This window comes from Eulemur rufifrons, chromosome 21 (assembly GCF_041146395.1).
Source record: "Eulemur rufifrons isolate Redbay chromosome 21, OSU_ERuf_1, whole genome shotgun sequence".
Lineage (NCBI taxonomy): Eukaryota > Metazoa > Chordata > Mammalia > Primates > Lemuridae > Eulemur > Eulemur rufifrons.
In genome coordinates this window covers 1,201,432-1,342,125 of record NC_091003.1, presented here as the reverse complement: position 1 = coordinate 1,342,125, position 140,694 = coordinate 1,201,432, and the positions used below count along the sequence as shown (strand labels likewise).

General features: G+C 55.9%; 1 protein-coding gene across 2 annotated transcripts; it reads left to right on the top strand.

Moving 5' to 3' along the window:
- The first annotated feature begins 22,634 nt into the window (after positions 1–22,634).
- ADGRD1 (adhesion G protein-coupled receptor D1) lies at positions 22,635–113,547 on the top strand. 2 transcript variants are annotated; one of them, XM_069496986.1, is made up of 26 exons: positions 22,635–22,947; positions 23,038–23,074; positions 32,892–32,975; positions 34,922–35,017; positions 37,266–37,388; positions 41,793–41,972; positions 44,267–44,521; positions 46,771–46,835; positions 48,218–48,373; positions 48,991–49,050; positions 51,360–51,477; positions 52,247–52,357; positions 53,345–53,420; positions 57,614–57,755; positions 77,997–78,070; positions 80,808–80,931; positions 87,291–87,394; positions 88,222–88,333; positions 88,766–88,919; positions 96,269–96,335; positions 98,671–98,737; positions 104,233–104,324; positions 109,141–109,267; positions 110,393–110,434; positions 111,588–111,680; positions 112,231–113,547. In XM_069496986.1, the coding sequence occupies exons 1-26, from the start codon at positions 22,882–22,884 to the stop codon at positions 112,324–112,326; spliced, it is 2,721 nt and encodes a 906-aa protein (XP_069353087.1). In that variant the 5' UTR covers positions 22,635–22,881; the 3' UTR covers positions 112,327–113,547. The 2 variants fall into 2 exon arrangements, with proteins under 2 accessions (XP_069353087.1, XP_069353089.1); XM_069496988.1 differs by lacking the exon at positions 34,922–35,017.
- Positions 113,548–140,694: the final 27,147 nt, after the last annotated feature.

Sequence of the window (140,694 nt, the reverse complement as noted above, 5' to 3'; positions counted from 1 at the left end):
TCACTCTGCAAATTTCTTTTCTCTCTCTCTCTTTTTTTTTTTTGAGACAGAGTCTCGCTCTGTTGCCCGGGCTAGAGTGAGTGCCGTGGCGTCAGCCTAGCTCACAGCAACCTCAGACTCCTGGGCTCAAGCGATCCTCCTGCCTCGGCCAAAGTTCTCCAATGTTGTAAGGGTGAGTTACATAGATTTGGGAAAAGCAAAAGATGAGTGAAGAATTGAATTGATAAAGAACAGTGTCACAGGCCAGTGTCGGAAGACAGAAGCCTTCACATGTGCTCTAAATGTCAGAGCCGGGCTCAGAGGCTCACACCTGTAATGCCAGCGTGGGGGAAGACGGAGCTAAACAACAGGACGTCAGCCGAGCCCCTGGATCCAGCCGTGCCTGCAGCCAGATCACCACTGGCCCTCCCCTCTGCAGACCAATCCGTTTTCCTTTTGCTTCTGTCACGTGGTTGTCAGCTGACCCAGCCCTGGCCACTAGGGCCTCCATGTCGGGTTTTATCACCGTCTTCGTGTGTCTCTTTTCCTGTTCCAGCATCTGTCCTCCCTTTGGCCTTTGTTCCCTGTTCCCACCCTGCGGGGGACCACGGAGAATCAGCAGCCTGGACACAGCTCAGCTGGGGACTTGTCTGTGTGTGGCTGCGTGTGGCTGACACTTGGCTTAGGTGACCCCAGCGCCACCTCCGTCTCCATGTGACTTATGTGGCGACGCATTTGCCACTGTTTTGACTCAAGTGCTCTGGAAAGGGACGGGTGGGGACGTTTGGCGCCTCTCATCACAGCGATGTTCTCTCATCTGCGCTTGTCGTTCTTGAGTTCCCACCAGAAGTGTCTATCTCGCCGCCCTGTGTCATCATTACTTCCCTCACCTAGAAAAAACTGAGAGTCCCGTAAACTCTTTTTTTTTTAAATTTCAGCATATTGTGGGGGTAGAAAAGTTTAGGTTACGTATATTGCCCTTGTCCCCCCCTCCCCAAATCAGAGCTCCAAGCGTGTCCATCCCCTAGACGGTGCGCACCGCACTCATCATGTATGGACACACGCATCCCCTCCCCCCCCCCCGACATCTGCCCAACACCCGTTAATGTTATTCCTAAATGTGCTCTTAGGTGAAGATCGGCGAAACCAATTTGATGGTGAGTGCATACGGTGCTTGGTTTTCCATTCTTGGGATACTTCGCTTAGTAGAATGGGCTCCAGCTCCATCCAGGATAGTACAGGAGGTGCTGTATCACCATTGTTTGTTATAGCTGAGTAGGACTCCGTGGTGTACATAGACCACGTTTTACTAATCCTCTCATGGATCGACGGGCACTGGGGTTGGTTCCGCATCTTTGCAATTGTGAACTGTGCTGCTACAAACACGTCCCTGCACGTGGATTTTGCTTCCGTTCCGCACAGACTCCCAGATGTGAGGGTCTCTGTGAGGGTCTCCCTGCGTACCAGGCAGGGCAGGCGCAGTTCTTCCCGCAGTGAGGACCCCGCTGGGCGCGCCGGCCACCCTGGTCCTGCTTCAGTTATGTCAGCCGATGAGCAGAGACTGTGGTTAAAAGACTCAAGCAAGGATGGAACAGGAAGGTTTTTTTTTTCATGGGTTAAAGAGAGAAACAGTGTCTTGAGAGGAAGATGGTAGGAGATGGGGAGGTTTCCAAAGTCTTTGAATTGTCACGTGTGAAATAATTATAAAAACTTGGACGTAATCCTTTCAGTGCTGTGCCTGGGTGTGAGCCTGGGCGTGTGCCGAGACGTGTGAGAACTGGGTTAAACGTGGGCACGAGTCGTGGGTGTGGCGGTGACAGCCACGTCTTCCTGCACCACGGAGTGCGTATCCCGGCAAGATCAGCCGTACACGGCACGTCATTGTGATAAAATGTTTTTCTTTTGGAATATTCGGGACATATGGAGGCTGTGTGGGGGGCGGCTGAGAACTCAGGTGTTAAGACATCCTGCTTTCGAATATTTCTTCCCCTGCTCACAAGCTGACCTGGGGACCTTACGTGACTTCTCTGGGCTTCAGTCTCCTCGTCTGCACAGAGGTATCAAAGGTGGCACGTGCCTCGCGGGGGGTCGTGAGGATTCAGTGGACACTCAGGAGGCGCCGGCACCCACGTCCGCACGTGGTGACTGCTCTGTCGGTGCTCGCTTTGAGGACGGTGACAGCGACCACATGATGAAGACGATGGTGACGTTGTCAGCGTTCATGAGATGACGATGGCTGCAGGCAAAAGGTGACAATCTCACCTCCTCTAGCAGGACTTCTGCCATGGGCTAGTCTGCCTGACCCGGGGGCTTCTCCTTGCGAGTTCAGAGACACAGCATCTAAAAACAGCCTAAAAAGAGGCCTGTTATTGAAAATCTCAGAAAGGTCATGGTTGCCGGTATGTTTTCTCATCTTCCAGAATGAATCAAAACTTCATTATTCCAATGCCTCTTCTGTGGGGCGTGGAGAGCGGGGCTGTTCCGTTCAGCAGCTGCACAGCTTCAAGGTTATTTTCCCACTCAGAGGAAAACATGATTGGTTACAGGCACAGTGATAATTTTGGAGCAGGGTTAGATGCAAGGGTTATTCCTCCCGCTTATCTCATAGCCGATCCTACAGGTCTGAATAAGATGTGTGGCTCTCTGTGCAGTAACTGCCAATTTGCTTGGCTGGGTTATAATCAATAGTTCATCTCTCTCTCTCTCTCTCACACACACACACACACAGCATCCGCCGGAGCATCCGTCCCAGCGCTTTGTACTGCTTAGAAGCATTTTATTCTGACCCTCACAAATAATTTTGAAAAGATTTCCCTGACATTGGGAAATCTTAATAGCTTGATATTAATTTCAATGGATTATAAACTATTATTTTCTACATTTATAATTATTGTTTGGCATACTCCTTGTCTAATCATCTCTGAGCACAGGTACAAAGGAAGTAAAGAAAAAGGGCGGTTCCTGGTGCTGTGGGTATGATCTGACAAGGGAGAGGACAGGAGCAATGCGCCCAGCGGTGCCCACGCCCATGGCGTGTTAACACCCAGCATCATAACTAGCTAGTTTATTTATTTATTTTATTTTTTTTGAGACAGAGTCTGGCTGTGTTGCCTGGGCTAGAATGCCGTGGCATCAGCCTAACTCACAGCAACCTCAAACTCCTGGGCTCAAGTGATCCTCCTGCCTCAGCCTCCCGAGTAGCTGGGACTACAGGCATGTACCACCACGCCCAGCTAATTTTTTCTATATTTTTTTAGCTGTCCATCTAATTTCTCTCTATTTTTAGTAGAGATGGGGGTCTCGCTCTTGCTCAGGCTGGTCTCGAACTCCTGACCTCGAGCGATCCTCCCGCATCAGCCTCCCAGAGTGCTAGGATTACAGGCGTGAGCCACCGCACCCGGCCCATAACTAACTAGTTTAAGCAACATGCAAGAAGCTGTGTTCAGGGCCAGGGTTCAGGAAATGGGATCTTTAGTGATTGCATAAATAGCATATTTTTTTCTGCAGGGAGTGAGTAAGTGGGAGGCAGCTGATGAGTTCAGGGCATGAAAACTTTGTATTTCCAAATTCCTCGCAGTCCGAGTTAGATAATTTTGCAAGTCTGGTTTACGGACACCCAAAGCTTAGGGTCAGGGAAATAGATAAAGTGATTCAGACGCAGAACTATGAACTGCTTGGGTGTCTCCACCCCACGATCCGGATTATCACAGTCTGTGCACAGTGCGGACGACACTGCGTAACTGACATCGTGCGTCACTTCACAGACGTCCCCAGTTGTCCTTCGCTCCGCCCCGCCCAAGGCTGGGGCGTGGAGCGCGGTTTCCAGGGTAGGATTTGGGCGTTGGATGCTCACACTCGTCCAGTTTCCTTCCTGTACCCCAAACCCACACACACACCCGGGAGCCTTTGTCTCCCCGAACCTTCCTCCTTCAACCCAAACCCTCATCCGCAGAATCGTCCCGTTACGGCAGCTTTTCTGCTCCCTAAGGAGGGAGGTACCGGCCCTTTGAGCAGCCCGGGGCAGACGCCACTGTATTTCAGAACAGCCCGAGATAACCCGGCTCCTCTGGAATGTTGTGTGGACTGTGAGTCTTTCCGGGACACGGGGCCTCCTGGGGGTGAGCCCTCCCAGCTGGGAAGTTTGTGAAACTGCCTTCTCCCCGTATTGCCGAGCGTTTCGGGACCAGAGAGCTCAGGATCTCTCAGCTGTGTCACCATCTAAACACCAAGTGAAACGGTCCTTTTTTCCCTTTTTGAAAACAGAACAACAGATGAAAGCAAAAGATAGAAACATCAGCCCTGGTGCGATTTCTGTCAGCTGGAAGAAGCGAGTTTCAGTAAATTACTTCCCCTGCTTTTTTGTCATAGTGAGCGGCCGAAATAACACCAGCCCTAGTGGCTTCCACGGGGTGTCATTAAAGACCAGAGTCTGGCTGGGACTCGCGGCTCTGAGGTCAGCATTGGGGCCGCTGTGCTCTGGGGCCAGTGCAGGAAGGTGCCTTCATCCCGGAGAGATGCTGATGGCCGAGGGGGCCGGCGGAGAGGCAGCTGCCTCCTCGTGTTTGAAAAGTGACTTTTAAGGAATGGGCCGCAGGACGGCTGCCCGTCTCTGTTTCATTCCAGCCCAGCTGGCCGCAGAGGTGCATTCCACAGACACTGAGCAAGACAGCTAAGGAAACAAGTAAATATGGGCGAGCCCAGAGAAGGCTCTCGGGCATGTTCAGGGCAAGAGAAAGGCGCTTTGTTGGAGCTGGGGGGCGGGGAGGGCCTCTCCCCAGCTGGGGATAAACGCACCTCAGGCTGCCGCCGCTAAGAGGCTGTTTCCATCCCCTTCCATGACAAGCCGGGACAGTGAACAGGGACGTTTCTGGCTGTGCGGGCGGTTTCTGAAGTGGCTCCCGTGGGCAGCCCAGAACTTCTCAGGAGCTTCGTGCCCGTGGCGTGGAGCGGATCAGGGAACAGTGACCGGGCCCCAGCTGGGATGTGGTGGCTCCAGGACCCCGTGGGGACCCGCATGTCGATCGCAGTGTTCACTCTGTCCCCAGAATGACTTCCCCACTCTCTGATCCTGCCGCTACCCCCCGGGGTCTACCCAGTGCGCGGCCTGCGGTCAGGACGTGCTCCAGTCTGTCCCCAGAGACTCTCAGCAGTCCCCGTCCGCACCCACACAGACCCTGGGAGGGTGGGTGCCCTCGGAATGGGGCCGTCCATTCAGTCCTGGGGTCCCGTGGGGTCAGAGCCTCCCCCTGGGCCCCGACGCCCCGCCCACAGCCTGCTCCTTCTCTGCCTCTGTCGTCATGGTCAGCGGCACCGCGTCCCCCGGCTGCTCCCACCCCGAGCCCAGGAGTCTGTCCCCGGCGTCATCTCACCCATCAGCAAGTCTTGTCAACTTTGTTTCCAAAAACAGATCCCGACTTTACCTACTTCCCGCTGTGCCACCCCCGCCTCCTCTTCCCCAGTCCAAGCCGCCCTCCGCTCTTGGCAGGAGGTCCTCAAGGCTGTCTCCACCAGACTCCCGGCGTCACCGGCCCCCAGCAGTCCCAGAGCGACACAGCAGCCAGAGCCAGCGTTTCAAGGTGCCAATTAGCTAATGTGCTGTCCTCTCCAAGCCTGCCAGTGGCTTCCCGGCACCTGCGACTCCAGCCCAGCCTCCTTGGCGGGACCCCAGAGTGTCCACGGTGTGGCCCAGAGTGTCCACGGTGTGGCCCAGAGTGTCCACGGTGTGGCCCGCGCACGTCCAGCCCCGGCCTGAGCACCCCCCTTTGCCCACCGTGTTCCGGTCGTGCCAGCTTCCCCAGTCCCCACGAGCACCAGGCTCATTCCTGCTGTGGGGACTTCGACGTCCTCCTCATCGGCCAGGCTGTCCCCTCGGAGTTGCGCACGCCTGGGCACAGCTCAAACGCCACCTGTTCCGCGAGGTCTTCCCTGACCCTCTCACAGTAATTCCCTTCATCACGAACACCAAGCTGGGTTTAAATATTTTACGTAAAGCACTCGTCACAATCTTAATTTTCATGCTTTTCTGTTTGTTTCTGTTATGTGTCTCCCACCGACTGCAGTCAGGGCAGACACCTGGCCCTTCTTGCGCCGCGGCCCCTGCTCGAGCAGCGCCAGGCGGGCAGAGACGCTCGACGGATATTTAGTAATAAATGTGTCCCCTGAAAAGGCGGCGGCGGACAGCTGCAGAGGGCGGGCATACGCTGGGGTCTGCTAAGTTGAGGGGTCGGCGGGCGACGAGCTCTCCACTGACCTGTCACCCAGCGATGGCGGGAGCTTCTGTAGGGCACGGATGTGTTTTAAAGAGTTTTGTTTTGGGGAGGGAGGCGGCGGGTGCGAAAAGAGGCTGGTGCTGAGCACATCTCATGAGCAAGAGCTCAAGGATGTCGGTCCAGCGCAGCGGATGTTTTCCACCGGATAAGGGTCAGCATCCCTTGGAAGTCCCTGAGTGCCACCGAGTGGCTTTGGTGTCCTGTCCTCCCTCCTCCACCCACAAATATGTATTTAGTCTGAAGTTAATTCAACAGAAAGTTAACATGGTCTGGCCTTTGTGCTCTGGGAACCAATAATCTATTAAGGACGCAAAGCCTCAAAATTCAGGCGGAATGAGCTAAGTGCCCCGAGATGGCCGCAGACGAGAGACTTTGGGAGTCAGGACAGGAAGGCGGAGCCAGAGGGTGGCGGGGCATTAATGCGGGGGGGGGGGGGGCCTGGGCTGTGTGGTTGTTACCTCTTCCCTGTGCATCGCCCGCCTGCTCTTTTGTTTTTTTAGTGGTTTTGTTTTTCTTTTTTAGACAGAGTCTTGCTCTGTCACCCAGGCTAGAGTGCCGTGGTGTCAGCCTAGCTCACAGCAACATCAAACTCCTGGACTCAAGCGATCCTCCTGCCTCAGCCTCCTGAGTAGCTGGGACTACAGGCATGTGCCACCATGCCCGGCTAATTTTCTTCTATATATTTTTAGTTGTCCAGCTAATTTATTTCTATTTTTAGTAGAGACGGGGTCTCGCTCCTGCTCAGGCTGGTCTGGAACTCCTGACCTCAAGCTATCCTCCCGCCTCGGCCTCCCAGAGTGCTAGGATTACAGGCGTGAGCCACTGCGCCCGGCCCCGCCTGCTCTTTTGAAGTTACTTGAGAGTCTGTGCCTCAGTTCTCCTGACTTTCTAAAAACATAGAAACTATTAGTACCTCCCTCAAAGAATGATTAGAAATATGAGATAAAATGATGCATGTAAGACATCTAAAACAACAAAATATTGAATATGGGCCGGGCGTGGTGGCTCATGCCTGTAATCCTAGCACTCTGGGAGGCCGAGGTGGGCGGATCGTTTGAGCTCAGGAGTTCGAGACCAGCCTGAGCAAGAGCGAGACCCCATCTCTACTAAAAATAGAAAGAAATTATATGGACAGCTAAAAATATATATAGAAAAAATTAGCCGGGCATGGTGGCGCATGTCTGTAGTCCCAGCTACTCGGGAGGCTGAGGCAGGAGGATCGCTTGAGCTCAGGAGTTTGAGGTTGCTGTGAGCTAGGCTAACGCCACGGCACTCACGCTAGCTTGGGCAACAGAGTGAGACTCTGTCTCAAAAAAAAAAAAAAAATATTGAATATGAAGTATTCAATGTGTGGGCTTGAGGATGGAGGCATTTTATCTTTTTTATTTTAATAGATTTAGGGTGTACAAAGTGAATCTTATGACATGTATATATTGCATAGTGGTGAAGTCTGGGCTTCTGGTACATCCGTCACCTGAGTAGTGTACCCTGTACCCACAGGCAGTTTCTCATCCTTCATCCCCTCCCCGCCTCCCCCCGAGTGAGTCTCCAACGTCCACTGTACCACTCTGTGTGTCCTTGCGTGGCCATGGTTTGGCTCCTGCTTATAACTGAAAGCATGTGCATTTATTTTTCTGTTCCTGAGATAGTTCCCTTAGGACAATGGCCTCCGGTTCCATCCAAGTTGTTGCAAAAGACATGACTTCATTCTTTGTTAAGGCGGAGCAGTGCCCCATGCTATATAAACACACACACACACCACGTTTTCTTTGTCCGCTCGTCGGTTGATGGGCATTTAGGCTGATTCCACATCTCCACGACTGTGAGTTGTTCTGTGATAAACATACAAGTGCAAGCATCTTTTTAATATGATGATTTGTTTTCCTCTGGGTAGACACCCCATAGTGGGTAGACACCAGCAGGACCAAATGGTAGATCTACTTTTCGTTCTTTGAGAAATCTGAGAACAGAGGCATTTTAACTTAAGTAGAATTTGAGCTAAGATAAAGACAGGCAAGGAAGTGCCAGATGGAGCTGTGTGGACGAAGGCAGCGTGAGCAGCAAGAAGGCGTGGTTGGCAGTCGTGGAAATGCTCAGTTTGGTTGGGAAAACAGGGAGGAGGAGATGATAATATTGGGAAGTCATGTGGGACCACGATGGAGAAGAATCTATTAGTAACCATTCTCTTTTTGGTGAGTAATTATTTGTCACTGAAGATTTCTAAGGAGGTAATTTGTTTAGATGACTTAGTTTCTGTAACAATTTTCCTGCTCAGAAATCATTGTTGACATATAATAACCTAAAACTTATATTTTTTTCCTTCTGCTTGATTTAGGTTTATTTTGCTCTAACTTTTTAAATTTCTTAAGATGGAGGCTCCTTAGGTTATTGATTTTGAAATTTTTATTCTTTTCTAATATAAGCATTTATTGCTATAAATTTTCCTCTAAGCACTGCCTTAGCTGTACTCCACAAATTTGGATATGCTGTATTTCCATTTTTATTAATTTAAATAGTTTCTAATTTCTCTTGAGAGTTCATCTTTTACATATGGATTAGTTGGGAGTATGTTTTTAATTGCCAAGTGATTTGAGATTTGCCATTTATTTTTCTGTTATTCATTTCTATCTCAACTTCATTATGCCCAGGGAGCATATTTTATATGGTTTATCTTCTTTTAAATCGATTAAGATTAGTTTTATGGCCATGATCTATCTTGGTGAATGTTTCATGTGCCCTGGAGAAGAATGTGGATTCTGCTGTTTTTGGGTGGAGTGTTCCATAAATGTCAATTAGATCCAGATGGTTGATAATGCTGTTCATTTCTTCTAAATCCCTTGCTAATTTTCTGTCTCATATTCTCTCTATAACTGTGTGTGTTAGGGATCTTCAGAGAAACAGGACCAAAAGGATATCTTTCTATCTGTCTGTCTGTCTATCTATGAATGACAGAGATTGATATGGACATCGGCTTCTGTGATTATGGAGACCGAGAAGTCCTGCCTAAGTCCCGCCTGTGAGCTGGAGAAACAGGAAGGCAGGTGGGGTAACTCCGTCTGAAGGCCCGAGAACCAGGGGAGATAACAGTGTAACTCCCAGTTCAAGTCCAAAGGCCTGAGAACTCAGGGGCCACGGCTCTAAGTCCTGGAGTCTGAAGGTCCAGCATCCAGGAGCTCCAATGCCCAAGAGCAGGGGAAGACGGATGTCCCCGCTCAGGAAGGGACCTGTCAGCAAAAGGACCCTTCAGTATATTGGATGATGCCCCACCCCATTGGTGAGAGTGGGCCTTCCCTACTCAGTCTGCTGAGTCCAGTGCTAATTTCTTTCACAGCCACACCCAGAAACAATGTAGCACTAGCTATCTGGGCTTCTTACAGGATTGCCCAGTCACGTGTACACATAAAATTAACCATTACAGTTACCGAGAGAGGAGTGTTGAAGTCTCTAATTCTAATTGTATGTTCATCTATTTCTCCTTTTAATTTTGTGGGTTTCTTCTTCTTCTTCTTTTTTTCTTTTTTTGAGACAGAGTCTCAGTCTGTCACCCCAGGTAGAGTGCAGTGGTATCATAGTAGCTCACTGCAACCTCAAACTCCTGGGCTCAAGCAATCCTCCTGCCTCAGCCTCCCGAGTAGATGGGACCACAGGTGCTCATCCCCACACCCTGCTAATTTTTCTACTTTTTGTAGAGACGGGGTCTTGCTCTTGCTCAGGCTGGTCTTGAACTCCTGGCCTCAAGTGATCCTCCTGCTTTGGCCTCCCAAAGTGCTGGCATTACAGGCCTGAGAAACTGTGCCTACCGCATCTGGTCTAAGAACTTCCTTTAGTGTATCTTTAGATCAGGTCTGTTGGATATCAGTTTTCTTAGTTTTTCTTCATCTGAGAATGTCTTTTTTTTTTTTTTTTTTTTGACAGAGTCTCACTCTCTTGCATGGGCTAGAGTGCCGTAGTGTCAGCCTAGCTCACAGCAACCTCAAACTCCTGGGCTCAAGTGATCCTCCTACCTCGGCCTCCCAGGTAGCTGGGACTACAGACACACGCCACCATGCCCGGCTAATTTTTTCCATTTTTAGTTGTTTGGCTAATTTGTTTCTATTTTTAGTAGCTATGTGGTCTCACTCTTGCTCAGGCAGGTCTCGAACTCCTGAGCTCAAATGATCCTCCCACCTCGGCCTCCCAGAGTGCTAGGATTACAGGCGTGAGCCACCATGCCCGGCCCTGAGAATGTCTTTATTTTATTTCTGAAGGATGTTTTTGTTGGATATAGAACTTTGAGTTGACGGTTCTTTTCTTTTAGCTGTTGAAAATTGTTGTTTTTTTCTTGCCTCCACGGTTTCTGGTGAGAGATCTTCAGTTGCTTTGAACAACGCTGTGTTCCTTCTCTCTGACGCTATTTAGTTTTCAGCAGTTTGAGTCCAGTGTATCTGGGTACAGATTTCTGTTTGGGGTTTGTTCAGCTTCTTGAATATGTAGCTTTACATCTTTCATCAAACTTGTAAACTTTATAGTCATAATTTTTTTTTTTAGCACCATGTTCTTTTCCACTTCTTCTGGAACACTGATGGCATAAATGTCAGACTGCTGTTGTCCCAACAGGTCCCTGAGATTCTGTTGTTTTTCTCTTTCAATCATTTCTCTCTGCTGTTCAGATTGCTTGATCTTTATCGATCTATCTTCAAGTTCAACATCATTCTTTAATTTCAGTTATTGTTCTTTTTAGTTCTCAAATTTCCACGTGGTTCTTCTTTATATTTTCTTTTCTATTTTCATATGTGTGTGTGTTCAATTTTATTGAATGGTTTGTAAACATAATTTAAATTTTCCTGTTAGAGACATACGTTATGGTACAGGTAAGTGGATGTTGTGAAAACAAATGAGATGAAACGAAGAAGTCCTGGAGGACTTTTCAACGTTCTATGTTAACTTCCATTTCAAGAGTGCTCCTGATGTCTCACTGGAGAATTTTCATAGCAGCTGCTTTAAACTCCTTGTCAGATAATTTCAACATCTGTCTCATCTGATCGTTGGCGTATGTTGATTGGTCGGGGAAAGTTCTCTCTCAGGAACTGGCAACTGAACGAAGACTTGAGTGACAGGAATGAAGAAAGGGGATTCCAGGCAGAGGAAACAAGGTGGGCAAAGCCCTACCGTGGCGAGGTAGAGAACGAAGGGCAGTGTTTTGCGGGCATTGTGAGTGTCTTAGTCAGCTTGGGCTGCTCTGACAAAGTATCAAGACAAAGTAACAAGAGAAATTTACATCTACAGTTCTAGAGGCTGGGAAGTTCAAGATCATGGCGCCAACATGGTCTGGTTCTGATGAGGGCTCTCGTCTTGGTTTACAGACAAACACCTTCTTGTTGTGTCCTCACATGGCAGAGAGCGATCCTCTCTCTCATGTCTCTCCTTATAAGGGAACTAATCCCATCCACAAGGGCTCCATCCTTGTGACCTAATTGTCTCCCAAGGCGTCCCCTCCTGATACCATCACACTGAGGGACTGGGGTCTCAGTGCTGGATTTGGGGGGTGGGAACAAAGACATTAGGTCTATAGCAGTGAGCAGGTTGGAAAGAGTAAGGGATGAAGGCAGATTCGATCAGAGGAAGGGGCCGGATTGTGTAGGCTTTTGTTGGCCGTGGTGAGGAGTGTAGATTTCATACACGGTATGATGGGATGCTGTTGAAGGGTTTTAAGCCATAAGCGACATGTCCTCATTTAGCTGTTGTGAGATCATTCTGGCTAATGTCTAGATAGGGATTATTGGGGGCAAGAGAGAAAGCAGGGAAACCAGTTAAGCGGCTGGTGCAGCCCCCAGACGAGAGATGTTGCTGGTTTGGATGGGGATGTTGGCAGGGAAGATGGAGAAAAGTGGGCATGGGAACAGGCAGTTGTTAACTTTTAAAGGCTTAATTTGTGGTTCTATTTACAAATACTGCCCAGAGCCCCACCATAGAAGGCAAACTTCGTATGGAATGATGCTTTTCCAAACAGACGAGATTAGGCTGAATCTGTAGAGGCACAGTCTAGAGAAACCACCCATGTTACTTGTCTTTTGGAGCATTTCTAGGTAGAAATCCATTTCTAAAGTTTCTATAAAAGAGGTTAAGGTCAAATCCATGCTCTGGGAAGATGAGCTGTGTGGAGAATGGATTCAAAGCAGAAAAATGAGAGATCTGGAGACCTATTAGAACCTGTCCTGGGTAGGACTTCTTCAGTTGAAAGTAAAAGAACTAATTTCAAACTGACTTAAGCAGAAAAGGAAATTTATTGGCTCATGTAACTGAAAAGTCTAGAAATAGCTGGCTTCAGGCATGGCTGGATCTAGGGGCTCAAACAATATCGTCAGACAAATTGTGGTGCAATTCCGTTGATTTTCAAACCAGATATCTTTCTCTCTCTCTTTTTTTTTATTTCTAGTTTAGTTCCCTTTGTAGGCTCTTTCTGAAATTCGGTATCAGAACACTGGTTGGTGCAGGCACTCCCCAGAATAATCCCACGATGTACGATTCCATCCTTGAGGGTTTGAAGGAGCCTCACACTGTTGCTCCGAGAGGGGAGTGAGGTGTTGATTAATTGCCAGTGTTCCGCAGGGACTCCGCACGATTTCCTAGATTTCCTAGAAGGCGCACGGTGGCCGATCGTCTTTTCCCTGTTGTCAACTGCGCTTGCAGGTGGCAAGTCACGTTGTTTGCTGGGTGATGTGTTAATTGCTCCTGGGAGGATGAGCTGGCGGAGACAGATGACGGTTGCCTAGCGCTTCACTATCGAGGTGGTTCACTCCTCAGTGGCAGGTAGGTGGGGGGTGGCAGTTCCATGGTGTCCTCGAGGACCAAGCTCCTTCTAACCTTCAGCTCTGCCGCCCTTAGCTTGTGGGACTTTGGGGGGCAGGTTTGTTTAGGTGTAATTCATACACAGAAGAAAAAAATCACCCTTTTCAGAGTACGGTGCTGTGAGTTTTGACAAACACATAGTCACGTAACCACCACGATAACAAGATATAAAATTGGTCCATCACTCCAAAAAAATTTCCCTAAAAAGGAAAATGTTTCATTTTTTGGTATAATAATAAATGTTTTCTAATAGTTTAATTTCCGATCATTCATTGCTAGCATAGCAGAATAAAATTGATTTTTTCTTGCTGACCTTGTTTCTGTGACCTTGCTAAATTTACGTCCTAGTTCCAGTAATTTACATTCTGCAAAGGTCACTCATTTAAAGGATACAGCTCAGTGTTTCTAGTGTATCGAGAGTCACGTAACAATCACAGTAATGTGATTTTAGAGAATTTTCTCGCCCTCACATCCCAGTCTCTCGCTTTCGTTTTGGTTTCTAGTTTGATTTCATTATGATTAGAGACTCACGTTGTGTCATTTCGATATTTCACATTTGCTGAGGTTTGTTTTGGGGGCCACAGTGTGGTCTGACCAGTGTGGGTTTTGTATGCCCTGAAAGGGGACGTCCTTTTCCTGTCTCCGGGGGAGCGTCCTGTGAATGTCACTGAACGCAGAGTGTCGCTAGCGCTGGTCACCTCTGAATCCCCACTGGCCCTCCGTCTCCTTATTTTACTGACTGCCGGGAGAGGGGCTCTGGGCATCACCGGGTTTGTCTGTCTGCGCCTGCAGGGACGCGGGGACGGGGTCTGTCCTGGATTCTGCAGGTCTGTTGGGTGCATTCCCGCCGCGGACCGCTCTGTGTTGCCGGCGAAATCGCCCCTTTGTTCCTACGTGACGATCATCTTTATCCCCAATGGTGTCCCTGTCTGACGTCCGCGCTGTCTGGTCAGGCGGACACCCCGTTTTCTTTTGTTTGGCGCTTGCCCGGTGCGTCTCTTCCCTCCGCTTGTCCGTGGAACCTGCCCACGTCCTCACACTTACAATGCGCTTCTTGCAGGATCTGTCACGGGTCTTTCTGTTTTGTCCTGGGAGTCGCTGTCCTCTCTTCCGTGTTCAGATCACGTGTGTTCAGGGCAACATGGACTCGGCGGGTTAGATCTGCCGTTTCCGCAGCTACTTCTGTTCCTTCCATCTGCGCCTCCCTCCTTTTCTCGTCTGCTTTTGGATTAATCCGGAATCTGTGATTCCTTTTTGTGTGTGTAATTGGCTAGTTTTTCATCCCTCTATGATGTTTTTTCCCAGTGGCTGCCCTCAGGCCTCCCGAATGTTCTCGGCAGCTGTCGTAGGGAACATCTCGTCAAGCTCCCTTGCGGTGAGGTCACCCAGCTCCGCTGCGACGATCCCCCCTCTTCCTCCCTCCCACTGGACATCGTATTGTTGCCGTCCATTTCACTTTTACAGATTCTGTCCACCCGCAGCACATTCTGCTCTTTCTTCATTAGATATTTCCATTTTCTTCTCACAGCAATTAAAAATAAGAATGCGGCCGGGCGTGGTGGCTCACGCCTGTAATCCTAGCACTCTGGGAGGCCGAGGCGGGCAGATTGTTTGAGCTCAGGAGTTCAAGACCAGCCTGAGCAAGAGCGAGACCCCGTCTCTACTAAAAATAGAAAGAAATTATATGGACAACTAAAAATATACATAGAAAAAAATTAGCCGGGCATGGTGGCACATGCCTGTAGTCCCAGCTACTCGGGAGGCTGAGACAGGAGGATCGCTTGAGCCCAGGAGTTTGAGGTTGCTGTGAGCTAGGCTGACGCCATGGCACTCACTCTAGCCCGGGCAACAGAGTGAGACTCAGTCTCAAAAAAAAAAAAAAAATGAGAACAAGGTCTTTCGTATTTACTTCAATCTTAGCCATTTCCGAGTATCTTCATTGCTTTGTGTCGATCCAGGTTTCTGTCTGGGGTCGGGCTGTTCTGCCTAAAGAGCTTCTGTTACATTTCTTGTCGTTCTGATGCGCAGCAACGAATTCCCTCAGTTTCTGCTTGAAAAAGTGCATGTTTCTCTTTCATTTTTTATTGAGATATATTCACATCCAATAAAATTCATTTTTAAGTGTCAAATTCAGCGGTTTTTAGTATATTCACAAGGTTGTGCGGCCGTCATCACTGTCTAATCTCAGAACATTTTCGTCACCCCGGAGGAGTCACGGCCCCCGGCGGTCACTCCCCACACCCTGTTTCCAGACCTCGTCTTCGTTGCGGAAGGTGTTGAAGGTGTCCTCACCGGCTGCAGCATTCGGGGTTGGCATGTCCCTCTTCCTCATGTCCAGCACTTTAGATATGTCACTACCTTGTCCTTCGGCTTCGATAAACAGTTTACTGTAATTCTTATCTTTGCTTCTCTGTGGGCAATGTGGAGTTTTCCTTTTCCTGCCTTCACGATTTCTCTTTTATATTTGATTTTTAGCGATGTGATAATCATGTGTCTAAGTGTGTATGTACGTGTGTGTGTCAGTGCGTGTGTCTGTGTGTGAGTGTGTGTGTCTGTGTGTGTGTGTCTGTATGTGTGTGTGAGTGTGTCTGTGTGTATGTGTGAGTGTGTCTGTGTGTATGTATGAGTGTGTCTGTGTGTGTGAGTGTGTCTGTGTGTATGTGTGAGTGTGTCTGTGTGTGTGAGAGTGTATGAGTGTGTGTGTGAGTTTGGTATTTATCTTGCTTGGGATTATCTGTGCTTCTTGAATCTGTGGTTGAATATCTTTCTTTCTTTTTTTTTTTTTTTTAAATTCTTGGGCTTTATGTCTTCCAAGTTTGTTTTCTGTCTCATTTTCTCACTTCTATTTCCGGAATTTCAATTACGCATATATTAGATTATTTGATATTGTGATACTGCTCTTTCATGGTCTGTTTTTTTGTTTTCTGTTTTAAAAGACAAGGTTTCACCCTGTCACCCACTCTGTCACTGCAGCCTTAAACTCCTGGGCTCACGCAGTCTTCCCACCTCAGCCTCCTGAGTAGCTGGGACTGTGGGTGTGAGCCACCATGCCCAGCTAATTTTTTTATTTTTATTTTTGTAGAGATGGGTCTTGCTATGTTGCTCAGGCTGGTCTCAAACTCCTGGCCTCAACTCATCCTCCTGCCTCGGCCTCTCACAGTGCTGGGATTACAGGTATGAGCCACCACTGATATTCTAAAGAAAATATGTTCTTTTTCACTTTGAGTTTCAATTTGGATAATTTTAACTGCGCTATCGTGAAGTTCACTGATTCTTTCCTTGCCTGTGTTGAGTGTACTGATAAACTCAAAGAAGGAATGTTTTATCTGTTACCTGTTTTTTTTTTAATAATAGCATTTCCATTTGACTCCTTTGTATAATTACCATCTCTCTGTGGAAATTCTCCATTTGTTCATGAATGTTGTCACTGTTTTCCAGTAAAGCATTTAACATATTAATCATAGTATTTAAAATTTTCTTTTGGCATGAAACTGTCAATCAGTAAAAAAATTTTTAGTTTTGATTGCTTTGTTCTTTGACAGTGGGTGGTTTTTTCTCCATGTGTGTGATAATTTTAGCATGACTGCTGAACATCATGGGTAGGACAGTGGGGACAGGTGAGCAGCATTTATGCCACGAAATAGGGAGAACTTGTCTCGGTGGGTCATTGATGTGAGTGTGTGGCTGTGCGTGTGGGTGCATGTGTGTATGTATGTGATACACACGTGTGTGTATGTGTGTGATATATTAATGTTTGCATGTGAGATATGTGTGTATATATATGTAATTTGTGCCTGTGTATATGTATGGGTGCGATATATTAGTGTGTGAGATGTGTGTCTGTGTACATGTGTGTTATACGTGCATGTGTGATGTGTTTGCACACGTGTAATGTGTCTCTGCACATATATGTAATGTGTGCACGTGTATGAGTGTACGTGTGTAGGTGCACAAGATGTGTGTCTATGAGTACACGCGTGTAATGTGTGCATGTATGTGAGGTGTGTCTGTGTGTACATGTGTGTAATGTGCATGTGCGTCTCTGTGTACATGTGTGTCTCTGTGTACATGTATGTGCGTGTGCATGTGTGTTAAGTCAATCCAGTCAGGAGTGGAGCTGGGTTGGGTTCCGTTGCTATGGTTACCTCCAGAGCACCAGGGGCCCGCATTCCTCTGGCAGGATCTCGTGCTCAGGGTGGGGTTTGCTTTGGCTCAGGGTTTTCTCTTGTTCCTGCTCCACTTTCAGTTTCAGGCCTTGCTTGTGCTCCAGGATGCCAGTGTCCCTCTGACGCTAGAGTGGGGGTCTTGCCAGCCTGGTCGTGGGGACAACAGAGGTTCTGTTTCCTGGTCTACCCTCTGTCTCCGGTGGGCCCTGTGTCCCTGTGTGGGGCTGGATGTTTTCAGTGGCCTCGCTCCTCTCCCAGCAGAGGAGATCTGTGATGACATTCTTCCCCCTCCCTGGGAAGAGAGCTTGTTGAAGCTTCAGCCCTGGGCCGGCAGGGCTGGCAGGGCTGGCTGTCCCCCAGCCATGGGAGGACTTTGCTCCTTGGGAGAAAGGTCGAGGTCAGGCTTGGTGCCTTTGCACGGTGGTGGCTGCTCCTCCAGCCCCTGCCTGCTTCCTGCAGGGGTTCCAGGGAGGAGCAGCCGGGTGTGGGGACAAATTCCCCTTTGGTGCAGCTGCGGGTTCTGTGTCCTCGCGCCAGCCCACACGGGCCTTTCCAAATTCATTACAAACATCTGCTGCGTCCTCCTTACCTAGGGGGCTCCACTTCCCTCCTGTGCTCTGCCGCCCGCGAGCCCACGCCTGTGCCCACTCTCTGCCGCCCGCGAGCCCACGCCTGTGCCCACTCTCTGCCGCCCGCGAGCCCACGCCCGTGCCCACTCTCTGCCGCCCGCGAGCCCACGCCCGTGCCCACTCTCTGCCGCCCGCGAGCCCACGCCCGTGCCCACTCTCTGCCGCCCGCGAGCCCACGCCCGTGCCCACTCTCTGCCGCCCGCGAGCCCACGCCCGTGCCCACTCTCTGCCGCCCGCGAGCCCACGCCCGTGCCCACTCTCTGCCGCCCGCGAGCCCACGCCCGTGCCCACTCTCTGCCGCCCGCAAGACCACGCCCGTGCCCACTCTCTGCCGCCCGCGAGCCCACGCCCGTGCCCACTCTCTGCCGCCCGCAAGACCACGCCCGTGCCCACTCTCTGCCGCCCGCGAGCCCACGCCCGTGCCCACTCTCTGCCGCCCGCGAGCCCACGCCCGTGCCCACTCTCTGCCGCCCGCGAGCCCACGCCCGTGCCCACTCTCTGCCGCCCGCGAGCCCACGCCCGTGCCCACTCTCTGCCGCCCGCGAGCCCACGCCTGTGCCCACTCTCTGCCGCCCGCGAGCCCACGCCTGTGTCCACGCTCCTCGGACCAGACCCGTCTGTCTTTCCCAGATTTCAGGCGGGGTGGCTTCCCTGGACCTCAGCTCTCTAATGGGTTTAAGGAAAGCCGTGATTGTGCAGACTAGCCGGGTTTTTCCTGAGATGGGTCTGATGCTCTTGCTGCCCTCCACATCCCAGGAGGGTGGCGTGTGGTTTTCGTTCTCATGACGACGGGGTAGCTGCTCCACCCGTCCTGGTCCCAGGTTCCAGCCGGGAAGACGGGTCCGGTCAGAAGGCTACAGGAAGAGCAAGGATCAAAGGGCAAAGATTTTGCCTCTCAAAAACGTTTTTGCAGAAGTTTTGTTTATTCAAGAGGCGTCTGCTACATCTCACTGTGAGAACATTACACGGCCGTGCCTGAAAGAGCACTTTTGACTGAGCGCGTTGGCGATTCTGCACTGAAAGAAGGACGAGAACAGATTTTGGGTCAGTAGTTAGCAATGTCTGCAGAAACGGCAGTTTCTTAAGCATTCGTCCTTTCTCTCTGTCTCTTTGAAAGTTGGAAGAGGCTGGGCGCGGTGGCTCACGCCTGTAACCCCAGCACTTTGGGAGGCCGAGGCAGGAGGATCGCTTGAGCCCAGGAGGTTGAGATCAGCCTGGGCAACATAATGAGACCCTGTCTCTACTAAAAATAAAAATAGAAAAATTATCCAGGCGTCGTGGCACACACCTGTAGTCCCAGCTACTCAGGAGGCTGAGGCAGGAGGATCGCTTGAGCCCAGGAGGTGGAGGCTGCTGTGAGCTATAATGACACCACTGAACTGTAGAAGGGGCAACAGAGCAAGACTCTGTCTCCAAAAAATAAAAACATAAAAAACCCAGAAACCAAGCTCAAACTTGCTTGAGCCCAAACACGACAGTATTGGGGTCTGTCAAGGGGATTTGGCTTTAGGTGCAGCAGGATCCAGGGGCTCAGTCGACGTCCTCAAGTCCTCTCTTGGCCCCCCCAGTGCTACGATGCTCACGTTTCTATGTTTGTCCTTTATTTTCTGCTGTAGGCAATTCTGTTCTATAAAAATAGACATCGACAGCTTTAATTTAAGATCATTCTGGGTCAACAACTCTAATGAGGAGGAGAGTCCTCTCCCTCCCAAGGTCAGTCTGTTAATCCCAGGGAAGACACTGATTGGTCCCGGGTAGTAGGTCACATGTACACCTTTGGGCCAATCGCAGTGCCTGTGGTAGGGAGGTGCTGCGAGCGTTCCCGATGCCCACGTGCCCACCACAGTCCCTCACGGTTCCCGTTCACGGGTTGGCGAAGGCCGTGTTCTCCAAAGGGCACAGGGAGGCTGCACTGGCAGAGACCACGTGTGTTTATGATCCATGCCGTGCCCATCCCATAGCTCCTTTCCGGAATGTTCTTTAGCCGTTAAGAGGAGGAATCCCCTCACTCCTCCACGTCGCTACCCCAGTGAATTCACCCCCCGAGCTTCATAACCCCTGAGTCTCTGTAGCTCCTGTGCCGTGGGTAGGGATCCCCAGAAGCACATGTGAGGGGTCCCCACGGCGCTGGGTGCTTTGCGCAGGTGTGGTGGTTTGCGGGGGGGTCTGTGGTGCAGGCAGGTGCGGCTGGGGGTGGGTCAGGAGTCAGGAGCTCCTGTGTCACAGCCCGTCCGCCGACCCCAGCACGGGGGCCGCTCACAGGACTCTCCCTGCTGGCCCACGCTGTCCCCGGCACGGGGACACATGTCAGGGGTGCACAGGTGTCACCCGCGTGAATAATCCAGTCACGCCCCCATGGTTGGCTGCCGTCCCACTCTGCGGCATCCCTGTAGAAATTCATCAAGTAGAGCCTTGCCGGAATGTGAAGTCCCTTTTAATATTTAATTAGCATTTACTCAACAGAAGCCTGATACATTCCACCAAAGCATGACAACTTTCTCCATCCCTAAGGTAAGCGGGCTGTTCTCGCTCAAAACATCTCGTTTGAATGTTGCGTGTTGCATGTTGCATGTTGAAGGCCTGCGACGTGCCAAGCCCTGTTCTGGGGGCCGGGACTGCAGAGAGAACGAGCAGGAGAAGTTCCTGCTCTCGTGGCTTCTCTGCAGGAGAGGCTGACAATAAACGAAGTGTTTGAGATGTGACGTGTGCCCCGCAGTGATGGGGGCTTTGTGAACACCGCGCTGGGGCAGGGGAGGGTGCTGCCAGGTGACATCTGAGGATGACGTGAGGGGGTGATGGGGTGGGACGCACAGAGGGACCCCGAGCTGTTTGGTCCGGGGCCCACCCCATTCCCAGAGCCCCGGCTCTCTGGGGACCTGCTCCAGGTGGAGGTGGGCTCTCCCTCCGCACCACTGAGGGAGAGAGGGGAGGACGTGTGCCGGCGCCATCCCATAGTCTGGGATTGGGATCGAACCTCCATGTGGGTGTGTGTAGACGCCTGCGGGGCAGGTTCTGCTCAACTTGCTTTCTACCCGGTTTTTACGGCCGCCCTTGACTTGGGTGCCGTCCGTCATCCGATGACAGATTTATGATGGAAAAGAAACGTCGGCTTTGCCCAGGTCTGGGACTGGGCAGGGCCCGTGTGTTCGGGAATCCGTGTAGTTCTGCTGACGTGAAGGCCGGGCGGGAAGAACTGCCACGCCCGGCCCTCCTTCCATGCTCCCCCGAGGGAGGTGGGAGGACTGGACAGCAGATGCCACGCGGAGATAGAGGCCGTGGACGAGCCTCTCCCGAGGCGGATCAGCCTGGGCAAGCGGCCTAAGGTCATGGTCACAGCTCCAGACTTTGGAGGTGGCAGGAGAGGGGACGGGAAGTAACCACCTATCTCCTCCTGCTGCGCCGGGGGCTCCGGCTGTCGGAGCATCCAAGCGGCCATCGGCTGCAGGCGCGAGTTAAAAATAATCACCCCCCCTTGGGCAGCACTTCTCTCTCCCTGCGCGTGGAGACTGGAAGTCGCTTTCTTCTCCTCTTTAGGAAGTCGGTCAGATTCGAGGCTCCTAATTCCCATTTAAAGCCAGGACCGTGGAGATAGCGGTATCAGCGAACATTTATTGGGTGTCATTTTCCACTTTATAATGATAATCATAGCCAACATTTATGGACTGATCATTTTCCATAATAAAAAATAACATCTATTGAGCGCCGTATGTTTTCCAAGGGCTGCTCTAGGAGCCTGACACAAGTGACCCTGCCGAGGGGGAGCCACGACCTCCCTTTTGCAGACGAGGAATTTGCCACCGAGAGAGACACGGTGATTGGCCTGAGAGCGCGGCTAGGGCGTGTCGGGCAGGTCACAGACAGGTGAGTGTCGGTCAGATCACACGGCAAACATGGCTGTGATCACAGGGTGTGCGTGTGTGTGCGTGTGTGTGCACTTGGGTAGATCGGAGACACTCTGGTGTAGGGTAAACTGAGGCATGCCTGGCCAAGGGTCCCTTTGCTGCCACACTGAGACGCTATCCTGGGTGCTGGGTGGGGACGGTCATGGGGTCTGGAGTAACTGCCCGGTGTAACTAACCTGTGGCTTTCGCCGACTGCTGAAAGAGTTAAGCAGGGATGTGGTCGGCCCCTAACGCGGGGGCAGGGTGTATGCGTTTATTTTCCTTTCCTAGCCTGTGTCCCCTCTGCCTTCCTTTGGGCAGACCAGACTCGGCTCTAAACGGAGCTTGTGGTTTGCTTTACATTCTGTCCTGCTGCCTCTAACACTGGCGCTGCCTCCGCGGGGCTGATTGGAAGCATCTGTGGCAGCCGCGTCCCCGGCCGCGTCGGAGCCTGAGATCCTGAGCGCGTTTGCAGTGGCTCCTAACGGGCCGGTGTTAGGACCCAGGAAGGACGGAGCCGCCGCGGATATAAATAGCGAAGGAGCAGAGCAGGGTCTGAGGAGGAACCTGACATCACTGCTCTCCACCCAGGGCGCGGAGCCGTCGTAAACTCGAGCCAGACCAGGAGGAGTCAGCGGGCGGCCCGGGACGGGCTCCAGCCGCGCGGCAGGGAGCTCCGGGGAAGAGTCACTCGCGAAGGCTCCTTGGTCTCTCCCGCCGCAAGAAGAAGCAGAAAAGTCCAGTTCACACCCGACTGGGACACACGAAGGCTCTGGGAATACAGGATAAGCCCCGGAGGACACACGCAGTCCCCGCCTCACACGCAGTGCCGGTTCCGGATTGCTCTCCCGGAGCTGCCACTGGGACTTGCGTCCCTCCCTGCGTTCCGCGGGGGGTCTGGTCATCGCAATGAGCCCACCGATCGCCTGAGAAGCTCGAGCTCTGAGACAAGGAAGAAACGCCCGTTACCCCCCAAGACGGCTGCGTTTCACAAACTTGAAGGAGACAAAAGCTTGTCCTCCCCGGGCCCTGTGAAGATGCCCCTCTCCCGGGGAGGTGACAGCTGAAGACACGCGTCCCCCTAGCCGCTGGGGACTTGCTCGTGGACGGCGCTGCCCTCCGAGGAACCATGGGGAAGCTGCTGCCCCTCTGCTGCTGGTGCGCGTGGCTGCTGCTGTTCCCCTGTGACTTTCAGGTAACGTCCCCAAGTGGCCACTGTTGGTGCCGGGTAGATTTCTGCCGGGAGGTGTCCCCAAGTGTCTCACCGTGTGGCCTTTGTGTGCAGGTGCGCGGAGCCCACTCCGGATCGCGGGACCACCCAGGTAAGGGCGCTCCTCCTTGTTCTCACCACGTTTTCCTCTTGCCCCGCGGGTGTCCTGGGAATGGCTTGTTTGTTTATCGCGGAGGCTGTCCTCGAAGGGCCCTTGTTGGGGTCTTTGGTCCCCCAGCCTCTCTGCCTGGCTGTGAGCTTTGTCCTCCCGACCTCTGAGCTGGGACGGAGCGGCAGCCGGGCCACCCCTGGCTCTGGGTCGGATGAAACCTGTGATGAGGGGAATTCAGCCTCCTCAGGGCCAAGTGCCCTCTGTCCCTGTCAACTCGCATCCTGTGTCTCCCGTGCGAGCTCTCGTGCGCTGACTTGGAGCTTTGGCCCGTCCAAGGCTGTCGGTAGCTGCACAGCGCGGCTCTCCCCCTCCAGTGCCGGACGCAGAGCAAACCCGCTCCCCACTCGGCCAGGGGCCTTCCTTTTGGCATCGAGATGCTCAGTCTAGAAGCGTCAGGACGAGGCTTCTCTCCGGCTGGACGGGGAGGCCCCACCCTCCACGGGCAGGTGTGCGGGGGGCACGTTCCCGGCTGGTCGGTCAGGACAGGTGGGAAAGGGAAGGCGTCCTGTGGGCAGTGGGGGTCGCCTGCTGCAAGTTGCAGGTGGGGTGGGCCCCCCACCGCTGACGCCTGAGCCTTTGCTGGGGAGCTGGCTCGGTTCCCGCAGAGCCTCGCCCCCGTGGCCCTGCCCGCCTACCACGGGACCAGCCTCTAACCCCCAGCCAGAGCCGGGCTCAGCCTGCACCCTGGGCCCGATCCCAGCCCGACACCCAGGCCCCCAGAGAGAGCCCCGGTCAGAGCCCGGGACGCCGGCGGGGGTCTCCTTTCTGGCCGTGATGCGGGGCCACGCCACCCCTCGGCCCGCCAGCCACAGGGCTCGGGGTGCTGCCATTCCTGTCACCCACATTTTCGAGGAGCTTCTCCAGTCCCCCGTGTAGCAGGCGTGGAAGCTGTGGATTTCCACGCGTTCCCTTTCCCCAACCGAGTCGCTGGAAGAAAGGGAAGGGTTTCTGTGGCCAGCAGCGTGTCAAGTGCGCCGCTCCGCTGGCTTCCAGCGAGGAGGAAACCGGGACAGGGAGGTGCTTCCTCGAGCTGGTGTCGGGGGTCAGGCAGGGCTGCGCACCCCACGGCCCTGGAGCCCCGAGCAGCCCCGAGGCCCCAGCCACGGTGCTCACTGCCGCTCAGCGTTGGAAGGGAGCCGCGAGGGCACCGCCCAGACTGCTGCCTTGTGATTCAGGGTCCACATGCATACACACACGTGCACACATGTCCACACACAGCCTCAATGCCCACATGTGTTCACACGCATGAACACACAACCACATGCTTTCCCACATGCCTGCACATGTCCACACATGCACATGCCTCCACATGTACCACTATGCACCATGCATACCCTCACACACATCCACACGTGTCCACACACCTGCACACATGATCCACACCTGCACACATGTCCACACACATCAATGCCCACATGTGTTCACACACATGCACACACAACCACATAATGCTCACATACCTACACATGCACATGCCTCCACATGTACCCCTATGCACCACACATACCCTCACACACATCCACGTGTCCACATGCGTCCACACACCTGCACACATGTCCACACACAGCCTCAATGCCCACATGTGTTCACACGCATGCACATACACCCACATGCATGCCCACATGGCTGCACATGTCCACACGTCTCCACATGTACCCCTATGCACCACGCATACCCCACACACGCACACACATCCACACGTGTCCACACACCTGCACACATGATCCACACCTGCACACATGTCCACGCACATCAATGCCCACATGTGTTCACACACATGCACACACAACCACATAATGCTCACATGCCTACACATGCACATGCCTCCACATATACCCCTGTGCACCACGCATACCCTCACACACATCCACACGTGTCCACACGTGTCCACACACCTGCACACATGTCCACACATGCCCATCCATATGTACTCACATTCTTTTCTTAAAATTCTTTAACCCTTCTACCTGCGCACTGATTTTTTTAATTTGCTGCACTGACCTTCTCGGCCCTGAGCGTACGCAGCAGTTTCCACTCAGTCTTTGCTCCATATAGAGACTGTGCTCCGCCCACGTCCTGATTTAGGGTAGAAAACCATGTTTCTTGATCAACTGGCCATGTGACAATCTGATAACAGAAATGTCGCTGGAAAGATGCCGGTTGTGCCGGGGCCGGCGTGGGGGCGCAGGGGCCGTGGTGCTTCCCGAGCGCTGGGGCTGGAACCCAGGTGCCCCCGACCGCCCCGAACCCAGCCACCCCTCTCTCCTGGTCCTTCCTCGCCCGCCCCTTTCAGCTTTGTGGATTTGTATTTTTTTCTTTCTTTTCCCTTTTATGTCCTCCTTTTCCTCCCCGCTTCCTGCTCTGGAACAGTGAGGGGCTCCTGTCTGCCGAGCTCGGAGGGTCCTCCGTCCTGCCCCCTCCCGGGCTCTGTCTGCTTTTCTTTCCTCAGTTTCCCCTGGTGTCACCTGCCCGGTCCTCTCTGCCTGTCTCCTCTCCCCACGGCCCCTCCACGACCTCTGGGGGCTCCAGCCGGGCGCCCCCGTCACACTCCTGCCCGCGACCCTGAGGCCGAGGCGCCCAGGGAGCCCCAGGGGGAAGCCTGACCCCGGCACCGTCTCGACGGCACCCACTGGTGACGTGGACGCCCTGACACGCGAGGCCTGCTGGGACAGGGACGCGGGAACCGCCGCACAGCTCGCAGCGTCTCGCTCCGGGAGTGTTATAATGTAGCACCAATATGGCAGCACCCGCGTCCTTCACAGCCACCCCCGGCAGCAGTGTCGTCACTGCAGACGAGGACGTGTGTCTTCCAGGGAGATTAGGGGACTTGCTCTCGGTCTCAGAGCCACAGCACCGAGCTCAGGGGACTCACGATGAGAAGGGAGTTGGGGAGACAGACGGACGAAGATTATCGGAAAATAACAGCCGAGTGGCGGGTACGGTAGCGCAGGTGCGCACAGGTGCCAGGTGAGCCTCGCGGAGGGTCCTGGCACAGGGCGGGAACCTGGTCTCCGGAGCCCGCTTCCCGCCACCGCACCGAACCTCATACGGGGCTTTTCCAGAGCTGGGGGGCTTCCCTGCTTTCTCGTTCTGGTGCCCAGCACGGGGCCCCGCGCCTGGCAGGCGCTCAGGGCGTGTGGACTCGTCCACGCCGTCTGGGGAAGGTTCCGTGGTCGCCTGGGGAACGGAAGTGAGGAGGCAGCATGGCCGCCCTGCGCGGCTCGGCTCCCGGGCGCCCGCCCTGGCACGGTCTGGTTTCTCCGCACCAGGTCTTAGCTCGCCACGTGTTGGAGACAGGTGCTCGGTTTGTCGGTCATCGCAAATCCGCTTGGAATCGTTCTGGGCCTCTGCACCACCTGTGTTGGTCTGTGAGTGCAGGTTGTCGTCTTAGAGGAGTGGTGGGAGGTTGCAGTTGGAAGGAGCCCTGGAGACTTGTTAGCCACCTGCCCACTTTCCAGGGACACCGGGAGAGGAGGGTGAGGCTCAGAGAGGGGACGGCCGGGCTCCCCGGGTCCGGACCCACCCACAGCCGAGGCTGTCTCCGCGGCCCGGTCGGGCGCCTGCCTCTGCTCCCCGGGAAGCTGTGATGGCTGATTAATCTAAATCCATAAATGGCATTGGCCAGGACGCTGCAGGCCATGTTTTTTACGGTTTATAAACAAGCCATTTTATAGATAACATTTATAATGAGGAAAAGGGAATGTAAAAAAAGAAAAAATCCAAACCGTGTCATTATCCAGAAGTTTCTAGTCCTGGGGTGCTTGGTGCGGCTGGTTCCAGTCTGTTCCCAGGAGGGCGGGCAGTCACTTCGCCTCCCTATTTAGGGACCCGGGAGGCCAAGGCGGATAATTATAGTGATTATCGTTCTGTGTGTTTACATAACGTTGCACAGTTTATAAAGGACAGTCACAACCGCGGGTCACGGCAGAAACTTCACCCTTCATATTCGCAGTGGAAAAGATTCGTTTATGATGGGATTTTTTAAAACAATGCTTATACCCATTGAACAAACGGGAATTTGGCAAATAGAGATTCCTGGGCTACCAGAGTTATATATATATTTATATTCTATGTGGATTCATCTGCTCATTTTTGCATTTCATCAGTATAGTTATTTTTTGAATTACTAAGATCAAAATTTGGGAGACTTAAAATGCAAAAATCTGAATTTCCGATACACTCCCACTGACCCCAGGCCTGGTTGCAGACACGAGGGGTGCGGGGCAGATAGAGCAGTTGAGGAAGAGTCCGGCACAGGAGACAGACCACAGGCGAACATACTGACAAAGAAATCCAGATAACAGTAAATGCCATGAGAAAGCAACGTGAGGCTGTGGGAGAAAGGGTGTACGGTGGTGTGGTGAGAAGGTGGTCCTGGGAGACCTGAATTATAGGCTCAGCCGTGCAAAGCGCAGGGAACAGCATTGTAGGCAGTGGGAACAGCAGGCAAAATCCAGTGGGGAAAGTGAACTTTGTGTGTCCGGATTTCAGCTGAATCAAGTAGATGGACGCAGAACATATCTTTCCCTAAATGAAACCAAGGGATGTGGTTTCCTTGACGGACACAAGGAATAAGTAATATGGAAGGGATAAGAATAGGGAAATCTGGAAGAAAAACCGAGACGGGAAAATTAAGTTTTTTTTTTTTTTTTTTAGTATTAATGCTCCTGTCTCTCCTCCCTCCCTCTGTCTCTCTCACACACACACACACACACGCCCCCCAAACCGAATCAATGGGCCATTGCGTGTGGATGACAAATCAGTCCTGAAGACCCGGTTTATAACTGTGGTGCAGCTGGAACCCCCCCACCCTCCGAGCCTTCTGCGTTCTCTCCCTCTCTGCCTTCCCCTCCTACTCAATGTTTTGAGGCCTGGGGATATTTTGAAGTCCCCAAACGAGCCCCGTTATTGCTGGCCTGGCCATCCTGTCTGAGCAGATGTTTATTCTCTAGGAGAGTTTATCTGGTGACAATGGAGGTGATTGCAGAGCCGGAGGGTCTCGTGTCACCACCTCGATGGGAAAAGAGCCACAGAGTCTTTTTCACTAGAGTGAGATTTTCTTGTCTGATGAAACTTAGGACTGTAGTTCATTTTACTCTTTAGATGGTAAAAGGGAACCTATGGGCTGAGCTCAGTCCTCTGTTACGTCTTAGAGTGCTGCACACTGTTTTAATTTTTTAAAAATTGCTAACATTAAAAGTTTGGGAGATTTCTTTTTTTTTTTTTTTTGAGACAGAGTCTTGCTCTGTTGCCCGGGCTAGAGTGCCATGGCGTCAGCCCAGCTCACAGCAACCTCAGACTCCTGGGCTCAAGCGATCCTCCCGCCTCAGCCTCCTGAGTAGCTGGGACTACAGGCATGCGCCACCACGCCTGGCTAATTTTATTCTATATAGATTTTTAGCTGTCCATATAATTTCTTTCTATTTTTAGTAGAGACGGGGTCTCGCTCTTGCTCAGGCTGGTCTCAAACTCCTGAGCTCAAACAATCCGCCCACCTCGGCCTCCCAGAGTGCTAGGATTACAGGCGTGAGCCACCACGCCTGGCCTCAAGTTTGGGAGATTTCAAATGAAAAAAATCTAATGTCCGGCTTCTCTTTAAAGAGTGGGATACCTGGCAATCCCGGGAAAACTCTTCGACAGAGCAGGAGTTATCTGGCAAGAGGAGGCGGTGGCTTTACTGGCACCGGGCACAGCCCTCCGGTCCCAGACTCTGTGGTCGGCAACGTGGGGCGATGCCTGGCGTCTGTGTCCAGCACCTGTCCTCGGGGCTCTGTGGCTGAGCCTTCCAGGTTATTAACTGCCTGGAGCGCCGTCCCCGGCCTCTGTCCAGATAACTCCTCGTGCCTCCCCTGCCCCGCGGACACCTCTGTCTGCAGCCCCATCCACGCCTATTCCCCGCCTGTCACACGAGCCCCGTGTTTCACGTGTGTGTCATGTGCAGTGACATGCAATGGAAGATGCCAACACCCCCTCCCCAGGCCCCTGTCACCTGTGGACACTGGCTGGCTTCGGGGTGCATCTTCCGAGGTGAAGGGGACACCCCCCTTTCCTCCGTCCCCCTTTCTACCCAGAACTGACTGTGGCCATTTGCAAACGGAAACGACAGGAAGAATCTCCTGTCCACGGGGCTTATTTTATGGAGGTGACGGTTCTGGAGACACAGCATCTGTTCCTTGTATAACAGATGTTATTTCCTTTTGCGACTTTTCCCCAGATGGATTGAATAACAAGTCAATGAGGTTTTCTTCTCTTCAAAATGAATATCCTAGATTTTAGGGGGGGAAAAAAAGCGTGGTAGAAATGAAAACGAATATTTTCAATTTTTGCATTTCAGAGTCTCAGTATTGCATTACAATAGGAGAACTATTCCCATTGGAAATCCACCAACGTCGGGCGTTACTTCCTGACACGCATGGGAGAGTGGGGTGTTGTTTAGATACTGCTCTCTGGCGTATGCCACAGTGCGAGCTGTGTTCCTGGCTCACAGCCTGGGCTCGTGCACGGAGCACCGAAGCCACAGATGCAAACTGGAAAAGGAACCCGTGATCCGGACGGGTGCGGAGTTGGGCACCTGGGAGGCAAAAATGCAGATATTAGGCGGATGCCTCAGTTCTTTTCTGACAGTTTAGTACGGACACGACTTAAGGTGATTTTCACTGTGACAGGAGGTCTTAAAATATTTTTATAGGAATACAGGTCCAAAAATTCAAACAGAATTTGAATGCAATATAAACCTTCTCCTTACACATGACACCCAGTGCCCCGACTTTTTCTCGCCCAAAATACTGGCATCGGTTTCTGGGGTTTCCATCCAAATCTCTCTCTCTCTCTCTCTCTCTCTGTCTCTATCTTCTCTCCCTCTCTGCCCTGAACACCTGTATTTTACACAGATAGCTCCTGGCATACACATTTGTTTTTCTCACCTTGATTTGTCAACACTTAACAATGTCAATCAAAGAACATTCTACATCCTTCTGTGAGCCTCCGTGTTTGTTCCAGTTGCACACTAGTGCCTTGTGTGGATTGGCGTGTCTGTCCAGCCAGCCCTCTGTCCACACACATTTAAGCTACTCTCAGGCTTCTGACACTGTAACAAATTCTGCAACAAATATACCTTGTATATTGGTCTTTGATCATTTACGTGAGTATGTCTCTAGCATAAATTCCTAGGAGTGGAATCGCTAGATCAAAGCAAACGTGCACTTAAAATTTGGATAGATATTGCCAAATTGCCTGCCAGAAAGGCTGTACTGATTTGAACTCCCATCAGAAATGGGGTAGAAGCTGTCAACTTGGTGTATCTAACTTTTTGTTTGCTGGTCTGATAGGGGAGCTCTGACAGGCCGTGTCGTTGTGGTTTTTAACATGCTTTTAAAAATTATGAGCAAGGCTGAACATCATTTCCTGTATTTAAAAAGAATTCATATTTCTTTTACTTTGTCCAGTTGTATCCTTTGCCCCACTATTATGTTGGTTTATTTCTTCTTAATAGTAGGAGTTTTATTAATATAATAAATTTAACACAGCGAAAGAGAAATCCATACATTTCTGTCGTATGCGTTATGTAAACATAATTCCTTGGTTTGATTTACCTTGAATTTTTTTTCCGTACAGAAATTTTAAAAAAATGTATGCAGTCAAATTTATAGTCTGTTTCCCTCAGAAGCTTTTATGTTTTATTTTGTAACACTTCAGTTTTGATACATCTGGAAATTGTTACAGTGTTAGGAGTGAGGTAGGGATCTTAATGTTTCCCAGAGGGCTAACTGGCTCCAATACCTTTTTTGAATAATATTTCTCCTCTGATTTAAAATACCATTTTTATCATAAGGAAATTTCCATATGTACTTGGGAGTGTTGGTGGGTTTTTCTTCCACAGAACTGTCTATTGGTGTGTAACTAGTCGTCTTAATTCTTGCAGCTGTACCATGTCCTGCCTGGAGTGCATGACCTCTCTCGGTAACCTTTTATCTTCCTTCGTCAGGTTTTCTTGGTTATTCTTGCTTATTGATTTTTATGTATATGCTCCATAATCAGATTTCCATCTCAAGAAATTCTCTTAGCCTTTTTATAGCAATATTTATAGATTAATATTTATAGATTAATTAAAGAATGGTTGACATTTTTATGATCTTGACTCTGCTTTTCCAAGAATAGGTTAAGTCTCTCATTTATCGAAGGGTTAACACCCCTCGGTGTTGTTATTTTTTGTTTTCTTTGTGCGAATCTTGTGCCATTCTTGTTCTGTTCTTCTTAAATGTTTTCTCTTTATTGGCTACGCTTATAAATGAGAACTTTTCTTCTTTTCTTTTTTAGCACTGTTGTTGGAACAGAGGAAAGCTATTGACATTTGTATATTAAAGTTGAATAAGCCTTTTGCTAAATTCTTTTATTGTTTGTAATAGTTTTTCACTTACCAAATTCTTTTCTTGTGTGTAATGGTTTTTCACTTTGGTTATCAGGCAGACATCATTTGGAAATAATGATCATATTATCTTCTCTTTAAAAAGTTTATTTTATTTTATTTTATTTTTTTACAAAGAATAGCACAAAGATTACTTTATTTTTATTTTCGTATGATCTAGCAGATGTTTAGGGCGGTTGATGATGATTTAGTCATCTGGACCACTATTTCCACTTCCGGGAACTAGTCGCAGGGGACTAATCCAAGAAAAGCTGAATGTTAATACTCTGTGCACGGAGCCACCCGTGTTAGAGTTACCGTGACAGCAAACACAGAAGCAGTTGACGCTCCGTCGGTAGGAGGGTGGTGAGGGCGGCTGTTAGTGGCGCGGCCACTCGAGGGACTGTTACCCACACTGCTTGTGAGGACGGGACACAGATAAGTTAAATCAGTCACATAGTGGAGACGAGAAGAGCAGGATAGACAATAATAGATCTGCAAAAGGTTCTGTCTGCTCAGAGTACAAGGAGCGTAAAGGAAATTTCGAACCGAGTAACCTGGTGGGGAGGAAACACGGAGGGACGATGGGAAGAGCAGAGGGGACTCAGACTCCAGGGTGCGTGTTGCGTCCACACGGCGCGTTGTGCGGTTCCGAGCAAGACCCTCACCCCTTGTCTTCACAGATAGGCCAAGCGGACAATTCTCTTACAGATGCTCCTTAGAATAAAACGAGGACGTGTTTGTTAAGTACCTCAATCGATGTCTGGCAGAATATTGATGTTAGTTTCTTCCTCTTTTAAAGTGACTTTTTTTTTTCCGAGACAGAGTCTCATTCTGTTGCCCAGGCTAGAGTGCTGTGGCGTCAACCTCGCTCACAGCAACCTCAAACTCCTGGGCTCAAGCGATCCTCCTGCCTCGGCCTCCCAGGGTGCTGGGATTACAGGCATGAGCCACTGCACTTGGCCTTAAAATGATTGTTGACCTTCTTTCTGTTGCCTGTTTGCATCCAACATTCTCTCTAAAACCATGTGAAATAAGAGTAGGATAACGGACCTGCCTTTTCCCTGACCCACCGTCAGGCACGGTGGCGTTGTTTTCACCAGGTGAGAGGTATCTACTTTTTCCTACTTAACCTGTTTTGTTCATTTAAGGAACTATTTACCAGTTTCTGATTTAAGAGTCTTTTTTTTACACCGAGAACGAGGACTGGCTTTTACCCGGTGCCTTTTCAACGTCGCCCTGGGCCATGGCGGTACGTCGCTGTTCCCTCTCCACGTGTGTGCCGAGCGGTTCTGCACCTGCAGCTCTCTCCTCCCTAATGTGATCTAAAATTCTTCCTCTTCTTTCCCCGAGGGTTTGAGGTCTTGGCCTCTGCTTCCCATTACTGGCCGTTGGAGAACGTGGACGGCATCCGTGAACTGCAGGACACGACCGGAGGTAGACGCGGGCGGCGAGGAAGCCGTGGTCGCAGGAAGCCACGCGCCATCGGGGGTGGACGTGGGAGGAATCTGCTCTGAGTGGAAACTGGGACGGAAGAGATGAACAAATATTTGTGTAGCTTCCCCCTCGTAATTATTGCAAAGCATTTACTAGAACTTTTATATCTAGAACTATTATATATTGAAGGACAGAATTTCTGATTCAAAATATGATTCAAATGTGCGTTTTCCCCCAACCTCAAAACAGAAGCTGCTGTCACGGATCCGTCTGCGGGTGAGTCTGGGTGCACATTTTCTAGCTCGACCAAACCGGCACGGTCTCCGTGCCCGCCAAAGCTGGGGCCCGTTTCCAGCAGGCGCCAAAGGTTGAGCCAACCGAGACTCACTCGCAAGTTCGTGGGCCACTGTGTCACCCGCAAGGGCACTGACACCTCCCCGGCAGCCGCCCACACACCAGCTGCCCTTGAGAAGACTAATCGTCACCTGAGAGCTTCCCAGGGGTCCACTTCCATGGAGAACAGTGTCCCTATTTGACTCAACTCCTACATTTGCTAGTAGGAGAAACCCAAGATACCCCTGAGCATTTTTCCCCATTCCAATAAGAACTTTTCCCAACTTTAAGTCTTGAAGGACTTGGGATGGTTTTATGTTTTTATTTTTCTTGACTTAGTGCTGTGGCACATGTCAGATGGCTGAGGTATACAGAAGGGGTCTTACTGTGCACCAGCCCTAGCTCCTGCTTCAGTCGTTTGTATACTGGCTCTGTGTCATGCATTTTTTATCAAAAGCCACATATTGCTGGTTACCGCCCTTCCCACACCAGCGCGCTGGCATTTTCCTCGTTCCTGTGAACATTCTGCATTGCAGGGGTGACAAACATCCCTGTGCAAGTTTGTTCTATGACTGGTGCAGGTTAAAATAAACCACGTCCCCTCGCCACAATATATTTTTCCTTTCTCAGGGCCTTTAATTTAAAGCCACTGAAAGCGATCATTTCCCCAAGTGGAAATGCATGGTTGAAATAGCTCATTGTTCAGGACCCGGCAACTCAAACGTTAGGAGTTATTTCACACAAGAGCTCCAGTAACTATCAGCATGTTTCTCCCCTCACCCCCGCATCTGAGCTCATGGTTGTGGATTAAATCAGTAACTCTTAGCGTTTGGAAAACCTTTACCCATGAAAAAAATCTTCTCCGAAGGTGCTATAATTACTCACATGTAGTTACACACTGCAGGGGAATTTTGTTTGCTGAGCGTATCGGCTTCTAGGAAAACTCTAATACATCAGTGTTTGTTCTGAAGCACGGCGTGGTGACGGTTTCACGGCGCTTCCCCGCGGGAGCCATTCCTCACGCCACGACGCCGTGCCGGCGTGTTTCACTTTGATTACGGCTCCTTAAGGGAAAAGGAACAGAATAGGTTCCATCAGCACATTTTGCCGGCCGGGGACAGTCCGGTGGCCTTGAAAAACACCTCCCAGATGTGCGGCTTTGTCATCTGTTGCCGAATTCTCCGTGTTTCATCCGTGTGTCGTACCCACGCGGCTGTCCTCATGCTGTGTTTCTGTCTCATCAGTCCTCGTGACATCACCATTAACCCTTCTGTGAAGGCTGTTTCGTAAATGGCCAAGTTCAAGTTCGTATCTCTCAACTGAGTATCCGTGTAGGAGCTGGAGCCAGCGGATGGGGCCGGTGCGGGCACCAAACTCGCAGCCACCGTGCGAGTCCCCGGCTTTGGGACCCGCGGGGCTGGGAGGGGGCCGTCCCGAGGGCTGCGTAGGTTCGGCCGTGGGGGCTGCAGGGGGGGAGGCGGGAGAGAAGACGGAGGTGTCCCTCGGTGGGACGGGCCCTCCCGATGCGTGTTGCGGGTTGAGAGATACGTTGGATCCATCCGTGTTTCGTGTCACTCATGTTTTGTGCTTTTCTCTTTTGTCGTTTCCCCCAGCGTTGCGAACCCACAACCTCACTGTGCTCCCTCCCCATAACTCCACCTTTGTGTACACCAATGACTCTGCCTACTCCAATTTCTCTGCAACCGTAGGTGAGCACGCGCACCTTTGCTCCGCGTTCTGTCGCGTCTGGGCCTGCAGTGAGTTCTAAGGCCAGGGCACTGCGGTGGCATGTGGACTCTCTCTGCCGTGGCACGTGGATTCTTTCTGCTGTGGCACCTGGATTCTCCCTGCCATGGCACGTGAATTCTCTCTGCCGTGGCACGTGGATTCTCCCTGCCATGGCACGTGAATTCTCTCTGCCGTGGCACCTGGATTCTCCCTGCCATGGCACGTGAATTCTCTCTGCCATGGCACGTGGATTCTCCCTGCCATGGCACGTGAATTCGCTCTGCCGTGGCACCTGGATTCTCCCTGCATGGCACGTGAATTCTCTCTGCCGTGGCACGTGGATTCTCCCTGCCATGGCACGTGAATTCTCTCTACCGTGGCACGCGGATTCTCCCTGCCGTGGCATGTGGATTCTCCCTGCCGTGGCACGTGAATTCGCTCTGCCGTGGCATGTGGATTCTCCCTGCCGTGGCATGTGGATTCTCCTGCTATGGCACGTGAATTCGCTCTGCCATGGCATGTGGATTCTTTCTGCTGTGGCACCTGGATTCTCTCTGCCGTGGCACCTGGATTCTCTCTGCCGTGGCTGGCAGACGAGCAGAGCCCACGTCAGGTGCAGCAGACCCAGGTGTCAGCAGTGGCCACTTAGGGCCAACCCTAGGGCAGGTGTCGCAGGTCCAGATACAGCGGAAGGTGGGACTAGTCTTTCAAGTTACCAGCACTTTCTGAACCAGCTGCTCGTTTTCAGAACCAAACAGACACAAGACGAGGCCTTTTCTAAACATAGAACTTGTTTGGATTTTTAAATAGAGCATGTCCTTTGGGGTAGGAAAAGCAGGCCCTTTTAATGGAAAAGCAAAGCTGAGTTTAAAATGCCACGTCCAACATTTGATCCCTTACAAACATCAAAATCCGCATTTCTTCTGTAGCTGGATTTAAAAAGAGTCGTTAGAAGCTGTTGTAGGAGACACACCCACAAGAGTCACGATTAAGTTGTCTTATTTAATAAGCCCCAGAGCCCACGCAGCTTCTGTTTTCCCGCACAGCTCAGTCTGCTGGCGGCAACTGAGGTGTTTAGGTGACAGGTGTGTGGCAGGTCCGATCGTGCAGGTCTGGTCCTGTCCGACACGTGCACTGATTGCTCTTTCACCTGTGAGCGTCTGGCCTCCGGCGTTCATTTTCCCGACCAGACAGCCGGATGCTGTCCCGCAACCACTGGCGATCCATTCACATCTGCACCATGTGGACTCTCCCAGCACCCGAAGGGATGAATAAAAAAAGATGGGCTTAGAAAGAGCAAGGAGGAACACCGGGGCCCCTGGATTCGGCCGGCCACCGGGCAGCGGTGGTGGGAGACGGGAGCGGGGTCGGGGCCAGGTGGAAAGACCAGGCAGTCCCTCCGCACAGCCACGGCCGGGGGGCGCCCGGGGCACCCCCTGCCCAGCCCACGTGGTGGCAGAGAGACCTGAGCGACTGTGGCCCAGCTGCCGGTAAATGCCTGCTCGCTCGTGGTTTCTAAGGTCTTCACCTGCCTGTTCTGCAAACCGCTGGCCTCACACTCCCGCATCAGACGCGAGTGAGGCGGGGACGGACCGAACCTGGCTGCACCGGGCGGGCCCGTCCCCCGACTCACGGCCGTCTTGTGCAGCCTCTTCCTGGGCCATTTAAAGTGTGACTCTGGGTTTTCCTCGTAGAGTCTGAAAATGGGTGTTTTTTGTTTGTTTGTTTTATTTTTTTTTTTAAATCCTGAGTACACATGTCTGGGATCAGGGGCTCTCAATTAGGACGCGAGAGGAGAGGAGTTGAGTCGTAGTTTTATGTTCACGCTCATGCTACAATGTTTCACTTGGGAAGTTCGTGGGAGGCTGGGAGCCGGAAGGACTCATAAAACATGTCGATGCCACCAAAGTTCAGGACAGTGGGAGGTTAGTGCCATGTCCCTCTCAGAGTGCACCTGCGGGCAATATAATAACTATAATATTAGTACATATCTTATGCAAATAATTAATAGGATTTAGTACTAATTTATCTAACACGTCAACATAAATTATAATTTAATTATTAGTAATGAAATATTAATCCATTCTATAATATTACTATCATAGAGTAATATAGATTATAAATGTATAATAAAATTAGAAAGATAAATAATAGTGTGTATCATACATAAGTTATAAGTCTGACAGACGTCTCCAGGCGTTGACACACGGCGTCGTTTTTCTCTCCCAGATATCGTAGAGGGGCGGGTCAACAAAGGCATTTACCTCAAGGAGGAGAAAGGGGTCACGCTGCTCTACTACGGCCGGTACCAGAGCTCCTGCATCAGCAACCCGGCCCGCTGCGGCCCCGAAGGTGAGTGGCCGGCACTGGTGTGTCCCCAGTGCACGTGGCTGTCGGGGAGCCCCCGCCCCGGCCAGCGCAGCGTGAGCGCGAGGTTCTCACCGGCTGCAGGACGCACGACACCCACAAACCTTGGCGGGGGGCAGCGGGGGGGACACAGGCAGCTGCTGTCCTGGGGGCTGAGAGGTGTGACGTCGCCTCGCAGAGACGTGAGATCGAACTGTTTAACCTTGTAAAGAGGGGAGAAAAAACCTCCTTAAAATAATAGACGCAGCAATGTCACGATGTCACGGCGGGGTTTGGACAGGGCCACGGCATCTGCGGGAAGGAAATCGACCCTGCGGCTCACGGAACGTCGTTTCTGGCTCCGGGTGCTGGTGGCGGGAGGGCTGGGCCTGTTAGCGCCTGCGGGTGGCTGCGCCTCTTCCGTGACCGTGGAGAGTGGCTGGGCGGGGGTGGGGTGGGGGAACCGCCCCAGAAAGCGGCCACAGCCTGTGGCCAAAGCCAGGCAGCAGACAGGACGCATACTTGCAAAAGAAAAAACAAATCAGGGACCGGCTCCTTTTTGTTCATGTGAAAAGTAACTTGTCCGCAGCGTCTGGGCCCGTCGGACACTTTCTGGGGACGTGTTCTCCGCCCTGCAAGCCCACTTTGGGCCTTCAGGGTCCTTTGTCCTGGGAAGATGATAAGCTGTCATTTATAGGGAGGAAAACAGTCTGACGCAGGCCTGGTCTGAAGCTCCAGGGCTTTCTGGACATCAGAGGGCCCAAGAGATGAGTTCACCGTGCGCCATGCAGGGACAATGCGGACCACGTTCCAGCAAAAATAAACAAAAGCTTGATGAGGCACAAACATGTGGGAGGGGACATTTTGTGGAAACCAGAATTTTGAGAAATGGTTTTGAGGTTCCGAACCACGGCCAGGTTTACAGATTTGTACTTTGGGCTGTTTCCGAGTTCAGAGAGCCCCGTAAACACACCAGGCTTATTTATTCCTCCAAACTGAAAACACCCCCGGCCGCAGGGACAGCCGCAAGGAGGGCAAACAGAGCGATTGTGCTCCGGTCCCGTCCTCGCTCTGTCAGAAAGGGTGGGTGTCTCTGCAGCTGTCCCTCCCTGGTTTCTAGGGACCGCTCCTCCTCCACGGGGTAGAGGTGTCCCTGTGGCTCCAGCCACTGTGCCAGAACTGCTCTCATTTGGGGACAGGGACGGTGCAGCCCACGGACCCCGGTGACCAGGGAGACGCTCTCTCCGAGGGAAGGATAGCATCGCACACTGATCACAAATGCCAACTCCTGGGTTCACATCCCGACTTTGCTGACTAGCTGTGTGGCCTTGGGCAAGTTACTTAACCTCTCTGTGCTTCAGTCTTCTCATGTGTACAATGGGAACAATAATAGCACCTGCTTCATAGGGTTGTCGGGAGGACTAAGAGCTCAGACGTGTAAAAGCCTCAGCACAGCTTTCCTTGCCCGTAGTAGTTGGTTCTCACTAGATGCTGGAAGTCATGTTCTTCTTTCTAAAGTGCTATTTATATATTGAGGGCATTTCTTGTCTGTTAAATGTGTTGCGAATTTTATTTCTCCACATTGTCATTTGTCTTTTGACTTTGTTATGGTAATTTTTTTTGCCTTGTAGAGTATTATAATATTTATACACTCAAATTTATCAGTCTTGTCTTGTGATGTCTGGATTTTTGTTTTTCCTTTTTGTTGTCTTGTTGAGAAAGGCACGTCCTCGTTTTATTTTTTGGATGGATGAGGATTCAATGCTCACGACAAGAGGAATCAGATCAATTTGTCAATATCACGCTTATTTCTTTTCCCTTCAGCTTGTCCCTTTTGTACTGACGTCCGAGTCCAAGAGGCAGAGTTCCTTCAAATGCTAATGCTGAAGGCACATTGTGAATCTTTTAAGACTCTGCGAAGACACAAATTAATATTTAAATAGAAGCCGTTCCTTGGACAGAAGCCATTGTTTTGCCGGTCGAGTTAACCAAACAGAGAGCAAGGTCTGGGGCCTGCAGACTGCCTTCATCCTCCCCTCACCTAACACCACACGCAGTGTTGTTATTTTTTTCTTTTTCTTTCTGGACAGAAAGACGTTTGGCCGAGACAGGATCATTTTGAATTGAGTGAAAGGAATTTTTCAACACAGCAAAGTTTTTGGAAAAAATTAACTTTCATGAATCCTACTGGGAATGGGTTTCATAACGAAAATTTCACAATGGGCTGTGCTCATTTCCCTGCGAATCTGGTTGCTTCTGAGCGCGGGAGATGCGGCCGGAAGGCCTGGGGTGTTCCTGGCTTCTGTGGCCCCCGAGTACAGAGCACAGTGCACCCCTCGGACGGAAGAGGCCCCGAGTCTCCTTCCCCCACTCGGCCCTCGCAGGGAGCGTGCTCAGGAGAGGAAGCTCGGAAGGCCCAGCCGGGCCCAGGGACGCCACCGTCAACACCCTGGGCCACGCGCAGCCTCGTCCCTTTGCAGCGGGGACCCCCATTGCAGGGCAGTTGGAGGGGTTCTTGCTCTCCTCAGTGGCCTTCAGCACATACCCTCGCGACTTGGAGCCTTCAGAGATCCAGAAACGTCCAGGCTCCTCGTAGAGTTTCCAGGTTCCGCATATATTAGAAAATAAGATGGAGAAATTCTAAACCAGGATTATAAAAATCATGCAGTTTTCCATGTTTCTGTCAATCATATTCGGGCTTTGAACTGGCAAAGGCACAATGCAATTGTCATAAGATGACGTTGTCACAAGACATTTGAAGGACTTGTAACAAGTGTATTTAATTTTTAAGGTGTCACAGTAAGGATGGCTGGTAATGAAACACCACTTTATGCATGGATGACAGGTGTCTTCTTTTAATTCAGTGATTCTCTAAGACCATGTCTGTAACCTCAGAGGAAGATGAGGTCTAAAGTCTAAACTTGGTTCCATCTACATAAATAAGTTCAAGGACAAATGTGCCCTGTCTCCTCCCTCTGACCACCCAGCCCGTCCCACCGGGGGTCCTCTCTCGGCATCCCCGAGCCCCCTCGCCGCCGAGCCCGGGCCTGCTTGTTGGGGGGGCAGCCGGATTTGCTTCTGGCTTTCGTAGGCGGAGTCCAGCCAGGTGGCGGCTCAGCTCACACGTGCACACACGTCACACACGTTTGTCACACTCAAAGACAGCCGGGCTGGGGCGAGTGTTCCTGGAGGCAGAACAGAGCCAATCGGAGCTCCACAGTGTCACAAAGTGAGGCCCCAGCCCCCCAGAGCCCCCGATCCCCAGCCAGGTCTGAGCCTCGATCACCTTTCAGCGAGGGGCCCCCAGACCCTCGAGGGGGAACTCGGGACCGAGAGTCACCGTCAGGAGCTGCGCGTTTGAGGTTCCTCTTACCTTAAGAAATAAAACAGGGAAACTCAAAACCAGGATTGTAAAAATTACTCTCTGTTCTCCACGTCGACGAAGGTGCAATGTGATACAATGGCCGTACTATGTTGTCACGGGGCATTTGAAGGATGTTCCATCCGCTCCCGGTGACGGAGGGACGTCCGCTGATGGGCCAGCTCGGTCACACCAACATGTGGACACCACCTTCCCCGGGTGTGGAGCTGGGGTCAGAGTTCACCAACAGTCTGCAGACGGGTGTCTCGAAAAAACCTCTCGCTGCCCCGTCCCTGTGGGCGCCGCACGCACTCACCTGTCGGGAAGGGACAATCGCAGACACCAAGGCCCTTGACAGTGCCTCCCCTTCCACAGGAAACGCCCCTCCGAGCTGTGCCAGAAAGTTTGCTTCAAGTTCTGTTTGAAACATTTCTCCAAAAGCCAAAGGAAACCTCAGACCCTGCGAGAGGCGGCTGTCGTTTAGAGAAGGCCGCACCCGTTTGGAACGGTTGCCGCACAGACGTAAAAACGACGGCGCCAGGTGTATTTATGGACACGGGGGGAGGTTCACGGTGTAATAAATTTGTAGAAGAATGTTGTTTATAAACTGGTATGCGTGAGATGGCTCCTTTCTTTGTAAAATATATTTATAGCGGCGGCTTTGGAAGGCGCTGCCGCGACGCCGAGCCTGGAGGAGGGGAGGTCTCTGCGTCCGCCCGCCCTGCCCAGCTGCTCGGGTTTGCACCGCTCTGAGTGGGACCCTGGTTTAGTGACTTTGAGCAGGTTAACCTCGGTTTCCTCATCTCTATAATGGGGACAGGAACAGGCATTTGTGCTATTTAAAAGAAGACAATTCATTTAAAGCCCTTAGGGAAGTGCCCTTGACACCCGCTAGCTAATATCACCACGCGTTTTCTGAGTTGAACACGCTGCCTTTGCACGACGGAAAAGTGCCTTCGGATGCAGAGTGGAAAGCGGAGTCACCTGCTCCCGAGAGTCACGTGTGCCTGTCCCCATCAACACCTCACCGCGTCCTTTCCTGCCCACAGGGGTCACCTTTTCTTTTTTCTGGAAGACGCAAGGAGAGCAGTCCCGGCCGGCCCCTTCTGCGTACGGCGGGCAGGTCATTTCCGATGGGTTCAAAGTCTGCTCCAGCGGCGGCAAAGGCTCCGTGGAGCTGTACACGCGGGACAACTCCAAGACGTGGGAGGCCACCTTCAGCCCGCCCGGTGAGTGACGGCGCCGGCCCGGTGAGTGACGGCGTCGGCCCGGTGAGTGACGGCGTCAGCCCCGAGAGCTCAGCCCGGAGGACGCCAGGGGCCCGATGGTGCAGGCAGCCCACGGTGCTCGGCCTCCTGGCGTGTGGGTGCTGGTCCTCGTTCGGGAAGGGGCCCGGGAAGGGCAGGGACGTGGCCTTTGCTAAGACGACCCCATGCGGTGGGCAGCGCCGGGGTCCCTTCTGACCGTGCTGCGTGACTGCTGCGGGTCACCCGACTGCTCTGAGCTGCTTCGGTTTTCAGTCTGTGAAGCTCAGATGACGTCAGTGGCACTAACCTCAGGGTTTGGGGACATTAAATGGAATATTGGGCACAAAGTGCACACGGTGGCTGGACTTCTCCTCCCTCTTCCTCCCCTTCCTCCTGCTCCTCCTCTTTAGTGCTGTGGACTCGCCGTGGTTTAAAATAAGACGGGAAAATGCTCTTGCAAAGAGAGGGTGGAGCTTCAGGGAGCCGGGGGGAGAGGGACGAAGGGCCGGGCAGGGGGTCTGGGGGGAGGAGGGTCCGTGGTGGCGGTGGGTCGGGGTGGAGGGGGGCCTCTGTGCTGAGCCCGCAGGTGGCTGTGTCCTGTCGGGGACCCCATCTCCCTGTGGCATCGTGTTCACCTGCCGGCGTGAGGTCGGGGTGGGCAGGCTCAGGGCTGGAGACCGGTGCGGGGAGGGCGGAGGTGGAGCGGGAGTTGCCTGCTGTTTCCCCTCCAATCCCACCGTCCCGACGGCGGTAGGTTCATGGCAAGTCTCCACGTCAAGGTGGTGCCGGTCCCCGGACCTGGTTCTCCGCCGTCGGTTCTGTGCCAGCTGTTCTGGGTCTGTTGCTTTCTCCGCATAAACTTCAGAACTGACACGTTCTAACCATCAGTTCTGAAACTCTAAATAGGATGCTGATAGACACAAAGTAACTCGCTGGGGTTTGGCCTGGGATCGTGTTGAACACGTAGATCAGTCTGACAGCTTGACGGCGCTGAGTCTTCCCAGCCGGGACCGCCGGAATCGCTCTGTTCATGTAGCTTTTGTTTACGTCTTTTCATCAGAGATTTGTCATTTTCCTCATAGAGATGTGGCACATCTTTGGTTAGATTTATGCCTAAGTGTTTCTTTTTCCTTTTTTTGGAGGGCTAGTATAAACGAAAATTTGATGTTTTAACTTTAAATTCCATTTGTTCATTGCTGATCTACAGAAGAGTGGTCGACTTTCATGTATTAATCCTGCATCTGGCAATTTTGCTATGATCACTTATTAGTTTCAGGGTTTTGTTGTTGTTGATTCTTTTGTGTTTTCTACATAGAAAATCATGTTGTCTGTAAACAGAGATAGTTCTATTGCATCCTTCCCAATCTGTATACTTTTTGTTAATATTTTATTATTATTTTTCTCCCTGTTGCATAGTTAGGACTTGCCGTGTGACGTTGGAACAGGGGGACCTTTTCCTGGTTCCTGACCACACTGGTTTTTTCTACTGGGCTCCTGGCTGCTTGGTTGGTGCTCGTACCCCGGCCTCTTTCAAATATTTTATCACCTTTGCTTTCTTTTTTTCCCCTTCCTCTCTTGGATTTGTTTTATGTTTTATCTTTTGGAGGGCGACTTTTGCCTCAGCCCTGCCTCGCTCTCTGGTTCTCGGATGAGGAGAGACGTCCCAGGGAGGTGACACTGCTCCTCAGGTCATTGCCACCTCCCAGCTGCCTTGTTTCTGGCAGCAGGTGACCCCCCAGCTTCCCCTTGGACGCATCTTCTGGGTCACTTTGCAGCCTCTTCTCGCTCCACTCCCTTCCGTGGGGTGGAAACGTCCCCAGGGGCCAGTTTTTGTACACGTAGCTCAGGGCTTGAGGAGAACAAGCTTTGTTTGTTTGTTTGTTTGTTTTGTAATCATTACTTACTGAGCAAAACCACACTGCTGGACGGGAAAGGCGGCTGCCGGCCCCTCTGTCCCCTCCCTGGCTGTGTCTGGAGGAAGGGGCCCCGGCAGGTGCACCCACTTGCCTTGCAGCCTTCAAACTGTGACTCCTTGGTTAAATGACCAGGCGTCTCCTTGAACTGCTTCTGGAATGTTGGGGGTGGGGCAAAAGGTGATTTCTCTCCTGTGCTTGAAGGGACTGAGGAGAGTCAGGTCTGTTATGACTGGTGTTCGGACTCCCCACGGTCGACAGTGACGGTCGTCTTGAGAGAGAGGGATGTGCTTAACCGCGGGAGACACCCGCCCGGGGAGCTCATTCCCACAGCGCCGGCACGGAGACCTCCCTCTCTTGCAGGCCCCTACTGGACTCACGTCCTGTTTACCTGGAAGTCCAAGGAGGGTCTGAAAGTCTACGTCAACGGGACCCTGAGCACCTCTGACCCGAGCGGGAAGGTGTCTCACGCCTACGGGGACCCCGACGTCAACCTGGTGATAGGGTCGGAGCAGGACCAGACCAAGCGCTACGAGAACGGGGCGTTCGACGAGTTCATCATCTGGGAGCGGGCGCTGACCCCCGACGAGATCGCCATGTACTTCACAGCCGCCATCGGTCAGTGAGTGGGGGGCTGGGGCGGGTCTGGCGTCTGTCCCTGGGGCCCCTTCATGTCCCCCTCCCCCTCCCAGCACGTCCCTCCTCCCCTCTCCTGGAACAGCGTCAGCCTGCAGGCGTGAGCTGTGTCCCCACGGACCTTACAGGTACAGGTTGTTTGTGGAACACCTGTTCCCTGAGACAGAGGCGTTTACACCCTCCCAGGGACGCCGGAGATGGATATTCCCCTGCTGGTCACCACGGGGCCCCCCCTGAGCGAGTGACGGATGAGGGGGAGGCTTTGGAGAACGAATGTTCCGGGTCTTTAGCGCATCCCATCAACCAGTGTTTGCTCATCCCTTGGGGAGCCCCCGGGGTGCCTCTTCCAGCTCAGCACGGGGCGGTGCTGACCCATGGGCAGGTGGACCTGGGTTCAAATCTCACTCTGCCCCAATGAGCCGTGGGGCGTTGGAAAGTCAGTTTTCTAAGAATTGAGGGAAAATTCATATAACACAAACTTAAGCATTTAGGAGTGAGCAGTTCAGTGGCATTTAGTACGTTCTCAGTGTTGTGCAACCACCACATCTGTCTAGTCTGAAACCCCCCAAAAGAAACCCCCCACCCCGTAAGCAGTCACTCTTGTCCTCCCCCAGCCCAGCAGCCGCCGAGCTACTTTCTGTCTCCGCGAATCTACCCCTTCCGGTGACTCCATGGACAGGAATCATACAGCGCGTGGACCTTTGTCTTAACAGCTCAAATCACAGTTTTTCCTTCCTAAAATGGATAAAAGCAATAGTGCACCCTGTCTCTCCTGGGGGACGTTGTGAAGATTAAATGTGAAAAGATGTGCGAGGCCATTAGTACCATGTCTGGCATGTGGTGAGATTTTAATAGGTCTTAGCTGTTTCTATTTATTTATTTATTTATTTATTTTTGGAGACAGGGTCTCACTCTGCCACCCAGGCTGGAGTGCAGCGGCACGATCACAGCCCACTGCAGCCTCCAACCCCCTGGCTCAAGCGAGCCTCCTGCCTCAGCCTCCTGAGTACTTGGGACTATAGGTGCACCACCATGCCTGGCTAATTTTTCCATTTTTTTTTTTTAGAGTTGGGGTCTCACTATGTTGCCCAGGCTGGTCTTGAACTCTTGGCCTCAAGTGATCCTCCTGCCTCAGCCTCCCAAACTAAGTACTGGGATTACAGGTCTGAGCCACAGTGCCTGGCCAGTTTTTAAAGTTTAATATTCACTTTCCCCCTACAATTTTGTTTTCATTTGCCTACAAGTGAACCCAGTTTCTTTATGTCCACATAAAATAATCTGTCAGGAAACGACAGCGGCCATGTGGGCGCCTCACACAATCAACAGAGTCATCGGTGCTGGGACAGGGAGGTGAAAGGCCTGGGTCCCGCCTGCCAGCACCCCCTCAAGTTCTGATGTTGAGTCTATCACTTGTGAGGACTCTGTTGATTGTGTGAGAGAAAACTCAGCTCAGAATAACTTTGGCCATGAAGGGCATTTTTTCCATCTCACACGGTGGAAAGTCTAGGGGAGAGCAGGCTGCAGAACTGGCTTGGTCCAGGTGCGCAGAGGATTTAGTGGGACTCTTCGGGTTCGCCCCGCCTTTCTTTGTGTGGGCTGCCTCGTGGTGACAAGGTGGCTGCCATCCCTCCAGGGTTGCATCCTCAGCCCCAGCAGCCACCGCAGAGGACAAGGAGCTTCCCTGTCTTGTCACCTCTCATACCAGGGCAGGGCAGAGTTCTCACAGGCTCACATCACACAGATCCACCGTTCACCCCGTGGGGCCACGAGGACAGAGTGAGAGAGTCCTCGGGGAGGGGGTTCCAGGGCCACTTTACTGAGGTCTTGTCTCGCTCCATCTGTGTCACAGGAAAGTGCTCGCGGGTCCCCGGGATGTCCTCGTCCCGTGATTAACACCACCCCATGGCTGCCACGGAAGTCTGTTTCTTTGGGTTCTTCATTTATTTGAAATCAGCAATAGCTTGAATAAAATCATCTTCGTGTATGATGACTTGCATGAAGGGTGTTCGAAAGCAATTTACAGTATAAATGGGAAAATAATCGGACGTGGGAAAATCCATACTGTCTATTAACACCCGTTACGCTGACTTATGCGCCTTTATCTCCCCGGCAACGTCCCTGCTCCAAAGAGTCTCAGAGCCGGGGAACTTTTGAATAAGGACAGGCCTTCCTCAGGGTGAGAAAAGATGGCATGTTTTAATCCTTAATTAAGCATTATTTTTTCCCCACAGGAAAACATGTTTTGTCGCTGTCCACCCCGCCAAGCCTTGGTGTGACCCCCGCAGCGAGCACCACGGTGAGCAGATGCGTTTCCCTTGGCTCTTGTCACCCCCCGGCTGACATCTGTCTGCTCGGTCTATCTGCCGGGGACAGACTCCTGTGGCTGGGCTGGGCTCTGGTTGTGGGCAGAGTGCCGTCTGGGGGGACACGACAGATGGACGGGAAGCCAGCTCTCGTACTGAGTCGTGGCTGGGGAACCCCCTTGGTTCCTGTCCCCAGTAAGCTCAGGTGCCTGCAAGGAGGGAACCAGAGGCCAAGGCCGCTTCCTGGGCAGGGGCTTGGTGGGTGGCGGATGGGGAGGGGCTGCTTGGACGCTCAGCCTCCGTTTGTGCCCTTTTCTTCCAACGTTGGAGGAAACGGTCGATTCATATAGAAAATGTTCCCCTCTGGAATCAGTATGTGTACTCAAAGAACTTTTTTTTTTTTTTTTTTGAGACAGAGTCTCACTCTGTTGCCCAGGCTAGAGTGAGTGCCGTGGCGTCAGCCTAGCTCACAGCAACCTCAAACTCCTGAGCTCAAGCGATCCTCCTTCCTCAGCCTCCCGAGTAGCTGGGACCACAGGCATGCACCACCATGCCCGGCTAATTTTTTTCTATATATATTTTTAGCTGTCCATATAATTTCTTTCTATTTTTAGTAGAGATGGGGTCTCGCTCTTGCTCAGGCTGGTCTCGAACTCCTGAGCTCAAACGATCCGCCCACCTCGGCCTCCCAGAGTGCTCGGATTACAGGTGTGAGCCACCGCGCTCGGCCTACTCAAGGAACTTTCCTTTCCTGAGAACTTTAACGCAGACTGAGCCATCTGCGTGGGCTCAGCCTACCGGTTCGGATCCGGTTCCACCACTTACCCTGAGTGGAGCCTTCTGTGCTTGGCTTCATCCACCCAGTGGGTTCTCACTTCACAAGGTTGTCGTGGGGATGAAATGCTAATGTATGCAAAGCAGTCACAGAAGTGCTGGGTATGTGGTGGGTACTACATTGTTATTTATGTACTTAGTTTTTTGAGACAGAGTCTCGCTCTGTCACCCCAGCTAGAGTGCAGTGGTGCGATCATAGCTCACAGCAGCCTCATACACCTGGGCTCAAGCAATCCTCCTGCCTCAGCCTCCCAAGTAGCTGGGACTACAGGCATGTACTACCACGCCTGGCTAATTTTTCTATTTTTAGTAGAGACAGGGTCTCGCTCTTGCTCAGGCTGGTCTCAGACTCTTGGCCTCAAGTGATCCTCATACCTCAGCCTCCCAGAGTGCTGGGATCACAGGCGTGAGCCGCCACACCTGGCCTATATGGTTATTGTCATGGTATAAAAAATGCTGGACCCAGAGTCAGACACGTGAACCTCTGTGGAGTATCTGGCTCTGGTTCTGAGCAGAAGCTCACGCCACTGCCTCCTTCCAGGCACCCACCGACGCCTACCACCCCATCATAACCAGCCTGACAGAGGAGAGGAGAAACTTCCAAAGCCCCGGAATTGTGCTGAGTTACCTTCAGAACGTGTCCCTCAGTTTACCCAACAAGTCCCTGTCGGAGGAAACAGCGCTGAATCTCACCGAGGTGAACTGTGCAGTGTCGTGTCCGGTGGGCCGCAAGCCCGGCCCGTAGACGTGTTGTGTTTGACCTAGAGAGAGTTATAAAGTCGGGCACTGTCACTTAAGAGTGTGGATTTCAGGCTTGTCCTGGACAAGGGTGGCGTGGCCTCTCTGGCCGGCTCTGTGTCCTCAGTGGGGCCTCCCTCCGGGGCCCGAGGCTTCACTTTGCCCGACGCCGGCCTGCCTGGTCTATGAAGCAGCCACCTGGCCCCTGCACACTTGGGTTGGCAGCCCCCAGTGTAGACCAGGTGCAGCTGGGTCACTGGCGGATTCAGCCACGGGGCCGTGGACCACAGTCTGCGCCTAGTGGGAGTTCCCAGAGTCGTCTGAAAGCACCTAGTGGGTCAACATTCACAGCATTAACATCAAGATCTTCCTCCTTTCGCTCCTCGAGATACTCTCCACCTGCTCTGGGCACTGGCCTTCCCTCTCACCGGCCTGGTTGCCGGGAAGCGTCCGGGATGGGGGGTGCCCAGCGATACGGTCCAGGCCCCGCCTGTGCTGGGAGATGTGGGGAGAGCGGAAGGTCTTGGGACTTGAGGTGTGAGGACAAGCGCTAAGCGTCATTTTCTCCCCCTTTAGACCTTCCTACAGGCCGTGGGAGGGGCCCTCCTACTGCCCGCTTGGCCTGACGCGGCAGAGGTAAGAGAAAAGAATGTTTCCATCTTCAAAAACGTGTTTACCTCGGGAGTCATCCTGTCTTCCTGGAAGTGGCGTCATCCGGCCCAATTCCCGCCTGTAAAAGGACGACGCGTCTCAGTCCTGACGTCCGGGGTGTCAGAGCCCAGTTTGACTGGACGTGCAGGACTCAGACGCCTCGCCTTCCCCAGGGCTTGGGGACACGTGACCATCCGCGATGCGTTACTGTCCTCAGCTCCGGAGAAGGAAACGATTTTTTTTTCTAGGAGGGACATCTGGCTGGTTTTTACCGTTTTACAGAGCGTATTTTTTTACCCTCACACCACTCTTGAATGGTAACAAAAAGCCTGTTTTATGTTGAAGGTTAAGTGAAAGTGAAAGTTAAGTGACAAAAGTGGAACACGTGACAATACGCACTACACGATGAAAGGGTGAAAGAAAGCTCTCGTTCTCTGTGCTCAAAATAATTAGAAGGGAGAATGGAACAATTTTTTCTTTATTTCTAAAAATAGCTTTATTGCTTTTACCTATTTAAAAAATAAAACAAGTAAATAGCTGTGGAGAAGTTAGAAAGTGCAGGTAATCAAAAACATAAAGTAAAACGTGCTGAAATTGCAAGACTGAGAGGTTATTCTTAACACTCTTGTATGTTTCTGTTACAATCTAGTTTTCGACTCACACACATACACACACACATATTCTACAAACATTGTGTATCCAATTTTACCTATTTTTCCTTAATTACGTGGACAACAGTTTCCAGCCATAGTGAGTGTTCGTCTGCAACATTGTTGCAGTCAGGACCAGCGAGGCTGAGCCGCAGTAACAAATGTGCTTCCCACCCGTCCAAGTCCAGCGCGGGTCAGAGGAGCCCGTCCCCCACCCGGAGGCCGGGGACCCAGGCTCTGTCCCTCCGACGCTGCCTTCTCAGCTTGTGGCTTCCGAGATCAGGGCGGGACGGAGAAGGGTGAGCGGGACTTGATGTTAGATGTTAAAGGGCTCGTTCTCCCGAACCCGTATAAACATTAAACAATGTTTGCCAGTTTGAGACAGAACGACAGCTCACCCTCTCATTATTAAAAAGATTGCTGTGGGGTTTACGTTTGAGAAACTTCTTGTCTGAGAAAGTTCAAATGAGGTGCGATGAGGCTTAACGTTGGCTAAGGGAGAAAGACAGGGTCGAGAATGTGAGATACAGAAACAAATTCTCTTTGGAAAAGCACGAAGCCTCGGGGCTCCAGATTTCCAGGGGGCTCCGTGCCCGAGGCTGCGGCCTGGGGAGCCGCCGGGGGTGGGGGAGCAGCCGTCGGGGCGGGGGGGGGGGGGGGGGCCTCCGACAGGGCCCCAGAGCAGACATGCTGCAGCATCATTTTAAATTAACGTTTTCTAAATGCGAAATATGCAAATCTGTCACAAAATAAGAATAACCAGGGACTGTTCAGACTCGGCAGGCTCTGACATGCACTAAAGAGAACGTATGAACCGGCCGCCTCCCAGCAGAGCTGCACGCCAGAAACACGCAGTTCCGTGTGCGTAACTGTGCTTGGCTGAGGAAAATCAAGCCCCGGCCTGCAAGTTCCTAAAATTGGCCACGGATTTCTATTTCCAGCTCGTCAGGCTCTTAGGGAGCGCGGGTTTGTGAGGGAGGGCCGGGGACCAGCCTCCTCGGAGAGGCGGAGGGAGGTGTGGCAGGACAGAGACCAGGCCGCGCCTCGTGCAGGGCGTCCCAGGGTGGGGGAGAGTCGGCCCAGGGGTGTCAGGACGGGCCCCGCCTTCCTGGGACAGTGCACACTGGAGCTCCTCTGCCTTGGGGACTTGGGGACTCAGAGTGGGAGAGGAGGGAGGAGGAGGGAGGCGCCAGGCTGGCCAATGAGCCCAGAGATGACTTGGGGTGCTGCACCCCCAAAGCATCACACCCCTTCGTGGGGAATGGGCTGGAACCACTGGTGTCCTCAACCTGGAGGGGACCCGAGGGCGGTCAGGCCCTTCCTCCTGAGGCACTCAGGGGCCGGGGGCAGGTCCAGGACTTGCTGAAGGCTCCTCGGGAGTCAGGCGGAGCTCGGGCCACCTGCCACCGCGTCTTGGTGCAGAAACACACGAGCCCGTGTCCGAGGCAGGGGGTCCCCCTCGGCCTGTGTCCCTGCTCCACAAGCTCGGTCGGGTTGTGGCCTCTCTGTGGTCTTCCTGGTCTGTGCACCAGGGCGGTCGTGTGACTTCTCCCTCCGTGGGGCCGTGGTGAGGAAGTTGGTTCCGCGGGCTCCGGCTGAGCGGGGTGGGCGCTCACGGCCCCCTCACGCTTGTGTCATTTGCAGGACGGCAGAGTGGTGCTGGGCTTGGTCGACACCATCGACGCCGTCATGGGCCACATATCTTCCAACCTGCAGGCCAGTGGGCCCCAGGTCACCATCGAGGGCTCCTCCTCCGTGGCGGGTACGTCGGCAGCGCGCGGGCAGCACGGAGCGTGCCGGCCGTGGGGTTCCCGCGGGGAGGGGCCTGGCCACCTCCCTCCCCACGCTGCCTCGTGCAGAGTCACACTGGGTGGGGTCAGGGCAGGTGTCTGGGCCGTGATGTGCACACGGGGCCACATACGTGTCTCGCGGGGACGGGCCTCAGGTCGGAGTGGGAGTCGGCGGCGGCAGCTCCTGAAGTGCCTGTGGAGCGGGAGGGGCAGGTCGGGTTCCTGGTGTCAGCTGGGCTGCGCGGTGTAGACACGTGTGACCGGGTGACCGTCAGGCTGTCCACACAGGCAGGGGACGGCCTTGCGGTTTAGGCCTTTACCTGCGGAGCGTCCTGGTGCCGGCACTTCACCGCGAGAGCCGAGCACATGTCCTGGGCATGTCAGTTTCCCGTGTCTCACGTGTCCCCCAGAGCCTGGAGGGGAACAGCGTCCCCCAGAGCCTGGAGGGGAACAGCATCCCCCAGAGCCTGAGGTCTTCCCGCACCCCTGGCTCAGTCGCCAGGCGCCAGGAGCTGGGGGCGGGGGGGCGTCCCCACAGGTAGGCGCCCTGGAGGGGCGGCCCTGGCTTAGCTTCCGGGTCACGGTTACTTCTGGCTACTTCCGGCTTGTGCTTTCCGAAGGCGGTCACTCTCCCTGGGGGGGCTCGTTCTGCTAAAAAGGGGGAGCAGGTGGGTTCCCAGCCGGTCCCCGCAGCCGGGTCCTGTGAGCTGCTGACTGTGGCTTTGCCCTCGCTCCTTGCAGAGTTCGCCGTGGCCAAAGTCCTTCCCAGGGCCATGAACTTCTCCCACTTCCGCTTCCCGGCCCGAGGGCAGAGCTACATCGAGATCCCCCAGGAGGCCTTCCGCGGCCACGGTGAGTGTGGGGGCCCGGGGGGGGGTGGGGGCTGGGGAGCAGCATGTGAAACTCGCCCTGGTGAGGCCACCGTGGAGGATGTCACGTGTCCTCCCAGGTCTACCCAGCGCTTGGTCTGCCGACCGTAAACGGACAGGATGGACCGTCTGCTCCCCAACCCGGCCCAGGGTCACCACGGGCCAGGCGAGGGGTTCGTCCATTCAGGGTCCCGGCTTCTACTCCGTGGGGGCCCAAGTCCCATCTCACAATTCAAAATGAGCGGCCAAGGGGACCCGTGACTCTGACCAGGGAGCCATCGGGGCCCGGGTGGCCCTGGCTATGTTTGCTGCAATGACTGTTGCCTTCTCTGGTCCCTGGAAACGTGGACATGCCCCACAGACATCCCCTCGCCATTCCTGCCTGGCCAGGGCTCTGCCTCAGGGGTGCAGGCCACGCCAGCCGGGGTCGAATGTCTCCCCTCCCAGCGAGGAGCGGCCTGGGGAAAGGTCCCCGAACAGTCACCTGCCGCACCTGCTGTGACGTCACATGTGCCCTGCCCCCCCGGGGAGAGGCGGGGAGCGCAGTTCTCCCCGAGGTGTCCCCACACGGAGGCCAGGCGGGGGGTCCTGTGGGCTGTGCTCGGGTCTCCACACCCAGCAGGGCCGCGGCCCCGTGACCGGACACCTGGGGGTGCCCACTTGGCCGCAGAGCTCACTGGGCACAAGTCCGACTCGGGGGGGGAATCCCAGTCCCCCACTTCCTGGCCACATGGCCTGGGCCAGTTACCGAACTGGCCTGTGCCTCAGTTTCCCCATCTGAGAGTGGGGACAGTGTCACCCCCGCATCGCAGTGTTGTCATGAGAATTGAATGGGTAGAGCACTTATCGCAGGGCCTGGCAGGCGGTTCTTGGGGGTGAGGGACGTGTGCGGCTGGGCGAGGGACTTTGTCTCTCCTGCTTGTCACCTGGAACGCTGACGGGTGTCTCTGGGCCTCTGCTCTCTCCTCAGCCTGGGCCACTATCGTGGGGCTTCTCTACCACACGGTGCATGGCTCCCTCAGCCGCATCCCGCCCGCCAGCACCAGGTGAGTGTCCCAGGCGTGCGGTGGGGGGCTGTGGGTGTGTGTGTGCCTGTGTGGGCGGCCGATCCCGGTGACACTGCCCCTAGTGCGCACGTCACACACACACACACACACACACACAAACACACGCACACCAACACACACACACACAGACACACACCCATACACAACGCTGTGCCGGAGAACTCTCCGCACAGATGCTTGGTGCTTCACTGTCACAGCAAGAAAACGCCCAGCGCTTTGAGGCAGGCTCAGGAACTGCTGCCCGCGAGGTGTGCAGCTGACAGTGACCCGACTCTCTGCCCTCAGTTTCCACTTCTGTGGGACGGGAAGGCAGCAGCCCTGCCCGCGAGTCAGGACCGTGTTGGGCACACGGGCGAAGCCAGCTCAGGCCAGGGCACGGAGGGCCCAGGGCGGGAGCAGGTGTGCTTGGGACCCGCCGGGCCCCGAGGATGCGTCCAGGCCGGTCTCCGCCTCCGGCGTCTGCGCTGGCTCCAGCCCAGGCAGGCAGAGGCAGAGCTGGCTCCCGCGACTCCGGCTCACGGAGGTCGGGTCCCCAGGCTCTGGGAGGACGGCTCCTCCTGGACACACGGCCGGAACGCTGCTCGGTCTGCAGGAAGGGCCGTCCGGGTCTGACCCTCCCGGCAGGCTGCACCCGACAGGTTTCCCTGCCATGGAAGAAAGCGGGGACCCGTCACTCTTGGTGCAGTTTCTAAAGTTCCTCATAAAAACGGTCAAAGAAAAGTGCAATCTATTTTCCTCTGAAAGACGCCTTCTCAACTATTTGGGGGAAATTTTCCCAAACCCAAGATCACGAATGAAAACTTGACCTTTCTTGACCCCTCTTGCTGAAGATTCCGCCACGAAACTGGCATTTCAGTGAAATGCACGAGACGCGTGTCTGTGAGGCGTCGCCGTGGCCCGTGTGGGCTGAGGTGAGACCCTGCAGGGGTGAGGGGCTGCACCCCCGGCGCTCCCTCCCCTTCGGGACAGGAAAGGCAGCAGCATTGCTCACGGCATCAGCGAGCACACGCGTGTTCGGGGGTGAGTCTCTGCAGCCACGCAGACTCCTGCCTCCCGCCAGGGCCTGGTGAGCTCTTTCATGAAGGGCCAGACTGTAAACGCTTTTGGCTTTCGGAGACTCCGCCCTTGTAGGGTGAAGGCGGCCCCAGGCGAGGGAACGGAGCTGCCGTCTCCCAGCACGGCCTTGTTGACAGAACCAGGCGGCCGGCCCAGGGCCGGGTGTGTAGAGCTTCACCAGACGCCCTGTTGTATCAGCGCTGGCAGCGGTGGGCAGAGGGAGAGGCTGAGACGTCCTGCTCTGGGGGCCACGGCCTGTCCCCACCCGCCGCCCTCACTGCCCCAGGTGTCTGCGGAGAGGACGCTGGAGCCTCGGGACCCAGGACCCAACCCACTGCTTCCCGGGTCAACCCCCGACACCGAGGGCCCAGAGACAGGACAGCAAATGCTCCCCCTCCTCACACCCCGTCCTCAGCAGTAACACCCTGGACAGTACGAGTCCGTCAGCAGCAAATCTAAATGCTGGACACCAGAGCAGAGGTGCCCCGCGATGAGAACGTACTGTCCACGCGCACCGTGAGGTCGGACCTGCCGCTGGGGCCAAGTTCTCAAGTCAGCACGTGCTGCAGAGAGGCCGCGCCGTCACCATGGACCTGGAGAAGCGTCCCCCAGGCAGCTGCTCCAGGGGTGCCTGCGTCTCTGGGGTCCTGTCCTGTGGCAGCAGAGTTAGTGTGTGGTTCACGGCACAGGTTTGGGTCCACACTCGCCATCGTCCCGTTAGCCGTGTAGACTTGGGCGATTTGCGTCTGCGCCTCTGAGCCAGGAGTGACAGCGCGGATCTCGGAGGGTTGCCGTGGGGATCGCGGGAGCCGGTTGTTGACGCCACGCCCGGTGCTCCCAAACACGGCGCGTGGTGCTCACTCTCGTTACTTCCTGAGATGATCGGGTGTCTGCGCCTTTTTGCCTTGAGATAACTATCAAATCCCAGGCCCGATTAGCAGTGGATTAGTGGAATCTCCACGCTGGCAGCGTTCCGGTTTCTGCTTGTATCTAGTGTTCATGTTGTGCGCTGTAATCTCCACACGTCATGTGGCCTGTGAGAACACGGGATGTGGGGGGCTCACGGCGTCGTGGGTGGGCGTCTGGGTCAGGGGCTGAGTGTGGCCACACAGAGGGGCTCTGGGCCGGGCGGAGTTGGCGTCTCTGCGTGCAGGGCCCAGCGACAGCTGCCGGGGAGGGTGTCGACCGTCTCCACCCTGAGGGGCTTAGCCAGGCCCCTGCACCCAGGGGGTCCTTTGAGTCCCACTCTTCACCTGGCGTTAGTTTTTACTGGTGCTCGCACCAGGCACACACCTGCGCAGCCGTTTCCCGCAGATGGAGTCACCCCCACTGCTCCTGTGAGGAGGACACTGCAGCCTGGGGACAGGGGCTCTGGTAAGGCCGTGCGGCTGATGGGCTCGACGTGTTAGGGAAGGGCGAGCAGGAGGGTGACGGGCCAGCTGCCCGCGCTTGGTCTCTGCAGAGTGATGCCAACCCCTGAACGTGAGCATTGATAGAAAGTCACCATTTGCAGCCTCCGTGCAGCGACGGATTCGGGCAGGAGCCATCGGCGGGTGTCGGGGGCGGGACACGCACTGTCCCCTGCAGGGCACTTGTTATTACTGATGGGGACGTCCGCAGGATACCACACCAGCCAACGGGCCACGTGACGTGGTCTGGGTGGGGCAGGACGGGGGCCTGCGTGTCCTGAAGCCGCGTGGCAGGAAGGCGTCGAAACCGCCCGCGGAGCAAGGCTGCCCCTGGTGAGGAAGCGGCCAAACCAGTCTCAGCGGGGACGTCGTGCTCACCTGTGGTCTGCGTGGCCAGGGAGGGCCCAGGCTGCTCCAGACTGGGGCAGTGAGGGACGAGACCCAACACAGCCCCAGGGGGACACACAGAGCTCGGGGGACGGGCGGGCAGCTGCCTGCGGACCGGGCGTGAGATTGTGTTGCGGGACCTGTGCTTTCTTCCTGCACTTGCTCTGACTTCTCAAGCGTTTAAATATCAGGGGTTACATTTTATTTTTATTTATTAATTTTTATTTGTTCAATTTTTTTTTCAAAATATTGCGGGGGTACAGATGTTGTTGGTTACACGGATCACTCGTGTGCCGCTTGCGTCAGGGCTGTGAGTGTGCCCGTCCCCCAGACGGTGATCACTGTCCTCGTAAGGTGGGTTTTTGCCCCTCCCCTCCCCTGCCTGATTTCCACTGAGTTTTACTCCTCTGTGCACACGCGTGTCATGGGTTAGCTCTGGTTCAATAGCAAGGACACGTGGTGGTTCTGACTTTTGACTGAGTTCCAGAGCTGATCCCCTTGACATGTGGGAAGTCTGGTGTTTCCTCACTGATTTCAGAGTTCCCAGATGGACCCCTTAGAGTCTGGTAATCTTGGATGCCCTCCTTTGCCCTTTTCTTTCTTTGTTTTTTGTGGTGGTTTTTTTTTTGTGGGGTTTTTTTTTTTTTTTGAGACAGTCTCTCTCTGTTGCCCGGGCTAGAGTGCTGTGGTGTCAGCCTAGCTCACAGCAACCTCAAACTCCTGGGCTCAAGCGATCCTCCTGCCTCAGCCTCCCGAGTAGCTGGGACTACAGGCATGCGCCACCATGTCTGGCTCATTTTTTCTGTTTTTAGTAGAGACGGGGTCTTGCTCTTGCTCAGACTGGTCTTGAACTCCTGAACTCAAGCGATCCTCCCGCCTCGGCCTCCCAGAGTGCTGGGATGACAGGCGTGAGCCACAGTGCCTGGCCTAAATGCCTTCCCTGCGCAACTGGAAGCAGAGGTGACCCGCAGAGGGGACGTGACTGGATGTGCTGACGTGTGTGTGGGCTGCAGAGCCCGACCACCGCTCAGCCCCCGTCCCAGGCAGGGCACTGACCACAGAGCGCGAATCTAGTTATCAGGGGAAATTCAGGCGGAATCCGAGTCACAGAACTGGACACGGAACCACAGGGTCCCCTGCAGGTGCCGTGTCTGTCCTGAACAGAGCGGCAGGGTCTGACCCGTAGGAGTCAGAGTTCACCTGAAAAAGCTGTTGGTCTCCAACATTTCAGGCTTACTGTTAAATTCGAAACCCAAGTCCCCGCGCTCACGCCCCTCCGCTTATTTTCCATTTTGTGATGATTTCCCGTTTCCCCCCAAGGATCACGGAGGCGGCGAGCTGCAGAGGCTGCTTCCTGTCTGCCGCCAGCGCCCTGATCTCCCTGGAGGTCTCCCCGCCGCCGACCCTCTCCCGGAACCTGTCGGGGTCCCCGCTCGTCACCGTCCAGCTCAGGCACACGCTGGTGAGTCCTGGCCGCGGCGTCTCTGTCCTCCCATCTGTTCACTGACCAGCACCCGGTTGTCTGTGTGAAGTGCAGAGAACCATGGGTGGCGTCGGGGCCGGCTCAGGTTGGCCTTGTCCTGTCCCTGCAGTTCCTGTCCTGTGACTTTGTTCTGAAGCCCCTGGGGCTGGTCATCGGTGTTGGCCTTGGGGACAAGGCCGCGGAGGCCAGAGGGAGCTGCCTGGTGCGTGTGCAGCAGCCGTGCGCGTGGACGGTCCTCTGACTTATAGCAAGTGGCCCCCGGACGAGAGGAGGGATTGGCGCCTCCCTGCCCACCGCGGAGCCCGGGAAGGAGCGGGTGCAGGGAACAGCTGTGGGGGCTGGGCCGCCGGGCCCTTCGTGTGCTCTGTGTAGTCGGGGGCAGAGGCCTGCGGGGAGGGCTGGGCCTGGTGCCGGCGCCCGGCTGTGAGCGCGTTGGCAGCTGGGCCCCGGCAGGAGGGAGGTCGAGGGTGGCTTCCAGTGGTGCCAAAGCCACCAGGGCTCGAGGGTGGCCGGCCCTGCAGCTGACCGAGCCTGGCATTGCTGTGCGTTTTGGGAACATACGGTCACGTGCTGCGTAGTGACGGTTTGGCAGCGATGAACCGCGTGTGCGATGGTGGTCGCATGTGCTTATAATCCCGCATTTCTTACTGAGTCTTTTCCATGTTTAGACTTTTGGACACACAAGTGTTTACCGTCGTGTTACAGTTACCTGCAGGGCTCAGGATGGTCACCTGCTGCACAGGTGTGAGCCCCGGGAGCAGCAGGCCCCACACACAGCCCAGGTGTGCGGCCGCCGTGCCGTCTGGGGTGTGTCATCGCGCACTGTGATGTCCGCACATGACCAGATTGCCTAAGGACACGGTCCTAGGGACGCAGCAGTAAGCAACATGCGGCCGCAGAGATATATCTTAAGGGCACCTTGGCCGTGTATGTATCTCTCGGCCTTCCAGACACGGGGAGCCAGAGGGAACCGGAAAGCCTCTCTGTTTGGGAAGGCTCAGGTGGTCTCCGGCCTATTTCTCACGGGGAGACTTGCCGGAGGGAGAACGGTCTCAGTGCCCGGGGGGAGTCGGTCCCTGCGGACGCTTCGCTTCCCGCTGCGGAGAATCGTGGGCCCTGCCGTGGCGCTGTGACGGCTGCATTCGTGTCTTCTGTGAGGTAGCAAAGGTGCCGGTTTGAAAACCACAGAAGAAGAAAGGGTGGATTGAAATGCAGTCCTCGTTCTAACGGTTGGTTACTGGAGCTATTTTTACAAAAAGAAAGTGTTTGAATAAGGAGTCTTGTCTCGAGGCGAGGCGGAGGGGGATGTTTATCATACCAGAAGAGGATGCTAATTAAAGCTTGTCTTTGCCAAGCGTTCTCCAGGGTTTTGGGGGTTTTTCTTTTGAAGGTCGCTTTCCCATTTCCGAGGACGTGGGGAGGCTTGCCTTCTGGAGTCAGAATGACTGGTCTGCGGGGGCGTGTCCCGCAGCGCTGGCTCGCTGAGGGGCCCGTGAGGGGAGGCGGACCCCGCAGGGAGTGGCTGTCAGCTGTCTGTCCCCCTCGGCTCTGCAGGGGAAGCGCAGTGAGGAGGGTGCAGGAATTTTCCTCCAGCCACGGCTGGGGCACCTTCCTTCCCCGGCACAGAGTGGGGTGTGGTCTCCCGGGTCTTGGGGGGGTTGCAGGGGGCTCCTGGAGGCCTCTTCGTGGGCACCTAGTTAACCCCAGGGGTGGGGGGAGAGCACCCCGCCCCATCGGACCATGGCAAACCCTCCCGGGGCCCCAGGATGGGCCCCCATTTCTGAATGTGTCCGTTAATCTGCACCTTCGGGCTGCAGGGGACAGGTCGGAGTGGGAAGGCTGTGGGCCCCGTCTGTGCTCTTTTTATTTTATTTTATTTTTTTTGAGACAGAGTCTCACTCTGTTGCCCGGGCTAGAGTGAGTGCCGTGGCGTCAGCCTAGCTCACAGCAACCTCAAACTCCTGGGCTTAAGCGATCCTACTGCCTCAGCCTCCCGAGTAGCTGGGACTACAGGCATGCACCACCATGCCCGGCTAATTTTTTGTATATATATATTTTAGTTGTCCATATAATTTCTTTCTATTTTTAGTAGAGACGGGGTCTCACTCTTGCTCAGGCTGGTCTCGAACTCCTGACCTTGAGCGATCCACCCGTCTCGGCCTCCCAGAGTGCTAGGATTACAGGCGTGAGCCACTGCGCCCGGCCTCTTTTTATTTTATTTATTTTTTATTTCAAGATTTTTGCTGGGGTGGCTCTGGAGCTTGCGCTCTGCAGACAGGGGGTCACACCGAGGCCTGGTGCAGCCGCAGGCTGGGGTGCTGCAGGGGCTGACCCCACGCGGCCTGTCTCTGGCGCAGCCCCTGCCCCCGCCCAGCCCACCCACCAGAGGGTGGCTGGTCTCATCGCGCTTTCCTTCCCGAGCTCGGCGGGTTCCTCCTCCCCCCAAAGTGCCTGCTTAGTGTCTCGGGGTTCGTTTGTTGCTGAGGTCGGCAGCCAGTAACTGCAGACTCCACAGCAGTCTTGTGTGACGGTCACTTTGCCGTCCTCCCGTGTCACGCACCCAGTTTTCGTCCTCACGCTCGGCCCCGTAGCAACCTCCGTGTTCCTGCTCCCTGATCTCTTTGGGGTGACTTCTCAGGAGCAGAATTGCTCAGTTAAATGTCTATGGTGTTTCCCATTTTAAGATTTATTTTGGATGTTTAAGCCAGATCTGTGTTTGCTTATGGAGGGAGGAAGTAGAATTGCAGACTCAGACTCAAAAGTTAGAGCTCGGAGTTCAGATTATTCAGAGTGAACTTCTCATCTCCCCCAACCACGTTTTAACCACCCCCCCCACCCCCTGCTCCCGTCCCCCTCCACCTCCAAGGGTCCTCACTCCCCCTCCCCCACGGGCCTGTGACTGCGTTGGGCCCACGCGGATGATCCAGGCTCCTCCCCCTGCGCCAAGACATCTGATTCAATCACCCCAGAGACGTCCCTGTTGCCTGTGACCTGACCCTCGCGGGCTGTGGGGGCAGGTTTGGCCGGGCCGGGCACCATGTCTGGGCACCATTGAGGACCAGTAAGTCATTGGCGGGAAGCCCCTCTGGACGTTCCCGGGCAGCGGCCGGACCCTGAGCTCGAGTAGCCACCCTGGGGTGGGCAGGCTCTTCCTCCTGGGCCGCCCCTCGTGACAGAGCCGTCCTGTGTCCCGGCCGCTGGACGTGGGATCAGGTGTGTGGGGGTGTCGCTCCTCCCCCGCAGGGCAGGGCCTGAGCACGTCGTTCCTCGTCACGGCAGCCGCGGGGCGTCAGCCTCGGCTGCGTCCGCGGAGCAGCAAACCCCCCTTCCCCGCGGCCGTGAGCATCTGCAGCTCGGATGCCGTGTAATTTAGCATGTACCACCTGTGGTGTGTCACGGTCACACTGAAAAGACACAGAAGAGACCCATAATTTAACACTTGTCTAAAGCTCATCGCTTCAAACGAGCTGGAGTTTGCAGAGCGAGGACAGCCACTGTGTGAGGGTGACAGCCAGCGCCCGTGCGGCAGCCCGCGCCGTTCTGGGTGACCTTGGGCTCCAGTCACCTCTCACGGTCCACAGCGTGTCTGGACCGCGCCGCCCTCCTCCCATGGCCCGTTCCAGAGGGCGACTTCCCGGCACTGAGTCCCACACCGACAGCGGTGCCAACCGTGCTTGGCAGCCGGGGACGCCCCATCCGGTAGCTCCTCTGGGGCTCGACCCTGCGGAGCACCCCCCACCCCCGGCATAGTGTCACAGGACGAGGCCCCGACAGTCGCGCCACCCGAGTGCAAGGAGGTCTCGGGCCACAGCTGTCGCCCGGCTGGGCTGAACTCTGGCCGAGGTCTCGCTCCCTTTAGGCTGGGCTCAGTCTCCCCGGGGTCTGAGCCCTCAGGTCCCTGGGACTGATGGAGACCGTGGGGCGTGGCCATTCCTGCGGCCTTGGCCACAGACACAGTCACGTCCTGGGACAGCCAGGAAGCTGGGCTTGGAAAGCGAGATGCCGGCTCTGACCACACACCGGGGGCGGAGCCTGCAGGGTGCTGGGGCTCGGAGTCGGAACATGGGGCTGGGGGGTGGCGGAGTCTCGGTGTTCTGCGCAATCGACACGGAATAGACATGGACGCTATCCGCGTCCTCAGACTCTGTGCTCTGTGCCTCGGGGACCCGGACCCGGCTGTTCTGCACCTAGTCGAGGACACGACCCAACAGGCGCCCCGGGCGTGACGTGCGGCTGGTGGGTTTCAGATTTGAACATGGAAACACGACAATAGCCAGTCACTTAAACACTGTGACCTTGTTATTATTTACTGAAGAAACCGTATTATGACAGTGTTAAGGGAAGTCAAAATAAAAGGAGAAAAACGGGTCCATTTTGCGAGATGTGGGCCTACCGATGCCTCCCACACGGAGACGCACAGACGTTTTGTGCGGTGGAGACGATGATGTAGATGAGACCTTTGTTCTCCCGGTTAGTTGTTTTCGACCTGTCTGCAGAAGGCAGGATGATCGCTCGGAGGCTTGTTCACAGCGAGGCGAGTGTGGAGTGGAGCCCAGCGCCGCGGAGGACGCTGTTTCTTGCTGTTTACCTGCTTCAAAAAAGAGAGAAGCAAACCCTATTTGGGCTTTAAAAATCAACTAACCCCAGGCAAGTGTTCACCTGCCCCTGCTCCCGTCCCCGTGACATCAGACTCCTGGGAACACGTCACCCTCGCGCTCCAAACGGGTGAGGGTCTCATTGGCTCCAGCAGGTGGGGTTGGACCCCCTTCTGCTGTGATTTTCCTCCCGACTGTTAAGTCATGTGGGGATGAGTCCCCAAGCCCTTATCTGGGGGTTCAGATGACCCAGCAGCCTGGAGGCCCCTCGACTTCCCGCCCACTCAGAGCAGCGTCTTCCCGGACAGGCAGGTCTGTGAGCGCCGTGCCCGGGGGGGCCGGGGGGTGGGCAGCCGAGCTGTGCGGGGGTCTCTGACCTTCCTCCTGCTGCTGCCGTCTCCTCTTCCATTCAGCCTCTCAGAGCCGACACGCCTCCCACGAGGGCACGAGCCCCCCTTGTCCCCTCCTGGGTGGTCCAGCTGGGAGCATCTTTCTTCTGCTTGGGCCGGACGGCAGAGGGGCCGATGCTAAGGTTGGGGGCAGACGTGGAACGGAGACACCCCCAGCGGTCAGCTCCGAGCGGCCCAGGGTGTGGGGAGGGTGGACACTCGTCAGCCCCGAGCGTCCCGCTCCGTGGCTGGAGGCAGAGGTGGCAGAGGGCCCCCCTTCCTCTGACCCTGTGGTCCCCAAGCCCCGGGCTGCGGACTGATTCCGGTCTCTGGCCTGTTAGGACCCTCAGCCCCCGCAGCATTCCCGCCCCGACCTGCTGGTTTTTCCAGAGAAGCTGCCCGCCTGTGACGTCTCTTGAGTTTTAAAATATTTGCAACACACAAAAAAGAGAAAGAGCAGACACAGGCTGACTCCCGGGGCGGGAGGGCGGGGGGGTGGGGAGGGACGGCTGTCCCTGGGGAGGAGGAGACCTGGTGGCTTCTCCATGTTCCCGAAGCAAAGCTCGGAAGGAGCAGGCGGAAGAGGGAGGACAGGGCCCCGAGATGCAGGCCCAGCTGGGTCCTCGGGCAGAACCAGCCCCGTGGGGTCCCCAGGGCTGTGGGGGCAGGTCGGCTCTCGCAGCTCCCAGGCTCCTGCCCCGGTGGCCGTGCAGACGCCCGGGCCGGGGGACCACCCAGGCCCGCCTCCCCCAGCGCTCCCGGCCCAGTCCCCTGGGCCCATCCAGCTGGGCCCGGGACGAGGCATAGTGAGGAGAGGTGTCCGGTCTAGACGCCCTCCGGTCCCTTCTGGAAGGTTGTAAGGAAGTCACGCAGAGTTCACGCTAGCTGTGCCGCAGATGCAGAAAGAAAACAAAAACAAAAAACAAAGGAGTCTTGTTCCCAGCAGAGATTTCAGACAAGGGACAGCTCAGAACATCTGGCCCTGGGAGGCTGACTGTTTATTACAGAGCCGCTCCCTTGTCCAGGGTTTTCTCTCGAGTCACTTTGCCCTTCACGCGCGGATCCCCCAGCTCGAACCCCCAGACTCACTCGGCTGGGGCGGGCGTCGCTTGGAGCAGGTGGGCGGGCGGCCCACCCCTCCACGTCTCTGGCCGGGAGAGCAGCTTGTTTTGCTCAGGCAAAGGCCTCAGACTGCCAGCCGGGCCGAAGACGTTTTCCTACTTTAAAATAATGAATTATTTGCAGATGTTTTAAAATCGGGAGATTTCACAAAAAAGGATGGGTTTTTGTCTTCCCTTGGAGGACAGGGGGTCTGAGAAGGGGCACATCCTGGCCGGCTGCCCTCTGCGGGGTCCTGGCTGCTCTGGTGTCACTGTGGGTGTCCCCTCCCTGGCCCCCATGGGACCCGAGTTTGAGACCCGTGGACTCTTGCTCCCGGGGGCTTCATCGTGTCTTGTGCATTCGGGAAGAGATGACAGGATTTGTCAGGAACGGGACGGGGCTTTGGGGGTGCTGTGTCCACGAGGTGTGCACCCAGTACAAAGAAGTGCAGTGTCACCTTCTGTCCCTTCCTCTCCCCCCACCCCCTCCGTCCTCTCCGGTTCCTGCTCTGCCTGGCGTTGGCCTGGGCTGCCCGTGGGGCTGGGCCTCTGGAACACGGCTGAGGGGCTTCCTCGGGGTCCCGCTCTCCGAGTGGGGGGGCAGCCTCAGAGGCAGGGAGGACGGCGCCCATCGAGGGTGGGGCACGTCCTGGCGGAGCCACAGTCCTGGGCACGGCAGCTTCTGTCCTCAGGTGCCAGCTGTGGGTGGAGCCCACGTCCAGGACACACCGTGGGGGCCACTGCCCCTCCCGCCGCCTGGAGCCAGGACGCCACAGCTGAGGGGCTGACGTGGGGTGCCCCGGGGACCACAGCCCCGCCCCCTTGCCCACCCCTCCCCAGCCCCAAGAGTCTGCTCCGTCCTGGATGGAGCGGCGGAGGTGGGTGGGGTGGGGACGCTGCCAGCCACCTGGGAGGCCTTGCACTGACACTCCTGAGCCTGCTGGGACGGGAATTCTCGCCTGTCCCTGCAGCCCTTCGGATAGGAGTTAGCACAGGGACATCCGCGCCCGCATGCGGCTCTGGGCGTCGGGCGAGGGCTTCTTGGAAGACCGTGAGTCAGCAGGAGGAGGCTGGGCCTCACTGGGGACACGGCTGTCAGCAGCCACCCCTGCGGGACAGTGGCCCACACCATGGTTTGTTTCCCTCCTCTGCAGGAGACTGGGGACCCCACGTTCTGTGCCAGCCCCCATCCTCTGAGGCTGGGGAGGGACTCCGCTTGTCACCACCACGTCCCCTGTCGGGAGGGAGACAGGCAGAGCACCAGCCGCTCTGAAGGAGGCTCCTGGGTCCCCACATGGCCCTGACACCCCGACACCCTGTCGGCCAGCAGCATCCGGCTGCGAGAGCGGGAAGGTGGTCTCTGTGGGTGGTCAGCCAGGCTCTGGGACACGGGAGGGCAGGGTCCCTCTGTCACAGAGCTCTGTCCAGCCACACCCCGCCCGACACGCAGGGATAGTGCACCCTGTCTGCTGACGGGAGGCGGAGGACGGGGTCAGCCCGGGACTGCGAATGAGCCGGGGGACAGGGCCGTGGGTGGGACCCCCGGGTCATCTCCGAGTTCTCCCCTCCCCGGGAGCACGTGTCTTTTCAGCACATCCTGCTGCTGGCCAGGAATCGCCAGTCCTCCGGGGAGAGTGGGAAGGGCTCCCCACGCCGCCGTGTCTTCCTGCCCCGGCTGCTGCAGCTGTGCCGCCAGATGTGGGGGGCCTTGCCTGTCGCTCCCGGGTTTGAACCCGCAGCCCCCGGGAGGAGGTGAGGGGGGCGGGTGGCACCTGGGAGTGGCCGTGCAGGGAGTGTCCGGCGATTTGGAGCCCCTGGATTTGCAGGGCGTGGGGCCCAACCGGGCACCACCCAGCCGAGGTTCAGATCAGTAATTTATCCCGCGATGATGATAGGTTGTGGATCCAGAAACTTTTTATAGCTCACATAAGAGACTGTTGTCTTCTGAGAAACTAGTCCTCATTTGTGGGCAGGGCAGGGGTCATTTTTAGACGATGGCGTGTCCCTCCCGTGCTCTGTGGGGGCAAACAGGCACTCAGAGAACCGGGTGCGTCCTGCGGGGCTGGGGGTGGGCAGAGCCTCCCGCCTCCCGCTCGGGGACGGCAGGGGAGCGGGTTTCTCCCGGGGTGGCGGGGACGCCAGTGCCTAGTCAGGTCCTGGCACTCGGGCAGGAGGAGGTGGGTGAGAAAGAGGAGAAGGAACAAGGAGGAGAACGTGCTTCCGGCGGGGCGGGGAGGCAGGGTGGGGCCCTAGGACGTTAGCATGGGAAAGCGGACGCCATTTACATCCCTGTGCAGTTGAACCCACAGGGCGCGAGGCCTTCTCCGTACAGGGTCAGCCGTGTGGCCGTGGTCCCTGACGTCTCTGGGTACTGTCAGAGCACAGGGTCGTCGGGGGCCACGTGACCACAGGTGGCCGGGCCCACAGCGCCTGCTGGTGCCTTAGGGAGAGGTGCAGGCCCAACCTATGCACTCTTGACCTCTCCGTGATAAACTTCTTCTCAACCCACACGCCTGCCTTTCTCCCACGCTAAGCAATCAGAGCCGGAAATTCTGGGAATAAAACGTTGACCACGGTGTTTTCTGATCTGCCTTGGAATGCACAGGTCACTGAAGTCAAGTGTTTGTCCATGTACTGCCCAGAATGGTCTCGTTTGCAGCTCAGAAGCGGCCAGTGAACAGGTTCACGGGATCACTGAGCCCAGGACGGAGCCATGAACCCCGGGTGTGCGCTGAGGCCTGGTGTGCGCAGGGGCGGCCGTCCCTTCTTGCTGGCTTTGCGGGGTTGACGTGTGGTTTCATGAGCACCCTGGGAGCTGCAGGTGACTCTGCAGGTGTGAGCACCCTGGGAGGTGCAGGTGTGAGCAGCAGGGGAGGTGCAGGTGTGAACACCCGGGGAGGTGCAGGCGTGAGCACCCAGGAAGGTGCAGGCGTGAGCACCCTGGGAGGTGCAGGCGTGAGCACCCAGGGAGGTGCAGGCGTGAGCACCCGGGAAGGTGCAGGCGTGAGCACCCTGGGAGGTGCAGGCGTGAGCACCCGGGAAGGTGCAGGCGTGAGCACCCGGGAAGGTGCAGGCGTGAGCGCCCTGGGAGGTGCGGGCGTGAATACCCTGGGAGGTGCGGGCGTGAGTGCCCTGGGAGGTGCGGGCGTGAACGCCCTGGGAGGTGCGGGCGTGAACGCCCTGGGAGGTGCAGGCGTGAACGCCCTGGGAGGTGCAGGTGCGAATACCCTGGGAGGTGCAGGCGTGAGCAGCAGGGGAGGTGCAGGCATGAGCACCCTGGGAGGTGCAGGCGTGAATACCCTGGGAGGTGCAGGCGTGAGTGCCCTGGGAGGTGCAGGTGTGAGCGCCCTGGGAGGTGCAGGCGTGAGCGCCCTGGGAGGTACAGGTGCGAATACCCTGGGAGGTACAGGTGTGAGCACCCGGGAAGGTGCAGGCGTGAGCACCCTGGGAGGTGCAGGCGTGAATACCCTGGGAGGTGCAGGCGTGAGCACCCGGGAAGGTACAGGCGTGAGCACCCTGGGAGGTGCAGTTGTGAACGCCCGGGGAGGTACAGGTGTGAGCACCCGGGAAGGTGCAGGCGTGAGCACCCTGGGAGGTGCAGGTGTGAGCACCCTGGGAGGTACAGGTGTGAACGCCCTGGGAGGTGCAGGCGTGAATGCCCTGGGAGGTGCAGGTGGGAACACCCAGGGAGGTGTGGGTGTGAGCACCCGGGAAGTGCAGGTGTGAGCAATGGCAACTGGCCCTGCCCGTGGTGCAGCAGCTCCCACATCTTCCCTCGCCGAGGACAGGACCCCGTGTGCCGAGCACATTCAGGATCCAGGCTCCAGGGTCCTCAGCCCTGGTTCACTGCGCAGAGCACGTCTGTGGGCCTCCACCAGGCCTGGGAAGCGTGCGCTCACCGTGCCGTGCGGCAGGGCCAGCGTCCTCTCTCGCACGGCGCCTGGGCTGTGCTCTGTCGGGTCTCCGAGCCATCCCTGCTGCTGTGCCGGTTTCCCAGGCGTCATTTCCTGTCCTTCTGCTCGTTCTTTCCCTGCAGCCGTCCCTGGACTGGGCACCTGCCCCCCAGCGACAGACAAGGCTGGGCCCTGCGCCCCCGGCAGCTCTCTGCCCCAGTCCCGCCTCCTGCCCCCAAGCACCCGCAGCCCCCGTCTTCACACGCACCCGCCTCGCACATTACGTTCTATCTTTGTCTCGGAAACGCTTTTTGTTTGTTCAAGCTGGTTAATTCTGCCGAAGTGCTTTGCCAAATGAGGAAGATGCGTATCCTTCGAGTAAAAGCCTTTCCGGAGAAGCAAACACAGGCATTTGGAAAGGACCCGAAACGATTTCTGTGCCCTGGGCCTGACAGGTGATCATCTCAGAAGTAATTGGCCATCACCCCACAATAACCTCATCAGCAAGACTGATTTTAAGAATTTTAGACATTTTTAGACTTTCTGTAACAGCAGCCAAAGTAAGTGGACTGGAACTTCACTAATCAACATGGGGGAATCTCAACAGTCAGCTGAACATGCACACGGGATGGCCGGGTGGCCGCGTGTCGTGGCTACTCCACGGTGGTTCAGCCACTGTCCCACGGACGGTCACTTCTGCGGTTTACTGTGGGCTGGGGAGGGGTGCTGGGTCACATGGCAGGAAAACTTCAGTTTCGCCGACTTTTGCTGAGTTGCTCACGAGTGTTGTCAGACGGAATCGCGCCGGTCCCACTGGTGGGAAGTAGAATCTGGTTGAGGATTTAACTTGCGTGTCCTGAACGCTGCTGAGCGGAGCATCTCTGCCGCGCTCACTCCCCACCCCCGGTCCCGTCCCCCTGTCCGTCCCACCCCCGGGCTCCGAGCCCCTCCCCACGGCAGCCCCACCCGCAGCAAGGCCCCGCCCAGCCTACTTCCACGGCTCAGCGCGCTGGGAAACAACAAAAATAAACCGCACACGTTTAAAGCGTTCGACGTGTAGACCCACAAAACCATCACCACGACGAGGATGACGAAGGTGCCCACCCCCTGAGGTTTCCTGGGTCCCCTTTGCACCCCTTTCCTGTCCCTCTCTGCCCCCCCTGCCCCCATCCCGAGGCAACCGCTGATCCTTGTGCTTTCACTATAGATTTGTTTACATTTTCTAGAACTTTATATACATGGAGCTGTTCAGTGTGTTCTCTTCTTGTCTGGCGTTTTCCGCTCACTCACTGTTTTGCTGAGCTGTTGGCTGCCGGGCTACGTCAGGTTTCGCTCCCCAAGCGAGCCGGGCCCTTCTGGGCAGTGCCATCGCCCTGCACGTGCCGAGGCTCCCGGGCCAGCGGGCTCGGGCTGTTCCTGGCCCCGGGTGAGTTCCCTGTGGTCCCCTCAGGCGGTCCTCTCCCTGCGCTGGGACGGTTCCTCACCGCGTGCGCCGGTCCTCACTGTGCTCAGAGCTCGAGGGGCCTCCGCAGAGGGTCAGGACCCTCCCTCCGTGTGGCTGTCTCCTCTCTGGCCACCTGCCCCGGACAGCCAAGTGCCGGGGACTTTGCCGGGTCCCGTCGGGGCCTCCCTCCCTGCTCCGCTGCCTGCGAGGTCTCAGGCTGGAGCCCGGGGCCAGCACAGAACTCACCCCGTGTTGTTTCCCGTCCCTCCTTCACAGGGGCCACCCTCCTTCACGGCCCGCCTGTCTCTGTCACTGCACCTGGGACACGATCTCCCCTGCACCCGCCACTTTGCATTTCTGCCCCGTTTCTGCTGCATGAAGATTTCATTGAATTTTTAACCTTGGCCATGTCCTTTTTTTTGTTTGTTTTGCATGGGAAGTTAGATTTTTTAAACTTACACTTAATTTGTGGAGGGAAAAATTGTGGAAGACTTTGAAATAGAACAGGAAGGTTCCGAGTGCGTCAGGGGACGCCAGGCATCGTCCGGTCCTCTGGGTCTTTGACGGGGTCTGTTGTCCCCTCAGTGTCCTTGTGCCCCTTACAACTCTGCAAGTTCTAGACTACAAACAGGAATTCAGATGATCCGCAGCCACCGACATGTGAGTTTTGTCTGGCGCAGCTTCAGTTGACTGTCCCCTGTGGGTGTGGATCCGTTTCTCTGGTTCTGTATCTATCAAGTGGGTTTATTCCAGCATCCGTGATGGCCCCACGCGTGTAGGGCTCATTGAATTTTCCTTTGATAGTCACATCTTGCTGTTCCTTCATTCATTAATGGGTTAAATAATATCTTTCATATGTGTTCATTTTGTATCTGTAGGAGAGTCACAATTTACCTTTTCAAATGTTATCCTTTAATATGTGGGAAGAGAACTTCAAAGGGAAGACTTTAGATATTCATTGTGGACTTAGGAAAAGAGAATTTGTGCAAAAGAGACGTAGGAAAAGAGATTTTGTATGTGGTTAAGGCCTAGGAAAGTTTGGGTTAAACTGTTTTATTTATGAACTTACAGAGTAGCAAATGTGGGAAAATGCAAAACAAAGCGTAGGGACAGAAATACGGGGAGAGTCACAGCGGTTCTCTCCATAGACAGTTCTAGAATGCGAATCGTGGACTGTCAAATTCCTACTTTCTTTTCTAAGTCGAACTGCTCATCTGTCATGGAAAATAGCACCATTTTAATGGGCCATATCAAAGAGTTTGGGGCCACAAATATGATTTGTTATTATTAACGGCCAAAGAACCAGGCTGTAAAGTAGATCAGAATTTTATAACCTTCTAAACCTGCACCATTATTTTCACAGAAATAAAAGTATTAACACTTCCCAGGAGATTCTGACTTGGTCCCCTGGGGTTCCCTGTAATTGAAATTTCCTGGTGATCTGCAAATCCTCCAGCCTGAGAGTCCCGTCCTGCAGATCGTGTGGTGACAACATCTCCCCCTACGCCGAGAATCGCGGGTGTGCGCAGACTTGCCCTGAGAGTAAACTCCCTTCAGACATACATTGGAGGTTATTCTTTGGTTTACAATCCAGGGAGAAGGTTTCCTAGCCGTGGGGAAACTCCGAGATGTGGCAGCGAAAACAAGGGCCGCTTGGGACGGCCGCGCCTTTTGTCTGTGTGAAGAGCATCTTCGTGAAGCTCAGACCCGCCACGGGGGAGTCGGGGCTCTGCCCAAACCCCGCTCGTTGTTGGGGCTGTTTTAAGCTGGGCATCTTTTTCTCTTTGTGCTGCGTTATATCACAAGGCAGACGACACTGAAATGAAGGAGGGGAACATCTGGGAACAATTCCTACCGGGGGCCTGGGGACAAATAACTTATCACACAAATATTCCATGAATAGAGGCACCTGGGCTGGGAAGTCGTTCAGAAAGAGACCTGGAGGCAGAAGCCGCAGCTCTGCTGTGGGCAGTTGATGGGCCCTGGCAGGGCCGGGAGGCCGGGGGGCCCCTCTGGGGAACAGTCACTTGCCCTGGGTCTAGCGGGGACCACATGGGAGACAGTGAGACAAAGCACACACCTCCGCACACAAAGGGACCTGAGCACGGCTGCCGGGGCCCAGGGCGGAGGGGGAGTAACATCCCCTGGGGAGAGCCAGAGACACCAGTGTCCCCACAGCCAGGTGACATTGCGACTCTGCTGTGAGTCTGGGACTCACACGTGTTGACACCTGACAAATGGCTGAGATTTGGGAGGCTGGGGAGGAGGGGAGGCTGAGGAGGAGGCTGGGAAGGAGGGGAGGCTGGGGAAGAGGCTGGGGGGAGGGGAGCCTGGGGAGGAGGGGAGGCTTGGGAGGAGGGGAGGCTGGGGAAGAGGCTGGGGAGGAGGGGAGGTTAAGGAGGAGGCTGGGAAGGAGGGGAGGCTGAGGAGGAGGGGAGGCTTGGGAGGAGGGGAGGCTGGGGCGGAGACTGGGGAGGAGGGGAGGCTTGGGAGGAGGGGAGGCTGGGGAGGAGGCTGGGGAGGAGGGGAGGTTGAGGAGGAGGCTGGGAAGAAGGGGAGACTAGGGAGGAGGGGAGGCTTGAGAGGAGGGGAGGCTGGGGAAGAGGCTGGGGGAGAGGAGGCTGGGGAGGAGGGGAGGTTAGGGATGAGGCTGGGGAGGAGTGGAGGCTGGGGAGGAGACTGGGGAGGAGGGGAGGCTGGGGAAGAGGCGGGGGAGGGGAGGCTGGGGAGGGGTGGAAGATGAATACCATCCACGCGATGAGAGCAATGGGGTAGAGTCGAGGGAGACAGTGTTTTGGCAACGCGGGTGCAGTTTTCCGGGCTGAGGAAATTGTCACGGGGATAATCACACGCTCCACCCGCTGTGACAAACGGGCCTGGAGAACCACACGTGCCACCCGGCGAGCCCCGCTGCCGTCTGAGGGAGACTCTGTGCTTCGCCCCGGAGCCGGCTTGGAGTGTGAGAAATGCCGCGGGCTGGAGGAGGCTGGGGAGGGGACGGGCCACCGAGCCAGGAACAGCTGGGGGGACCGGCCAGACGGCAGTGAAGGCGAGCTCTGTGCTGCTGCCGTAGCTTCCCAGGGTTGCTGTGACAAGTCACCGCGACTTGGTGGCTTTAAAACAACGACATTTATTCTCTCTGATTCTGGAGGCCGCAAGTCCGAACTCACGGTGTGGGCAGGGCTGGTTCACGCGAGGCCCAGGGTTCCGTCCGTCCGTCCTTGTGGCCCCACAGCTCCTGGTGGCCCAACCGCGGTCTCTGCCTCGTCCTCGTCCTCGCCCAGCCTCCTCTTCCGGGTGTCCCTGCCCTTCCCGGCCCGGTCAGGGCACTGCCTGACTCAGGCGCATCCTAACCCAGCACGATCTCTTCTCGAACCTTAGACCCTGTTTCCAGGTGACGTCCCAGTCCGAGGTCCCAGGTAGACGTGAATTTTGTGGGGACGCGGCGCGGCGCACTGGGATGAGACAGAAAATCGTCACTTTTCTCTGCCTGCGCTGCCACCTGCCCGTCCCAGACACCACATCCCCTCCTTCCTTCCTGTCTCTCTTCGCTCGCGTTTGTCTGTTTTTCCTTCTGTCTGCACGGTGGAGCATGAGCTTCTGTTATTTTAACCTTTAAAACTTTGTCAGGAAATAAAAAGTATTAGGAAAAACAAACAGGAGCTTCCCAGATCCTACGAGTTTAGAGCAGGAAGAAACTTCAGAGGTCGGGTTTTTTTTTTTTTTTAATGCTTTTGATTTCTAATGTATTTCTGTGGATTCGTGGTTTGCGTCCCCGTGAGACCAAAAGTCCTTTGATGGCGGAGTCTGGGTTTGAAGTCTGTGTCCCCCAGAGGGCTCAGATCCCAGCCCCACACAGCATGTTGCCGTCAACATCCGTTGCTGGCAGGGGCTCAGGGACGCGGCGTGAGGTCCAGGGCCGGCAGCGCTTCCCGAGGGCGTGAGACCTGCTTGCGAGAGAGGCGCCTCGAGGCCTTTCCGGATCTGGGGCGCCTGGGGCCGAGTTGCTGAGGACGCGACAGGCTGTCTGTCCTCTCTTCAAGTCCGTCTTCCTTCACACCCAAGTTTCAAGGTCCCTTCTTTGACCATTTCCTTTCTACTTCAAGAAACGTCCTTTAGGCCGGGCGCGGTGGCTCATGCCTGTAGTCCTAGCACTCTGGGAGGCCGAGGTGGGAGGATCGCTTGTGGTCAGGAGTTCGAGACCAGCCTGAGCAAGAGCAAGACCCCATCTCTACTAAAAAATAGAAAGAAATTAGCTGGACAACTAAAAATATATACAGAAAAAATTAGCTGGGCATGGTGGCGCATGCCTGTAGTCCCAGCTGCTCGGGAGGCTGAGGCCGGAGGATCGCTTGAGCCCAGGAGTTTGAGGTTGCTGTGAGCTGGGCTGACGCCACGGCACTCTAGCACGGAGGAGCTGGGGGGAGCAGCACACACCTGGGCACACCTGTGTGTCTAGGAACGGCTGCAGGAGGCAGGTGAGGAGGGCCGAGGCAGGTGAGGAGGGCCGTGGCAGGGGTGACGGTGAGGGCTTTGGCTTTTCCCCCAGTGAGGCGGGAGCCACTGGAGCCTCCATGCACAGGGACGAGGGACCGACTATGGTGTCCACAGGCTTGTGCTGTGGGTGGGGCCCTGCCCAGGACTGGGGGTGCAGAGGCAAGTTAGGTCCAGATCTGCTGTTGGGACTTGCTGACAGAGTCAACATGGGGTGTCCCCAAGATCTGGGGGCTCGGAACATGGACAGAGTGTCCGTTAACCACTGGGCAAGGTGACAGGTGGCTGCAGTGTTGGGACTGAGGCGGGAGCCAAGGTTTGGAAGTCCTGGGAACATCCCAGTGGAGATGTTGTGTAGATGCATCTAGAATTTGGGAGAGAGCTCCGGGCTCCACAGGTAGATTTTGGAGTTTCTCAGCTGGGCACGTTGCCACCGTGAGCAGAGCTGGTTCTGTTGGTCAGAAGGACGGGAAGATGGATGTGGGCTGAGTATCGGTTACGCTTCGGTGTCTGCCAGCGCCGGGGAGGGGGTCACCTCCCACCTGGCCCCTGAGCGGCGGCTGCCGGTGCAGGTGGACCCACACCTGGCAGACCCACGCGGCCCTCACCTGTCTCTACCTCTGATCCCGGGTCCGTAATCCGTCTGGGGGGAGGTTGGGGGAGGCCCCGCCAAGCCCTAAACACCATGGCCCTTTCCCGAAGCCTCCAGAGCCGTTGCCACAGGGACCTGGGCTGGTGCCCGAGTCCCGCGGAAACCCTGAGCCATGGACGGGCAGAGGGGCTGGTGCTGGGGGGCCCAGTGGCTCTGGACCTCACCGTCTGCTCTGACCTAGAAAACTGCGTTCGCTGGCTTTGGGGACCACGTGCACACAAGACAGAACGCAGAGGACAATGTGTCTTGCCTGCCGGTGGTGTAGCTTCCACTCCGGGCATTTGGGTTTCGTTCTCTGCCTGTGGGTCTGTCGGCCCAGACGCTAAACAGAGAGAACCGCAGCTTCTCAGCTTCAGTTAGGAAGGAAGGAACGTCCGTCTCACCCGCCAAGCGAGGCGCGAGCAGGGGAGGCGTGGGGTGGGTGGGCTTGGCCGCCGTACACATCGGTGTCGTGACGTGCCGAAGGACCGTTTGGCCGAGGCCGCTGGGCTCCGCGCCCGACTTTGACAAGATCCCCTGGCCGTTCCCACAGTGAGAGCCGCAGAGCACGGTTTCTCTGGAAAGGTTACAGGCGTGCTGGCGTCCGCAACGCTTTCCTCTGGTTTCCGTGAGCTGTCCCGAGTTCTTCTTGGACAGGGGCCCATTAGAGCCACATATTAAATAAAAGAATAATTAATGGATTGGATGTCTGGGACTTAAACACTTTGGCCAGTTTCGTGACAAGAGGAACAAAGGGAAGAAAACCACAACCCTAAATGCGAGGTGAGATTCCCAATAGCCACGGCTCAGACGCCAAGTCGAGGAGCTGTGACACTTTTACAGGAGCTTATAGATGTTGCTGTTCTTGCCTGACGCTGGCACCGAGATTAGAGGAGGATCCCCTTCGGCAGGTAAACGCGTTCATTCGTTTCAGATACAGCAGCTGTATGGATTTCCTGTTCTGCCCCTCTTTTTGCTCCTGAAAAATGTCACGAGAGGTAATCTGGACGCGTCAGTGCCGTGGCCCTCCGTTTCTGGGAGCACGCGGAGTCCTGACATGAACTTTTGGGGGACACATTCAAACCACGGCAATACTTAAATAAAAAGCAAGCGAATTCCTAAACAAGGAGCATTAACAGGCTATCGTTAGATATATTTTTCTCTTCTCTTCCTGTGTCCCCCAGAAGGAGCAAGCTCCCCTTGCTGAACAGTAGGGAATAAACAAGCAGTTGATTAATCCTGTTTGTTTCTCTTAATGGAAAAACCATTACGGTGCCTTGAGGGAGTCTCAGATCTGTGGGAGATGTCCCCGAGGACGGGGCAACGCTCGCATCGGACGAGCTTCAGTGCCGTGCGTCGGGAAGAACGAGGCTATCGAAGCATAGCCAGCTCCCGCTGGGCGGCCTCCACCTCTGTCCACACGGCGCTCGGCTGGGGGACGCAGGAGGACACCCAGGGTGTCGCTTCCTCCAGCCTCGATGAAGACTGCGGGGTGGGGCACCCTCACGTCCCTGTCCCCAGCCCCAGGACAACTGCAGTGGCCTTTATCTCCCGGCCAGGCACCTGGGAGGCCAAGGGGCTGCCGGCACCGCCCACGTGTCTCCGGGAAGTGTGGCCCTTGCACAGGTGACTCAGTTCCTGTCCCCGCAGTGCCGCCCTCCCCCGTGTTAAACACAGGCCTGCTGCAGACGGTGCTCTGCGAACTCTGGGGGCTCCGTTGTTGGAGACTTGCTGAGAGCCTTGGCTGCAGTTGGGTCGTGACCTCCAAGCACACGCGGGGGCCCTTCCCACCCCAGCGGCCGAGCCGGGGAGGGGACTCTTGGCGACGGAGGGGAGGCGCTGCCCCATCTCCGGGTGAGATCTTGGCTGCAGATCCAAGTGCACACTGTCTGCCTTCCCCGCCCTCTGACCACATTCGCGCTGGGCTTGCTGCCGTGGGGGCCGGCTTCGACATTGCCTTTGCGGAGTGATTTCGGGCCGCAGTCAGCGTCCGGCTTCCAGAGCCCACCCAGCCTCTGCTCTGCCCCTGGGGGGGGGCTCCTTCCCCACTCAGGAGGGACGGAGACTCCTCAGTCCTGGAGAAGCCGCCAGGGCCTCGTGTCGACGTGTGAGTCTGGCTGCCGGCTTCCCCGAGTCACCGTTGGGCTTAAAAAATGTCTTTTAAATTTTACACGTAACACACAAATACACCTGCTGGTGAACAAATTTCACACGCGCTCCGCGCTGGAGCGTTTGGCTCTGGGCAGCCCAGGCCGAGGACGCCTCGGCACAGACCCTCGCTGTGCTGGCTCAGCCTCACAGGTTTGTCTCTCTCCCAGGACGTGAGTTTGGTGTCACTGTCCCCTGTTGATGGTGTGCCTGTGGCTCCGGGTGGCTGGGGACACAGGGCTCTCGGTGTCTGAGCTCAGGGTCCACAGCAGGTCGTGGTTTTGGAAAACAGAGGAGAAAACCTCTTTTCCAGGCTGTTTTAGGAGACCCCATAATATATTAAGATCACTCTAAGATACTGGGGAGTGGCAGCGAAAACAGTGACGATTCCATCTGGCCGAACACTGGCAACAGGCGGCACCACAGCGACCGCTCTGAGCCCCGAGGGTCCGAGGACAGGCAGGCCGAGGTGCGGGAAGCCGAGGGGAGTCTGTTCAGCCGTGCGGCGGCTCGAGGCGCCTGCCGGGGCTCCCCAGTGCTGCTGCTGCCGCCATGCTCCCCGGGCGAGGAGGAGCTCGATGCCCATGCTGGGCTGGTGCCAGCGGGCTGCCCGCTGCTCTGCCCGCACAGGGCGGGGACTGGCTGGGGCCTGGCCGGCCTGAGCAGCGATGGGTCATGAGCGGCAGCATCTCCAGGTCAGAGGATGGGGTGCGGGCAGTCAGACGTGGGGCGCTTGGACAGACTGATAGGGAATCGATTAGGCGCCATCTACCCCAGCAGCCCTGGCTGCCCAGTGGCGTCGCTGGCTCTGAGCCTCCTGCACGGCCCCTGCGGGCGTCTGTCCTCGTGTTCAGAGCGGAGCCTGGAGCCGGCGTCTGGGAGCAGCCCGGGGAGAAGGCGTCCCGGGAACGGGGGGGGCGGGGGGTCTCACTGGTCTGTCCACTCCTTCTTTCTCCTTTCATCCGATGGACGTTTAGTGAACACCTGCTGTATGCCAGACCCTCTCTAGGTCCCAGGATCAGGCAGTGAATGAGACAGACAGAGGCCCTGGGTTTGGTGGTTGTCGAGTGTGTTCTAGAGGGGAGGGGAGCAGACAAGTAAACATATTATTACATGTCATATATTTGAATACATAATATGCCACATGGTGATCAATACTGTGAGAAAATAAACGAGTGGAAAGGGACATGGCGGGCAGGGGTGGGTGTTGGGTGGGATGGGAGGGAGGTCTCTGAGGACTCGAGTTTGGGCAGAGACTGGTGGAGCTGCGGGGGAGCCACATCCTTCGGGGGTGCGGCACGTGCAAAGGCCCTGGGGTGGGGAGCCCTGGCTCGTGGACTGGCGCAGGCAAGGGCACGAGCGGTGGGGCCACGTGACGGGGGCCACAGCGGGGGTGGAGATGAAGTCAGTGTCCGTGCACGTCACAACCCCCGGGCGCCGGCGTGAGGGGCTCCGTCCCATGTCAGCGCCCAGGACTGGGCCTCTCCAGCCTCATCACGGAGCTTGTCCATGTTCTTTCGTTTCAGACTCACAAGCAGCACAGCGAGGCCACCAACGGGAGCAACCGGGTCTTCCTGTACTGCGCCTTCCTGGACTTCAGGTACTGCTCACGTGGGGCTGCCAGGCAGGGGTAGGGCCGGGAGGGCCGTGGGGAGAAGGGGAGGGGTGCGGTGCCGACGGGCAGCAGGTGTCCCCTGCCAGGCCCGCCACTCGCCGCCCAGGGGACCGGCGCCAGCGTGGTTGCTTCACCCGCAAACGCTGGGTGTGGGGCAGGCCCTGGGGGGGTCTAAATTTCTTAAAGTGTAGATTTAGATTATTGAGAAGAGGCTTTTATTATTTTCTAATATAAACACTTAATGTGGCCGGGCGCGGTGGCTCACGCCTGTAATCCTAGCACTCTGGGAGGCCGAGGTGGGCGGATCGTTTGAGCTCAGGAGTTCGAGACCAGCCTGAGCAAGAGCGAGACCCCACCTCTACTAAAAATAGAAAGAAATTATATGGACAGCTAAAAATATATATAGAAAAAATTAGCCGGGCATGGTGGCGCATGCCTGTAGTCCCAGCTACTCGGGAGGCTGAGACAGGAGGATCGCTTGAGCTCAGGAGTTTGAGATTGCTGTGAGCTAGGCTGACGCCACGGCACTCACTCTAGCCTGGGCAACAGAGTGAGACTCTGTCTCAAAAAAAAAAAAAAAAAAAAAAAAAAAAAAAACAACACTTAATGCTATAAGTTTTCCCGTAGGCACTGATTTAGCTGCATCCCACACATACTGACATGTTTTTATTTCCATTAAATCTCAAATGTTTTCCAATTTTCCTAGTGACTTCCCCTTCAACCATGTGTTATTTCAAAGCATGTTGTTTAACTTCCCAACAGTTGGGGACTTTCTGCTATTGATTTCTAATTAAATCATTTCATGATCTGAAAACATACTTTCTAGAATTTCAGTTCTTTTAAATTTGTTAAAAGTTTTTATATGACCCAGGATACGTTCAATCTTGGTGAACGTCCCTTGTGTACTTGAAGAAAACGTACGCCTGGGGAGTATTTTATCAGCATCAGTCAGATCAAGCTGACAGTCGCGCTCAGCTCTTCTACGTCCTTCTGACTTTTCTGTCGGCTTGTTCTGAGTGTGAGTTCTGCAGCTTTAACAGTGGATTTCTATATTTCTCCTTTTAGTTCTGTGAGCTTTTCTTTGGTGTGTGTTGAAGCTCTGTTGCTGGGTGCTTTGCGGCTCTGTCCGGAGAGTGCGGCTGCGTGGTGCTCGCCCCACCCTTCACGCGGGCAGAGGGGCGCCACTGGGGTCCTTCACCCCAGGACCACGTCACGTCCCCCGAGCTCAGCACCGCCAATCTCCCAGACACCCCACAATGGAAACACGGCGTTCCGCATCCGACGGACAGACAGTGACGGCCTGTCTGCCGACTCCCCCCAGGTCCCCGCCAATCTCCCAGCCACCCCACAATGGAAACGCGGCATTCCGCATCCCACGGACAGACAGTGACGGCCTGTCTGCCGACTCCCCCCACGTCCCCGCCAATCTCCCAGCCACCCCACAATGGAAACACGGCGTTCCGCATCCGACAGACAGACAGTGACGGCCTGTCTGCTGACTCCCCCCAGGTCCCGGGGACGTTAGGCCAGAAGGGGCCGGGGCAGAACGTGGCCCCGTCGTCCAGTCCCACCTGTTCTGAGGTTATTAATGGGGTCTTGCTCTGTGAGTGGCTCTGGTTGTGCGGCCCGGTCTCTGCTAAATGCCTTTGCCTCCAGGCAGAGAGCGGATCATTAATCACGAACCCCCCTGGAAACTGCTGTCCCTGGGCAGCGGTCCGTCTGCAGGCTCAGCGCCACGAGAGTCACCTCTGAGTGACCTTCCCCAGCCCCAGGCTCCACATCACCCAGGGTAGTGCAGGGTTACGTGGGCACAGGCATCCCCACCCTCCCCGGGAGGCAGACGCCGCTGGGGACGCTGGTGGGGGAGGCGCGAGATGGGGTCCCCAGGTCGCCCCATTGGGACGGCCACATTTCTCACCCGTGGTGTCCACGCTGACGTCACAGTTTAAGCTGAACGGAAAGGAAAGAAAAACTCGAGACTCGAGTTTCTCCAACTCCATAAGTGCTTCCCCTCATCAGCAAAGTTTGTCTTTGTGACAACTGCAAGTGGCCGAGTGCCGGGAAGAACCATTTGAAACCTCTTTTGTTGTTTGAATTTGGAAACACAGAGAAGATTATAGTCACCGACTTCCCACCGTGAGGGTGAGCCGCAGTTAGCACTGGGCGTATCTGCTGCCAGGCACGTTTGTCTAGGTCCGCACTGTCAGAAATTGCACAAGTACTAGATCGACCTGTGATTCACTGAAGAAACTTCACAACAAAGCAAAGGTCCCCTTTGACCTTTGCATCGTGTCCTGATCGCCCCCTCTCTGGAGGTGGCCCCTGGGGGGGTTGTGTGAGTCTCCCCCAGACGGGCACCTAAGCTGCTGTCTCGTGGTTCAGTGTCTCTCCCCGGACGTGGTCCCTCGTGTATACAGTCGGAGCTTCTCCAGGAGCGGGGCTGTCGGTGTGCGCATTTCATGTCAGGCTGGGTACCGTCCGGGTGCTTTGCACGGTGTCCCGGGGAGGCCTTGCGTCCCGGTGGCCAGACCAGCCCCAGACACCCTCCAGCGCTCGCCAGCCCGATGGTGGGACCCCTGTCCCCGCACTGTCCCGACGTGCGTGCCCGGCCTGGCAGAGGTGGCACGGCTGGGGGTGCGCAGGGCCGTGTGGGCGAGGGGGGCTGCCCTGGCCCCCACCAAGGGTCCGTGTCGCACCATGACCGTTTCTCCTGTGTCCGCAGCTCCGGAGAGGGCGTGTGGTCGAACCAGGGCTGTGCGCGCGTCGGGGGGAACCTCACCTACTCCAGCTGCCGCTGCACGCACCTCACCAACTTCGCCATCCTCATGCAGGTGGTCCCGCTGGAGGTGAGTACGGCCCGGGCGGGTGCCGTGGGGACGCCAGGCCGCAGGTGGGCAAGGCGGTGGGCGCATCCACTCCGCGGGGTCTGTTTACAAATGGAACTCGCCGTATTGGCTCCTGCAGTGCAGGGTTCTGCGTGTTTGGGCGTCAGCGGATATTTGATGGGTCCACGAGGGCGTCAGCTGTGTGTGGTGTGGTCCTCGCCATGGGCGCTGTCACCGTGGCCATCACAGACGCGGCTTGCTGGGGGTCCTTTGAGGTCACACCAGGGGGCAGAGCCTCGCCTTTGGGTGGTCCCCCCAGCTGGGACTGGGACTGTGCCCCCACAGTCGGGGGGCAGAGCCGCCTCCTCTGGGTCCCCCACATGCTGAGAACGGAAGACCAGCCCGACCTCCTGGGCGGGGAGCGGTGGTCCACTCCCAGCAGGAAGCCGTGTTTGGGGGGGTCGTGCTCGTGGTCGAGAGGAAGGGAGGGGGTGCAGTCCCGTAAGTCAGGGAAGCTGGAGTCAGAGAGCGTTTGCGATGATGAATCTGTCACCACTTAGCACAAGTGACACTGGATTAAGACGGCCCGTGGGTGTCACTGTGGGAGAAATCACATCTATTCATTGCCAGAAAAGATTGATTTGAAAATGGCTTAAAATTACTCATGCTAAAAATGAACATTCTTATGAAGAATAAGAAAATTCGGGCTGATGGCGTAAGTAGGTACCAACCCCCCGGCACATTCACAGAATTAGCAGAAACACCCCGAGAGACCGTGTTTGTTTGGCGCTGATCTCATGTCTTCCCCGGCGCGGGGCCCCGGGTCCCTGGTCCAGGTTCAGCGCACACCTGCGTCTCACCCCTCTTCTCCCTGAGACTCTCTCCTGGCCCCCCCCGCGCTGAGCTTCCCCTGGGTGGGCCCTGGACGGCGGGGCCGGGGCTGGGCTGGTGCCCCGGGGATGCTGCCCAGGGGAGAGTCAAAGAATTAGAAGGATGAGAAGATAAGATGACATAAGAAAGTATAAAGTAAGGCCAAATTTGCAACATTATTTATAGCAGAAATAACAGAATGACAGAGCATTAATAACCATAGCACTAGTGATTGCATAAATTCAAATACATCTGTGCTAGGGAAGACCGTTCATCTCTGCACTAAAAGAGGGATGATTAAATCAAGAAACAAAATGCAACTATTAAAGCACGAATTACAATCATGCCAGCGCATCTGGAAAGACTTCCGAGATATCACTATGTGAAAAGGGCAAACAGAGTGGATAAATACCATTTTTATAAAACAAGGCCAAAATCATGTGTGTGTGCATGTGTTTCCGTACATGTGTTCAAACACACATGGTTGTGTCTCAGTACGTGATAATCAGACAGGCGTGGCGGTGCGTGAGGTGTAGAACCGGGGACACTGGGGTGCAGCCCCGGCCCCCGGGTCGAAGCCATGCCGGCATCTGTGTGGTTGCGTGAACTGACGGTGTGAAGACGTGTTTCTCAGGCCGTTCCCAGGTGTGGTGTTTTGTGGGCTCATCTCGTCACGGCTCTGTCCTGAACCCTCGTGAGCTGCAGGAACGAGGGTGTGGACGGCCGCGTCAGCTCTGCAGGGAGAGGGGTCAGGGGCAGAGATGTGCTCTCTCTGGGAGCCACGGTGCCACGCGCGTTGCTGGGTCAGGTGGCAGCCGGGGTCTCTGTCATCTCCGTGGACCAGCCCCAGGGGAGGGGGAAGCGGCATCCGCCGGGGACGCTGTGGCGGATGGAGCCACGGCCCAGCCCAGCCAGGGCCCAGGAGGGGCTCAGTCGTGGCCTCCTGGCGTTTCCTGGCGTTGCCACCGCGGTGGCTGGCATGGAGAAGGCGCTGACAGGCGGTGGAGGGAAGTTGGAACAACCGGGACTGGGGGGAGGCCGAGGGTGCAGGGCAGGGCTGGGCCGCGGCAGCCACCTGGGCCCAGCTAGGACAACTCAGCCTCTGCCTCTGTCCTTGTGGTCCCCATCCAGGTGGCAGGCCAGGGCCAGTCTGGCTGTCTCAGGTGTGACGGGCCGTCCCCCCAAGGCTGTGCCTGCGGGGAAAGGTGACGCCCCAGGAGGTGGTGGTGACACAGCCGCTGAGCTGGCAGCTGCCACCGTCCTGCCACCCCCAGTCTCTCCACACCGCAGCCGCCCTTCCTCGTGCGCTGATGTTCCTGTCCCCGTCGTGGGGGGGAAATGAGGGAGCTTTGTTAAGAGCATGGCAGCTGAGAGATCTCTCTCCGGCAGGGCACCCCCTGTTTGCTACACGTGCAGCTCCTGGGCCTCGAGCTCCCGCCGGGGCCACTGCAGGGCGTCTGAGTCTGTGGTTCCCGAGTCCGTGCCCTGAGCAAACTCCCGGCTGCTCTGGGCATTTCTAAATCTGGCCGCGGTGGGAAAGGAGGGCACGGCCGGGGCACACCAGGCCTCGCCAACGTGCGGTCAGGCAGTGCAGCCAGGTCAGGGGTCCCACCTTCCCACCCCCACCCCCCAGCCAATCAGGGCCTGTCTCCACCCTGGACAGATGGTTCTAGAACCTGTGCTTAGTGGCTACCCGGCCAGGTGCAGCCCTGACCACTGAGGCTGGCTCTGGCTGCAGCAGGGCTTGGGCGGGTGGTGGCAGGACCTGATCACACGGTGCTGGAAGCTTCCGGGAGCCCTCTGGGCCTGACGCGGGCGCAGCGCGAGGATCACAGCGGGCGCAGCGCGAGGATCACAGCGGGCGCAGCGCGAGGATCACAGCAGGCGCAGCGCGAGGATCACAGCAGGCGCAGCGCGAGGATCACAGCAGACGCAGCGCGAGGATCACAGCAGGCGCATGTGTCTAGCTGGTGTTGGCAGAGCGAGCGGCTCCCCTCAGAACAGGCTCCCTACACAGGGGTCTCTGTGGGTGCCAGGGAGCCCCTCCTCTGGGCAGCTCTGCCTGCCACTGGGGCCAGGTCAGCGGGGTCCCCCCGCCTCCTCTCCAGGCAGACACTTGGGTTTCTCCCCATGATGTGGCCGTGGGCAGGTGGCTTCCCTGAGCCTCAGCCTCCCTGTCTGCACCATGGGGGACCCTTTCCTTGTGGAGCTGTGAGGGGGCTAGAGGAGGGCGGAGAGGGCACCACCCAGCCCTGAGCACCCAGCCCAAGCACCCAGTCTGACCACTCAGCCTCAGTACCCAGCCTGAGCACCCAGCCTCAAGCATCCAGACCCAGCACCCAGCCTCAGCACCCAGCCTGAGCACCCAGCCCCAGCACCCAGTCTGACCACCCAGCCTCAGTACCCAGCCTGAGCACCCAGCCTCAAGCACCCAGCCCCAGCACCCAGCCTCAGCACCCAGCTTCAGTACCCAGCCTGAGCACCCAGCCTCAAGCACCCGGCCCCAGCACCTGGCCCGAGCACCCAGACTGAGCACCCAGATTGAGCACCCAGCCTCAGCACCCAGCTCGAGCACCCAGCCTCAAGCACCCAGCCTCAGCACCCAGCCTCAGCCACCATTTCCTATCAGCCTGTGTCCCTCACAGCCTGAGCCGGGGTCTTCCCACTGTCCATGCGACTCCCGCGTGGAGCGATGCGCATGTTCTGCGGTTGGTCCCTGGGCCCCCTCCCCGTCAGTGTGGAGCTGGGGGCCGCGCTGCCTACGCCAGCCCCGAGGTCAGCAGCTGCCCAGCCCAGCATCGTCTCCCCATGGCTGGGGGCACAGGAGGGGCTCGGATCCGTCCCCGCCCTCCACTGCCCGCTCTGCCCCACGGGCTGCCCACTGTGCCGGCTTCCACGTCCCTGTCACTCAGGGCCGGACGGGAAGGAGCCGCTGGGCTCTTCTCTCGCTGGGCTGCAGGCAGCTTTCCTGGCAGCGGCCACGCCTCTGCTGAGGGCCCTGCAGGGGGACAGCTCCCAGCCAGGGCTGTGTCCTCCACCGGGAGGCGGCTTCCTGGGGTGGCACAGACCTGGGCCACCTCATCCCCCTCGGAGTCTCAGCTCTCCTCTCCCCTCGGCGGACAATTCCCTGAATTAAATTTTCTGCTCTGTGAAAGGCCAGAGAGATTTCTGTTTTCCCAGCTGGCCCCAGACTGACATACGATCGTGCAGCCGAGGGGGGCGGCGTGACGCCCCAGGGCTCCTGGCCTGGGGAACAAGGAGGTGCGTGGCCCCCTCAGCTGACCCCTTTAACGAGGTAACTCAGGAAGGGAAGTGCCTGATGTCTAGTCAAGTGCGTCCCAGGGGAGAAATCCAGCCCACTCCAGCCCCACCCCACGCCCCTCAAGCAGCCAAGAAGCTCATTGTCACCTGTCCCCAGACTGCTGGTACATTTCCATCAACAGGGTATGAAATGCGCCAGGAGCCTGGCTCAGTCCGGCGGGAGGCTGCCGCATGTTGCTGGCAAATGCTGCGGCTGGTTGAGGCCGGGACGGGCGCCAAACCCGGGCTGCCCAGGGACCCTCCTGCCCCTCGGGGCCCGGCCGCTCACAGGACTACGGCCCTCCTGGGGTCAGGGAGCTGCCCTGAGGGGACCAGGCCTCCATCAGGGCCTGGATCCAGCCCCTGGGGACCAGAAGATGGATGGACTCTTGTCAGGAACTGGGGGTGGGTGTCGGAGGTGGGGGCGCAGGCGGCAGAGGCCTGGGGGGCTGATGTGTTCATGGCCGTGCACCCAGGCGGCGGCTGAGGGTGTTTGCGCTCTGACCTGTTCTCCACGCGTCTTTCTCTCTGCCCTGTGCTCGGGTTCCTGCCGCGTCCAGCCAATGAGCCATGGTCCCGAGGGTCAGGCGGGGTGTGGTCGGCCTCCTGCGTGGTGCCCGCACTGGCGGGGCCGTCCCTCTGCGGCCCCCACTGGTTCCCATCGCAGCCCCATCAGAGCACGACCTGGCAGCCTCGTTTACTTCTTTACACATTATCTGTGTATATCCTTGTCCGTCTTCTGCTTCCCACTGCAGTGCAGCCTCTGTGCTCGGCACACAGTAGGTGCTTAATACATGCTCGGTGCTGAAGCACAGGTTGTCCAGGGTCTCACTGGCTGCCCCAGGTGCTCCCCCGTCAAGGGGCTCACAATGTCCACCCGCAGGGTTGCTCTGAGGAGCCAGGGCCCGCATGCAGCAGGGGCCCAATCACAGCAGCCGCTGCTTTCTGTCTGCACCACCCACTCTCCTGGGAGTGTTCCTCTGCACCTAGAGTTTGCCAGTCCCCCGTCAGACGCTGGGAACTCAGAGCCAAGTAAGACGTCAACCTGTCACCACGAAACTTACCCGGCTCACGTAGCTCCTGGCTCTCAACAGGCTCCCACAAAGCCCCGCGACCCGCGTGAAGCCCCCTCCCGCCCGAGCACCTCTCAGGACCTCTTTCCCCAGCGCGTCCCCCTCCCTTCCGGTCTCCCAGGGCCCTGGCAGGTTACGGTGTAGTTGCATTTATCACAGGAGTGGCTTCACGTACCGCTCGCAAGGACGAGCCCAGAGCTGGACACGTGTCACAGTCGGAGGAGAAGGTGTGCATTAAAGAGAGGGGAGCGAACCCTCCCCGATGGCCCCTCTGCCCGCCCCACTCTGACTCTGAGCGCTGTGTCACAGCGGGAAGGTTTGACGCCCCTGACTGGCGCAGGCAGCTCCCTCTTGGCCCCTGCGGTCAGCCTCAGTGTTACCCTAACCGCTGTGCGGACATAACGTACGAGGTCACGCGCGTGAGCCCTGGGCACTCCCGTCTGGGGGCCGTGGGAGTTTTCCAAGGTCACTTTGATCATCTGTCCTTGTCACTTTACAGGCTCACTTTATAACTCAAGCCCATGTAAAATATGGGCCTCCGATATACTAATATCTCACCTTATTTGTAATCATTTCAAGGCTTCCTGGCCAGGCTGTTGGCTCTGCTCAGGGGAGTTAAGACGCAGCGGCCGTGTGCAGGGACTCAGCACCCCCCTCCCTGCGAGAGGCTCCCGGGAGCCGCCGTGTGCACTCGGCACAGTGATGCGCACGCGGCAGCCATCGCGCCCTGGGGACCAGGAGTGGGAGCCGACCTGGGCCGGGCAGTGGCCTCTGTCGCCCGGCGAGCCCCGTGTCCCGGCCCTGCTCTGCGCACTCTGCCCGCGGCACTCGCGGGTCCTCGTGGCCCTGTGAGGGGGAGGGGTTGGTATTCTCCTTTCACAGCGGAGCGAGCCGCCTGTGTCTCATTGTCAGCTGGGAGGTGGCCGAGTGGGGACTTGAGCCCTTTACTCTTCACCCAGCACGGCGGCGCGTGCTCTGGGCGGGAGGTGGCGGCCGCTGGGGGGAAGCTGGGGGAGGCGGAGGGGTCGGTGGGCCACGCAGGGGAGCAGGGACTGGGCCTGGGGGCTCAGCCGGCAGGTGGGCGGCAGGACCCGGGTCCACAGACATTCACGTCCACACCTCCGCTCCACTCCCCAGCTCTCACGTGGACACCAGGTGGCGCTGTCGTCCATCAGCTACGTGGGCTGCTCCGTGTCCGTGCTCTGCCTGGCGGCCACCCTGGTCACCTTCGCCGTGCTGTCGTGAGTGCCCTCTGCTCCCCCCAGTGCCCCCTTGGCAGCTCCGTGTAAAAGCCAGCGTCAGCGGCGGGTGTGGACGCCTGGCCCTGCCCGCACCCCACACCCCGCATGTCCCAGCCGGGCGGCTGCTCCTCGGTTACACTTCAGTTTAGGATCTGGGGTGTGGGGGCTGAGGGGCTGCTGGGGGGCCTAGAGAACAAGTGGCTATGGAGTTGGGGGACACCACACTTTCGCTGAGCTGGAAGGGTCTGGAAGGGCCCCCAGCCAGACACATAGGGAGTTCTGCAGGGCAGGAGCTGAGCCCAGACATCCCTTCCTGCTCGTGGCATCAGCAAGATCCCGAGCCCAGGCGTGGGGTCACCCCCGAGGACCCGACTGTGCCCAGAACGCACGAGAACATGCTTGGGTGGGGGCTGGACAACAGAAGCACAGACGTCTTCGCAGTAGGAGAGAGGGGGGTGGTACAGCCAGGGGGTCTCTCTAAGGGGCAGCGTTCGAGCTGTGACGCAGAGACCCGGGCAGACAGTTCGCTGCCATGGGTACAAGGGCCGTGAGGCCAGAGTGAGCTGGGGGAGAGTGAGAAACGGACAGGGACGTAGTGAGTGGGAAAGAAAAGCCGAGTCAGAGCGGCCAGGGCTGGGCAGGCTGTGGAAGGAGCTGGGGTTGTACCCAAGGGCAATAGGGAGCCTTCGAGGGTCCACAGCAGGGAGTGACAGTGACAGCCTCTAGGTGAGTCTCTAGAGACCCCTCTGGCTGCTGCTGGAGAAAGGGACCCGGTGGGGGCCGCGGGGGGGCAGCGAGGCCGGCCTCACACCCGTCTCTGCCCCCAGCTCTGTCAGCACCATCAGGAACCAGCGCTACCACATCCACGCCAACCTGTCCTGCGCCGTGCTGGTGGCCCAGGTGCTGCTGCTCGCCAGCTTCCGCCTCGAGCCGGGCACGGTGAGTAGCTCAGCCCGTGTCCCGCGACGCCCTTCCTGTTGTGTGGGATTCCTTGTCACATGGGGATTCCTTAAAATGCAGATTTTGGTTCGGGAGTGCTGAGTGGGGCCTGGGATCCTGTATTTCCATCAATCAGGGGACAGTGACGCTGCCCGTGCCAGCCCACCCTGGGAGTGGGGGCAGCGGGAGGGAGGCAGGTCTGGCCCGGATCCAGGCGTGAGAGCCCCAGACAGTGGCCCCAGGGGGTGAGGAGAGCATCTCCCTCCCAGAGCTCTGTGTCTGAACGCCAGGGCAGGGCTCTGACCCGCCCTGTCCTCCCAGAGCCCTGTGTCTAAACGCCCCAGGGAATGGATTCAGGGAGGCCGGGACCACAGCCAAGCCGGGTGCACACCCCGGGGCCCTCTCACCCCCCGTGTCTCTGGTCGGCCCTAGACGCTCTGCCGGGTGATGGCCGTGCTGCTGCACTACTTCTTCCTGAGCTCCTTCGCCTGGATGCTGGCGGAGGGGCTGCACCTCTACAGCATGGTGATCAAGGTCTTCGGGTCGGAGGACAGCAAGCACCTCTACTACTACGGGATGGGATGGGGTAGGTGGGGCACCAGGGGTGGGCGGGGAGGGGCAGGTGGGGAGGGGGCGGGGCAGATGGGATGCGATGGGGCAGGTGGAGAGGGTCAGGGCAGGTGAGGATGGGGCAGGTGAGGATGGGGCAGGTTGGAGGTGGGAGGGGGCAGGGCAGGTGTTGTCTTCACGTCGTCCTTCTTGGGGTCTCCCAGAGGCCAAGACGGGAAGCAGAACCCACTGGCCAATCAAAGACAAAAATTCCACATCATTTGGAAACATTTCCAACATTTCTGACTTGGTTTGTTACTTTTGGTAGTCTTTGCAAACAACTCAATTTTGGTTTTATTGATTTTCTCTATTATTTCTATTATCTATTTCATTACTTTCTGTTTTAATCTTCATTATTTCCTTTATTCTGCTCATTTTAGCTTTAGTTTGGTTTTCTTTTCTGGCGTTTTGAAGTGCAAGTTGAGGTTACTGAGTTGAGATCCTTCTTTGTTAATATGGGCATGTACGGCTATACATATTCATCTACACACTGCTTTGGCTGCATCCTGTATGCTTCGTAGTGTGTCTCTGCTTTCGTTCATCTCAAAGTATTTTCTAATTTCTTTTTTGATTTTTTTATTTGACCCACTGATTTTTTATGAGTATGTTGTTTGGTTTCCCCACATTCATGAATTTCTCAATTTTTTTTTTCTGTTATTGATGCCTAATTTCATTCCATTGTGGAAAGACAGCATATTTTATATGATTCCAGTCATTTTAAATGTGTTAAGGTTTGTTTTGCACCTCAGTAAATGATCTATCTGGGAAAATGTTCCATCTGCCCTTGAGAAGAACACGTGTTCTGCCGTTGCTGGATGGAGTGGTCTGCAGTGTGTGTCAGGCCTAGTTGGTGTGTGTGTTATTCAAGTCATCTGTTTCCTTGTCGATCTCTTGTCCAGTTGTTCTGTCCCTTATTTAAGTGAGTTACTGAAGTTGCCACTTGTTGAATTGTCAGTTTCTCCTTCAATTCTGTTGGGTTTTGTTTTGTCTCTTGGTATCCTGTTGTTAGGTACACACATGATCATACTCATGTCTTTCTAAAGAATGGACCCTTTTATATTTATACAGTATCTCCCTTCATCTCTAGTATTATCTTTGTTTTAAAGTCTATCTGTCTCATATTGGTATGGCCACTCCGCTTTCGCATGGTTGTTGATGGCATGGTGTATCTTTTCCATCATTTCACTTTCCACTTATTTGTTTCTTCGAATCTAAAGTGCGCCCCCTACAGGTAGGACATAGTTGGATGTTGTTTGTGTCTTTTTCTAAATCCAGTCTGGCATTTAAACCTTTCACACTTAATATTGGGATTTATATGATGGATTTATGTCTGCCATTTTCTCTTTGTTTTCTTTATATATACCATCTATTTCATTTCTCTAGTCCTTCTTTACCGCTTTCTTTTGAATTGGATATTTTCTAGTGTAACAGTTTAATTCCCTTAATGATTTTTTCACCTTTGTTTTTTGAGTTATTTTCTTAGTGGTTGCTCTAATGCTTGCCATGTACATCTTAGCATACTAGAGTGTATTTAATATTTATACTAAATTATGAGACATAATTGTTATTTTGATATAGCCCTATTCTCTCTTCCTTCTTTTCTGTGATTAAATAATGATTCATTTTACATCTGCATAAAGTATGAATCAACAATACAGGGCTATAATTATTACCTTATTTAAACTTAAGTCTTTTAAAGCAGGTGAGATGAGGAAGGAGAGCAAATACATACTTACAGAGTTTGCTATGTTAACCTTCTTACTTACCATTTCGGGCTTCCTTCTTTTTTTTTTTTCCTGTGAATTTGAGTTATCATCTGGCCTTATTGCTCTGTGTGTGTGTGTGTGTGTGTGTGTGTGTGTGTTAAGATTACTGTCTGGGGTCACTTGTTTCAGCCTGAGGAACTTCGTCGATTATTTCTTGTAAGGCAGGTCTGCTCACAACAAATTCTCTCAGTTGTTGTTTATTTGGAAATGTCTTCATTGTACCTTCATTTCCATTTATGATTGATTGGCTGATTGATTGCATGCCCTTCTCACCTTCACCTTCATTTCTAAAAGACAGTTTTGCTGGGTATAAGATGCTTTTTCCTTTTGGTACTTTGATGACGTCATGTCACTGCCTTCTGGCTCCTCTGCATCTCATGGTAAGTCACCTCTGAATGTTATCAGAGTCCCTCGTACCTCCCCAAGGGGTGGTTTTCCTTGTCTGGGCGTATATATCTCTTTGTGTTTATCCTATTTGGCATGTGCTGAGCTTCTTAGGTATGTAAATTAGTACTTCTCATCAAATTTGGGGAAATGGTGGCCCATTATTTCTTAAAATATTTGTTATGCTTCTTTCTCTCTTCTCTTTTTCCAGTGCTCCCATGACGTCGGTGTGCTTGGCAGCGTTCCACGTTTTTCTGAGACTCTATTGATTTTTCTTCATTCCTTTTTCTCTCTGTTTTTCAAATCATGTGATCTTTGTCAGTTCACTGATTCTTTCTTCTGCCAGTTTGGATGTATTGTTGAACCCCTCTGGTTGATTTTTCATTTCGTTTATTATAGTTTTCAACTCCATAATTTCCATTTAGTTCTTGTTTTTTCTTTTTTAAAAATTTTGATCTGCTCCTTGATGTTCTTTATCTGATGAGACAGTCATTCTGCTTCCTTTTACTTCTCAAAGGAGGTTTCATTTAGTTCTTTGAACATATTTATAATGACTGTCTTGAAGGCTTTTTCTGTTGGATATGACATCTGGCCTTCACACGGGCGGTTTCCGTGCTTACTTTGCTTCTCCCCCATGTGTGGGTCACACTTTCTGGTTTCCTTGTATGTCTCATGACGTTTCTGTTGAAGACTTGCCATTTTAGATAATGTGGCAACTCCGGGTCCTCAGCCCTCCGCCTGCTGCTGCTTGTTGTCACTTGTGTGTTTGTCTAGAGACGTGGCTGGACCAGTTAGCAAAGTCTGTTTACCTCCCAGTGCGAGGTCTCTGGTGTCACCCCCCGGAAGGCACAACCCTGGGCACAGGCGCAGTCACGCGGGACGTTTCCGCAGGGCTCGACTGTCTCGCCGTGGCCGTCTACATTTGCCGTCTGTCAGGCTCCACTGTCGCCGGCTGATTGTTCTGTCGGTTCCCACAGCCAGCGCCACACTCCGCTCTGCAGTCTGATCTACTTAAATCCATGCCCCTTGCAGGTGTGTTTTGAGGCCAATATTTGAGGTTTGTTCCGGCTGCAGGAAGACTCTTCTTACCTGTCTCTTCCCTGGATCTCTCTGGGGGATTCGCCGGAGAGTGAATGTGACTGAGCTCAGAGTTTTCGCCTCCTCTTCATCGCCTACTGCAGGGGCTCCATCCTTCCCAGGGCATCCTTCCGTTAGGCTTAAACTTCCCCACACTTGGAGTCAAATAAACTCAGTTGCCCTGGGGGACACTTTGGAGTTCTCTATTCTGATGACATGTGTCTTTCCCCGGGAGCAGTCCCTGAGGTGCTGCTCCGGAGCTGGGAGCAGGGACAGTGGCCCACTTCTCGTGGAGTAATGTGTCTTCTTCTTGCACAGGGCACTGGATGGGGGAAGCAGCTTCTAATCCTCAGAGCTGGTGTCTCCCAGTGTAGACCCTCCACCCTGTGAGGCCCTAGGACGGGCCCTGCACGCTGTGTGCTGAGCTGGTGGAGGAGGAGGACCCTGGCTGCTGGCTGCTTCTCCCTAGAATGGAGCTTCTGCGACATGGAGTTGGGGGGCGTGAGAAATGCAGGCAGCCTGCCCCGCCCCGGAGACCCTGGGAGCCCGGGGCAGCAGAGCCGTCCCTGCAGGAGCTGAGGGGGGGAAGCGGCCCGGCTCAAGGGCCCAAGTTTTAACTCTCACTGTTCTGACCAAGATTTCATAGATTTTCTTGAGAAAAATTTAAAAATTTTTCTCTATGCCCTTAGGAAAATCTACAGAGACTTTAAATGGTTGTGTGGGTTTTTTTTAACTAATCTTTATCGGTTGTTGTCGTCTCCCTGGGGTGTGGGTCCATAGAGTGACTCATGCGTCATCTGGGTGTCAGCTCCCCCGGACGGGGCTGGCTGTTGAAATCACTCTTGCCTGTCCCGGGCGTCCTGGCGAGCACCGAGGCCCTGCTTCCCGCCAGGGGGTGGCTGAGCGCTGGCACCTGGCATTCCTGGCTCTGTTACACACCAGCGATCGGGCGCTAGGGACCTGCGACTCGTTTCTGTTTTTCTCTAAATAGTTTCAGTTTTCACAGTCCTCATTATGCAAGGAGCAGAAAAACATGTTTATTTTGTGCTCTGAGTTGGAGAGTGTAATTTATCTGAGGCTGAGGTGGAGGTAAATTATGCACCCCTCTCGCCTCCTTGGGGACACTGAAGGGGGGACCTGGCAGCCACCTCCAAACTGCCGCTGGCCATGCAGGGAGAGCCCTGAGGCCACATGGATGTCCTACCGCAGCCTCACTGCCCGGCCTGGACCGTCCCGGGAATGCCATTGCGTGCGGGGTCCTGTGACAAATGTCCTCTGCTCCCCGGCCTCCCTGCAGTGGCCCGGCTCCATCGTGACCTGCCCGTCCCGCCGTCCCGACTCCCCCAGAGAGGAACACTGCCCCTTCCCGAGATTTCCTACGTCCTTAGTAAGCTGTCAGAGGGCGCTGTGTGGTGGCCACCTGTATTCTACCATTGCTTTGTGGATACAGTCACGGGATTAGAGGTGCACACACGCCCCGTGAGCACAGCAGAGACGGGCGGAGTGAATGGGAAGTGTCTGTGGTTTGTTGCTAGAGTGGGGGGACCTAGTGCGTGGGGCTGTCTGTGCCGCCCGTGACTTGGGCTTCGGGCCTGAGTGTGAGAGAGAATCCAAGCCAATCCAGTGCAGCCTGGAAGGATGTTTCAGTCAACCTGCACAATGTTGGAGAAAAAATTATTTGCCAATATTTAGAAATTGAGGGATTTTTACATAGACTCCGGGCCCCTGAGTTCATATTCCTCCCTGACAGCAGGGGCCGGAACCGCGTGGTTTCTGATGGACTCCGGGCCGCGGCCCCTGGCACCAGCTCTCTGCAAATCAGGCGCGGGGCTGGCTCTGTGGCTTCATCCGTCTTCCCGTCAGCTGCCCCAGCTAATTTCATCAGGAGCCAGGAGCGGCCTCCCTCGTCCACCTGGGCTGGGCTGGCTGCGGCCTGAGCTCTCAGCTTTCAGCCATTAATTCTAGGGCGGGATGTCACCCAGAGCAGTGGGGTCGCCTCGGAGGGCCCTGGGGAGCGGCCTCTCCCTGCAGACCTTACCCTGGCCTCACCCCAACCTTGAAGCTCGTCATTTTGGAAGCTGGAGACCGTGTCCTGAGGCAAGATGGGTGTTGGGGACATCGAGTCAGCAGCTCTGGGTGGGGTTTTGTTGGCAGCCAGGCCCTGCACCAGGAACCTCGAGGGGGGCGGAGCTGAGGGTCTCTGTCCTCTGCAGCCCACAGGGCGGCCAGCAGAGCAGGGCGACAAGCACTTGAGCGTTTACACATCAGTGCAGCCGATGCAAGTTTCATCGCAAACTCAGAAGCGACAGAAATGTAACTTGTTTTATATTTCTCCGTTGCAACCTGGTATCTTTGTCTGATCCCACCCGTCTGGGGAGAAACTCACTCGTAGTCAATCCCAGGCCCGGCTTTCCCCGAGACCGCGGCGTGCCGGGGCCGTGGGCGCCGCATCCGTCCGTCCGTCCGTCCAGCTTCCCCCACCCATCGGGTTTAAATGACACACGATCGTTTCCTGTAGACCCTCTGTGTCCTCCGTGGGTCAGTCAGTGGTGGGTGATGGAGAAGTCACTGCCTCTCGCCACTGCCCATTGCCGTGGGAGTGGAGGAGACATGGGGACATTACGCTGGAGATCAACACTCGGCCTGGCTCCCTGTCCAGAGTGAGCCTTGCGGCCCCAAGAGCCCTGGCAGGAGCGTGACGCCCCGTGTGCCTGTGTGTGGGGCATCTGGGCATGCGTGGCAGGTGGTGCTGGTGACTTCCACGTGCCCTGGTGTCGTCCTCCCTCTGTCTGGACCCCAGGCCCTGCGCCCGTCCTTGCAGGCCTTTGCCTGCGTCTTGGTGGATATTTCAGCACACACTCCCATAGTTAGGGACCTCCTCACCCTCCCACCTTCCTGAGAACCTGCTACTCCCACTCAGCCGGGCTCTGCGGCTCCTGTGGGCTGGAGAAAGCAGCCCGCGGGGCCCACTCTCCTCCCAGATGGACCCTCCGCACTGCCCGTGTCTCAGCCTCCGCGGGACACGGGGGCGGTGTGGGGGCAGAGGGGCTGGCAGCGGGAAACTCAGGGGGACAGAGGCCACGGTGAGAGGTCGTCCCCACCCACCCCGACTCCTGGGCTGTCCTCCCCTCCCAAGGGGCTACCTCTTCTCCATGGACGACTTTATCGCCAGACGTCCCCTAATGCATTTAAACTATTTTGACATTTAAAACAAACGGCTCCAGAGACAGGGCTGTCCAGGGTGACACCTTTTCAAGGTGATTAATTAAAAACAAAAGCAAACCCTGGTTTGCAGAGGGGGAGGCGTGAAGCTGATTCTGCCCCCAGAGGGCGCTGGTGAGCCGCAGCCTGGAAGCGCCCAGGCGGGTGGCGGGAGGGTCCTCCCTCCTCCTCCTCCTCTTCCAGGGCAGAATCTCCCACAGGCTGCGACCTCAGCCGCTGACCTTCCCAGGAGCCACATGTCCTTAGTGCCTCTCCGTCCCCAGCTTCCATCCCAGGGGCCGAGACATGCGGGGTCCTTGCCCGGGCACTCCGGGAGGGGTCCGTGGGTGAAGACGGCGCTGGCCCTGTGCCTGCTGCCCCCTCCCCGGCCACCCCGGAGCAGGTCTCTCAACTAAGACCATTCACACCTGCGTGGGCTGAGTGACCCTTGTTGCGGGGCTGTCCTGGCATCGCAGGGTGGGTAGCAGGGTCCCTGGCCTCTACCCACCAGATGCCACCCCCCTATGACAACCCAGAATGTCTCTGTCTCCCGTGGGGCAGCCTCGGCCCTGGTTGGTAACCCAGCTCTGGACGGGCCTCGCCGAGCTTCCCTTCCCGGGTACCGCAGCGCCTAGTGTCACCACGTCACCACGTCACCACGTTGGCAAGACTCGTGCGCTTCCTCGGCTGGTGTGTGAGCCAGTGTGGGTGTGAGCGGGCAGGGAGGTGTGTGACGTGCGCCATCCCTTGTTCGGACTGTGACTTCTCTGGGGAGCGGGGCCGTCCTGTGTCCCTGACACTCAACGCACAGTTCTCTGCTGTATCGGGTGTGACGTGAATGAACGAACCAGTGACTGAAGGAGCCTGGAGCTAACGTGTGTTCCCTGATTTCCTGTAGGGTTTCCTCTCCTGATCTGTGTCATCTCAATGGCATCTGCCATGGACAGTTACGGAACAAGTGACAAGTAAGTGAAGGGTTGTCTTCCCTGGCAGGACGGCCCTGGGGAAAGGTCCCTGCGAGGACCCTGTGGCCTTGCTTCCTGTCTCCCACGTCCTCCCGGGCACAGCGATGGCTCCCCCAGGCCCGGCGGTAGGAGGGGGTGGGCCAGACAGGTGAGGAACAGCCAGCTCTGCTCTGGGCATTTCCAGCCTTGGAGCAGCGATGAGGGCGTCAGGGCGGGGAGGGGCCGGGTGGAGTTTCTGGTTGGAGTTTTCCCATCCGTGTGGTCCTCCCAGGCACAGTTCTGGCCATCGTGGAGCCCACACGTGTGACCTGTACCCTTTCTTAGGGCAATTGCACGTGTGTAGTCCATGGTACATGCCCAGGGAGCTGCAGTGAGCACACACATGTTTGGAGAAACGGGGTCTCACGTGCACCAGGCAAGCAGGGCTTGAGGTGCCCACGCGGGAGTCCTGGGGTGGGGGCTTCGTGTCCCAGGTCACAGGCTCTGCTGAAATGCAGCCGGTGGGCCCACGGTTGAACCAGGAGGAGGATGGGATAGCGCATGGGAACGGATCGTGTGTTCCAGTGCTAGAAATCTGATTTCGTTTCCTTGAAGAAAAAGGTTTTAGCTCAAACGTCTGCAGGAAACAGCTACCTGTCTCAGCCGAGCTGAGGCACCACCGAGTGAGCACATGAAAGAGAAACGCTACTGAGAGCACTTCAGAAGAGAAAGAGAGCCGGACGTTCTCCCGGCTTCAGGATGAGACGATATCACAGATGAGCCGTGAAACGGGAGGAATCAGCTTCTCTGTGTTAGTGCAACAGCTCGGTGAAGACGAAGCACTTAGAGAAAGCATTGTCTGTCTGCGTGTGTTTGGGAATGAGAATGATTAAGCAGACCATTGTTCTGGCCCATTCCCTCAATCCTGGAAGCTTTTAGAACTTGAGGCACTAATGAGAACAAGAATGTTTTTCTGGAACCATCTCCAGGGCAGTTTTTCAGTTTTATCCTGTCTGGAGCTGCGGGTGCTGGGTGGACCCACCTCGCTGAGCCGCAGGCCACGACTGGAGGATCAGCAACCCCCACCCCACCCCCACTGCCGGGAGCCGGGCGGCGCCAGCGGGGCTCAGGAAGCTCAGGGAGCCTCTGAGCAGGACAAGTGTCTGTCGGAAGCTCCTCGTCGACTCAAAGTCCCGCACGAAGCGTTGGAAAACACACACCGTCTCTGCAGAGTCATCACACTCTGGAGAGCCTGGTGTGTGCTGCACCTTTGCAGAGGCTCATTCAGACCTGCGGGGCGTCCCCCTCCTACGCTGCGTCCGCAGGCGAGAGGTCTCTCCCCCGCTGCTCTGCGTGTCCAGACACGAGTGAGCCTCTCGCAGGTACTGTCACCTGCCTCGGGCATTCGTGTCTCCTGGCCCAGGAGGTGTCGGGAGGAACGGGCAGAAAGGCAGTGAGTGTGCCCGCGAGAGAGCTCGGAGATCACCTGAGCTTCCTGGGCCTCGGACTCCTCATCTGCAGGATGGGGGTGATCACGGCACGGCCAGAGGGGCACCCTGGGGTGACGCTGGGCGACGCAGCGTGTGGGGGTGATGTGACGCGGGGCAGGCGCGCTGCTCAGTAAACGGTCACCGAGTGAGCTGCAGGCGGAGATGTCACATCTGTGCTAGTGAAGATGGTGTCAGACTCCTGCCCAGATCCAACTAATGGGACCCAGGTGGCCTGGGAAACACTTGTGTCCCAGCAGCCAAGAAGATGAGGTGCCCCAGGGAGTCTTACGGATTGTGAAGGGCCTGGCTTTCCTGCCTGAGTTCTGGGGTCACATCTTGGAGTGTGGACCTCAAACTGGACCCGACGACCCAGGACGTCAGCGCGGTCACCGGGATCCTCCGCCGCCTGTTCTCTCGGTGGGGCCGCCAGGGCTGGGACTGACCGCGCGTTCTGGGCGGACGGAAACGGCCGGGCGCTGTGCACGCGGCGGCCCGTGAGCGCTCTCATCCCTCGTGGAAGGTGCTTATCGGGTCATATCTGAAATGCTCTGCGGGAAAGCAGGTCCCTGGCAAAGGCTTATTTATTTTTCATAATGAAATTAAAATCTGCTTGGGATTTTGGCTAGACTCTCCAGAGGTCGCTGACCCAGTCTGCAGACCTGGAGAATCCTTTCCAAGAACACGACATGAGATCATCGTGGACAAGAAAGATTTGTTGGGATTAAGAATGTTGTTATGGCTGTGCCCCAGGTGGACGCTGTCACTGGGAAAGACACCGTGTCAGCAACTGCTTTGGATGAAGGTGGCCCTGGCTTCCGGGGCAGGTGGCCTGAGGAGAGGAGTAACGGCTCTGCTTCCCTCCCCAGCTGCTGGCTGTCCCTGCGGAGTGGCGCCATCTGGGCCTTCGTCGCCCCTGCCCTGTCAGTCATCGTGGTAGGTCCCCTGCCCATGTGGGTGCAGAGCCGGGCTGGGGAGGGGGGGAGAGTGGATGGGCTCCCCGCTACATGTTCCCCCAGGGTGCAGTGTCACCTGCCACAGCTCCTCGTGGGGTAGTGGCTCAGTCTCACCTCCCTGAATGACTCAGGAAGACTTGGTGACGTTGTCCCTGCTGAGGCAGCAGGTACCTGCCATGCAGGCGCTGGTTCTGTGCCCTCCCGGCTCCCTGCAGCTGTCTCCACGCAGCTCTCCCCTTGCTCAAGAGCACCAGGACCGCAGCTGCAGAAGCAGTGTCAGCAGTCGCCTTCCGGGAGCCACACGACAGCTAGGGAGTGGGGTGCAGGTGACAGCTAGGGAGTGGGGTACAGGTGACAGCTAGGGAGTGGGGTACAGGTGACAGGGTGTGGGGTGCAGGTGATAAATAGGGTGTGAGGTGCAGGTGACAGCTTGGTGCCGGGTGCAGCTGCAGAAAGCCTGGCCCAGAGCATAGACCTGGTGGCTCTGCTGCCCCGAGTCCTCTGGCCCAGGCAGGTGCCTGAGGCCCCTGGGAGACTCCAGGTTCCCACAGGAGTCTGGCATCAACTGCTGTGGGGACACAGCTCTTGTCCCACATTCCCACAAGGCTTGGGGTTGAGTTTCGCCACTTCTGATGAGCCTGAGGGATCTGTCCATCATGGGCCCCTGCTGAGCCAGAGGAGAGGAATGCTGTGATTGGCCAGCCCGCACTGTGGCCAGAGGAGAGGAATGCTGTGATTGGCCAGCTCGCACTGTGGCCAGAGGAGAGGAATGCTGTGATTGGCTGGTCCTCACTGTGGCCAGAGGAGAGGAATGCTGTGATTGGCCAGCCCTCACTGTGGCCAGGGGAGAGGAATGCTGTGATTGGCCGGCCCTCACTGTGGCCAGAGGAGAGGAATGCTCTGATTGGCCAGGTGTAGGTCACAGCTCTAATCCTGGGGCTGAGTTGGGGGATCAACCCTCCCTCAGGTCCCGTGGAGGGACAGTGGGGAGGGGGTTCCCTGGGGAGATGGGTGCTGGCATCAGAGGGGGGTGTGCCCAGGGGAAGACATCAGGGCCGCCGTGGTGGTGAGCATGACTCTGGGCCTGGCCTGGGTTTCCTGCTGGCAGGTCCAGCCCCACATGGTGGGGGCCAAGCCCCGCCGGGACGGCTCCCTGGGCCAGAGGCACCTGATCCGGCAGATGAGGGTCACCCGTCCATGCCGCCACCCTTGCTGTGGTGGCTCTCCCCGCATGAGGGGCCGGGTCCCTGCATCCGGCAGAGGCTCTGAGCACAACTGCCGTGTCTTTCTGCTGGTTGCTCTCGGCATGGATGTGGCACCTTGTGATGTGCTGTGTAGCTTCTCAAGCCCAGGGCTGCACTGCTGTCCTCAGGCCAGCTTGGGGCCACCTGTAGTCACTTTACAGCCTTGTAACAAATGACAGAGGCTCCAGTAAGAGGTCTGCTCTCTCCTCCTCCCGGCTCTCTGGGGTCTAGAAGGGCAATTTGTAGAAATGTGTTCGGAACAGACTTCAGTCTCCCCGGTAATCAGACCCCTGATCAGAGCACGGCCACCTGGAATGGGGCTTGAAGGGCAATTTAGTGGCAAAGGGTGAGAGGAGAAAGAGCTGTGTGAAGTGTGATGTTCCGTGTTCTCTCTCTTGCCAACTTAAACCCTCCAGGACTGCAGGACCTGGCAGAGTCGGCCTGTCTCAGATGTTTCTGGGATCTGAGTTTTCTGTGTGACTTTGGTCAGTGATGGCTGTGGTTCTGAGGCTGCTCAGCTGGGATCTTGCCCTTCCACCCCTCAGGGCATGGGGTGCAGCCCCAGCTCCCAGGTTGCAGGCTCGCTAGCGCCCTGCTGTCATTCCTGGGGGGCAGTCGGTTACCTCCAGGTCCCCACTGCCTGTCAGTCCTTCCTGCCTGCGCTCCCTGTTCAGAGGTTTGGGTTCTCTGGACCTGGGCTTCAGGACCCTGCAGCTTCCTGGGTGATCCTCACACGCAGCGGCCTGAGGGCCTGGGTGCCCCCCACGCCCAGACATCAGTGGGGAGTGGGATTGGCAGGGAGGCCTGAGCGGAAAGGGGCCGAGCACAGCCTTAAGTGACTCTGTGGCCCAGCACAGGGGTCAGTGGGCTGCGGCCAGTGTGGCCCCCTGTCTGCTTTTGCAGATGGAGTTTTGTTGGCACCGGCAACATCCCCTGATTTACACGTCGTCTGCGGCTGCTTTGAGGCTCCACACTGGGCTGGACGGTGCCACGACTGTGCAGCCTGCTCCGGGGGTGCTGTGGGGGGTCCTGCCAACCCCGTGCCTCCCCCGCTTGTCCTGCATCACACAGGCTTGGGCTGGGGGTGGGTCTCGTGCCTTTTCCCTCTTTCCCCTCTTCAGAGGATCACATGGTTCCTGCCACCTTGGGTCATGTCCCCGTTTACCCACAATCCTCAGCCTCGTTTCTAGACAAGAAGCTGCGAGATAACCAGTGTCGCGTGACCCCGTTTGTGTAAGAGGCTAAAAGCTCCGTGCGCTGCACATTCACGTGAGCGTGTGAGTGGATAAGAGAACGTCTGGACAGATGCATGCCGAACGATGGCTCCCTAAGGGGAGATTTGGGTGTGGGGACTGTGGTTTCAAGATTATGTGCATTTAAAAACACCCATCTATTGCTTGCATAATGGTAAAGCAAAGCTCTTCGGAAAGCCATATGTTTCTGTTGAGACGTGTGGTTTCCCTGTGTCCTGGTGAAGTTTGTCCTGAAGGCGCAGGAATTTGGGGGACAGTAAGTGGTCGTCGTGGCACCTGCTGGGCCTGGTGCTGGGGAGAAGAGGCAGGACTGAGTCCCTTCTGGTGCCACCCGCTCCCATCATCTTGCTGCCAGACGCACACATGGCCCGCTGCGCCTTCTCAGACTGTCCTCCCTAATGCAGGGAAATGGGTTTTCATTCACGGGGTGATTCCAATTACACTTAATCCAAACGTGCCCATGGGACCAGCGGTTCTCTGGTGTGTTCCCTGGCAAACTAGGGCTGCCGTGACAAAGGGCCACAGACTAGGTGGCTTAAACAAAGGAAATTTGTTTTCTCAAAGTTTTGGAAGCCAGAAGTCCAAGATTGAGGTGTCAGCAGAACTGGTTTCTTCTGAGGCCTCTCTTGTGGCTGTTTTCTCCTTGTGTCCTTGAGTGGTTGTCCCTTCATGTGTGTCTGTGTCCTGATCTCTTCTTCTAAGGAGGAAACAAGTCATAGTGGAGTGGAGCCCCCCACCCTAATGACTGCATTTTAACTTTTTTAAAGAGCCTATCTCCAGATATAGTCTGGTTTTGAGGTACAGGGGGTTAGGGCTTCAACGTATGAATTTTGGAGGGGACACAGCCCACGGCACCTGATTTTAAAGTAGCCACAGAGCCTGGACAGCCCCCACCAGAGCAGGGGACTACACAGATGTGAAGGGCACCTTAGTCTGAGCCCTCAAAGTGGATTGTTCCGCATTGGCCCCACTGAGGAGAGGAGAGTGCCTCCAGGTCTGAGGAAAAGCTGAAATCCTTATTTCCCCTGAGGAGAAGCCAGGGTGGCTGTGTGTCTACATAGAGACAGAAATAGATACAGTTACAAATACAGATACATAGATATAGCTACATGGATACAAACAGAGACAGACACAGTTACAAATACAGAGATACAGACACAGGCAGATACATAGACACAGCTACATGGATGCAAATAGAGACAGACACAGTTACAAATAAAGAGATATAGACACAGGCAGATATATAGACACAGATACATGGATACAAATAGAGACAGATACAGTTACAAATACAGATATATAGACACAGATACATGGATAACAATAGAGACAGACACAGTTACAAATACAGAGATATAGACACAGGCTGATACATAGGCACAGATACATGGATACAAATAGAGACAGATACAGATAACAGTTACAAATACAGAGATATAGACACAGATACATGGATACAAATAGAGACAGATACAGATACAGTTACAAATATAGAGATATAGACCCAGGCAGATACACAGACACAGATACATGGATACAATTATAGACAGATACAGATACATAGATACATGTACAGATACAGAGATATAGATACAGATACAGCTACAGGGAAATACAGATGCTCCTGGACTTATGATGGGCTTAAGTCCTAGTAAACCCGTCATAAATTGAAAATATTATAAGGTGAAAATGCATATAATACACATAACCTACCAAACATCATAGCTTAGCCTACTCTACCTTAAATGTACTTAGAACACTTACATTAGCCTACCCTTGGGCAAAATCATCTAATGCAAAGCCTATTTTATGACAAAATGTTGACTATCTCATGAAATTTATTGAATACTTGACTGAAAGTGAAAAACAGCATGGTTGAGTGAGCACACAAAGTACGGTGTCTACTGAACGCACGTCACTGTCACCCCATTGTAAAGTTGGAAATTGTTAGTGAAACTGCTGTACGCTGGGGCCGTCTATAGATACATAAATGCAGACACAGACACAGCTGTGGGTTGAATGTTTCCCGGAGGCCCACATGTTGGAAACTTCCTCCCCAAGGCACCGGTGTTGAAGGTGGAGCCTGTAGGGGCTGATCAGGTCGGGCGGGCTCTGCCCTCGGGAAGGGTTAATGCCGCTACTGTGAGAGCAGGTCGGTTATTGCAGGTGTGGGTTCCCATAAAAGGAAGAGTTTCGCCCCCACGGCCTCTCCCTGGTGGGCGCCCTCTTGCCCTCCCACCTTCCAGCGTGGATGATGCTTCGAGAAGGTCCTCACCAGACACGGCCCCTTGACCGTGGACTTCCCAGCCTCCAAAACTGCGGGAAGTAAAGCCCTGTGCTGCATAAATTCCGCGGTGCGTGGTCTCTGTTACAGCAGCAGGAGGTGGACTGAGGCGCACACTATTGTGCACACCACACATCTGTGTACGTGTGTGCGTGTCATTTATTGTGAAACAGTGGCATGTATCTTAGCGGCTTTTCATGCATAAATACCCAGGTGACCCCACGCCAGGTCCAGAAGCAGAACACCAGAATCCTTGTGGTCACTGCCTGCTTCCCCACCCCGAGGCCACCACGACCTTGTCCTTCATGGCACATGTCACTGCCGCAGTGTGCATCCCTGGTTTTCCTTCTGAAATGCGGCCACGGATTGTGCCGTTCACCCCGGGGCCTCTGCTGATTTGTGGCAGAAGCTGGGAGCGCCACGTGGCCAGACTCGGCCGAGTGGAGTGGAGTCATGTTCTTCCCCTCCTGCCCTGGCCTCTTCCTGGGCCCAGAACACGCCTCTGCTCTGTTCTCCGCAGTGCAGGTGGTCTCTGAGGCGAGCTGCGTGGTGTTTGCTGGAAAAGGCCCCAGGACGTCCCCCCCGTGCTCAGGAGCCCTGGCGGGCAGGGCGGCAGGGCGGGGACAGCTGCCAGCGGACTCAGCCCTGCTGCGGGTGTGGCCCGGCCGTCCTCACCGCCCCGCTCTCCTTTCAGGTCAATGTCGGCATCCTCATCGCTGTGACCAGGGTCATCTCGCAGATCAGCGCCGACAACTACAAGATCCATGGGGACCCCAGTGCCTTCAAGTAAGTGACCTCTGGCCACCTGTGGTGCCGCAGCCCTGCCCCAGGGGACGGCCACTCTTGGACTCCAGGGCCGTCACCTGAGCCCCAGACTTGACCAGGGTCCCCGGGAGCTCAGGGGCGGCTCTGGCGTCACATCCTCACCCGGCTCCTCGTCTGCCCCCTGCAATGCAGGACAAGGCCCTTGAGCAGCCTCGGGCCCCGTGTGTGACGAGCGGGTCTGCCCATGTCCCCTGGGCCACCCCCAGGAGAGAGGCAGCTGGGGCTGTTCTAGAGCAGACTGCGACCCCCCCACCATCCCACCACCTGCTGGGCCTTGCGAGCTATTTAACCCCTCAGTGCCTAGCTGTCCCCCCTGTAGAGTGGCACGAGGACAGGGTCCCCCCCGCAGGGCTGCTGTGTGGAGGGTGGTCCTAGGGAGAGCAGCTCCCCGACGCGCTCCGGGCCCCTCTGGAGAGGGCGCGGTGTCTGCGGGGAGCCACCCACAGTCCTGCTGCCATCGGGGGCTCCCGACCATACCCGCTGGGGCCCTGCCGGTTGCAGGTGACAGGAAACCCCCCACAAACTGGCGTAAGCAGAAGGGGGTTTATTGCCACAGGGACTGTGAAGTCAGAGGTTGGATGCTGATGTCACAGGAATGACCTGGCAGTTCTGTCACCGGGACCCGCTCCCTCCTCCCACCTCTGGTCCTGCCGAGATGGACTCTGCCCTCTGGGGGGGCAGAGGCTGCAGGGGGGGTTCAGCCCACAGGAGAGTCTCTGTCCACCTGCTCAGACAGAGGCCTGAGCCTGGGTGAGGAAGATGATGAGGAGGATGGGAGAGAGGGGTAGGCTTCACCCGTCAACCCAGACCTGACCCCCACGGTGCAGGGGCCCCCCAGACCACAGGCTGAACTCGGGAGGCAGCTCCTCTTGGGGGACTCAGGGGCTTCTGTGGAACAGGGCCGGCCCCGGGCAGCCGACGTCCCGTAGGTTACTGCGGCTGCGGGTATCTTTTCTGATGAGAAGGCTGAAGTGCTAAATAAGTCAGCGGCAGATCGATGAGATAATTATTCTGTAGCAAATTCGGAATGCTGTGAGTCGAGCTGACAGGTGGCAAAGCCGCCTTGGGCTTTCCAGCCCCTGGAATCCTTGCAGGGCTGTGCCCGTGTGGGAGGAGAGGCTCATGAGGCCGAGAGTCACGTCCTCCCTCTTCCGCCCGTTCGACTGGCCGGTCCGTCCCCACCGTGTCCAGGCTGGGAGGGGCCCGTCCGTGCCCCCCTCCACCGAGCAGCTCCTGAGGCCGTCACCTCAGCGTTCATGGTCAGCCAGTCTGTCCCCAGCTCTAGTCCCCAGCCCTTGTCCCCAGCCAAAGCTTGCTCACCTTGCTCTGAGCCCCGGCACCCATGTGACCCCAGAACACACCTGTGCACCCCTCCCTGTCTCCACCCCACCGTGCTCCCCCCACCCCTCACCAACACCCTCGAGGAAGCAGCCTCCATCCACGGCCCTTGCTCTGCGTGGCTGTCCCCAAGGCGTGGGCTGGCGCTGTGCCCGTGGTCCAGGGAAGGTCCAGGGAGGGAGCATGACCTGGCGGAGTGTTCCCACGTCTTTGCAGAGCCACAGCCGAGGCCTTGCCCCTCCGCCCCGTGCCCACCCAGGGACGGGCCCCTCTAGAGTGCAGGCCGCGTCGCTCTGGGTCTCTCTGCCATGTGCCCAGCGCGTCCCTCTGCCTTCAGCAACTCTCTCTAAGGGGCCGAGTCTGACCCGTGGGACCCTGTCTCACTCTGTCATCTTATCTGCTGCGTAACCTCGCCTCCCTGGGCTGGCGCGGCAGGAGCCGGCGCGACAGGAGCCGGCGGGAAAGGAGCGCCGACAGCGTCCTTAGAAAACTTCCTGGGCTCCTTCTCGTGCCTGGTCTTTTGGTCTTAATCTCATTTCTTTGTGCTGAGCAGCTTGATGTTCTCTGAATAACAGGACGAGTTGCTCCTTCAGGGCCCTCCACAGGGCTGGCCTCCACTCCTTAAAAACCTCTTTATTAATCGAGATTCCAGATTCCCAAGAAAGCAGCAGGGAACATTCAGGTTTTACAAGTGGGATCTAGGTGAGACCTCTGGAGGCTCAGCTATGAGCAGTGGGTGTGGCAGGTGGGGACAGGGCCAGCCCTGGGGGAGCCAAGGGGGTGGCTGCAGTGGGGACTAAAGCGTGACTGGGCTGCAGCCCCCACCTGCCCAGGGCCCCCTCTCCTCTGCATCTGACAAGGGGATGCTGATGGCTCTGGCCATGCTGACAACAGTCCTCAGAGAGCTTCAGCTTGTCTCCCCAAGATCTTCTTTCATTGCTCTATTTTTAAGAAAAAATAGACCATGACTTTAAAAGTAGCGCATTTTGGTACCTATTTCTCAGTGACTGATCCTTTCAAATGTGGTCTCTCCACGAACTCAAGACTGTGGCTGAAAAATGCATGATGCTGTTGTTTCCCAGAGACAGTGTTTTATTTTTATTGCATTAACGTTCTGCGAACACGCTGGCTGCAGTTTCCCTGAGAGCTGAAGTGCTGGAACGGTCCTGGGTTCTGCAGGGATTTTGCCGGGATCTTGGGCTCCGGACGAGGAAGCTCCTTTTGGTCGTGTCTCGCCTCCTCCTGGGAGGAGCCGGATCCACGTGCGGCACTTTCACACTTTCATCCGCTTGTTCATTCTCTCCAGTGATCGTTTCCTGAGGATCTGAGTCCTGGCGCTGGGCTGCACCTTGGGGTTGCAGGGCTGGAAAGACAGAGTCCCGGCTTCCGGGAACTCACAGTCTAGTGTCGGAGACAGACTCACGGTCACTGCGCCGAGTGAGGAGGGGTAAACTGAGGCATTTGGAAGTTGCTTGCCTGAGCAGCAGGGCCCCCTTAGCCTCTAGACTTTTCTGCAAAGCTCAAATGCGGAAGGACCCGGCTGTGGAAAGCCCGGGTGTTTCGGAAGTCGGGGAGGACGGGACTTTGGCGAGTGCACGTGACTTGCTTTGGGTCAGACCCTGGCGCTGCTCCGTCTTTCAGCTGAGGCCCCTGGGGGGCCGACTCCGTGCCGCTCTCCAGCTCTGCGCCGGGCCCTGAGACCTGGTCTCACGGAGCCTGCACTCTGAGGGCACCCACGAGACTCGTGTGGCAGGTCCTGCCCCGCTGGGCTCCTTGGCTTTCCCGTCCTCTGCGCCCTGGGGTCGGTGCGGCTGTCCAGTGTCACCTGGCGGGATCTGGGTGGTCAGTCTGACAGTGTGGAGGGTGTGCTGGCTCCTGGCACCCGGCCAGCTGCCGCGGTGCAGAGACAGTGCCGGGGACGGGGCCCAGAGCAGCCTGGCTGGGAACCGCCTTGTATGTCCCAGGTCACCTCAGCCTGTGCCCTCTCGGGGAGGGGCTCCCTCGCAGCTGGGCCCCCGCAGGTGGCTCTCTGTGCTCTCTGGCTGGGACAGAACACCCCGTCCTGGGAGGTCGCGAGCAGCTCACCGAATCACAAGCAAAGTCAAAGGACCCAGTCTGGGGGGCCACACACCAGGGCAGCCTCGGAAATGACAGGTGGCCTTGCCCTGCGTGGACTCTGGGAGGAGCCCTCGCTCTTCAGTGAAGGGACCTGGCAGGAGAGGCGTCCCAAGGCTCGTTCTGATTGGCTGGCCTCAGTCATGCATCCCTTTGCCCTCACTGGTGCTGGGGCAACCTGATTGGCTGATCCAGTGGGTCAGCAGCCAATGAGGGAAGAGCAGCCCCGGAGCGGCCCAGGATGCTGTGGAGCTGAGGCAGAGGGTGGCCCTGCAGGGGCGGCACAGGGTCCTGTCCTGGCCGGAAGGGCGGAAGCTGAGAGAGCTGCGAGCTGTGGGGAGGCTCACTCTGGTCCACGTGGGTGAGGCTGGACAGGCGCTCACACCGGCCTGAGTGGGGACGTCTGCGTACCCTCTGGTTCTGCCACTGGTGGAACCTTGTGTCACCTTGGCCGTTACTGGGGCTGTGGGGCCTCAGTCTCCTTATCTGTGAAATGGGGTCAATGTACAACCTGCCCCACCCGTGTCCGGGGGGCCTGTGGGGCCGGAAGGAGCAGAAGCGCGTGCTGGCGGGTGTTGTGTGGTAGGAGACGGCTGTCAGCCGGCAGAGCAGCTCAGCAAGCGCTGGCTTGGTGCCGCCTCTGGGCCACCTCCAGGGGCCATGAAGGTGACCAGGCGGTCCCGGCCCCCGAGAGTCACTGTCGGTGCCGCAGAAGTGCCAGTGTGCGCAGGGCTCCGGGGCCCAGGGCCCGGGTGGGGGCTGAGGGCTGCAGCCCAGCCAGGGCCGGGAGGTGTCCCTGCCAGAACCCTCACCACGGACGTGGCTTTTTGTGAACTGGGGCAAGAAGCCTCATCCCAGGGCCTTGTCACCCCCTTCCAGACGTCTCCCAGCTCCCAGAGGTTCTGAGTTATGGATGCAGAAGGGGTCCCTGGCTGCTTCAGTCCCCCTGAGTCTCGCCCCTCCTGCCTGGGTCCCCCTCCTCGTCTTTGCAAACAGCTCAAACGCAACCCCCCGGGCCTGGGTGGGCCTCTCCTCCTGTCCTGGGTGTGCCCCGGGGTGGTGCTCAGGGCTGTGTGAAACTGCACCTTCTCCAGAGCTCTCTCCTGCCCCCCGGCCCTGAGGGACGGAGCTGGAGGAATCTGAGGCTCCCACCAGGGAAATGCCCCACCTGAGGTCACCTTCAGGGAGGACCCCAGGTCTTGCCCCTCCCCCCCAGGGGCTGTGTCCGCCCCCTCGAACCCCGAGCCTGGAAGGCAGTCTGCAGTCCGCACGCCCACTGCTGCCTGCCCACCGCCCGGAGTGACCGCGGCTGTTTCTCTCTCAGGCTGACGGCGAAGGCGGTGGCCGTGCTGCTGCCCATCCTGGGAACCTCGTGGGTCTTCGGCGTCCTCGCTGTCAACGACCGGGCCCTGGTCTTCCAGTACACGTTTGCCGTCCTCAACTCCCTGCAGGTGAGAGCCCGCCGGACCGGCAGGGCGGGCTGGCTGTTGCCCTCGTGAGCGACGTGTGCGGAGCAGGTTGCTGCTGAGGCAGGACGGGCCCTGTGCTCTGTCCCTTTCATGCCCCTCATGAGCCCTTGGCGTGGGGCACCCCGAGACAGACCGGAGGACGGGCACACCAGGGGCTCTCAGAACCCAGGGCTTGCTGTGTCCTGACCCCACTCCCCGCGGGGCTGCCTTGTGCTTCCGGCAGTATCTATGGGAGGCGCTTCCGGGCCTGAGATGGACGGCGGTCGGCCCGAGGACGGCTCCTGAGAGGGAGCCAGGCGAGGAGGCGGTGACCGGGGTGCCCCAGGCCCCGTCCTCTGTGTCAAAGGACAGGTGTGGGTCACCAGCCCAGAGACCAGTCTGGGATGCCTGGGCCCTCAGACCACAGACCCCCAAAGGAAAGGCAGGTGTGGGCTCCAGCTCCACCCGCAGCCCTGGCCTCACCGCGCCGTCCTTGCTCACCTGCGTCTCAGGGCCGGGGCAGCGTCCCGCGGTGGCGCCTTCCTCTGGCTGTGCCCAGTGAGACATGTGGGTCGTCCTGGCCGCAGCCCTACTTGTCCTCTGTGTCCTCTCCCGTCTCCTCCCCTGTAAAATGAGGGCAGCAGCGGGACCCTTAATGGGGTGGCCCTAAATGACACAACGCCTGCAATGCATTGGCCTGGTGCCCGGCACGTAGCAGCGGCCTCTGGGTGTCTGTGACATCCTCACTCTTGCGCTTGTTTTCACCGTTGTCACCACCCAGTCTGCAGATGAGGCCACCAAGGCGCAGTTGAGGCTTAGTCTGACGCCCACCCCTCGCCCATGCCAAACCTTCCCGGGATCCACCTGCCTCTGCCCCGTGGCCCCGGCGGCAGCGCCATCTTTGAACTCTGGGTGCAGCAGCTGCCTGAGTCTGGCTTAGCTACAGGGTCCGAGATGCCCTCCCCTCCCCATGGACTCGGGTCGCAGGACCCGGGGTCACAGCGAGCCCCCAACAGCCGGCCGTGCCAGGGCCACTCGCAGAGCCCGTGTGTGGGAGGAGCCTTCGGAAAGTGTTTGGAACAAAATGCAAATGGCTCTAACCCTGTGTTTTCTTCCCTTCCTTCCCAGGGCCTTTTCATCTTCCTCTTCCATTGTCTCCTGAACTCAGAGGTACGGCCCCTACTTCCCGACCGTGCGGAGCTGGGCTTTCATTTCTGAAGGGGCACAGCGTGCCCTGCAGGCTGGTGTCTGGGAACCAAGTCCCGGCTCAGCCTCGTCCCGTGACGGGGCGTGTGGAGCGGGCCGGCTTTCAGCAGCCCCTCCTCTCCCACCCTGGTTGCTAAGCGACGTGCCAGCATCCGCTCTCCTGATGTCACGGCGGGCACCGCCGGCTGTGCAGGGGGAGACGGGGTCGGTGGGGAGCCACACGGGAGAACGGGAATGTCTGGCACACTGGGGAGAGTGGGACGGAGCCGTGCTCCCACTGGTCCTGCCAGGGCCTCGGGAGAGCCGCCTGGGGTGTGAGCAGGAGGACGTCCTTCTGCAGGAGCTGGCAGAGGGCTTAGGGTGCCGGGGCAGCACGGCTGGGCCCAGTCTCCTTGGGCCGTTGCATCTGCCGTGGACGCGGCTGTGGGCGGGTGGGCTGCTCCGGACGCGACCCTGCCCTCAGGGCCCACGGTCCTGCGGGGGGACGTCTGCCCTGGCACTGTGGACTTGGCATCCTGCCCCTTGTCACTCGAGCCCCTGCCAGGCCACGGTTGTGTGGGGGCTGCCTCTGGGTTGGTGAAACCCCACCCTGCCTGGGCGCTCAGTGGAGGCGCCGGTTTGCAAGGATAGGTCGGGCAGGGGGTGTGCGGTGGGGCAGAGTGTTGCTGAGGAAGATGGTGCCCAGTGTCAGAAGTGTCACGTGATGGCAGGGACCAGGGACTGGCCCTAGCAGGGCCTGAGACTAGGATCCACCTGGCAGGACCCTGCAGCCTCAGAACCACGCACGGCCCACCCACACGCATGCTGGTTTATGTATTTCTCTGTCCTCACACTCTGCCCCGGGACGGTCATTGCTGAGCTGGGAGGAGCCCACCAGAGACCCCGCCGGCGCCCAGCGTGGGGGGCACGGTCGCGCCTGCCGAGTCAGCGATGCGCGTGGCCGCTTTGGAGCCACCGCCTGTGACTCCGATGTGTCCAGATCTGTCCTCGACCTGCGCCGGCGCCCTCGGGCCTCACTTCAGCACAAATTCCCAGAGACCGTTTAGAGCGAGCTCTGGTTTTTGTTCTTGCAGCCTCTGAAATTGCCTCTAACGAACCCTTCCTTCTGCCTCCCAAGGTGAGAGCCGCCTTCAAGCACAAAACCAAGGTCTGGTCCCTCACGAGCAGCTCCACCCGCCACGCCAACGTGAAGCCCTTCCACTCGGACATTGTGAGTGCGGCGTGGGGGGGGGTCCCGTCTCGAGCCCCTGCTCCTGCCTGGGCTGACCCTACTCCCAACGCCTCTCTGGCCCCAGGGCTCCTGCTCCTGTGCTTGTTACCGGCCCTGCATGTGGCCTCTGCCTCGCCAAGGACGCCCCGTGCCGCAGGCTCAGTCTCTCACCCCGGCCCCGGCCCCGCAGGGTGGCACTGTGCAGGCAGGAGGCTGTGGAGGCTGGTCGTTCTCGCCCCCACAACCTGCCTGACCCTGATGAGGCTGCCACGCCTCTCCCCTGCCCACTCCCACGGCCGACACTTGTGTTCAATCCGGGGATGGAGGGCTTCCAGGTCAGCTGAGCAAGAGGCAGACCTTGGATGCAGAAGTCGGTGGGCCCAGCCCTGCCTCCAAGGATTGTGTCCCCTGCACCGGCCCCCCCTCCCGCAGGCTCCCATGGGGGACCACCCCCCCCCCGTACCTCTGGCCCAGAGCTCTCTGCACTCACGTGGGTTGAGTTTTCCTCCTGGGGCAGGGTCTTCACTCCTCACCCCTTTGTGCTTTGCAGATGAACGGGACCCGGCCAGGCACGGCCTCCACCAAGCTCAGCCCTTGGGACAAGAGCAGCCATTCTGCCCACCGCGTGGACCTGTCTGCCGTGTGACCGGGGGCCGCTCCCCAGCCAGGCCTGCTGCTCGGAGCAGCCCCTCCCAGGCGGGACAGACAGACGCCCACCTTCCCCATGGGACCCTCTCCTCACTGCTGCCTGGACATGGGGGTGGTGGCCCCGAGCTGGCGTCCTCACCTGAGCCTCTGTGTGAGCCCCTGGCACAGGGCATCAGGGCGTGGCCCCCGCCTGTGGGCTGCGAGACTGGAGTGACTGCCCTCTGGGGTCCCCGGGATGCACAGTGGCCCGCCGTGACGCTGTGCGTGAGCCTCCCCTGGACCCAGCAAGGCACAAGCTCACGGGAGGGGAAACTCCACCTCGGCACCTCCGTGGGGACTGGGGACCACAGGGGGGTTAAGGTCCCCATGCACCCCGGAGGGTCAGGAGCCGGCAGCTGGGGGCGTGTGGGGAGCGTGGGGAAGGTTCCCAACCTGCTGAGCTGACCCAGCAAGAAGCCCGGTGCCAGCAGAGTGCGTGTCTGTCCGCGGTGGCCTAGCAGAGAGCTGTGGGCCGGAGTCCCCGGCTGTCCTGTGGGAGTAGGGGTGACCACCACCCACATGAGGAACCAGGTGGGGCCGGCAGCCCGGGCTTCGAGGCCACCTGGTGGCGCCACTGCTCTGGGGGCTTCTCAGCCCCCCTGTGAGTTCCGACTCTGGGCCCGAGGCGGCGGGAGGATCCTCCCTCCCAGCTCGGCTGCTCTGCGGCTCAGCCCAGGCTGCCTCCCAGCTGCGGCCGTTTCCCGTGTCGTCTCTGAGCCGTCCCTTGCCCTGGGGGGGTCTCTTTCTCATCCGCAGCAACACTGTGCTCTGTTCCCAGCGAGCAGACCACACAGTGGCGGCACAGTGGCTGTTTCGTGTCGCTGCGAAGGCAGACCACGCCACGCCACGCCACGCCACGCCACGCCACGGCGGAGGCCGCTTGAGTCCCACGTGGCAGAGCCGCCCTGAGTCCCGACTGATGGGGAGGGAGAGTGACAATTATGGACTCAGACTCAGCCCCTTAGCAAACGGGACGACTGTCGCAGCTCTCGTGGGCCAGGTCCCGCGGAACACGAGGGTTTGGGTGCACAGATGTGAACAGAGACCCCGCTGGGACAGTTGGAAACAGGCGTGAGCACACTGTGACTACAGCACCCGCGGTGTTTGTGACACGTGCCGTTGGACGTTCACACCTGTTCTTGATACTGGAAAATCTTCCTTTAAAACTGTGACCGTAACGTCCTTAGGCCCCTCCCCCCCCCAACGTGGCTGCTTCGTTGCAGAGCTACTTTTCCACTAGTTCTGTGGCCTTTAGCTCGGCCCCGACCCCCCCACCCCCCGAGCGTAACCGCCGTCCGCCGGCCTCCCCGCCGCGGGGGGACGTGGGCAGCACGGCTGGGGGGCCAGTCCTCGCCCTTCCCCCGGGTCGGGTCCCACAGTCGTGGCCGTGCCCTGTGGCCGGGGCCACCGCAGAGCCCGCGTGTCCAGTGAGGCGTCCCTGGGAGCTGACCCTGCGCTTGGCCACTACTCCGGGTCCCCCTGTGGTTCCACACGCCAGGTCACGGGGACACAGTCTCGGATCCTCGTCACGCCCCTGAGCACCGAGAAGTGAGAACACTGTATTCCTACGATTTACACTTGGAATGTTTTTCTCGTTTGGTTTCTGGTGAAGCGAGTCCGGTCGGGACTGTGCGTTCGGTGGGATTCCGTGTCGGGTGACGGTCGCCGCGTTCACTCTCCGTAGCTAACGACCAAAACCTGTCTGCGCCTTTTGTTTCCAGTGAATGAAAGTCGCACTTTATTTATAGGCTGTGGATTTTGGCTTCTGTAGTCCTTTATTATCTGCACATAATGTGGCCAGAAATAAGAAATCGGAAAGAATTGTGTGTTGAAAGTAGTTTGTAGCACAAGAAAGATGATGACTGTCACTGTGTAGTGAAAATATGTTGTGATTTTATGAAATAAAATCTTATTGTCCTTAAAATAAAGTGTGGTCTTTAAAACCTGTTGCTGGTGGAGCGTGAGCAGGACCAAGGCTCTTAACATGTCAACAGACGAAAACCCTAGGCTGGGGCTTATTCGACAGACATTTATTGGGCACCTGCTGTGTACCCAGTGCATTCCAGCTCTGGGGATGCCCTCTCTGGAGCCTCCATCCTGGCGAGGGGGTGTGAACACAAACCAGGCTGAACAGTGGGCGCGGGCGGGGGCGCGGGGGGCACGGAGAGGGCTGTGCACAGCCCGTTGCCTGCCTGGGTCCCCTCATGCAGCCAGCTGGCTCAGGGACACTCGGGGATGCCCGTGACCGCCCTTGGGTGTCCCCAGACGCCTGGCTGCCGTCCCACCTCCGCAGCAGGCTGCTCCTGCCGCCCTTCCTTCCGAGAGTCCCCAGAAATGACACGGAGGTCATTATTTTTTGTGCTTCCAGAGGCCCGTGAAGATATTTTTCCATCATATGTGGGGATTTTGGTGCGAGAGAGGCAGGTGTGGGCACTTTTCATCACGGACCAATTCCCTGCTTTCTTCTAAATGGCATTTGGTTCCTCTTTGTGCGGCCTCCATTTCTGGCCTTTGTGCCAGTTTTTTCACTTCTAAAGGTCACTTCATGAGCCACGTTTGCAAATTTGGTCTGAAGAGCTCTGCTTTCAGCTGAGGAATTGAGATCTTTATTGCGATGTGATCTATTTGTAACCCTTTGGCTTTTTCAAAATTTCAAAATATTAAAGGGCATTTGACATTTTATGCTTTCTGTTTTGTTGTCTGTTATTTCTCTTCTGTTTTGCCCTTTGGGGTCTGGGTTGGGATCCTTTACAATCCCTTGTCTCAGGGCCCTCTTGACTTTCCCCCGTGCCACGACCATGCCCGTGTCACTGCCGTGACCGTGTCCGTGTCACTGCCGTGACCGTGTCCGTGTCACTGCCATGACCATGCCCATGTCAGTGCGACTGTGTCCATGTCAGTGCCGTGACCCTGTCCGTGTCACTGCCGTGACCGTGCCCGTGTCAGTGTGACTGTGTCCATGTCACTGCCATGACCCTGTCCGTGTCACTGCCGTGACCGTGTCCGTGTCACTGCCATGACCGTGCCCGTGTCAGTGCGACTGTGTCCATGTCAGTGCCGTGACCCTGTCCGTGTCACTGCCGTGACCGTGCCCGTGTCAGTGTGACTGTGTCCATGTCACTGCCATGACCCTGTCCGTGTCACTGCCGTGACCGTGTCCGTGTCACTGCCATGACCATGCCCATGTCAGTGCGACTGTGTCCATGTCACTGCCATGACCCTGTCCGTGTCACTGCCGTGACCGTGCCCGTGTCAGTGCCACGACGTGGGCCCACACAGGTGAGCACGCATGTGCCACTCACCGAGGCAGCTTTGTTTAATATTTCTGCTTTGTACCTAAAGAAAGGATTTCCTATTAATACTTTCTCTTAAAAGTTATCCACATTCATGTTATTTTCACCTTATTTACAAATCAAGCAAATGTAATTAATCTGTGCTTTATTTTTTAGAGCAGTTTTAGGCATATAGGAAAACCGAGCAGAAAGTACAGGGGCCCCCACAGAGCCCCCTCCCCGCCCCCCTGCACAGTCTCCTCTGCTGTCAACGTCGTGGGTCACAGCGGGGCGTGTGTGGCCGAGCGCGCACCGACGCCCTGTGAGAGACAAAGCACACAGTTCACGGTGGGGTTCGCTCCTCGTGTTGCGCGGTTCTATGGGTTTTGACAAAGTACCGGCTTACACCATCACGCAGAATGGTTTCACTGCCCCCAAACCCTCCTGCGCTCCCCCCGTTTCTCCTCTCGCTCCTGCTGGCCCTCGGCAACACTGATTTTTCCTTTCCATGGTTTCTGTAGCTTTGCCTCTCCCAGATTTCCCGTAGCTGGAATCACGCAGTACGCATCTGTTTCGGATGGGCTTCCTCCGCACAGCAATATGCACTTAACGTCCCTCCATATATTTTTACGGCTTAATAGATTTCTTTTTATTGCTGAATAATGTCCCATTGTCTGGAGGAACCACAGTTTGTTTATCCATTTGCCTATGAAGGACACATCTTTCTTGCTTCCAAGATTTAGCAACGATGAACGAAGCCACTCTAAGCCTGTGTGTGCAGGCTTCTGCGTGGAAATAGGTTTTCGTCTCGTCTGGGCAAACACCCAGGAGCGAGACTGCGCGAGCGTGCGGTGCGAGAAGGTGCATTTTGTACGGAGCTGCCCAGTGGCTGCACCATTCTGCGTTCCCGCCAGCGATGAGCGAGTGTCTGTCGCTCCACGTCCTCGCCAGCATCTGGTGCTGTCAGCGAGTCGGATGTCAGGCGTTCCGGCAGGTGTGCGGTGACATCCTGTTGTCTCAACACTCAATTCCCTAGTGACACGTGACACTGAGCACCACTGTCCCAGTGTGAGTGTCTGCTGTGGTGCAGTCAGTATCTGGACCGGCGTGTTCTCCCCGCGGCCCTCTCGGTGCTCGCCCCGTGCATTTCGATGCTCTGCCGGTTGGCGCATGCATGGTAAGGACCGTTACATCTCGGAGCACTGACGCCTTTCTCGTCATTCAATCAAGCCGCCCCGTGTCCCTGCACCTCTCTGGTCTCTGTGTACACTCTGGAGATTCTGGAATTTGCTCTTGAGCAAACTTGGCTGAGTGAACACTTGCCATGTGAGTTTTTTAAAGTTTATAAAACGAGTATCTTCTTTTTTCCTTTTTCAGTATCAGGGCACACAATTCTTTCCCCCAGAAACACCTATCGGCGTGACCGTTTACCAAAGGAGACAGGTTCGAGTCACGTAACGTAAGCTCACCTGAACGTCAGCTTGCCCTCGTCTGATCTAGTTGGAAAGTTTCAAGATTCTTTTCCTTACAGTTTACCTTTTAGCCAGATTATGTATTGATGTTGTTTTTCTCCTTATTGTTAGTAGAATATGGATATGCCTCCTTCAACCTCAGGTGTTTTTTTTTTTGCTGTGTTTTCTAACTTGCATCTCAGGGTACGTACGTGACGTCTGTGTTCACATCCGGCAGGACTCAAGTTACTCACCAGTTGGAAATTTGTGCCGTGTCCTCCGTGTTTGTTATCCTCCCTTATTTTTTCTTATTTTTACGTTTCCTTGATGTTTCGGGTGTATTTCATAAACTGATTGTTACTTACCAAATTTATATATTTTTTGCATGGCCAGTTCCTATTTTCTGCTTTCAACCAAAGTTTTGTTTAGTCTGCTGTGGTGTTTGCCGCACAGCACGTTTGGTCCCGACAGCTGCGGCTCTATCTGACGCGGCGCGTTCCTGTGCCCCGATGATAAAACGGCCGCGCTGCGAGTTCTGCCTGCTGCAGTGGAAAATCTCCTCCAGGACAATGTGTCCCCCTTTTGCTGATTGGTTCAGACAAAGGCACAGGCGGCACCTCAGCCGTGACACGGGAGGGGCAGCCTTCCCTGTCCCTGCCCTGGACACTGGGTGTCCACCCAGGACGCCACGCACCGCCGTGTGACACAGGACACCTGGCCAGGCTACAGCTGACCACCGGGATGGCTCAGGACAATGGCGAGAGCAGGGGTCCCTGACTGTGGGCAGAGCTGCTTCCTGCCCTGGCCCTGGAGCCCCCCATGGGGCCACTGCTGGGGGAGAACAGTGTCCTCATTCTCTTCTGCCAGTAGAGCAGGGTTTCCTGTTATTCACAGCGGGGAGCCCCAGGGTGTCCCTGCAGGGCAAGAAGGGCCTGTGTGTGCTGGGCACTGCCGGTCTGGGGCTGAGAGCAGGTCCTGGGGGGCATCCCCTGCCTCCCTGGCCTCCCTCCGCAGACCTGCAGTTATTCCCTCCCTGGACAGCCGTCCTTAGGGAAGATTTAATCAAGCAAGAGTAATGGCCTAATGGAGTCCGTGCAGACAGATGAGACAATGGCCTGACTCCCGGTGCTGCTCAGCCTGCTCCCGTAATTGGACATCCCGAGACTCCTCTGCTTCCATTAGGTTAACAAGCAGCATCTGTCAGTCAGGCTGCGGGCAGTGCTGCCCCTGCTCTCGTCCTGCTTTTACAGGCCTGGGTTTGGAGGGGCTTTCTCTCTCAGTGCGGTGACTTTCTTCTCTCCCAGGGGGTCCTATAGGGGGACACTGGTCAGGCTCTGTCAGTGTGGGGGTGGGGAGCACAGGGCACACAGAATCCTCTTGCCTGGCCCAGTGGGAGATTCCGTGGACACCCCCAGTGTCCATCCCAGATGCAGGCCGTGGCTGCTGTGGCTTGTGGGAAGCTGGTCCCCAAGCTCAGAGGTGACTGGGGAAGTTCAGGAGAGTAGAGTCAGATAGGACGGTGGCCTTTCTGTCCCAGGCTGATGGAATGCAGTGTGGGTGCTGGAGCTCTGGCAGCCATCGTGGAATGTGAGGACACCCTGGGACAGGGCAGGGGAGCCTCCCTCCCTCGCAGAGGTGAACGAGGCCAGCCCTAGACCACGCTCCTCTGAACTCTGTTTTCACGAGAGAGAAGTTAACTCCTGGCTTGTCTGAGCTCCTGTGGTTTGTGATGTTCAGTCACTCACAGCTGAATCTCCCCTAACCGATGTGGCCGGAACAGGAGCTCTCCTGACCCCGCTGGGAGGTGCTGACTGGAGGAAGCTGCTTCCCTCCCGACCGGCGGCTCAGCCCTGTGATCCTCAGAGCACAGTGTGCTCACGGGTCCCCTGGTGCTGGTCCCTAGGCCTGGGATGGGGCTTGGGATTCGGAATTTCTGAGAAGCTCCCAGGGTGTTCTGTGCTGCAGGGCCCCGCCCACACCTGGAGTAGCCGGGGCTTAGAACGCACCTGCCCCCTTGGGCCCCAGCCCAGGTGTCCCCACCTGCCACATTCAGGACACTTTTTCTTCAGCCCGACTGCAAGAGCTGCCTCCAGAGAAAAGCCATCAGCAAAGAGGATTTCAGTGCAGACGTGTCCGGTGGGGCGGAGGGTCTGTAATGACTGTGGTCCTGAAGTGACAGGTAGTATATTACCTCTCCCCACCTGGCTGTCCTATGAGCATCACTCCACAGAGGGAAATTGGAGCATCGTGGTGATGGCAGAGGCCCGGGAAGGACCCAGAGGACGAGTTAGTTTCTATTCCTGCTCTTCTTGACCTGTGAAGGAGGCTTTATCAGCCGTTTGCTGGGTCTGAAGATTGGCCTCCCTTCTCTTTTCTGAAGGTTGATTAGAAAGTGCAGGCTGCAGCCCAGGAATGCTGATTTTTCCTGAGGATGCTTAGCGCTCATCAAGACAGCTGGAATCAGAGGCTTCTCCCTGCCCCACCTCCTCACAGTCCCCCTCTGGCTCCTGCACAGACTGGCTATAAATGCCGCCTGGACTGTCACCCCAGCCTCTGCAGAGCCCAGCGTTCCTCGGTGTCCTTTCCCAGGCAGGACAGTCCTGCAAGGAGCCAGCCGGGGCATCGCCTGGTTCTTACGATGAACCCTAGACCTGCCCCCTGCCCCCCCCCGAAGTCTTCCCAGATGGCTCAGATCTCTGCTGCTGCCCCAGGGGAACATCTCCACTCATCATTTTACTGTTTATTTTTTTTCTTGAACAGTGAGTCAAGTTTTAGCCCAATTCCAGGAATTCATCTGTTTATTTAAGTTTGCCTTTATTAATTTTTAAAGAGCAGAATCTTGAGCAACTTCACCAGAAAACAAATTAGCTGGTGAATATTAGACTCCAAATATACAAATTTATTTATATTCATTTCCAACTCTCAATAAATTCCAACAGTCTATAAAATCACTCTTATGGGATTTGGGATTTTTCTACTTTGTGATATTATAGTTATTAGTACTAGTATTATCTTGTATGTACATTCCAAAGTATCCAAGTGTCAATGGTGTTTGGAAGATTAGAAGCAATTTTCTTTAATGTTATTCTTTTTATTATAAAAATACATACCTGTTGTGGAAATGTGTGAGTCGTTGATAACCAAAAGGAAGGGAAAGGATCACCTGTCATTGCGCCCGACTGGGAGAACCACGGTGACTATTCCACGGGTTTTCAGGTGAGGCGGGTGTGAGAGGCCGTGCGCGCGCGAACACACACGCACACACACACGCACACACACACGTGTGTTCCATCTGCACGGAAATGTGCTCACTCTACACTTTCTTCAGCCGCGCTGAGGCACGAGACAAAGGAATGACGTGTGTTGAAGCCGCAGCTGTGGTTCTGTCTGCCTGGCACCGTGACCGGCACAGTCAAGGAACTGACACACCCGCCACCTCACAGTCACCGTTTCCTTCCCTCCTCCTCCTCCGCCCCTTTCTTCCTTCCATTTTTGGTGACAACACTTGAGATCTGCCCTCTTAGCAAATTCTAAGTCTACAACACAGTATTGTCAACTGAAGTCACTAGGGAGGCTCCTCGAAAACCTGCAGATAGCACCACCGTGCGACCTGCCGATGCTAGCCGGGTGCGCGTCCCAAGGAATGAAATCCGGATCTCGGAAAGAACCGCACGGCCGCGCTCACGGCAGCCACGACACAGAGACAGCGTGAACGTCCTAGAAAGGCCGACGGCAAAGAAACCGTGGGATCTGGGTGTGTACACACACCTGTCCACGCGACCACACACACAGTATGGAATGTTTCCCAGCCTTAGGGAAGGAGGAAACCCTGCCATCTGTGGCAACGCGGATGGACCTGGGGGACCTCAGGCTGAGTGGAACAAGCCACACACAGACAGACAAGTGCTGCGTGACCCCCGACTTCCGCGTGGGAGCTAAAACAGCAAAGCCCGCCGCAGCCGAGAGCAGAGTCGTGGTTGCCAAGGCTGGAGGGGACACGGGGGCTGTTGTCCAGAGGGCACCAAATATCTGACTGTGTTTCTTAATACAATGTAGCAATCGAGTCTGACTTTGTTTCTAATGACATTAATCATTCCTGCCTAGCACGAGCTGTCCTCTGGCTGAACAGCGGCGTCCCTAAGGAGCCGTTAAGAGTGCACAGATCGCCGGGCTGACCCGAGGCTCCGACCGAATAATGCTGACGCGGTGGCCAACAGTGTCCTGTCCTAGGGACGCCCAAGGTCTGACTTAACCAATGTCATGTGATTGGAAATGGGGTATTTCTGCCATTATCTTAGGAAGTATATATGGGGTATAATTGCCATTAGAAGTACATGTTTGTAGCTATATCTTTGCATAAACTGGGTGCTGTGGATACGTCCTGGAAACTGGATCCCTGAGTCAAAGAACCTTTGCTGCGTTCTGATGTGAACTGTCACTCGCACTCAGAAAGGGACCAGGAGCACCGCAGGCAGGGAGAGCGCGGCCAGCACCGGGCGCCGGTGCTTTCTGTATCTTCCAGTTTACAGTTCGGGCCTTTATCCACCTCGGCATCAGGTCTGATTGCTCAGCCCCTCTGGGCCCGGCTTTCAGCGACTACAGACAGACACAGCCCTGGTCTCGCGATGCTCCCAGGTTAGCGGGAGGTGAGCTTGGATCCAAGAGCCACAGACAGTCACGTGAAGGAAGCCATGACAGGAGCAATGAGGAGACACTGGCGGTGCTGTGGGAACCTGGGACGGGGGCCGACCCGGTCGAGGGGGTCAGCGTGGACTTCCTGGAGGAGGTGACACTCACTGCACCCTGAGCAGCAGGAGGTCTGAGCGGGGCATGGGGCTGCAGGAGGGGACACGTGGGGACGGGGACTGTGTTCACTCAAATGCATGAACCCACTGTCAGTAAACCGCCCTCAGTAAAGCAGGCTGTGGGGGCTCGGCCAGGGCACCCCTGTCCCCCCGTGCCCCAGCGGCCTGCCTGCCCCTCAGAGCAAAGCCTGCCTCCGGGAACGGTCCCCAGGGCCACGTGCTCTGGCTCCTGCCTTCTCTCGGCCTCAGCTCCCTCCCCCCATTCATTCTGCCCCGGCCTAGCACTGTCTGAGCTCATGGTTCCTCCCGCTCCAGGCTGGCTCCACGGCGCACGCTCCCCTCAGCCACACCCACTCCCGAGCCGCTGTGTTCACGAGGGCAGGGCCGGCGACGCGGGCACGCCACCCAGCGTCCGCTCAGGCCCTGCGCACTTGGCTTGACGCTGCTACTGCCCAGCAATTCTTCACTTTGGAATGAGGGGCCTGCGTTTTCATTTTGCAGTGGGCCTCGTGAATTATGCAGCCATTTATGCATGAAGGATTTTGGGTACAAGAAACAGAAACCAGTCTAAACCGCCTGGGGAGTGAGGCCCGTGTAGGAAAGGGTCAGCTCTGCAGGCCTGGGCCGTCCACACCGCGCGCTTTCCCAAGATCCGCAGGGCTGGCCCGCGGCCGGGCTCTGGGGGACGCCCTATGAGTCCTGGAGTGTCCTGCCTGGTGAGACTATTTTTGTCTAGGAGTCTCCTGGGTGGCAGTCACCTCACAGTGTTGTGCACAGGAGAGCCGGGAGAGTCACGTGCTGTCCGTACCTGTCCATACGGCCTCACTGGGCGGAGACACCTGGGAATTTGAACCCGGTTTCTCCGGGACTCTGACCTACACACATTTTCTTTTTGCTGATTTTAATCTGTATCCTTTCATGATGATAAATCTAATCCCAAGTGTAACAGCTTTTCTGAGGCCTGTGAGTCCCCCTGTTGAATTGTCAAACCCGAGGGTGGTCTTGGGGACCCCCCACGGGGGCCTTGACGCACTTCACCAAGGCCTGCTGGGGCAGGAGTGCTGCTGAGCCACGTGGCCTCAGGAAGGAGGGGCCCACGAACTCACCACGTCTCTTTCCTTCCTCCTCTCTGTCATTGTCACTCTCAGACCCATTTTCCCGTGAGACTCACCCTACGGAGCTTGGTATTCAGTTGGTGCAAAAGTGCCTGCAGCACAGAGTGGACTAAGCCAAACTCCTACGTGCACAGTCGGCCTGCAGAGCTGGTGACAGCCCGGGGACAAGCTCCACACGCGGGCCAGCGCCGACCACCCACGCAGGCGTGAACTCGGGGCTGTGCCCCCCACCCCCGCCTCCCTGGAGCCGTCACTGTTCACATTCTTTCCAGCGACGGTGGCAAAGGCCAGTGTGGACCCCACGGTGGCAAGGACGCAGATGCCTGAGATGGAGCCCTGCTCCTCTTGCCAGCCCTCACGCGGGGGTGGCTCGGGGGTGGGGTGGGGAGTTCTATTTGGAAGAGGTGGAAAATGCTTTGAGGCAATTTCATGGTCTTTGGGTTTGTGTCTCCAAACTCACTGAGACCCCAGCACCACGACAGAGTCCCTGGAAAATCTTCCGGCCTCCTGCCGAGCCCGACGGTCTGTCCCTGGTGGTGTCTGCCTTTTCCAGGCATGTCTGACTGTGCCCGTGGCAGGGCTCTTGCCTGGGGTCTGACTGTCCTCAGGGGCTGCCGGGTGGTGCCTAATGGTCAGGAGCCCACCCTGTCCCCTCCCGAAGGCCGGGGAGGCTGTGAGCACTTCTATCGCAGTAAGGTGCTTGGGCACAGTCTTTGGAGATGGACCACCCGGTGTGAATATCCAGGGACACTGTTGTCACCCCTGATGATGTGTGTGACCTCCAGGGAAACACCGGACTCTGCGGTCTCCATCAGTCACCTGCTGGTTTAAAAATTCTCAGCTCAAATGTCATTTCCTCGGGACTTCTCTCCTGACCCTCTCGGCCGCATGTTCTCATAGACGCCTGTGCTGTTCCTTTGCAGTGTCTGCGAGTCTAACTCCTGCGCTGGCGAGCGTGCTCAGTCCTCCTCCGTGCTCCTTCCAGCCTGCGCGCTCACTGAGGGCAGGGCTGGCTCTGTCTTCCCAGTTCCGTACCCTCAGTAACACAGACAGGCTGGCTCGCGGCAGACACTCAGAAGATGCCTGCTGAGTGGCGTGTGACCAAGCTCCACCGGGGTCCTTGCTGGGCACACGGGGTGAGTTATGCACACCATTGAGACTCAGCAAATGAGCTGTAACAATCACATAATTATCCTCAAAGGATCTGTGTCCTTTTCCCTTCTAAATACATTTGTATATTATGAGGTTTTAATTACAATGAAGGCGGGTGTCACTGTGTGCTAAGATCATGCATAACAAACGAGGGGTTGGAGACAGGGCTTTAAGGGTTCCGGTTTTATAATGCAAAGTAATTGCAATGCTGCTCCATCGAACGTCTTTTGTTCTTGAAAACTGAAATTGACTTTGATGTCTTTTGAGAGACTTAATGCATTTTTAATTCACACAGGGCCTCCTTTCTCTATGCTCCGCTGAGAGCAACGGGGACAGGTGACATTCTGGGAGGGAGCTGGGGGTGAGCTTGGGCAGAAACGCTGAATGTAATGGCCCAGCTCCCGAGCCTGTGCCCTGGTGGGCAGCACTGGCCGCATCTGGAGTCCGGGAGCAGAGGGTGAGGGCGCCAGTCCTGTCGTGGCTGAGTCGTGCCAGTCGGGGTGGTTTGCAGAGGGGCCCTTCATTCCTGAGGGGCCTGAGTCCAAGGCTGTGCTGCACCCGCAGGACGAGATCTCTGCCAGGGACAGTCATGGTCCCTGCAGGTGCAGGTCTTGCAGCAGACCCGGAGTCCGGCCGGTGCAGATGAAAAGGGGTCACGGAAAGGACCCCATCCTGTGTTTACACCCACACGGGAGGGCAGGTGTGATCGTCCCCATTTTACAGATAAGGACCTTGCCCGGGTCACATACCCGAAGACTCCACATTTGCCTGCATCATGCCACACGTCTGAAAAGCTGGAACGACTGTGACACTGAATGTATTTCTGGACTTGGGAGTCCTTTGTCCCGTCCTGATGCCCCGTGCAGGTCTCATGAAGGCGAAGGGAAGGCGCTTGGACCAGAACAGCCGCACAGGCAAACATCTGAGAAACAGCGTCCTCCTCCACCCTGGCAGGGGTCTCCTTGAGGACTTGGTGGATGATGACACCTCCCAGGGACAGCTCCATCCCTCAGCCCCACCTTGGCGGGTGCTCGGCCCGTGTGAGGCCGACACAGAGCACGCCCGAGTCCCTCGAAAGGTGGGGATTGGAAACCGCTCTCCGGCTGGAACTGCCAGGGGCAGCGTCACTTTCCATTGTCCCATTAACAAAATCCACCTCCCCCCCAGGGTCCCGGCCTCATCCTTCCTTTGAGCTCAGGAATGGGCACGGCCAACACGAGCTCCCTTCACCGGCGTGACACCAGCTCCACGGCAGCTCCGAGCTGAGGCCGCCGAGGATCCGGGGGTGTCTCCACTCAGCTCAGCAGTTACACTGTCCCGAGCAAACCCACCTCCCGCACGGGGAGGGGCGCCGGGGCAGCCGGGGCAGCAGGACATAACCGGGAAGATTCATGGAGCAAGTGAACAAAGAATGTCTGTGTCAGCTCTTTTTTTTAAACCTAAGAAATAAAGGCTTCATTGCCAAGTATGTACTGCACCGATGATGCTAAAAAGAGAAATCAACTCCTGAGGATTATCTTATTCAAGCGCCTTGATGCTCTTTTCTGCAGATGATCTAAGGACAACGATTGAGGATTCTGATGTGCTGTACAAAGGAGGGGTCAGAGCCACACACGTTAGTGCCGCCACCTCTCCCTCAGGACCCAGCAGGAGCGCTGTGCCCACGGCCCTTCTCCACGCGGCCCGCCCTGGTTTCCAGACACGTTGGCTTTCTCAGAGCACTGGGCATTCGGAACGGATGGGAATACTGGGCCCACGCCTAGGTCTTCTCCAGCCATATGTCTGAGTCTCGGTCCAGAGTCAGTCTGTGTGCGTGTCAAACGTGTGCTGCCGTGTTGCTGATCTGTGAGTGTTTCCCATGGGTCGTGTGACCTGTGTAAATGGCAGCCATGTGGCGCTCGGCAGCGGACTCCCCCTCGTGGGGGCCTGCTCTCGCCAGCCCTCCCAGCCCCCCTGCTCCAGCGTGTCTGGTCCCTCCTGCTGGAGGGTGTCCCGAGGATTCCAACGTTGCATCAACTCATATTCACCGAGTGGAGCTTTGGAAATTGTGACTGTTCGTGACCTTGACAAGGTTTGGCTTTCACATCGGATGAGGTGGACAGACAGGGAGCTCAGCACACCAGGGGACAACATGCTGTAGGGAAAGGAGCGGGAAGAACCTTGATGCGAGCCCACGACGGTGCGGTTGGCAGAATAATTGCCCCAAATACGTCCACACCCTAATCTCTGCAGCCCGTGAACATGTTGCCTTACGTGGGAAAGGAGCTCTGCAGATGAGACTAGGGGTGTGGACCTGAGAGAGAGAGTCCTGGGCTATCCGGGTGAGCCCAGTGTAATCGGGTATGACCCTAAGATACCACCTTTCCCAGCTGGCTCAGAGGGATGAGCCAGAGGAGGAGAGATGTGAAGTGTGAGAGGGGCTCGGCCTGTGCTGGCTTTGAAGGCAGAGGAGGTGGCGAGGGCCAAGGCACACACACGGCCCCTGAAAGTTGGGAAGGCCCTCAGCTGACAGCCAGTAGGAAACAGGATCTCAGTCCTGCAACCACAAGGAACTGAATTCTGCCCGCAACCTGAGGGAGCAAATGGACCTCCCCGAGGGGCTCCAGAGAGGAGCAGGGCCTGCTGACCCTTCACCTGAGCCCAGTTAGATCCAGGTCAGACGTCTGACCTGCAGACTGTGAGAAAACACATTTGTGTTGTCCAACCACCAAGTCTGTGGTCATTTGTCAGGGCAGCCGTGGGAGCCTAGGGCATGTGACTGTGTTTCTGGGAGTGAAGAAAAGCTGACCGTCAGCTTGCAGAGACTGGACGGCTGCTCCCCCCGGGCCGTGTGCAGGGGACTGGGAGGGTGTTGACCTTAGGAAGAGAGCAGAGATAAGATGTGGTGAGAAGGACGTGTCCCCCTGCCCAGGGGAGAAGGTCGGTAGCGTTCACCAGTGTCCTGAAAGGTAAAACAAGGTGAGTCAGCCCCAAACCGCCGGCGCCGTGAACTGGAACCCTGTGAGTTAATCGCCGGCTCCCGCGTGCCGGGTCCTGACGCTGCCGTTTGCTCAGCTCACTTGGCAGAGGATCGGCCGAATGACCGTCTAGAAATGGTTGGAAAAGGAGGAGGTTTGGGAAATGTGTGACGTGCTGAGGTGGTTTTTTCCATTGAAATTGTCATGTTTATGCTCTCTGTGTCCTGACTGTGAAATGACACATCTAAAGACGGATTCTGTTAAGGACAGTGCTCTTTGCTTGCTATGATTGTCTTACACTTTCTAAAGATTCACACAGAGGGGGTCATTTTCCTTTCACTGGCAGGTCCGAATCACACGCCATTATTTATGGAGTAGCTGGGCGGTTTCTCTCAGCTTCCCTTGTCATCACCAGCTGCACCGGCTCTGGCACGGATCCCGGAATGTTGTCTGCGACCTGTGGCAGGTGACTCCCTCTGTTGAGCCTGTGTGTGAGTCTGTGTCCAGGACAAGGGCTCGGCTGAATGGCTCTGGGAACTTGGTCCCCTTGCACAGATCATTCTGTGAACTGATCTTTGTCCCCTGTGTGCTGTGGGCCAGGCCCTCCCCTGGGTGCCGGGTGTGACCCTCAGAGGGAAGCTCAGGTCCTGCACATCAACACACGTTAGAGATCTGGATGCCACAGGGAGGTTATTTTGACTTCACCCCAGATACTTTAAATTAGATTTTCAGAAAATTGATGTTTTCTCACCCATGTGACAAACGTCATCCGTGTCCCATAGTCACAGAACCCACCCTGGCGTCGCGCTGAGTCTGAGAAGCACTGGACAGGTGAAACTTAGTCCCTCTCCTGCAGGCTGGAGAGAGAGTTCAGTTCATCCCGAGAGGTTCGTGGGTGCAGACGGTGGTTGGGGGCGGTATGGATGGTGGGAGGCAGGAGGGAAAGTGTGCGCTGTGCCTGGGGTGGGCAGAGGGGATGTACACAGGGGTGAGGCCACTCGGAGGTTTCCTAGGGGGATTTCCCATTCTATGTTGGCTCATCTAAGGATGTTTCACGTGAGTGAGCACGAGAGAAGACAGAATGGAGGGACTCACTGACGACAGTGGCTCCAACATCCAGACAGAAGGTGAATAAGGAAGCAGACGGCGTGAACAGCACCGACAGGAACAGAACACCCATTCCCAGCACATGTGCGTGGAACGTTCTCCAGGGTAGACTGTATGTTTCCTGACAAAACAAGTCTCAATAAGTTTGAAAAGACTGAAATCATGCAGTCTCTTCTCTGCCCACAGTGGAATGCAGTTAGACATCAATAGCAGAAGAAAACCTGAAATTTCACAAAAGCATGGAAATTAAACAATGCTCTCAAATAATCAATGAACCAAAGAAGGAATCCCAAGGGAAATTAGAAAAGACTTTAAGTCACATGAAAATAAGACAACATATCAAAATTTATGGAATGCAGTAAAAGCAGTTCTTACTGGTAAATTTACAGCAGTAAACACTAGCATTAAACGGGAAGAACAATCTCAAACCAGTGATCTAAATTCTCATCTGAAGGAGCTAGAAAAAGAAGTGAAAGTAAACCTACAACTATTAGAAGGAAGGAAATAACAAAGATTACAGCAGAGGTAAACAAAACAGAAAAAACAATACAATCAATGAAACCAAAAGTTCCTTAAATATATCAAGAAAATTGGCAAAGCTTTAGCTATACTAATAAACAAACTGTGGTCCATCCATACACTGGAATATGATTCAGCCATGGAAAAGAATTAATTGCTGATGAAGGTTAGTGAAATAAGCCAAAACCAAAAGGTGACATATTGTATAACTCCATTTACATGTAATGTCCAAACCACGGAAATCCACGGAGACAGAGTGCAGACGGGGCCGCGGGCGGTGGCCAGTGGGACGGTGAAAATCCAGTCAGCCTCCCTATCCACAGTCCCACAGCCATGGGTTCGACTAGCCTCCAATTAAAAATATTTGAAAACAATAAAACTAAAAAACAGCACAATAAAAAATAATACAAATAAAAAAATACAGTATAACAACCATATACCATTTATGTTGTGTTAGGTGTTAAAAGCAATCTAGGGATGACTGCAGCGTGTGGGAGGATGTGTGTAGGTGACGTGCAAACACCAAGCAGTTTCACACACGAGACACGAGCATCCGCCAGTTTGTGTCTCTGCAGAGGGTCCTGGAACCCATCTGCTGGGGTGACAGGAGACAACCGTGTTGGGGAACCAGACAGAGGTGGTGACTGCACAACATTGTGAATGTCAAATGCCACTGGATTGTTTGCTTTAAAATGAGTCATTTTATGTTATGTGATTTTTATCTTATGCAGTGGAGAACAAGAAATGATACTGGCTGACGCAGGAGCCTAACGGAAAAGGAGAAAGTTTAAGTTTGAGCAGTTTCGGTTTTCTGTCAGGTGTAAATTAAAAATAATCTAAAGCGAGTTAACTGAAAACTCAGGGAAGCCTCTGGACGGGGATCGGGAGAGAGGGGAGAGGGAGACGCGAAACGATCGCTCCGCCGGGCGATAACGGCCACAGGCGGCGCGAGAAAGCCCAGAAATCCGTTCTAATCTTGAAAATAATAAATAGTAGTCCTAGTTCCTGTTCTTCTTCTAAAATGTAGCTTTAAGCATTAAGGCTGAGGCGATAAGAAATGCGGGTTTAGGAACATAAACGTACATTTAATACACAGAACCGAGTCCCCTGTCCAGGAGAGATGGGGGTGTCTGATAAGCCCTCCCGGGCTCGGGCTGCGTTCGCGGCGCCCGCCACGCGCTCGGCAGGTGTCCGTGGGTCTCCGCACCCGGCACTGCCACGGGGTGGCTTGGGTGGGCGTTGCCCACCACCCCACGGAGGCCTCCCTGGGGAGGTTCCGGGCACAGACCCCCGTCTCCTGGTCCAGATGGAGACGTGGAGACTCCAGAGAGGCAGGAGGTGCTGGAGGGGCCGTTTGGGGGTCTGTGGCCAGGCCTGGGCCGAGGTGCTCTGGGGCAGGCTGGGGACCCGTGGCCTGGCCAGGTCTGCAGCCACCAGTGGTCCCCAGAGCCCCACAGCCCAGGCTTCGCCGTCACAGCCATTTCTTTCCTACCTCGGCAAAGCCTGACCTCTGTGCTCCCCGGCCTTGCAGCCAACGCCAGGCCAAAGGCAGCTGCCTTCGCAGGCAGCGGGTCCATTTCTGCTGGTTACAGGTGGGTCCCTGAGCCCCTGGGTCTGATCCACGGCACCGTCTCGGCTCCTGTGTCTCCCCAACTCTGCGGCTGGACAGGAGTCTCCCAGATGTGAGGCCAGTTGTCACTGTGCTTGTCCCCTAGCGTGGCTGTGTGGGGCAAGGCGCCCAGCAGAGCTCAGAGCCGCCCGGGGCCCTCTTTGTGCTGACGGGGCCGAGGCAGGAGCACGGCCCAGCGGGGCGCCGGCACCCACCACACCCGGCAGACCCAGAGGACGCAAGGGTTCAAGCTCTCAGAACCAGGTAGCACCTGGTGTGGACCGAGAGGGGAGGACGCAGCCCCGGGCATCTGGCTCCCGGAGCTGACGCTGTGCTGCGGGACTGTGTGTGCAGCACGACCTTGGGGAAGGACCAGCCCTGCCGAGGGGCCATCTGTCCTGCGGGTTTGACTGTTTATTTAAATTAACCAAACTGTAAATCATACACGCCATGTCCCTCTCCCGTTGGCTTCAGAGGATTTGCTGCCAAACTGTCTGGGTCAGAAAGCACCCTGGGCGTCAGGAGAAACTCAGCGAGCAAACGCAAGCAGGTGCCACCACTTCCGACTCCCGATCCAGTCCTCTGCCGTGCGTCTAGCTGTCCGCCTATGTCACACGGACAATTCGCCCCCTGTCCGCCCCTTAGAGCGGGAGGGTGGAGCTCGCTAATTGGGACAGAAGGAGCCGGCTGGGGAGCAGAAGGATGAGATCGGGTGTGAGGATGACGCTGCTATGACGGCTGTTCCTGCCCCAGTGCCTCTGACAGTGCAGGGGTGACGCTGCGTGTCCGGCTCTGTCCATGCTCCCCTCTCCCAGGACACACGCTGTCCTTGTCTGCTCCAGCCCAGAGCTGACGAAGCCCACCGTGACCTCATTCCCCTTTCACACGTGGGCAGGTTCCTTCCTAAACCACGTCTTGGTGCGTCTACACCACCTCCTGGCCCTTTATCCAGCCAAAAGCCCTGGACGTCTGAAGCCGGTCCTCCCTTTTCCAGGCAGATACTGAAAATACATAAAAAGTGGTCCCTGAGGGGACTCCGGCTGAGGACTCACAGCCGCAGCAGCAGGCGCTGGCCCTGGCTCTGCACCCGTCAGCACCGCTCTCTCCTGCCCACCCACCCTGCTCCTGCCGGCCGCCTCTCCCTCCCTGAACACGCCAAGCGGCCAGCCCGAAGGAAGCTCCGCCCGAAGCCCGTTTTCTCTGCAAGCATGTCCTCTATTTCTCCCCCAAACTACAGTCAAGCGTTTCAATATTTCAAATGGTGGATTTTAAAACTAAATTTATTTTCACCAAGAAGGATGTGCTGTGATTTTAAATGAATGTCCTCTTCCTACCGCAACTGCCGCTTAGAGCTGAAATTCCAAGTTCTCTCCGTACGGGTGACCCTGTCTTTTGTGAATCTTCCAGCGATACTTTAAACATAGGCAGAAACGTGTGTCTGTGGGTGTTTTCCAAAATACTATAGTATGAACTTCTCTTCTTGAGAATTTTTTATTCTTTTTCTTCCTCTATTAGTTCTTAAGATATGTGTTCTGTATCTATAACCTTATTGGTTACACACACCTTTTAAAATGTGTGTTTAATTTATTACACTTTAATTAATATCTCTATCTCACTTCTGACATATAATTATTACTTTTTTTCTTTTTTAGTCAGCCATATAAGTGCTTTGAATTGTAATTATTAATTCCAATCCTTGCCCTCTGGTCGACAGGCTGTTAATATACAGACATTTAGCTCTGTTTTTTTTTTTATTTCCTCTGTTGATATTATTATTGCTCAATAATTATTTAATATTATACCAAATGCATCGTTTTCTTTGCTCGCTGTAACTTACAGTATTTCAAACTGTCTTCTCAGCCCATTGTCTTTCTTCTTCTTGAATATCCTTTAGACATTCTAGTCGTGAGCAACTCCTGGAGTTAAACTCTCTTTAGTATTTTGTAAAAGTTCTGGAAGTTCTCACTCAGCATCTGCTGAACGTCACCTGCCCGGCGTGTTTTCTATTTTCCATCTGACCCTTTTCAGACACACGAGGCTGGGCTCTGGCACGGCGGGAGCACAGTGTCCTCCTAGGAGGTTCCTTGTCCTCGCACCTGAAAGGGCCTGTTTTGTCACCTGTGAGCCCCTGGGGATGTCCCTGTCCCTCTCCTGCCCCCAAGTGTAAACTGGCCCTCTGGGAGGGGCTGGGGGACCCCCGGCTCCTGGCCCCAGGAACTTCACCCTCTGCCCTCGCTGTGGGGCGGAGCCCTTGGTCTTCCATGTCCCCATCCCTGGGTCCCGTCCGCCCTGGAGCAGGAGCCCCGGAGACAGCTGGGGAGACGGTTGTCTACCGTGTGCTCCACGGCAGAGGCTGCTGCAGCTGACGTGCTTTTCAGACACTTAGCAGGTAATTTACAGCTCACAGTAAACGCTGCGTTACTGCTTATGGATGTCTCACGACTGCAATACGGGGAACATCTCTGATCAGAAGATCGTAAGGAAGAAAGACAGCTCCACACCTCCTCCCGAACAGCAGGGCACGTGCGCTGCTCACAGAGGTGATCAGACTGCAATGAGCTTCTGCGTCCAGGACACAGCGCACGTGTGGAAACCGCCGTCAGTGGAGGGGCCTGGTGGAGCTGGCAGTGCGTGGGGCGTGTGGGGTGATGGAGTCCTGGTGAGGAGACTCCGGGTCAGCACGGGTGGCCCTGAGCCCCAAGGCCTGCAGGGCCCCGCAGTGGCAGACGCCGCAGCATGTTGTCGCCAGGAACTGACAAAAGTGCTTTATGCTCTTTCTGGCCGTGGTGGGAGGTCCCGGCAGCAGGGAGGGGGAGGCACAGGCGTCGTCCCATCTGCTCGCTGGCTGGGGCGGGGGGAGCCCAGACTCCCGGCTGGGCAGGACACAGGCTGGCGTGGGGGTGCTGGGAGGGGCCCCCACAGCCCTGCTGGCCCCAGGCCCACACACTGCTGTGCTCTGGAGGAGATGAGATGATTTTCCAGAAGTATCTTTCCCTTCCCGCACCCCCCGCCTCCAGCGGGGCATATTCTGCCCCAGTCCTCACTCACGGGCTTGGCCGTGTCACCTGCTCTGTGCAGTGACGAGTTAGTGGGCAGATGCTGCCCGAGCTCGAGGGAGCTCATGCAGTCAGGCCCCGGGGTCTCTGCCGGCACCGAGAGGACACCTGCCCAGCGGGCCTGCCGGTCCCAGGAGGACGCATGACGCATGTAGACCCCAGAAACGCCCGGAATGTTCTGCCCTCAGTGTCTGAAGCCAAGATCCAGCCAGCCACACGCAGAGGGTCCGCACCGGGAGAAAAGTGTCCATGGGAGACGCAGCCGCACCGAGAGACTGCGTGTTGGTCCATTTCTGTTGATTTACTGCAACCCTGATTTGTTCCTGGGGTGGGCTGAGCTAACACTGTTGACAGTGCAGAGTTGCAGATTCCAGGATGAGCTCACCCTCGTCAAACTCAGTGACAACAGGGCCCTGAAGGCTCCAAGGAGGGGCCTGTGCTGGGGTCTGAGACGACAGCAGTTTCCGAGACTCCCCATGACCCACTGGAAATCCCGTCCACCCTTCCTGCACCTCCCGCTGCGCACGGCTTCCCACGCACACGCACACGCACACGCATGCTTCCGTGACAGGGTCTGTCACTAGATGATCTCCAGGACTGCGGTGGTTCTGGTCAGAGGCTCCTGAAACGGGCTCTGCAGGCCTCGGACAGACACAGAGACAGACAGACAGGTGGACGCACAGACACACGGACGGACAGACAGACAGACAGGAGGACAGACGCCGGCTGCGCTTCCCACCAGCCGCGAGGCCCTGAGCAGGGCAGTCGACCGCCCGGAGCCGCCTTGCTCACTGTGGGGCGCAGCCACCGTCCCCTACCTGCTGCCCCTTCTCTGAGGGATCCACGTGTCCCGCGGGTCCTTCAGAGCATTCTCAGAGCCCCCCCACTTGTCACCCTGGGAAGAGCTTCCAGGCGCCCAGCAGGGAGGATCCCCCCGACCTCTGAGCAGAGACCAGCTCAGCCGCAAACCCTCCCGCTTAAACCGTCTCCTCGGGGAGCCTTTGAAACGGAGGCTCTTCTAGGAAGATTGTTTTGTTGAGACTCTTTCTCCGTCTGGGTTTGCACTTTCACGAAACCTTGACCTGAACTAAATTTAATCAAGAAATCGTCCCTGGTTTCGGGGAGAGCAGAGAGGAGATTTAGGTGAGAAAACTAATTTCACAGAACCGTAGGGAGGAAACCTTTCCTCGCCTTCTTATGCTCGGTGACTGCACTAAACTGACGGAAGGGAGATTCTCAGGGAAAAAGCATCCGGGTTCTTCAAGTTTTAACTTTACTTGTGCAGGGGGCGTCTCCGAAATAAGCAAACCCCCGGCGGAGCAGAGAGATTTGAGCGCTTAGGTGCCGTACGACTAGGGGATGGGACAGGTGGGGGACACTGACGGGAACACGGACAACTTTGTTGAAAGATGGAGGAACCCTCCGGAACAGAGGTCCCCAACCTGCAGGCAGAGGCCTGTTAGGAATCCGGCTGGTGTCACCGTCACTGTCACCGCCTGAGCTGCACCCCCCGACCCCCACCCACTGTCTTTGCTAATACTCGTCACTATGACTCATTTTTGCCAAACACATAGGAGAAAAATTATATCTCCTTTTAACTTGTTTTGCCCTCATTCCCACTGAGTCGAGCATTTTTCATATGTTTCTTGGGCATTTGTAATTTCTCCCCTGTAAACGGTTGGTTTATGATCCGTTGTCTACATTTCTGTTGGGTTGCTCCCCTCTTTGATGTCACCCCATGAGGGAGGGCAGGCATTCGCGTGTGCATTCTTGTTCCCGATCATGGAACGTTTCCTCCAGTCTGGTCAATCTCTTAGCAGTATCTTAGTCACAGGGAAATGTCACATGTTGATGTACCAGACTTACGAGTTCTTCATTTTCATCTCCTTTGTTTTTGCCTTACTGAAGGTCTTTTGTCTCCTGGGTTACATTTTCTTATATGTCCGTCCTATGTTTTTATAGTTGTGTTTTATATTTAAGGCATACACCTACCTGTCATTATTTGTAAGAATGGGGTGAGATTGAAGCTTAATTTTATATTTTCTCCCGCAAGAATAGGCAAGTGTGTCGGCACCATTAATTTCCACCCGTTGGGATTTGAAGTGGCTGCTTTGTTGTGTACAAAGTTCACACACGCAAATGTCTCCGTCTCTGGACTTGCCGGGATATTCTGCTGATCCAATTGCTCTACAATGTCAACTCCCGTGTCTCCCACACCGTGCAGTGAGTATGTGTTGAAAACAGGGAGAGATTTTGCCTCTCTTCTTCCTCTTTCACTTTTTTCTTTCCATACTGTTTTTACACTTTCTCTTCACGATGCATTATAGAATCCATTTGTACATAGCCCTAAAATTTGTGTTTTTGACACTGACTGATGTTGCAGTGAAGGTGTGGGTTGAAATGGGAGTCATGGGCAGCTATACGATTTGAGTCTTCCTGTTCAGGGACGTAGCCAATTTCCCTTCCCTTTTGTGATAGTAGTTTAAGGTCTTGCAGAAATAAATTAGGATACTTAGGAATAAATTTCATCAAGGAGGTGTGAGACTTGCACATGGAAAACTACACACCCTTAATGAAAGGAGTTAAAGACAGCCTAAATAAATGCAAATACATCCCATGTTAACGCACTGAAAGATTGAATATTGTTAAATATCAAAATGCTCCAAGCAATCTACAGACTCGTCGCTATTCCTACCAAAGTCTCAATGGCTTTTTTCTTTTGTCTTTCTTTGTTTCTTTTTGCAGGAATAGTAAATCAGATTCTAAAATTCATACCAAATTACAAGTTATCCCAAATAGCCAAAACAATCTTAAAAAAGAACAAAGTTGGAGGACTCATATTCCTCTATTTTAAAACTTATTACAAAGCTGCGGTAATCAAAATGGTATGGACTGGCATAAGGACAGACACATAGACCAATGGAATAGAACTGGAAGTCCAGAAATGAGCCCATACATCTATGATTTTTTTTACAAGGATGCCAAGACAATTCAACAGGGAGAGTATAATCTCGTCAACGAATGGAGCTGGGAAAACAGGGGATCCACATACAAAGAACAGGATTGGACCTGTCTCACTCCATGTGCAAACATTAATGCAAAATGGATGAGAGACCTAAAGCATAAAACTACTGGAAGAAAACTTAGGTGTAAATCTTCATGACCTTGGATTTGGCAATGAAGTTTTAGCTATTACTAATGGCATAAGTAACAGAAGAAAAAAAAATAGATAAATTGGACTTTAGCAAACGTAAATGTTTTGTGCATCAGAGGGCACTATCAACCAGGCGAAAAGACAACCTGTCGAATGAAAGACAATATTTCCAAACTACATATCTGCTCAGGATCTAGAATCCAGAAGGTGCCAAGGATGCTCACAACTCAACAACAAAAAGATACACAACTCAATTAAAAAAAAAAGAAAAAAAAAAAAAACAGGCAAAGGACTTGCATAGATATCTTTCCAAAAAGAGACACAAATGACTGACAAGTACACGAGAAGATCGTTAGGGAAATGCAAATTAGAGCCACAGTGAGATGCCACCACGTCACACGCCCAGCGTGTGATAATAGCAATAATAACGATGACGGTGAAATATAAGAAATACCCGCTAGGATGTGGAGGGAGTGGGACCCTCCGACGCCGCCGTAGGTGCCGCGCGAGTGTACAATGTCGCAGCCCCTGTGGACACCCATCGGGCAGCTGCTCAGAAAATTAAACAGAAAGACCACGTGACCCAGCCGTCGCCCCTACGGACATGCCCAAAAGAATTGAAAATGGGAAACTCGAGCGGATCCCTGGCCCTGGGAGCTCACAGCAGCACCACTCACAACAGCCGCAGGCTGCAAACAACGCAATGTTCATCAGCCACTGAACGGGGGACAAAAGGTGGCCGTCTATAAAACGGCACATTATGCAGCGGAAACAAGGGAAACACCAACGTGTGCTGCAGCTCGGACAGAGCTCACGTTGCCAAGCGGGTGAAGCCAGAAAGGTCACGTACTGTGTGGTTTCATTACAGTAAACATCACATATCCAGAATAGTTAGATGCACAGGGACAGAAAACAGGGACATGGTTGCCACGGGTTATGGGGGGGGAGGGCTGATAAAATATTGTGGGACCGGGCAGAGATGGCGGCTGCACGGCCGTGTGGGTGAGCCACACGCCGCCGAGTCGTGCACGCTGAATCGGTTAATTCTATGTCACGGGAAATGCGCGTCAGTAGCAGAGAAAAGCTGTGAGGACGGGAATGCGGTCGCCGGGGGTGGGGAAGGGAAAAAGCGTACACAGCAAAACTCGTCGCACACTCCTGGAGGTTGCTGGACAGCAGCCCGTGAGCCTGAACATTAGTACAGAAAGGGAACGTGAAGCGGGTAACCTGCCTTCCCGGTGTGAGCCGTAGTTCACGATAAATCCATAGCCCGAGTGCATGAGAAATAGCTCTTGGAAACAAAAGAACGCAAGCAAATGATTTCAGAGGGAAAGAGAGATTGGAAGTTTCAACGCCTTATTAAAAAATTGACTGGGTTAATGTCGTCAATGGGCGGTAAAACTCTTAAGTGGAAGATCAATAGAGAAATTTACATTGAAGGGATCAGATTGTCGCCGTCTGAACTCCCTGATCAATCTCGGCATCGTAAAAAGTGGGATTTGCAGGCACCGGGCGTCTCCCGATAGGACGTGGTAAAGGACGCAGCACCCCCTCCCTAGGACTCGCACGGAAAAGCCTGGATCTCACCGGCCTTTGCCTTTAATCCCAAGCCTGCAGCGATTCGGGAGGCGGGAGGCGAGCGAAACACGCACGGAAGCAATCAGCTGAAATCGTGGCATGAGCCTTCCAGTGGGACTCCAGTTTGACTCGGTTTCCTCAACAGCACGCCGTAGGGAAGGGGGTGTCGGGGGGAAGGAGACTGTTCCAGGTTTAAAGAGCTGGAGCAGACCCGGCATTCAAACACAGTACAGAGAATGTATTTGAATCTGGATTCGAATGAATCAGCTACTGAAGTTCAGTGTGTAGGATGAGGGAGGGTGAGGACACAGGTGTGGGGTCTGCTTTGCAGCGTGCTGTCCTTCCCCCCCGCCCCCCATGACGTCTGTCTTCCCTACCCAGCCTCTGTTGAGGGGTGACCATGACATTGTGCATCAAGGGGCCCTCTGTCCTCTGGCGTCCTTCGGTTCAAGCTGAGGCAGGAGGGGGTGCTCGGTCAATGCGGGGTGGTGCGTACCTGGGAGTTTTACGTGCCCTCTGCCTTTGTGTATGCTTTGAAGATTTTCATAAACAGAAAGCAAATATGAATCTACGCACATGCAGACTTTATTTTTCCATTATTAATATTTTAAATTTCTGTTTAAATATGCACACGGAATGTTTGCGAAGGACACACACCGGACTCTGTGGCTGGCTGTGAGAAGGGGACAGGAAGGAGAGAGGGCAGGAGGGCGGAGAGGAGAGAAGGTGCATGTTTGCTCTCTCCCTTCTGTGTTGTGACCTCCCAGCCCCTCTCCCACGTCTCAGCGCCATCCTGCCCCGTGCGTTCCGTTCCCCACCTGACCACAGACCCTTTGCACATGCTGTTCCAGATTTGCAGAATGCTGCTCCCTGTGCCCGCTCACCTCCCCTCCGGCCACCACCATCTTCCACCGGCAGCGAAGCTCCACTCACTGTAAATCACAATGCCAGTGTCTCTCCCCCTGGGGAATGATTAAACGGGGGGCACTGAGGGCCGGTCCTCTGTTATAGGCAGCCACTGCCACACATTCCTCATCTTCATAAAATTTATCTCAGCCGTCATTTTCCTTTTATCCCTGTGATAATTTCTGAATTCCCAGTGCTAATTTTACAGTTATTGGTGTGATAATTCGCGGAGGCCTCCCACACAGGAGCCCAAGGGAAGGAGAATTTTTCATTGTTATTCTCAGCGCCGAGCACGGGGCCTGCGGATGGCAGGTCCTCAGACACAGGTGCTCTGCAAAGGCTGTGAAATTGTTACCAGAATGTACTCATCTGGGCATTTAAACCAGAAAATTTAAAATCCATATGCATCTTTCAGGAACGGGTAGGAAAATAATATAAAATCTTGAGGGTAAGGAAGAACTTTTTAAGCGTGATGTCAATGGAAGATAATAAACCAAAGATAGGTTAATTTGATTACGCAGATTTTAAAGTTTCTGAACGTAAACTAAGACGTCATAAAATTATAAGACAAATAAACAGGAGAAAAGCATTTGAAGGAAATATGACAATGTGACAAGCAACAAGTTTAAATCCTTAACATTGACATCGATATGAAAGAAGATTTCTATCTAAAAAGGGGCAGCTTGAATAAGAAATTCACAAAAGCAGATACACATATAAACGACAGAGCTCAGCGTCACTAGTTATCCAAGATATGCAAATAAAAAGAAAAATGTTTTTGCCTGTTGGTTGCAAAAACTGAAGCTAACCACAGGGGACCCAGGGAACTGTCGTCCTCACGGCTCTCAGGGCCGGGTTAGGGTTAGAGGTTGGGGTTAGGGGTTGGGGTTAGGGGTTGAGGTTAGGGTTAGGGGTTGGGGTTAGGGGTTGGGGTTAGGGTTAGGGGTTAGGGGTTAGGGTTAGGGGCTGGGGAAAGTGTCAATTATACAGCACTTCTGGGGCAGTTTGGTGAAATATGTCAAAAGCCTTCAAAATTTGGAAATGCTTGCGCCGTGGATAAAGTCCTGCAAGGACAAGCTCCCAGGACACGCGAACAGGGACCTTCACCCACAACGGTCTGTGCTCACAACAAACTGGCTTTGCAAACTGAGGGCAGGGTCCACCCACACGGCGAGGCGGCACAGGCCTGCATTCCCGGGGAAAACGTCCCCGGCATGATGTTAAATAAGAAGAAGGACTTTTTGTACATCATCAGGAACCAATCTTGTTTCAAAATACATGTATGACATTACATGAAAAACTTTAAAACCTGAAAAACCGTAAACAGGGGCACGTTACTTCCTCCTTCAAACACGCCCTGCTCTGTGGGACGTGCTAACACGGTCACGTGGCTCAGTCTGGGTTTCTCTCTAACAGGAACCACACGCCACCTCCACAGACGGCAAAGCTTCGCGCTGGTTCTGTGCCGGGGAGAAGAACCTCCCTCCTCCCTCCTTCTGGACGGCTGAGAGTATCCCCCGGAAAGCAGGACAGCAGGGCCCTGCGGGGCGGGCAGGCCCCAGGACACCCTGGCGCTCACACAGGGCCCTGCGCGAGGCGCTGTCCAGCACCTCTAGGGCTGCGACGTCTGGAATGAACGAGGGGAG

Coding starts and splice junctions, on each gene's coding strand:
- ADGRD1 (XM_069496986.1), top strand. CDS start 22,882: ATGGGGAAGCTGCTGCCCCTCTGCTGCTGGTGCGCGTGGCTGCTGCTG. Junction 49,051..51,359: donor CTTGGCCTGACGCGGCAGAG/GTAAGAGAAAAG, acceptor TGTCATTTGCAG/GACGGCAGAGTGGTGCTGGG. Junction 98,738..104,232: donor CTGCCCTGTCAGTCATCGTG/GTAGGTCCCCTG, acceptor CTCTCCTTTCAG/GTCAATGTCGGCATCCTCAT.